This window comes from Macaca thibetana, chromosome 19, assembly GCF_024542745.1.
Source record: "Macaca thibetana thibetana isolate TM-01 chromosome 19, ASM2454274v1, whole genome shotgun sequence".
NCBI classification, from domain to species: Eukaryota; Metazoa; Chordata; class Mammalia; order Primates; family Cercopithecidae; genus Macaca; species Macaca thibetana.
Genome location: NC_065596.1, coordinates 9,745,929 through 9,866,681, shown reverse-complemented (window position 1 = coordinate 9,866,681; position 120,753 = coordinate 9,745,929). Strand labels below are relative to the sequence as shown.

Sequence of the window (120,753 nt, the reverse complement as noted above, 5' to 3'; positions counted from 1 at the left end):
CAAAGATGAGTTTGCGAAATGGTTCTGGTTTGCCTGGAACTGAGGGACTCCTGGATTGTGGGACTTTTGGTACTAAACCTGGGAAAGTCCTGGGAAAACCAGAGTGACTTGACTGTCCTTATAGGAGGACAGTGTGGCATGAGGGAAGCCAAGAGAAGGGAACGCTTCAAGAAGAAAAAAAAATGATCAACGGAGTCAGATGTTGACCCAATGGTCAAGTTTGGTGAGACTGAGAAACAACCAGTGGACTTTGCACCGAGGAAGCATTTGGAATGTTGATTCATCCTTTGGTGTGTTGGAAGCAGAAGTTAAATTGCAGTGGTTGAACAGTGAGGAGGTTGGAGGAAGTGAAGGCCACACAGTGGAAACAACTTCTTTTTTCTAGAATTTTTTTTTTTTTTTTGAGATGGAGTTTCGCTTTTGTTGCCCAGTCTGGAGTGCAATGGCGTGATCTCGGCTCACCGCAACCTCCACCTCCCGGGATCAAGTGATTCTCCTGCCTCAGCCTCCCGAGTAGCTGGGATTTCAGGCATGAGCCACCAAGCCTGGCTAATTTTGTATTTTTAGCAGAGAGGGGTTTTCTCCATGTTGGTCAGTCTGGTCTTGAACTTCTGACCTCAGGTGATCCACCCGGCTTGGCCTCCCAAAGTGCTGGGATTATAGGCGTGAGCCACCACACTCGGCCTTTTTTTCTAGAATTTTGGCTGTGAAGAGGAGGAGAGATAGAGTGGCTATTGTAGCAGGAAAGCAGATTAAGGGAGACTTTTTGGATAGAAGGGGCCTGAACATGTGTCCTCTCTTTTCTTTCCTTCTTTCCTTCTTTCCTTCTCCCCTCCCCTCCCCTCCCCTCCCCTCCCCTCCCCTCCCCTCCCTTCCCCTCCCCTTCCCTTTCTTAGAGTCTTTCCCTCTGTTGCCCAGGCTGGAGTGCAGTGGTGCGATCTTGAATCACTGCAACCTCTGCTTCCCAGGTTCAAGTGATTCTCCTGCCTCAGCCTCCCAAGTAGCTGGGATTACAGGCGCCCACCACCATGCCTGGCTAATATTTGCAGTTTTAGTAGAGACGGGGTTTCACCACGTTGGCTAGGCTGGTCTCGAACTCCTGACCTCAGGTGATCCACTTGCCTTGGCCTCCCAAAATGTTAGGATTACAGGCGTGAGCCACCGTGCCTGGCCGTGTCCTCTCTTTTCTTTCAAAATCCCTATTATTCTCATATTAAACACCCCAGTCTTCCTTTTATTCTTCCAAGATTTTAATCTTTTGGCCTTTTTTCCCCAGTGCTTTGAGCTGTTTCTCCCATGTGGTCTTCAAAGACTCAAATTTGGCTTTTGAGAGTGATGACTTAAAAAAAAAATATCACCCAGCATCAATAGCAGACAGGTGCTAAAGAAAAATAAAAATCATCCAGCAAAATTTCTTCTTAAATGTATTTCTTTTTTATTAAGTTCCATAGAACTAGAACTTTTGGGTATGCACTTAATCTTCTTACATTCTTTAATTATTTTTTTACTTTTTGCAAAATAAACTTTTATTTGGAGGGACAGCATAATTTAGAGTCCAGGCTCTTTTACACTTTAAATATTTATTCATTTATTTGTTTTATATAGACAAAAAATGTATATATTTATCATGTACAACAGGACGTTCTGAAATATGTCTACATTGTGGAATGACTAAGTCAAGCTAATCAATATATGATTACCTCATATAACAATGTATATATATATTTTTTTGGTGGTGAGAACGCTTAAAATCTCTCATCAGGTGCGATGGCTTATGTCTGTAATCCCAGCACCTTGGGAGGTCCTGGCAAGTGGATCACTGCTTGAGGTCAGGAGTTTGAGATCAGCTTGGCCAACATGGTGAAACCCTGTCTCCACTAAAAATACAAAAATTAGCTGGGCATGGGGGCATGTGTCTGTAGTCCCAGCTATCAGGAGGCTAAGGCCGGAGAATCACTTGAACCCAGGAGGCGGAGGTTGCAGTGAGCCTAGATCTCATCACTGCACTCCAGCCTGGGCGACAGAGTGAGACTCAGTCTCAAAAAAAAAGAAGTTAGCCTGGGTCGGGCACGGTGGCTCACGCCTGTAATCCCAGCACTTTGGGAGGCCAAGTCAGGTGGATCACCTGAAATTGGGAGTTCGAGACGAGCCTGACCAACATGGAGAAACCCTGTCTCTACTAAAAATACAAAATTAGCCGGGCGTGGTGGTGCATGCCTGTAATGCCAGCTACTTGGGAGGCTGAGGCAGGAGAATCGCTTGAACCCAGGAGGTGGAGGTTGCACTTGCACCATTGCGCTCCATCCTGGGCAACAAGAGCGAAACTCTTATCTCAAAAAAAAAAAAAAAGTAAGTTAGCCTGTTTCTAGCAAGGAAGTAAAGCCAGTAGGAAGCTAATGGTTTGAGGGAATGAGTGAGTTTAAAGAGCAAGTTTAGGCCAGGCGTGGTGGCTCATACCTGTAATCCCAGCACTTTGGGAGGCCAAGGTGGGAGGATCATGAGGTCAGGAGATCGAGACCATTCTGGCTAACACAGTGAAACCCTGTCTCTACCAAATATACAAAAAATTAGCCGGGCGTGGTGGTGGGTTCCTGTAGTCCCAGCTACTTGGGAGGCTGAGGCAGGAGAATGCTGTGTACCCAGGAGGCACAGCTTGCAGTGAGCCAAGATCGTGCCACTGCACTCCAGCCTGGGTGACAAAGCAAGACTCCATCTCAAAAAAAAAAAAAAAAAAAAAAAAGAAGAGCAAGTTTATGGCTGGTTGCAGTGGCTTATGCCTGTAATCCCAGCAGTTCGGGAAGCTGAGGTGGGAGAATCATTTGAGCTCTGGAATTTGAGGCTGCAGTGAGCTATGATCATACCACTACACTCCAGTTGGGTGACAGAGTGAAACCCTGTCTTAAAAAAAAAGGGGGCAAGTTTAGGATGAGTGGGACTAAGAACTTGAGGTAAAGGACCTCTTCATTTACAAAAAGTCAAGGAAATATTTGCAGTGGTCACGTTTTGGGTTTCCAGGGATAAGCATTGACAGAATACAGCATAGTGAAGAGAAATGCAATTTACCACACATTTTTTGAGAGCCTATTATGCAGAACAAACACTTTGGGAAGTAAAGGTTGATTACTTCCTCTCCAAGGATGATATGTCTAATGAAGTCCCTTGTCCTTAGCTTCATTCTTCATAATGCCAAAAAGATCCATGGGTATGATATTCCATACGGAGTTGAATGTTCTAGTTCTATTATTTTCTCTTCACTTGTCCTGGAAAAACATCCCCCTATAAAAGAGGTTTAGATTAAAGGTGGATGTAAGGGTAAAATAAAGCAAACAAACAAAAATCAACAACATGGAGAGAGAGCAGGAGTGATTTAAACCCAACTTGAACCAGCAGGCAAGGATGGCATGATCTCCTAGCATTTAAAAATCCTAGGGCAGATGTGGTCTTCTTTGGCTTAGAGTGGGAAGACTTATCAAAAATTCAGCAGGAAGAATTATTCTTTTTGATAAATTTTCAGACATAATATTCCACTCTGGAATTTCAGTCCCCTGGATGTTTTTTGTCTATGAAGAAAGGTTAGAGTCTTGTTGGCTTTGTTCCTCTTTGAATGCCCATTATCTAACATAGTGCCTGACACACTGTAGAAGTCAACAAATATTCTCTTTGCACTCCACAACTAACAGCTTGGTTTAGCAGCCCCAAGATCCACAGAGGAACCAACATCTCCTGAAGAAGCCTATGAGGTTAGTGGTTCCTAGCCTAGTTATAAGAGCTGTGTGCAAGAAGTTCAAAGTTATGTCTTCCTTCCTGGTATTTATGGTTCATTCACAGATGCAATTTACAAGTCAAGCATGATTTTTCCCATAGGGAATATTGCCCAGCAACCTAACTGATCTTCCAACTTTATCAAGTTTCTTGGGAGCAGAGTTAGAAAGTTAACCCAAGGTCAAATTTGTCCATAGAAGAAGAGTTTCATTAGCTTTTTACTCAAACTTTGTGCCTAAAAAATAGAAGCACAGAGATTTTTCTATAGAGGTGGGGTCTTACTTTGTTGCCCAGGCAGGTCTCAAGCTCCTGACCTCAAGCAATCCTCCTACCTTGTTCTCTCAAAAGTGCTGGGATTACAGGCATGAGCCACCATGTCTGGCCAAAGCTAATATATTCCTTAAAGAGAGATTCATATATATATGCATACGTGTGTGAGTGTATATATATATATATAATTTTTCTTTTTTTTTTTAGACAGGGTTTTGCTCTGTCACCCAGGCTGGAGTGCAGTGGCATGATCTTGGCTCACTGCAACCTCTGCCTCCTGGGCTCAAGCAATCCTCCTGCCTCAGCCTCCTAAATAGCTGAAATTACAGGCATGCACCACCACACCTGGTTAATTCTTTGATGTTTCTGTAGAGACGGGGTCTCACTCTATTACCCAGGTTATATTTGATATTTTCCGCATCCAAAGATACACTCATATTATTCAATTTCCACAATGTTAAGTGATAATAATAAAAACGATTTTCCTTATTCCATTATGGAGAACCAGTATCTAGAATGCTGGCAGCTTTGGGAATTATTTTGGATTATCTGGGAAACCTTTCATAGGTCACAGTCAACAGTCAGCACTTCTACTCTTGTTGAGAATAATTAAGGACAGAGTTTCACTCTTGTTGCCCAGGCTGGAGTGCAATGGTGCGATCTTGGCTCATCATAACCTCTGCCTCCCAGGTTCAAGTGATTCTCTTGCCTCAGTCTCCTGAGTAGCTGGGATTACAGATGCCTGCCACCACACCCAGTGGCTCACACCTGTAATCTCAGCACTTGAGAGGCCAAGGTGGGTGGATCACTTGAGGTCAGGAGTTCGAGACCAGCCTGGCCAATATGGTGAAACACCATCTGTACTAAAAATACAAAAAAATTAGCTGGGTGTGGTGGTGGGCACCTGTAATCCCAGCTACTGGGGAGGCTGAGGCAGGAGAATCACTTGAACCCAGGAGGTGGAGGTTGCAGTGAGCTGAGATTACACCACTGGACTCCAGCCTGGGCAACAGAATGAGACTCTGTCTTAAAAAAAAAAAAAAAAAAAAAAAGGAAAGGAAGAGACAGGGGTCTCACTATGTTGCCCAGGCTGGTCTCAAACTCCTGGACTCAAGTGATCCTCCTGCCTTGGCCTCCCAAAGTGTTGGGATTATAGGTGTGAGCCACCACGCCCAGCTTCTTTTTAAACATCTATTCTGTCATTTATTCAAAAAGCCAAATATGGAACGAAATGTCACATAGTGCAGGAAGCTCATTCTGTGGTACACTGAGCCTGAGTTAGTGCAATGGAAGAACAGAATACCAGCAACCAGATTCCAGAAATGTCATCTTTCTAACAGGGCCATTTCCTCCCCCAGGAAGGTCCCATGATTCCCTGCACTCATCCTCTGTAATTATGCAGAGCAACTGGGGCAGAATCCGTATCCTGGAGCCTCTTCCATGGCGTACCCTCACTCTGTGGGGCTCACATCCACATCTTTATGTACAGGGGGCATTTGGGGGAAGAAGATCACTCTGCTATGCTTATGCTTGTAAATTTCCCCCAGTGGGAGTCTGTGTTAGATTGCATTGGTTCTTGATACGTTTTACTCATATATCTTTGCACAACAAGAATACATATGAAAACCAGCCTAAGTGCTGTTAGTGAGTAGAGAGGAGTCACTGAGGAAAAATATAACAAGAATGAGGAACTCAAACCAGGTTATCAGGAAGAGGACTCTTCCTCATACCCTCCAGGAAAGCGAGTTTGTACTCAGACTAGCTCCTCAAAGCTACCCTATGTTTCCCAGGCTGGTGTCAAACTCCTGGGCTCAAGCGATCCTCCCATCTCAGCCTCTCAAGTAGCTAGGACTACAACACCACAACACCTGGCCTCTTTTTTTTTTTTTTTTTTGAGATGGAGTTTTGCTCTTGTTGCCCAGGCAGGAGTGCAATGGTGCGATCTTGGCTCACTGCAACCTCTGCCTTCCGGATTCAAGCGATTCTCCTGCTTCAGCCTCCCAAGTAGCTAGGATTACAGGCATGTGCCACCATGCCCAGCTAATTTTGTATTTTTGGTAGAGATGGGGTTTCTCCATGTTAGTCAGGCTGGTCTCGAACTCCCAACCTCAGGTGACCTGCCCACCTCGGCTTCCCAAAGTGTTGGGATTATGGGCGTGAGCCACTGCACCCGGCCCCGGTTTCCTTTTTATTATTGTTATTTTACATTGTGGAAATTTATTTATTTATTTTTTTTCTGAGGCGGAGTCTTGCTCTGTCTCCCAGTCTGGAGTGCAGTGGCATGATCTTGGCTCACTGTAAGCTCCGCCTCCCAGGTTCACGCCATTCTCCTGCCTCAGCCTCCCGAGTAGCTGGGACTACAGGCGCCCGCCACCACGCCCAGCTATTTTTTTGTATTTTTAGTAGAGACGGGGTTTCACTGTGTTAGCTAGGATGGTCTCAATCTCTTGACCTCGTGATCCACCTGCCTCGACCTCCCAAAGTGCTGGGATTACAGGTGTGAGCCACTGCGTCAGGCCTACATTGTGGAAATTGAATAACATGAGCATATCTTTGAAAAGGGAAAATATAGGCCGGGTGCAGTGGCTCATACCTGTAATTCCAGCACTTTGGGAGGCTGAGGTGGTAGGACTGCTTGAGCTGGGAGGTCAAGACCAGCTTGGGCAACATAGGGAAACCCCATCTCTCTCTATATAAAAACAAATTAGCAGGGCATGGTGGTGCACACCTGTGGTCCCAGCTCCTCGGGAAGCTGAGATGGGAGGATTGCTTGAGCCCAGGAGATCGAAACTGCAGTGAGCTATGATTGTGCCACTGTACTCCAGCCTGGGCGACAGAGCAAGACCCTGTCTCTTTAAAAAAAAAAAAAAAAAAAAAAAAAGGAAAATATAAATTAAAAAACTAGAAGAAGTTCAGCAAACTAATACAGGAACAGAACACCAAACACCACGTGCTCTCACTTATAAGTAGGAGCTGAACAATGAGAACAAATGGACACAGGGAGGGGAACAACACTCACTGGGGCCTGTGGAGAGAGGTTGGAGGGGGAGAACATTAGGGAAAAGAGCTAATACACGCTGTTTTTTTTTTTTTGGATGGAGTCTCGCTCTGTCACCCAGGCTGGAGTGCAATGGTGCAATCTTGGCTCACTGCAACCTTGGCCTCTCAGGTTCAAGTGATACTCCTGTCTCAGCCTCCCCAGTAGCTGGGACTACAGGTGCACACCACCATGCCCGGCTAATTTTTGTATTTTTAGTAGAGATGGAGTTTCACCATGTTGGTAAAGCTGGTCTTGAATTCCTGACCTCAGGTGATCCACCCACTTCGGCCTCCCAAAATGCTGGGATTACAGGCATGAGCCACCACGCCCAGTCAATGCTGGGCTTATTACCTAGGTCATGGGTTGATAGGTGCAGCGAACCACCACGGCACACGTTTACCTGTGTAACAAACCTGCACATCCCATACATGTAACCTTGGAACTTAAAACAAAAACAAAAACAAGCAAACAAACAAAAACCCCCAAACTAGAGGAAGTTTGCAGTGTCAAGAGAGGAGTATATAAGACATTAGAACAATTCACATGTTCACTTACCTCACTGGGTTTTGAGTCAGGACCCATCTTGCTGGAAAGTGTGTATGTCTCAGACTCAGATTTTGATTTTACAATCTCTCTAAACCACTTTTGATATTGTTTCTGGACCTGGAACATCAAAGGAAATACCTGGATGGGTTTTGCTAACATTGGTGAAGAGCAGAAAGGTCAGTGAGTCAGGAAGAGGATAGAGATGTATTATTATTTGTTTATTTTCACAAAACATGGTCTATTCGTACAATGGAATATGATTCAATTTTATAAAGGAAGGAGATTCTGACACATATTCTACCACATGGATGAACCTTGAGGACATCAGCCTAAGTAAAATAAACTGATCACGAAAGGCGAATACTGTATGGTTCTACTTATATGAGGTACCTAAAGTAGTCACATCCATGTAGACATAAAGTAGAATAGCGGTTTCCAGGGCCTGGGGGGAAGGAGAGTGGGGAGTTAGTGTTTAATGGGGATGGAATTTCAGTTTGGGAAGATGAATAAAGTTCCGGAGATGGATGTTGGTGATGGTTGCACAAGATCGCGAAAGTAATGCTACTAATGGTACGCTTAAAAATGATTTAAAAGGTAAATTTTATATTATATATATTTTACTACAATACAAATTTTCCATTACAGCATATATAATTGTTGTAGAAAATTTATGACCGGGTATGGTGGCTCACACCTGTAATCCCAGCACTTTGGGAGGCCAAGGCGGGCGGATCACCTGAGGTCGGGAGTTCAAGACCAGCCTGACCAATATAGCAAAACCCCATCTCTACTAAAAATACAAAAATTAGCCAGACATGGCGCATGACTGTAACCTCAGCTATTCCAGAGGCTGAGGCAGGAGAATTGCTTGAACCTGGGAGGCGGAGGTTGCAGTGAGCTGAGATCGCAGCACTGCACTCCAGCCTAGGAGACAGAGTGACACTTCGTCTAAAAAAAAAAAAAAAAAGAAAGAAAAAGAAAAGAAAAAGATAGAAAATTTATAAGATATGCATATGCAAAAGAAAGAAAATAGAAGTTACATATAATTCCTCAATCTAGTGAAAATCACCAATAATATTTTGGTAGTACCCTTCAATGTGTCTTGGTTTTGGGCACCTCAGAAGCAGACCCTGCAACAAGGGTTGAAGTGTAAGGAGTTTATTTGAGGGGTGATCCCAAGAAGCACCAGTAGGGCATTGAGGAAGCAGCACAGGGAAGAGAAGGCAGCTGGTAAAGAATGCATAATTAAGGATATTTCCATTGTGGAAATCTGGGGCTCAGTCCCATTCAGGAGCTCTGGGGTGCAGCATGGAACTACCTTAGAGTCAACTTGCCTGAAGGAGGTGGGAGCTGGGGTATTTATCCACCAGCTCCCATCAGTCATGGGTTGATGGCCACTCTCAAGGGCCATTACTCTTTGGCATCACCAGTTTGCCCTGTGCATGGGCCAGGCATGTCCTGTGGGCAGTATGAAGCCTTCAGGCACAGTTATATGTGTTCGCAACAAGTAACTCCAAGCATGTAGAGACAGAAGCCAAAGGGATATGAGAGGGCCATGGACTTTGGGAGGCCGAGACGGGTGGATCACGAGGTCAGCAGATCGAGACCATCCTGGCTAACACGGTGAAACCCCGTCTCTACTAAAAATAAATACAAAAAACTAGCCGGGCGAGGTGGCGGGCGCCTGTAGTCCCAGTTACTTGGGAGGCTGAGGCAGGAGAATGGCGTAAACCCGGGAGGCGGAGCTTGCAGTGAGCCGAGAGCCGGCCACTGCACTCCAGCCTGGGCGACACAGCGAGACTCCGTCTCAAAAAAAAAAAAAAAGAGAGGGCCATGGACAGCATCTGCCATATCATGATACCCCGACATTGACACTATTGACGTCTTGGGTTGGATCATGTTTTGCTGGAGAAGGCTATCCTGTGTGCATTGTTTAGGATATTTAGCAGCATCCCTGGCCTCTACCCACTAGATGCCAGTAGCAAACCCCACTCCAGTTATGACAAACATTTCCCCAGACATTGCTAACTGTCCCGTGGTAGGAACACAATTGCTACTGGTAAGAACTATTCTGATATGCCATAAACACTCATACCTACACATAAATAAATACATAACAATAACACAAGCAATGAATGCTTATACTCGTTATATAAACAAAATGAAACCCTCTGGAGTAATTTCTTTTTTTTTTTTTTTTTTTTTTGAGACGGAGTCTTGCTCTGTTGCTAAGGCTGGAGTGCAATGGCATGATCTCAGCTCACTGCAAACTCTACCTCCCAGGTTCAAGTGGTTCTCTAGCCTCAGCCTCCTGAGTAGCTGGGATTACAGGCATGTGCAACCACACCTGGCTAATTTTTGTATTGTTTAGTAGAAATGGGGTCTCACCACGTTGGCCAGGCTGGTCTTGAACTCCTGACTTCAGATGATCCACCTGCCTCGGCCTCCCAAAGTGTGGGATTACAGGTTTGAGCCACCACGCCTGGCTGGGTTCCATTTTGGAGACAGCATGCAGTCTAGATTATCCCTGAGCACCCCTTAGTAAGGGACATTCTTGGAAGACACACACTACTGTTCAGTTGCAGACCAAGTGTTTTGAATTTAGTAGCCATACGAAATAAAACTATATATATCTTTAAAAACTGAATGCTAGGCCAGGCGCGATGGCTCACGCCTGTAATCCCAGCACTTTGGGAGGCTGAGGCGGGCGGATCATGAGGACAGGAGATCGAGACCATCCTGACCAACATGGAAAACCCTGTCTCTACTAAAAATACAAAATTAGTTGGGTGTGGAGGCGTGCACCTGTAATCCCAGCTACTCGGGAGGCTGAGGCAGGAGAATCGCTTGAATCCGGGACATGGAGGTTGCAGTGAGCCGAGGTTGTGCCATTGCACTCTAGCCTGGGCAGCAAGAGCAAAACTCTGTCTCAAAACAAAAAACAAAACAACACAAAAACAAGTAACAAACAAAAACTGGATGCTATGATATGCCTCAAAAACTGAGATAAACTGAGGGAAGAGTACACATAAGTGTTTCTCGTATGCTCATGTGAAACCCTGTCTCTACTAAAAATACAAAAAAAAAAAAATTAGCCAGGCGTGGTGACATGTGTCTGTAGTCCCAGTTACTCAGGAGGCTGAGGCAGAAGAATCGCTTGAACCTGGGAGGCGGAGGTTTCAGTGAGCCAAGATTGAGCTACCGTACTTCAGCCTGGGTGACAGAGCGAGACTCTGTCTCGGAAAAAAAAAAAAAAAAAAAAAAGGATGATGATGATGATGATGAAGAAACAAATGCTCTGCCAGTGGTGCCTGCGAACCAAGTGGAGATGAGTTCTGCCTCCCTTTTCAGCCTCCTGAAGTGTTGGGATTATAGGCATGAGTCACTGTGCCTGGCCCCAGTTTCTCTTTAACAAGGCAGTTAACCTGCAGTACAGTGAAGTTCAAGACCTCATCGTGCCCACTGCTGTTCCATGGTTTGAGATGCGAGTTGCAAAAACTGCAATAGCAGACTGGGATGGATCTATGAGTTTGGCCCTGAAGACAGCCAGTGTTACAAGGAAGGCTGTGTGATTCTGGAATGTGACCTAGTTCGGGACAGTGAGGGCTCTGAGAGGCATGTATCATCTGATATGTGTTGAAGAAAAAGAGATAAATCAGCCCAGCATGGTGGCTTATGCCTGTAATCCCGGCACCATATACTTGGTATTGACTGGAAGCTTTTCCTTTTTCTCTTTTTTTTTTGAGACGGAGTCTTGCTCTGTTGCCCAGGCTGGAGTGCAGTGGTGCGATCTTGGCTCACTGCAACCTCTGCCTCCTGGGTTCAAGTGATTATCCTGCCTAGCCTCCCGAGTAGCTGGGATTACAGGCACCTCCATCATGCCTGGGTAATTTTTTTGTAGTTTTTAGTAGAGATGGGGGTTTCACCATGTTCATCAGGCTGGTCTGGAACTCCTGACCTCAAGTGATCTGCCCATGTCAGCCTCCCAAAGTGCTGGGATTACAGGCGTGAGCCACTGCACCCTGCTGATTGGAAACTTTTTCTGAAATAAGGCAGAACTGCTTGGGTGTCTTTTTCCATGTAACTTAAGACAGTAATGTAAATAAAATAATAGTTGGAAAAAAAAAAAAGAATTCAGGTGAAGCGGTGTGTTAGCTGCATTGTTGATCTCCATGATTCACTCCTTTCTAGTTGTATTACAGTCTGTCTTAGTCTCTTGGTGGGTTGAGTGTTCTTTTCCCATTAACTTTGGGCTTGACCGTGTGACTTGCTTTGGCTAATGGGATATTAGTGGAGGCGATGTAAGAAGAATCACAGGCTTGAGTGACCTTGCCCAGTAGGGTCTGCCTCTTTGTGATTTCACCATTGTTAGGAGAAGAATATTCGCTGGGGAGTTGCTCCCACTTCTGCCTAAGCCTCAGGATGAGTCACAAGGAGCAGGCCTAAACCTGATCTGCGTCCTGGAGCAAAGGCAAGCTGAGCTCAGCTAAGATCATGTGAACCCCAACAGACCCATCGACCCATGAATAAAAAAAGCAAATATTTGTGTTTAAACCAATGGGATTTTTGAGGTTGCTTGTTACACAGCATTAGCTGACTATTACAAGTGGGAAAACTGAGAAAAAGGCATTTTTTTTTGACATAGCAATTATTTATATTCTGAAATGTGTTAATAAATGATGGATCTTAACAACTAGTAGCATTTTTAAAGTAGAGAAAATAGAGAGTGTTTATAGGTGGATTATAATCTCATATGGAACATTTAGAGAATGTTGACTTAAATCCCCATTAAACTCCATTTCCAAAATTTTCTTAAGTTTAAAGTAACAAAGAAAGGGGTCAGTGTTTACCTGTTGGCTGAGAAGGCAGTAGACCAAGAAGATGAAGAAGCCTTGGAGGCTATTGATGATGGTGAAGAGGTAGGCCATGACCTGGGCAGCTGGACCCACCTGTAGGAAGCCCAGACACCATGTGCAACCCAGGATAAAGAGCTGAGCTGTTGCTTTGAAAGCCAGCATCCTGGGAGGAGGAAGTCAGAGATTAGGATGTTGAAAAACTAATAAAGAGCATGAACACTCCTCTAGTTAGCTGTTAATAGTGAGAACTCTGGAGTTAGACTACCTGGGTTTAAATGGAAGCCAGCACTGGCTACCTGTGTGATCTTGGGAAAGCTGCTTTACCTTCTTGCAACTCAGTTCCCTCATCTTATTTTTATTTTTATTTTATTTTATTTTTGAGATGAAGTCTTGCTCTGTTGCACAGGCTGGAGCACAATGACATGATCTCGACTCACTGCAACCTCTGTCTCCAGGGTTCAAGCGATTCTCCTGCCTCAGCCTCCCCAGTAGCTGGGACTACAGGCATGCACCATCATGCCCTGCTAATTTTTGTATCTTTAGTGGAGACGGGGTTTCACCATGTTGACCAGGCTGGTCTCGAACTCCTGACCTCAAGAGATCCACCCATCTCGGCCTCTCAAAGTATTGGGATTGCAGGTGTGAACAACCGTGCCCAGCCTCAGTTCCCTTATCTTAATAATTGTCCTATTTCATGGGGTTGCCATAAAGATTACGTGAGACTTTAACATGGGAAAGTATTTAGGACAATGTATGAGACAAAATTAGTACCACACATACATAAGGCATTTAAAAACCTGGATGCTTTTTCTCTCTCTCACTCTCATCATTTATAGACAGGGGTCATATAATTTTTTTTTTTTTTTTCAGATGGAGTCTCGCTCCATTGCCCAGGCTGGAGTGTAGTGGTGTGATCTCAGCTCACTGCAACCTCCGCCTCCTGGGTTCAAGTGATTCTCCAGCCTTAGCCTCCCGAGTAGCTGGGATTACAGGTGTGCCGCCACGCCCAGCTAATTTTTGTATTTTTAGTAGAGACAGGGTTTCACCATGTTGGCCAGGCTGGTCTCGAACGACTGACCTCAAATGATCCACCCACCTTGGCTTCCCAAAGTGCTGGGATTACAGGTGTGAACCACCCCGCCCGGCCGGGGTCATATAATTTGTTATTCAAACAGGAAGGCTTTTGTGATCAAAAGGAGGTGTAATGTTCCTAACAGAAAGAAATAATAAATGTTTGAGGTGATAAATACCTTAAATATCCTGATTTGATCATTGCACATTTTATGCATGAATCAAAATATCACAAATACTTCGTAAATGTATATAAATATTATGTATCAATAAGGATAAAAATAATAATAATAAATAAAAGGGGTACTATTAATAATTACATTGTGTCAACAGACGTAAACCGAGACTGTTCCAGGTAAGCTGAGATATGAGGCCATCCTACTTATAGTCTTTACAGCATATATACACATAATATATATACATATATATTTTATATATGCTATCATAATATATAATCACTATATATTGCATATATAAAATATGTATATTTATATATGTATCTATAAAATATGTATATTTATATATGTATATATAAAATATCATATATTATGTTATATATGCATAGAATATATTATATGTATGCATATACACACATATATATTATATGTATATGTACATTATATGTATCCCTAATTATTAAGGAGATTACATAAATGAGTAAAGCTAATTGAGGAACAGTTTGTATAGTGTGATCCTATTGTGTTTGTGTCGGTCTGTTCTACTTAAAGTGCACAGAGAAAGCTCTGGGAAAATGTCATAGATATTTTATCTCACATATCATACAGGCTCTTAATTCTGGCTTCCTGGGAAGTGGAAGTAGCAGGAAAAGAGACAATCACTTTCACTTTTTACTGTATATATTTCAAAAGACTATGAAAAAAATTTAACAAACTTGTCTTATTTTATTTTATTTTTTTTGAGACGGAGTCTTGCTCTGTCGCCCAGCCTGGAATGCACAGGCGCAATCTCGGCTCACTGCAAGCTCCGTCTCCCGGGTTCACGCCATTCGCTTGCCTCAGCCTCCTGAGTAGCTGGGACTACAGGCGCCCGCCACCGCGCCCGGCTAATTTTTTGTATTTTCAGTATAGACAGGGTTTCACCATGTTAGCCAGGATGGTCTCCGTCTCCTGACCTCATGTGTGATCTGCCCACCTCAGCCTCCCAAAGTGCTGGGATTATAGGCGTGAGCCACCGCGCCGGGCCAAACTTGTCTTATTTTTATGATTAAAATGAAAACAACAACAAATTACGAGCTCAAATTAAAATGGATACTGCAACATAAAAATACTCATACCTTAAGATATTTTGAAATATTATACAAAATGTATTTTAATCTAGATTCTTATTGAACCTATTACACACAATTGGAGATAAACATTTAAATTGGTATGTGTACAGAGAGTTTAATTTGTAATTTAAGCATGTGATTTAATACAGCTAGATTGATCTCTATTGGCTGGGGTGGATATAGCTTTGTGACATTACCAGATTAATTTTTAGGGTTTCTATATGATTTACGCTTTTTAGTAACTGTTGGATTAGCAAATCTGAGTTGGTTGCTTTTGATAAAAACATACTCCTGTGTGCATTTTGTGTAGTGTGGCGGTAACAAATGTTTTTCTCCCTTTTCATCTTCCTTTTAGTGTTAGATCTCTTCCCCTTTGAGTTTTAAAACAAGGCACACGGTCACTTGGTTAGAGACTACATTTCCCACCTCCCTTGCAGCTGGGTGTTATCATGTGACCAAGATCAGCCAATGAGATATGAGCAAATGTGGCAAGTGCAACTCCTATATAACCTCCTTCCCATGGATGGGATATTGACAAGGGCAACATCCTTCTAGAGGATGGTGGAGCAACAAAGTAGAAAGAACCTGAGACCCTGAAACACTGTGTGGAGCAGAGCTTCTTTATTAGCCCTGAACTGCTCACTTCTGGGTTGCAACATGAGAGTGAAATAAAGTTCTATTTTATTCTTTTTTTTTTGGACATCTTTTTCTCATAGCAGCTTGGCTTGTATTCTAGCTAATACAGGTTCTCGTTAATTGTGATGGTGGGAGATTACAGTGGTCTTGCTAGTCCTGGGAGCATGGCTGTTGAGTGTACGCGTGTGTGGATATGTAGGAGGGATTGGCAGAAGGAAAGGGAGTAGGAAGTACCATTTGTCACATCCTACCTTGTGTTCTGGATGGTTGACACTTCACTATTGAGGGAGGAAAGTTTTCTTTTCAAAATCCAAAAGACCAAGATAAAAAATACTAAATTCACCTGCAGGACCAATACAAACAAGGCAGAATGCAAGTTAAAATAATGTATGGTTTCCACTTTAAATTGCACACAGGAGTCCAGCCTCCCTGTACATGGGATTGAACTGGTAGCAGGTGGAAAATCGATCCACCCAACAGTGGAAATGCAAGCCCTTTGTACCATCTTGTACCCAGCACTTCTCTTGGTTCTTGTTAGTTTGGGAAAATCAAAGGCACATACTCACAGAGAAAATGGCACAGACTGGGCCAAGGAAACCCCAGATGAATCCCTGGTCCAGGTGGAGCCAGCATCTAGGAACAATGGGAAAAGAGATACAAAGAGAGATCAGAGAAAGTGCATGAGATCAACATAAAGTGACTCTTTTCCTACCAGAGAATTGTTTCCAGTTTCTCTTGAAAGTCAGCTGATGACAATCAGCAATTTTTTTTTTTTTGAGACAGGGTCTTGCTCTGTTGCCCAGGTTGGAGTGCAGTGGTACGATCTCTGCTCACTGCAATCTCTGCCTCCTGGATTCAAGTGATTCTCCTGCCTCAGTCTCCTGACTAGCTGGGATTACAGATGTGCACCACCACACTGGCTAATTTTTGCATTTTTAGTGGAGATGTGGTTTGGCCATGTTGGCCAGGCTGGTCTTGAACTCCAGATCTCACGTGATTTGCTCCCCTTGGCCTCCCAAAGTGCTGGGATTACAGGCGTGAGCCACCACCCCTAGCCAACAATCAGCTTTGATTACACATTTTGATTGCAACTTTGATCCACACATCACATGTGACAGCCACTTTCACTTTTTACTTTATATATTTCAAAAACTATGAAAAAAATTTAACAAACTTGTCTTATTTTTATGATTAAAATGAAAACAACAACAAATTATGTGCTCGAATTAAAATTGATGCTGCAACATAAAAAGTACTCATAGCTCAAGGTATTTTGAAGTAGAATTATACAAAATATATTTTCATTTAGATCCTTATTGAACCTATTACACACAATTGGAGATATACATTTAAATTGGTATGTGTACAGAGTTTAATTTGGAATTTAAGTATGTGATTTAATATAGCTAGATTGATCTCTATTGGCTGGGGTGGACACAGCTTTGTGACATTACCAGATTCTTAGGGTTTTTATAGAATTTAAGTTTTTTAGTAACTGTGGTGTAATTCTAGGATAATAAGCTAGGAGAAACATCGTCCTGTTAAGCATTTTAGGAGCACAGTCCTGTTAAATTTTCACACCAGCACTGTGAGGTTGGAACAATGGGGACAACTATTATTCTTATCTCGCTAATGAGGGGACTGAGACCTGAGAGCTCAAATCACAGGAAGAATGAAGATGGGACTGGCCAGGCGCTGTGGTTCACACCTGTAATCCCTGCACTTCGAGAGGCGGAGGCGGACGGATCACGAGGTCAGCAGATCGAGACCATCCTGGCTAACACAGTGAAACCCCGTCTCTACTAAAAAAAAAAGACAAAAAAATTAGCCGGGCATCGTGGCGGGCGCCTATAGTCCCAGCTGCTCGGGAGGCTGAGGCAGGAGAATGGCGTGAACCCGGGAGGCGGAACTTGCAGTGAGCTGAGATCGCGCCACTGCACTCCAGCCTGGGTGACAGAGCGAGGGTCCGTCACAAAAAAAAAAAAAAAAAAAAAAAAAAAAGTTGGGACCTAACTCTTGTGATCCAAGAGACTATAATAGACACTTCTTTTTTTTTTTTTTTTTTTTTTTTTGAGATGGAATCTCGCTCTGTTGCCCAGGCTGGAGTGCAGTGGCCGGATCTCAGCTCACTGCAAGCTCCGCCTCCCGGGTTTACGCCATTCTCCTGCCTCAGCCTCCCGAGTAGCTGGGACTACAGGCGCCCGCCACCTTGCCCGGCTAGTTTTTTGTATTTTTTAGTAGAGACGGGGTTTCACCGGGTTCGCCAGGATGGTCTCGATCTGCTGACCTCGTGATCCGCCCGTCTCGGCCTCCCAAAGTGCTGGGATTACAGGCTTGAGCCACCGCGCCCGGCCCGGAATAGACAGACACTTCTATATCCACTAAGATGGACCCTAAGGTTAAGGAAACCAAGTTACCTGTGGGTCGAGGGTTCAGGCCCTGGCTGGTGAAGCAACTCTCTAAATTCCTCTGGCTACAAGAAAATGCACACTTGCTAAACTCCAGAACAATAGGCGCCATCAGTCCCCTCCTACCTCTTTTTTTTTGGACCTATTCTTTTTTTTTTTTTTTTTTTTTTTTTAATACTTTAAGTTCTAGGGTACATGTGCACAATGTGCAGGTTTGTTACATATGTAGCCATGTGCCATGTTGGTGTGCTGCACCCATTAACTTGTCGTTTACATTAGGTATATCTCCTAATGCTATCCTGAATTGAACAATGAGAACACTTGGACACAGGAAGGGGAAAGTCCCCTCCTACCTCTGATATAGGATCCAGACCACGTAACTGACTGGAAAGGGAACCAGTCAAAGCAGTTATGGATCTTAAGGCAGTTTCAGTTAGTTTATAGAAGATGTGCACAAACTGTCTTTGTGTCCTGTGGTTCAACTTTTGGTGTAAAGCCACATTCCTCCTCATTATTTATTTTATTTTATTTATATAGTTTTTAGAGTTGGATCTTGCTCTGTCACTCAGGCTGTGGTGCAGTTGCTCTGTCACAGCTTACTGCATCCTTGAACTCCTGTGCGCAAGGGATCCTCCTGCCCCAGCCTGGGACTATAGGCATGCATCACCATGTCCAGCTAATTAAAACAATTTTTTTTTTTTTTTTGGTAGAGATGGGGTTTTGCTATGTTGCCCAGGCTGGTCTTGAACTCCTGGGCTCAAGCAATCCTTCCTCCTTGACTTCCCAAAGTGCTGGGGTTGCAGGTGTGAACCACCATGCCTGGTCTTCCATCTTATTTTTTTTTTGAGATGGAGTTTAGCTCTTGTTGCCCAGGCTGGAGTGCAATGGCATGATCTCAGCTCACTGCAACCTCCACCTCCCAGGTTCAAGTGATTCTCCTCCCTCAGCCTCCCAAGTAGCTGAGATTGCAGGCACACACCACCACGCCCGGCTAATTTTTTGTCTTTTCAGTAGAGATAGGGTTTCACTGTGTTGGCCACACTGGTCTCCAACTCCTGACCTCAGGTCATCCACCTGCCTCAGCCTCCCAAAGTGCTGGGATTGCGGGCTTGAGCCACCGCGCCCGGCTTTTCCATCTTATTTTAATGCTAAAATCCTGCCCCAAAGTGAACATGGGATGCATGTTTTATATATATATATGTTTATCCACTGTGCATGCACTCTGCTCTCATCTTAAATAGGTACAGCTTTTCCAAACCTCCTGAATGTTTATGACTCTGTTGTGTAATACAGATCTAGTGAGGCATAAAACCTAACTTGTGCTTCCCCTTTTCAAAGAGGGAGCACCTTTGGCTCATGCTGCAGAGTTTCTTTTTTTGGTTTGCAAACCAATATTGCCAATAAAGCTCTCTCTTTTCCCTTCCCTTCCTTCCTTCCTTCCTTCCTTCCTTCCTTCCTTCCTTCCTTCCTTCCTTCCTTCCTTTCCTTCCTTCTTTCTTTCTTTCTTTCTTTCTTTCTTTCTTTCTTTCTTTCTTTCTTTCTTTCTTTCTTTCTTTCTTTCTTTCTTTCTTTCTTTCTTTCTTTCTTTCTTTCTTTCTTTCTTTCTTTCTTTCTTTTCTTTCTTTCTTTCTTTCTTTCTTTCTTTCTTTCTTTCTTTCTTTTTCTTTCTTTCTTTCTTTCCCTCCCTCCCTTCTCTTCTTTCTATTATTTATTCATTTTGACGATCTTTTGAACAACACCCAAAACCCTCTCCTTCTGAAGCCATCCCTATAAACTTTATACAAATAATCAGAGAAGAAGAAAGGGGTCGAAATGAAAACAAGCCGAGCTTGCAGTCCATCCAGGATTCACCACCAGGTCAGCTTGCTCTCTGACCTGCTTCCTCCTAGCTGTTTGGTGCCTGCTATCCTAGAATCACACAGATCCCAGATAACAGTTTCCCTTTACTGCTCTATAGGTAAAAACTTAAACACGATAAAACAAGAAGTTTCAGCTGGGTGCTGTGGCTCACGCCTGTAATCTCAGCACTTTGGGAGGCCGAGGTGGGTGGATCTTCTGAGGTCAGGAGTTCCAGACCAGTCTGGTCAACATGGTGAAACCCCATGTCTACTAAAAGCACAAAAATTAGCCGGGCGTGGTTGTGGGCACCTGTAATCCCAGCTACTGGGGAGGCTGAGGCAGGAGAATCGCTTGAACCCAGAAGGTGGAAGTTGCAGCCAGCCAAGACCATGCCATTGCACTCCTGCCTGGGCAACAAGAGTGAAACTCTGTCTCAAAAAAACCAAACCAAAACAAAACAAAAACCATTAAGTTTCCTCTTGAGATATTCTTTCAGGTCCTGTGTACCAGCAAAACTACTGGCTTCAGCTGCTCTAAAGGACCACAGGAGGAGCTGAGTCACCAAAGAAGGCAGTTTCTGTCTCCCGATGATTTCATCTGCTGTACCCTGAACAATCAATGACCCACACTTTCCAGCCTCCACATCCTCCATGATCCCTTTAAAAACCCCAGTCCAGAACTCCTTGAGGAGATTGATTTGAGAATCTTCTCCCATTTCCTTGCTTGGTGCCCTGAGATTATTAAACTCTCTTTCTTTTTTTTTTTTTTTTTTTTTGAGACAAGGTCTTGATCTGTCACCCAGGCTGGAGTGTAGTGGCCTGAGCATAGCTCACTGCAGCCTTGAACTCCTGGGCTCAGGCAATCCTTCCATCTCAGCTTCTTGAGTAGCTGGGACTACAGGTGTGTACCACCATGCCTGGCTTTTTTATTTTTTTTAATTTTTAGTAGACACAAGGTCTTGCTATGTTGCCCAGGCTGGTCTTAAACTCGTGAACTCAAGAGATCCTCCTGCCTGGGCCTCCTGAAGTGCTGGGATTAGATGTGTGAGCCACTGTGCGCAGCTAATTTTTAATTTTTTTTTGTAGAGATGAGGGTCTGCTATATTGCCCAGGCTGGTCTTGAACTCCTGGCCTCAAGTGATTCTCTCACCTTGGCCTCCCAAAGTGTTGGGATTACAGGTGTGAGCCACTACACCTGGCCTCATTAAGCTTTTTCTCTGCTGCAAACCTTGCTGTCTTGGTGGATTGGTATGTTACTATGCAGTGGGCATATGAACCTGTTGGTTGTATAAGACTTCTAGAACCTTGCAAACTCTTACCACCATCTCACCCTGCCTTGCTGGGAAAGAGGTTAGAGCTGTTATAAAGGGGAACATAGAGTGCATTGGTTACGTATAGTCCCACCATCATCATGAATGCTGCCCTCAAAAGCTTTCTTAGGAAACTGTCCATGACACAGGGTGGGATTCAAGCTCACCGATCAGCGGTTCCATAAAGGTGAGGCCTGGAGGCTGCAGAAATGGCCACAGTCACAGCGGGAACGCCATAGCCCACTGGAAACATGATCCACTTCATGAGTCTGTTGATGCTTGAGTAGTTGACCACCGTCAGGTTCCGTGCAGTGAGGAAGAGGTGCAGGCCCTCCAGCAGCATCCAGGTGAAGGCAGCCAGGTAGAGATAATGCAAGGCACCGGCGATGATGGCGCACAGCACCTCAGGGAGGAGAAAGGAATGCCTGAAGGGGTTGTCAGGGTGGAGTATGGCCCTAGGACCTCTCCTTGACATTGGCTTTGGGTTCAGAGCACCTGACACCAGACCAAGGGCATTAAAAGTAAAGGGGAACTGGACGCAGTGGCTCATGTCTATAATTGCAGCACTTTGGGAGGCTGAAGTGGGAGGACTGCTTGAGCCCAGGAGTTTGAGACCAGCCTGGGAAACTTAGTGAGACCCCATCTCAATTATATTTAAAAAAATAAAGATAGTTGATAGTCAAGGCTAGCATTGTCCATCTGGGCACCAACCCCTTCAACCTGCCCTTGGGACTGAAAGTGGTGCCACCTCCACCTATGTCACTTTGCAACAGATCACCAGAATATATCCCTCCTTTTTAACTAAGACTTTGTATACTTTGAGCAATGTCTCCTTTCCTCATCCACTTCCCCACTCAACCTCTGGGAACCTCCTTTCTATTCTCTACTCTTACTGTACTGGCTGGTGACTATAGTTAATAATAATATATTATGAATTTCAAAGTTGCTAAAAGAGTGGATTTTGTTTTATTTTATTTCTTTCAGACAGGATCTCACTCTGTCACCCAGGTGGAGTGCAGTGGCATAATCATAGCTCATTGCAGCCTTGACCTCTCAGGCTCAAGTGATCCTCCCACCTCAGCCTCCCAAGTAGCTGGGACTATAAGTGTGTACCACCATACTTGCTAAGTTTTGCAGAGACGGGGTCTCACTCTATTGCCCAGGCCAGTCTCCAACTCCTGGGCTGAAGTGATCCTCCCGCCTCAGCCTCCTAAAGTGCTAGGATTACAAGCATGAGCCTTCACCCACAGTCCAAAAAGAGTGAATTTTAAATGTTTTCATCACAAAGAAATGATAAGTATGGAAGTGATAGATATGTTCATTATCCTGGTTTGATCATTTCATAAGGTGTACGTCTATGGAAACTTCACATTGTACCCCATAATTTTATACAATTATTATTTTTCAATTAAGAATAAAATTGGCCGGGCGCGGTGGCTCAACCCTGTAATCCCAGCACTTTGGGAGGCCGAGGCGGGCGGATCACAAGGTCAGGAGATCGAGACCACAGTGAAACCCCGTCTCTACTAAAAATACAAAAAATTAGCCGGGCGCGGTGGCGGGCGCCTGTAGTCCCAGCTACTCAGGAGGCTGAGGCAGGAGAATGGCGGGAACCCGGGAGGCGGAGCTTGCAGCGAGCCGAGATGTGCCACTGTACTCCAGCCTGGGCAACAGCGTGAGACTCCGTCTCAAAAAAAAAAAAAAAAAAAAAAAAAAAAAAAAAAAAAAAAAGAATAAAATTGAGGGAAAAAGTTTCACTTTAGCATAAGAGATTGTGATTATGATTCTTTTTTTTTTTTGAGACAGAGTCTTGCTCTGTCACCCAGCCTGTAGTACAGTGGTTGCAATCAAAGTTCACTGCAGCCTCGAACTCCTGGGTTCAAGTAATCCTCCTGCGTCAGCCTCCCAAGCGGCTGGGACTACAGATGTGCACCACTATGCCCAGCTTATTTTGTTATTTTTTTGTTTTTTGTAGAGACAAGGTCTCACTATATTGCCCAGGATGGCCTCGAACCCCTGGCCTCGAGTGATCTTTCCACCATTGCCTCCCAGTGTGCTGGGATTACAGATGTGAGTCACTGTGTCTGGCCCAAGGGATTATTTGAAGCTGAAGGCAGTTGAGAAGAAGCAGAGACAAAAAAAGCTCTCTGCCCTCCCCCTATTTGCCTAAAAGCAGGACATACCTTTATGTACTTGTCTTTTTTGGGGGGGGGGTGAGAACACTTAAAATCTACTTTGTTAGCAATTTTTCAATACACAATATGTTGTTCTTGACTATGGTCATCATGATGTACAACAGCTCTCTTGAATTTATTCTTCCTGTCTAGTTGAAATTTGGTATCCTTTGACCAGTAGCCCCCTAAACCCCTTCCCTGCTGCCCTAGTCTCTGCTAACAACCATTTCTGCTCTTTGCTTTTGTGAGTTTGGCTATTTTAGATTCCACACATAAGTGAGATCATGCACTATTTGTCTTTCTGTACCTTGCTTATTTCACCCAGCATAACACTCTCCAGGTTCATCCATGTTATCACAAATGGCAGGATTTCCTTCTTTTTCTGAAGACTGAGTAGTACACCAGGACATTAATTTACAAAGGTATTCCTCCTACCTATTCTCTTCTTTCTACCCTTCTACCCTTGCTATGGAGAGGATGAAAGTTGATCACCAAGACAACTTATTTATTTATTTAAGATGGAGTTTTGCTCTTGTTGCCCAGGTTGGAGTTCAATGGCACAATCTTGGCTCACTGCAGCCTCTGCTTCCCGGGTTCAAGCAATTCTCCTGCCTTAGCCTCCCAAGTAGCTGGGATTACAGGTGCTCACCACCATGCTCAGCTAATATTTTGTATTTTTAGTAGAGACGGAGTTTCGCCAAGTTGACCAGGCTGGTCTTGAATTCCTGACCTCAGCTGATCTGCCCACCTCGGCCTCCCAAAGTGCTGGGATTACAGGCGTAAGCCACTGTACCCAGCCACCAAGACAACTTTAGTTCCTCATGGGTCTGGAGCCAACGCTGGAGGAATCCACAAAACCAATGATATGGTTTGGCTCTGTGTCCCCACCCAAATGGTTTGGCTCTGTGTCCCCACCCAAATCTCATCTTGAATTGTACTCCCATAATCCCCACGTGTTGTGGGAGGGACCCGGTGGGAGATAATTTGAATCATGAGGGCGGTTCCCCCCCATACTGTTCTCGCGGTAGGGAAAAAGTCTCACGAGATCTGATGGTTTTATCAGGGGTTTCCGCTGTTGGATCTTCCTCATTTTTTTCTCTTGCTGCAACCGTGTAAAAAGTGCCTTTTGCTCGGGAGGCCAAGGCGGGCAGATCACGAGGTTGGGAGATTGAGACCATCCTGGCTAATACGGTGAAACCCAGTCTCTACTAAAAAAATACAAAAAATTAGCCGGGTATAGTGGCGGGCGCCTGTAGTCCCAGCTACTTGGGAGGCTGAGGCAGGAGAATGGCGTGAACCCAGGAGGTGGAGCTTGCAGTGAGCCGAGATGGCACCACTGCACTCCAGCCTGGGCGACAGAGCAAGACTCCGTCTAAAAAAAAAAAAAGTGCCTTTTGCCTCCCGCCATGATTCTGAGGCCTCCCCCGCCATGTGGAACGGTAAGCCCATTTAAACCTCTTTTTCTTCCCAGTCTCGGGTATGTCTTTATCAGCAGCCTGAAAATGGACTCATACAATCAGTGATACTAATTATCTATCGCTCATTTCTCAGATATTTGCCTTCCCATACTTTGCTGCCCCTAAAGACCGAAGATCGTTTTCCCTTCTCCAAAAATTTATCATTCTTTGTCAAAAATGCTGTTGTTCTAAACTACCTCTTTGAGAATGCCTCATTCCCTGGGTATCTCCCATGTATATATGAAATATACATGTTAATACACTTCTGTTTGCTTTTTCTCTTATCTGTCTTTTGTTATACGGGTCCCAGCTACCAGAATGGTAGCAGGAGAATTATATTTTTCTCCTCTACAGACCCAAAGATATTTTATTAAGGAATCCAGCGCAGGCTTGCTCCATGAGCTCAGTGTCCCTTGGGGCAGGGCAGGGCATCCTCTGAGACACTGTCAGTACCTTGGATTCAGTTTGGTCAATCCCCACGAGGAAGAGGAGGTGGGCCACGAAGAGGCAGAGCGAGAGCTGCAGATGCAGCGAGGTGCTGGTGTTCTGGATGGTTTTACACAGGAGGAAGGTGAGGGCCGCCAGGAGGAGGCACAGCAGAGACAGGCTCAGCCCCACATAGGTGATGATAGTCAGCACAGGATCCTCCTCCTGGGACCGAGAAAAAGAGTTCACAGTTACGCTTTCCTGCACTGGGATTATGGCTCCCTCCTTGAACTGCGGCATCCTAGACACAGGCACCAAGCCCGGTAGTAGTGTGGGGCCGTTAGACTGCTAATGTAGATTGCTAATGTAGGCTGCTAATATAGACTGCTAATATAGATTGCTAATGTGGATTGTTAACGTAGACTGCCAATGTAGACTGTTAACGTAGACTGCCAATGTGGATTGTTAACGTAGACTGCCAATGTGGATTGTTAACGTAGACTGCCAATGTAGACTGTTAACGTAGACTGCCAATGTGGATTGTTAACGTAGACTGCCAATGTGGATTGTTAACGTAGACTGCCAATGTGGATTGTTAACGTAGACTGCCAATGTGGATTGTTAACGTAGACTGCCAATGTGGATTGTTAACGTAGACTGCCAATGTGGATTGTTAACGTAGACTGCCAATGTGGATTGTTAACGTAGACTGCCAATGTGGATTGCTAATGTAGACTGCTAATGTGGATTGCTAATGTAGACTGCTAATGTAGATTGCAAATGTAGACTGCCAATGTAGATTGCTAATGTAGACTGCTAATGTAGATTGCTAGACCGTCTTTTTTGTTTTCAGCTTTATTGAGGTGTATACTTAATGTACCAAAAATTGCACATATTAAATGTATACATTTTGATGAGTTTGGACATATGCATAGGTAGGGCGGCAGAATATGTCACCATCCCCTCAAAAAAAGTAGAATGGCAGTTACCAGAGGCTGGGGAGAGGAGAGAGAGAGAACAGGGAGCGGTTTAAGGAGTGAAGAAATTCAGTGTTGCAAGATGAAAGAGTTCTGGAGATGGATGGTGGTTGATGATTGCACAATATGAATGTACTTTACTGAACTGCATATACATTGAAAAATGGCTAAGATGGTAAATTTTATGTTCTGCGTATTTTGCCACAATCTTTACAAAGTGTTTTTTGGGCCATGGTATCTCACACCTGTAATCCCAATAGCTTTGGGAAGCTGAGGTGGGAGGATTGCTGGAGGCCACGAGTTCAAGACTGGCCTGAGCAACAAGTGAGACCCCGTATCTAAAAAAAAATAAGTATTTTTGTATGCAGAGGGCTTGTGCTATGCAGTACCAGTTTGATCCCAGAGCTCATACTAATGATGGGATTTTAAAAACTTTTTTCAGTTCAGAGATACATATGCAGGTTTGTTACACAGATAAACCCCTGTTGCGGGGGTTTGTTGTACAGATTATTTCGTCACCCAGGTATTAAGCCTGGTACCCATTAATTATTTTTACTGGTCCTCTCCTTCCTCCTACCCTCCACCCTCCGATAAGCCCCAGTGTCTGTTGTTCCCCTCTTTGTGTCCATATATTCTCCTAATTTAGCTCCCACTTATAAGTGAGAACGCAAGTATTTGGTTTTCTGTTCCTGCGCTCGTTCACTAAGGATAATGGCCTTGGTCTCCATCCATGTCCCTGCAAAGGACATGAGCTCATTCTTTTTTATGGCTGCATAGTATTCCATGGTGTGTATGTACCACATTTTCTTTATCCAGTCTACCATTGATGGCCATTTAGGTTGATTCTGTGTCTCTGCTATTGTGAATAGTGCTGCAGTGAACATACATGTGCATGTGTCTTTATGATAAAATGATTTATATTCCTTTGTGTATATACCCAGTAATAGGATTGCTGGGTTGAATGGTAGTTCTGTTTTCAGCTCTTTGAGAAATTGCCACGCTGCTTTCCATAATGGTTGAACTAATTTACAATCCCACCAACAGTGTGTGTTCCTTTTCTTCTGCCACCTCACCAGCAACTGTTATTTTTTCACTTTTTAATAGTAGTCATTCATGATGTGGTTTACAGTAATCATGTTTTTTTTTGAGACAGAGTCTCGCTCTTTCACCAGGCTGGAGTGCAGTGGCACGATCTCGGCTCACTGCAACCTCTGCCTCCCAGGTTCAAGCAATTCTCCTGCCTCAGCCTCCTGAGTAGCTGGGGCTACAGGTGTGCGCCACCACACGTGGCTAATTTTTGTGTTTTTAGTAAAGATGGAGTTTCACCATGTTGGCCAGGATGGTCTTGATCTCCTGACCTCTTGATCTGCCTGCCTCAGCCTCCTAAAGTTCTGGGATTACAGGTGTGAGCCACTGTGCCTGGCCCAGTCATCATGTTTTTGCCCTGGGGTCCTACAGTCTGAGCAACTGAGGTCAGCCATGTAGACACTGCGTACCTATGTGAATGATCGCCCAATACATACCCTGAACACCAAGGCTCAGGTGAGCTTCCTGGCTGACAACACTTCACATGCGTTGTCATAAGTCATTGCTGGGAGAATTAATTGCATCTGTATGACTTTCCTGGGAGAGGACACTGGAAGCTTGCACCAGGTTTCTCCTGGACTTCTTATCTTGTGTCTTTTCCATATGTTGATTTTTTTTTTTTTTTTTGAGACGGAGTCTTGCCCTATCACCCAGGCTGGAGTGCAATGGCATCATCTCAGCTCCCTGCAACCTCCGCCTCCCAGGTTCAAGCTGTCCTCTTGTCTCAGCCTCCCGAGTAGCTGGGATTACAGGCATGTACTACCATGTTCAGCTAATTTTTGTATTTTTAGCAGAGATAGGTTTTTGCCATGTTGGTCAGGCTGGTTTCAAACTCTTTTTTTTTTTTTTTTGAGACGGAATCTCACTCTGTCACCCAGGCTGGAGTGCAGTGGCACGATCTCGGCTCACTGCAAGCTTTGCCTCCCGAGTTCACGCCATTTTCCTGCCTCGGCCTCCCGAGTAGCTGGGACTACAGGCTCCCGCCACCACGCCCGGCTAATTTTTTTGTATTTTTAGTAGAGACGGAGTTTCACCGTGTTAGCCGGGATGGTCTCGATTTCCTGACCTCGTGATCCGCCCGTCTCGGCCTCCCAAAGTGCTGGGATTATAGGCATGAGCCACCGCGCCCGGCCTCAAACTCTTGATCTCAGGTGATCTGCCCATCTTGGCCTCCCAAAGTGCTGGGATTAAAGGCATGAGCCACCATGCTTGGCCTTTTTTTCAGTTTTTTTAAAAATAGCACTTATTACCATTTAGTAGGGGCTCAGAAAGTATTTGCTGGAAGAATAAAACATTTACATCATACCTGGCTGGTGAAGGCCATCAGGACAGCGAAGCTGGACAGGTGACTGCAATTACACATGGTGTGACTCTTGTTCACGTGTATCAGGAAGCAGCCATCCCTGGACCACAGGCCTCCCTGCTTTGTGTTCTCCCAGTAGACACAGAAGGCCTTTTTGATACTGTGGTTTATCTGAAAATAGAAAGGGCTCATTGTCTTTGCCTTTTTTTTTTTTTTTTTTTTTTTTTTTTTTTTTTTGAGATGAAATCTCGGCTCACTGCAACCTGCCCAGGCTGGAGTGCAAGCAATTCTCCTGGCTCAAGCTCAGACGTGCTCACTAATTTTTTTTTTTTTTTTTTTTTTTTTTTTTTTTTTTTTTTTTTGAGACAGTCTTGCTCTGTCGCCCAGGCCAGTGGCGCAATCCGCTCACTGCAAGCTCCGCCTCCCGGGTTCAAGCAATTCTCCTCAGCCTCAGCCCCGCCCCTCCCGAATTTTTTCTATTTTTAGTAGAGACTGGGATTCCTGACAGTGATCCGCCCACCTCGCCTCCCAAACCAGGGCCACCACGCCCGGCCACCGGGATAATTTTTGTATTTTTTGTAGAGACAGGGTCAACTATGTTGCCCAGGCTGGTCTTGAACTCCTGGATTCAAGCAATCTGCCTTCCTTTGCCTCCCAAAGTGCTGGGATCGTACGGGCATAAGCCACCGCATGCAGCCAGCTCATTGTCTTTTTCCTCAGGAGGGACAGTTCTCAGTGTTGGCCTATGCCAGGGTGCCACCTGCTAAGGCATCTGTGCGAAGTGTGACTCAGGTGATTTCTGTTTTGTTTGTTTATTTTTGGGTCAGGGTCTCATTCTGTCGCCCAGGCTGGAGTGCTGTGGTGCAGTCACAGCTCACTGCCGCCTTGACCTCCCTGGCTCAAATGATCCTCCCATCTCAGCCTCCACAGTAGCTGGAACTACAAGTGTGCACCACCATGCCCAGCTAACTCTTGTGTTTTGAGTAGAGATGGGGTTTCAACATGTTGCCCAGGCTGGTCTTGAACTCCTGGCCTCAAGCAATCCTCCTGCCTTGGCCTCCCAAGATGCTGTGGTTATGGGCATGAACCACTGCACCTAATTTCTATTTTATGTGGCCACCAGGACTCCTGATCAATAACCGCAGCTCTTTTGGGTTTTCATGTAACATAAAATAAAGCGAAGTCTCCCTGGGAACGACAGTTTCAAGAGATTTCATTGGTTTTAGAACCTTGCCCCAACCATGGGAGTAAAACAAACAAACAAACAAACAAACAAACAAAAAACCAGTGGAGTCTGAAGCTCACATAATGTTTTTCCCTAAAGTCTCTCTAAGCCAAATGTCCCCGGTTGTTGTATAATCGATTTTGTCTCAGACTCCCTTACATCACAGTAATTGCTCATGCGATGAGAGGCATGGTATAGGAAAGAAATGTCATGAGGAGAGAGATTAAAATTAGCCTTTGAAGCTGGGTGCAGTGGCTCACGACTATAATCCCAGCACTTTGGGAGGCCAAGGTGGGTGGGTCACCTAAAGTCAGGAGCTGGAGACCAGTCTGTCCAACATGGCCAGACCCCATCTCTACTAAAAATACAAAAATGAGCCAGGCGTGGTGGCACTCGCCTGTAATCCCAGCTACTTGGGAGGCTAAGGCAGGAGAATTGCTTGGGCCTGGGAGGTGGAGGTTGCAGTGAGCTGAGATCGCACCACTGCACTCCAGCCTGAGCGACAGATTCTGATTCCAAAAAAAAAAAAAAAAAAAAAAAAAAAGAAAGAAAGAAAATAGAAAAAGAGGCCGGATGAGGTTCATACTTACAATTTCAGGGTTTTAAGAAGTTGAGGTGGGAGGATTGCTTGAGGCCAGGAGTTTGAGACCAGCCTGGACAACACTATCAGTTCCTCTCGCTACCAAAAATAAAAAAATTAGTGGGGCGTGGTGGCACACACCTGTAGTTCCAGCTGCCGGGGAGGCTGGGGAGGCTGAGGTGGGAGAGTCCCTTGAACCTAGGAGTTCGAGGCTGTAGTGAGCTATAACTGTGCAACTGCACTCCAGCCTGGGCAACAGAATGAGCCCCTTTCTCAAAAAAGGTAAAGATATAGGTCAAATTAACTTTAATAAGAAATTTTATTTAACCCACTTATTCAACATAGTATCTTTTAAATAGATCACTATAAATTAATATAATCAACATAGATATTATCAAGGAGATAGTTGACATTCTTTTCTTCTTTTCTTTCTTTCTTTCTTTTTTTTTGAGACGGAGTCTGGCTCTGTCGCCAGGCTGGAGTGCAGTGGCGTGATCTCGGCTCAGCGCAACCTCTGCCTCCGGGGTTCAAGCGATTCTCCTGCCTCAATCTCCCAAGTAGCTGGGACTACAGGCATGTGCCACCACGCCCGGCTAATTTTTGTATTTTTAGTAGAGATGGGGTTTCATCATGTTGGCCAGGATGGTCTCGATCGCTTGACCTCATGATCCGCCCATCTTGGCCTCCCAAAGTGCTGGGATTACAGGCATGCCCTTTCTTCTTTTCTTTTTTTTGTTTTGATTTACTTCTTTTTAAAAATTTATTTTTAATTTATACATTATAATTGTATATATTTATGGGATACAGTGTGATGTTATAATTCTTGTATTTGCATACAATGTAGAATGATTAAATCTAATTCTTTTTTTTTTTTTGCATTTATTCTTATTGGTTCTCTGAACCTCCTGGATCTGTGGTTTGGTGTTTGACATTGGTTTGGGGAAATTCTCAGTCACTTCCCTCCCTCCCTCCCTCCCTCCCTCCCTCCCTCCCTCCTCCCTCCCTCCCTCCCTCCCTCCCTCCCTCCCTCCCTTCCTTCCTTCCTTCCTTCCTTCCTTCCTTCCTTCCTTCCTTCCTTCCTTCCTTCCTTCCTTCCTTCCTTCCTTTCCTCTTTGTTTCTTTCTTTCTTTTCTTCTTCTCCTTCTTGTTTTTCTTCTTCTGATAGTGTCTTGCTCTGTGCTCCAGGCAGGAGTGCAGTGGTGCAGTCATAGCTCACTGCAGCCTCCAACTCCTGAGCTCAAGCGATCCTCTTGCCTCAGCCTCCCAAGTAGCTGGAATGATAGGAGCATGCCAGTCTGCCTGGTTTAAATCAAGCTAATTATTTTCTTCTTATTAAGTCTTCAAAGGCTGATTTACAGGATGTAAATCTGGAAATACTGTCTTCAAAATCTCGATTCAGACCAGCCACATTTCAAATGCTCAATAGCAACAGGTCCTCCTGACTATGACCCTGAACAGGGCGGGTCTAGAACCACAGCCTGGGATGATACACACATTGTTTGACCTGCCTCCTTGAGACCTGACAAGCTCAAATCACACCTGTGACCCACCTTCACGTGCTGGAAAGTCAGCGTCACAGACTTGGAGAGCGACACGTTCCTTTTGGGTCCAATGGCAGCACTCACTACCTGAGAGTTCAGAAACACTCGATCCTTCTCATCCGTCTCTTCAAAAAAAGTTGCATTTATGATGTTTCCAAGAGAAGAATATGAGATAAAGGCAACGGCACTGGGACCTGAGGAAACAGAAAAATGGAATCATTTTTCTTTTCTTTTCTGTTTCTTTCTTTTTTTTTTTTTTGAGATGGAGTCTCGCTTTTGTCGCCCAGCCAGGCTGGAGTGCAGTGGCGCGATCTCGGCTCACTGCAACCTCCGTCTCCCAGGTTTAAGTGATTCTCCTGCCTCAGCCTCCAAAGTAGCTGGGATTACAGGCACGCACCACCATGCCTGGCTAATTTTTTGTCTTTTTAGTAGAGACGGGGTTTCACTGTGTTGACCAGGCTGGTCTGGAACTCCTGACCTCAGGTGATCCACCTACCTTGGTCTCCCAAAGTGCTGGAATTACAGGCATGAGCCACCGCGCTCAGCTAATTTTTGCATTTTTAGGAGAGACAAGGTTTCACCATGTTTGCTAGGCTGGTCTTAAACTCCTGACCTCAGGTGATCTGCCCACCTTGGAAAGTGTTGAGATTACAGGCATAAGCCACCATGCCCAACTCAAAAACTGAATCTTTAAAAGCGTCTCCAAAGCCAGGCAAAGTGGCACTGCCAGTGACTTGGGAGGCTGTAATCCCAGTGACTTGGGAGGCTGAGACTGGAGGATCACTTGAGCCCAGGAGGTTGAGGCTGCAGTGAACCATGATTACACCACTGCACTCCAGCCTGGGTAACAAAGCAAGATCCTGTCTCAAAAAAAAAAAAAAAAAAAAAAAAAAAAAAAAGAATTGTATTCGGTGGCATTGAGTACATTTATAATGTTTTCATCACCTCTATGTCGTTTGAAAACATTCTCATAATCTCCAAAAGAGAGCCCATTCCCATAAGCAGTCCTCACTGAGCCCCTGGGAACCACCAACCTGCTTTCTGTCTCTATGAGTTCACCTATTCTAGACATTTCATATAAATGGAATCATACACTGTGACCTTCTATATCTGCCGTGTTTCATTCAGCATCATGTCTTCAAAGTTCATCTGTGTTGTAGCATGCGTCAGTGCTTCATTCCTTTTTCTGACCAAATAATATTCCATTATATGGATATACCACCTTCTATTTATCCAGTCTTTCACTGATGGACATTTGAGTCATTTTCATTTTTTGGCTATTTTGAATAATGTTGCTGTGAGGACAGTGTGTTCTTATGTATATTAATTTTTTTTTTTTTTGAGACAGAGTTTCCCTTTTTTTTGTCCAGGCTGGAGTGCAATGGCGTGATCTCAGCTCACTGCAACCTCCACCTCCAGGGTTCAAGTAATTCTCAGCCTCCCGAGTAGCTGGGATTACAGGCACCCAGCACCACACCTGGTTAATTTTGTATTTTTTAGTAGAGATGGGGGTTTATCCATGTTGGTCAGGCTGGTCTCGAACTCCCAACCACAGGTGGTCTGCCTGCCTCGGCCTCCCAAAGTGCTAGGATTACAGGCGTGAGCCACCACACCCGGTTTACCATTTTTTAGAAGAGTTGTTCTCAGCTGGAGCTTAAATCCTGCGATCCCTGGAGGGTTCGTTATAACAGAGTGTTGGGGCCGGGCAAGGTGGCTCACACCTGTAACCCCAGCACTTTAGAAGACTGAGGGGGTGGATCAACTGAGATCAGGAGTTCGAGACCAGCCTGGTCAACATGGTGAAACCCCCGTCTCTACTAAAAATACAAAAATTAGCTGGAGGTTATGGTGCATGCCTGTAATCCCAGCTACTTGGGAGGCTGAGGCTGGAGAATCGCTTGAACCTGGGAGGCGGAGGCTGCAGTGAGCTGCGATCACGCCACTGCACTCCAGCTTGGGCGACAGAGTGAGACTCCATCTCAAAGACAAAAACAAAAAAACAAAAACAAAACAAAAAAAAGAATTTTCATACAAACAACCCACTTTTTGCATTTTGTGGAAACATCAAAGTCTGGTAACACCGAGATGATGAATAATAATCTATTTCTTCTTACAAAGGCTGTGGGTACTGTGGACACCCTGACTTGAATCCCTGGGATTCTTGGTTTCTTTATTTTTTTTAATTTATTTTTTATTTTTAAATTTTTATTATACTTTAAGTTCTAGGGTACATGTGCACAATGTGCAGGTTTGTTACATATGTATACTTGTGCCATGTTGGTGTGCTGCACCCATCAACTCATCAGCACCCATCAACTCGTCATTTACATCAGGTATAACTCCCAATGCCATCCCTCCTCCTTTCCGCCTTTCCCCCCTCCCCATAATAGGCCCCAGTGTGTGATGTTCCCCTTCCAGAGTCCAAGTGATCACGTTGTTCAGTTCCCACCTATGAGTGAGAACATGCGGTGTTTCGTTTTCTGTTCTTGCGATAGTTTGCTGAGAATGATGGTTTCCAGCTGCATCCATGTCCCTGCAAAGGACACAAACTCATCCTTTTTTATGGCTGCATAGTATTCCATGGTGTATATGTGCCACATTTTCTTAATCCAGTCTGCCACTGATGGACATTTGGGTTGATTCCAAGTCTTTGCTATTGTGAATAGTGCTGCAATAAACATACGTGTGCATGTGTCTTTATAGCAGCATGATTTATAATCCTTTGGGTATATCCCTAGTAGTGGGATGGCTGGGTCAAATGGTATTTTTAGTTCTAGATCCTTGAGGAATCGCCACACTGTTTTCCACAATGGTTGAACTAGTTTACAGTCCCACCAACAGTGTAAAAGTGTATGCTGATGAATTCTGCTGTAAGCATCGGTGGCTCTGCCTGGGAACGTCCATGGGCGTGAATTTGTGTTTGGCCTGCACAGAGGATAGGCTGGAAGAGCTTGAAAGTTCGGCTCCGAGAACAACTCTCCACCAATGATAGATCAGAGCAGATGGACAGACATCCTAGCTCCCTCTCCCTGAATGGACAACTCAATGGCATTGCACCTCAGGTACCCCAACAGCAACCTGCTCACTCAGGTACCTACCTCTTTGGCTGCCTTTACTTGCCTGTCTTACTTCACCTCTTACCTACAGTGATGGTTCATTTTACATGTCCGCTTGGCTAGGCCGTGGTCCCCAGACATGTGGCATGGATGTTGCCGTGAAAGTGTTTTAAAGATGAGATTAATGTTTAAATCAGTAGACTTTGAGTAAAGCAGATTGCCTGCTATAATGTGGGTGGGCCTCGTCCAATCAGTTGAAGGCCTCAAGAGAAAACAGACTGAGGTCTCCTGAGAAAAAGGGAGTTCTGGCCTCAGACTATCTTTGGATTCAAGCTGCAGTATCAGCTCTTCCTTGTGTCTCCTGCCTGCCTGCCCATCCTGCAGATTTTGGACATGTCGCCCTTCCATAGCTACGTGAGCCAATTCTTTAAAATGTCTCTCCGTGTCTCTCCTCATCTCTTCCTTTCCTTCTCTCTCCCCATCTCTCTCTTTCCATCTCTCTCTTCCCATCTCTCTCTCCATCTCTCTCTCCCCCTCTGCCTTTCCACATCTCTTTCTCTCCATCTCTCTCATCTCTTGCTCTCTCTCTCTCTCTCCTTTCTTCCCACACCCCCACACCCTACACTCTTTAGCTCTTTAATTATGATTCTCTGGAGAAGCCTGAGGAATATACCCACTGTTGTTCCTGGGGATCACCTCCCGAAGAAACTTCTCACACTTCTTTCAGGGTTTGCTTCTGGGTGAACCCAAACTGGGACACAGGGAGAACAGCACTCCCCCACCCTCCCAAACTGCAAAGAAGTCCCTCCCATACTGAATGATAGAAAACCTCCATTTTGGGAAAATGTCTTTTTTTTTTTTTTTTTTTTTAAAAGGGAAAATCTTCAATATCGCAGTTGGAGGGTAACAAGCCCATTAGGGGAGAGCCCAGTGGGCTTCTTTCCCCACGCCTCACACAATGACATGGCTCTGTGTGAAGGATTCTGAATGCAGCCATCCCGCGTACCTTGTGTATCTTTCTGGATGACGTCATTGCAATGGATGTCCATTGAGTTCATTTGTACGTTCAAGTTGAATGTCTTTCTTTCTTCAGAGCAATTGTCTGTAATCACTCGAGTTTCAATAGCTGGTAAGAAAAGCAAGGGGCAGGCTTAGTGATATGGTAAGAAGCTTTAAAAGTATGCATAGGAACGGACACGGTGGTGCATGCCTGTAATCCCAACTACTCAAGAAGCTGAGGCAGAAGGATTGCTTGAGCCCAGGAATTCAAGCCCAGCCAACACAGTGAGATGCTGCCTCTAAAAAAAATGTTCATAGCAACATAAATGGCTCACATTTACTGAATGTCTAGGATGTGTCGGGCACTGAGCTAAGAGCCTTACACATGTCACCTTATAATAACCTATAACCTCACGAGGGACCATTCTATAGATGAGGAAACTGAAGTCAGAAGTTAGGTAAGACTCTAACTCCTGAAACCAAGTTCTTAACTAACAGCTCCTAGCATACACCTTTGAAGAAGCAGTTCTATTTCTAGGAGTTTATTCTCAGAAAGCGATTGTGGACGGAGGGCAGATTTAGCTACAAGAAAGTTCATAGCAGCTTCAGTGACAATGGTGGAAAATGGAGGATTATCTAGATGTTCAGCAAGAAGCAATTGATGAAATAAGTGATGACATGGGCTGGGCACAGTGGCTCACACTTGTAATCCCAGCACTTTGGGAGGTCATAGTAGGTGGATTGCTTGAGGCCAGGAGTTCAAGACCAGCCTTGCCAACATGGTGAAACCCCATCTCTACTAAAAATACAAAAATTAGCTATAGGGTGTGGTGGCATGTACCTGTAACCTCAGCTACTTGGGAGGCTGAGGCACAAGAATAGTTTGAACCGGGAGGCAGAGGTTGTAGTGAGCTGAGATCGTGCCACTGCACTCCAGCCTGGGTGATAGAGTGAGACTCTGTCTCAAAAATAAGTAAGTAAGTAAGTAAATAAATAAATAAGTGATGACATATCCCTATGGTGGGGAACCAGGCTTCAAAGAAAAATAAAGTCACAAATGAATTGCAATCAAGAAAAATTCATGAGAAAAAAGGTAACCATGTGAGTGATGGATGTGTTAGCTAATTTGATTGTGGTTATCATTCCACAATATATATCAAGTCATCCTATTGCACACCTTAAATATATACAATTTTATTTATCAATTACACCTTAATAAAGCTAAAAAGTTAAGCTCTTGAAAATATGTATCTTAAAAGCAGACAGCCCAAGACTGGCTGTGTGTTGGAAATTGTTGAATTGGGTGATGGTTACATCCGGGATTTTATTCTCCTATCTCCTTTCGTGTGTATTAAAAGGTTAAAAAAAAAAAAAAAAAGAAGCAAGCAACAAAATAGCACATCAAGAATGACACTATTTTATGGCTAGGTGCAGTGGCTCATACCTGAATTCCCAGCACTTTGGGAGGCTCAGACTGATTGATTGCTTGAGGTCAGGAGTTCGAAACCAGCCTGGCCAACGTGGTGAAACCCCATTCTACTAATATACAAAAATTAGCTGGGCATGGTGGCAGGTGCCTGTAATCCCTGCTACTAGGGAGGCTGAGGCAGGAGAATTGCTTGAACCCAGGAGGCGGAGGTTTCAGTGACCTAGATCGTGCCACTGCACTCCAGCCTGGGCAATAGAGCGAGACTTCATCTCAAAACAAACAAACAAACAAACAAAAAAGAATGACACTATTTTAACATTCTAGAAACTATTACTGGCTTGTCTAATATTGACTCTCAGTTTTTGAACAGTTTACAAGTATTTAATTATGTATTAATGTTTTTGGCCTATTGTTTCATTCATTTAGTATGTTTTAATGAATAGAAATTCTTGAGCTCAGTATAAGTGAATTTATTGTTATTATTATCATTATTAGTGAGATGGAGTCTTGCTGTTTTGCCCAGGCCGGAGTGCAGTGGCACGCTCTCAGCTAACTGCAACCTCTGTCCCCCGGGTTCAAGCAATTCTCCTGCCTCAGCCTCATGACTAACTGGGATTACAGGCATGCACCACCATGAGTGGCTAATTTTTTTGTTTTTTTTTTTAGTAGAAACAGGGTTTCACCATGTTGGCCAGGCTGGTCTCGAACCCCTGACCTCAGATCATCCATCTGCCTCAGCCTTCCAAAGTGCTAAGATTACAGGCATGAGGCACTGTGCCTGGCCGAATTTATTATTATTATTATTATTTTTATTTTCTGAGACGGAGTCTCGCTCTGTCACCCAGTCTGGAGTGTAGTGGTGCAATCTTGGCTCACTGCAACCTCTGCCTCCGAGGTTCAAATGATTCTCCTGACTCAGCCTCCCGAGTAGTTGAGATTACAGGTGTGCACCACCACACCTGGCTAATTTTTGTATTTTTAGTAGAGACAGGTTTTTGCCATGTTGGCCAGGCTGATCTTGAACTCCTGACCTCAGGTGATCTGCCCACCTCGGCCTCCAAAAGTGCTAGGATTACAGGCGTGAGGCACCTCACCCTGCCCACAATGTTAATTTCATCATCCATTATATTATCGCTTGTTACTCTGTGTTATTTTTATAAAACCTTAATTTGACTTATTTTTATATTATTTAATATTTTCCAGATTAAACTATGTGTTTCACATAAAAAAGAATGACACTATTTTAGTAATATTTCATAATACTAAAGAGTGGAAAGATAGAATAATCATAATTATAGCAATTACTACTGTAGCTTTTTTTCTTTTTTAAAAGTTTGAGTCATTTAGCTTCTGAGGTATCCTAGTCCTAAGTGCATTACATGCACTTTTATTATCTCTATTAAATTTTTTTTTCGAGGCAGGCTCTCACTCTGTTGTCCAGGCTGGAGTGCAGTGGTGCAATCTCAGCTCACTGCAGCCTCAAACTCCTGAGCTCAAGCGATCCTCCCACCTCAGCCTCCCAAGTAACTGGGACCACATTTGCGCACCACCATATCCAGTTAATATTATCCCCATTTTATTGACAGGAGAATGAAGCCCAATGAAGTGAGGGCACTGGTCTCAGATCAAACAATCAGGACGTGGCAAAATCAGGAGAGATGAGATTTATTTGTATTCTGGAAAATAGTTTAATTTTGAACCAAAGTATCCAGATTCCAGTTTTCCAAGAAGAATAGGCACTGACTTTTTCAAAATCTGTTTTTTTTTTTTTTTTTTTTAGGTAAAGTCTTGCTCTGTCACCCAGGCTGGAGTGCATTGATTTAGGGTCAATGCAACCTCTGCCTCCTGGGTTCAAGTGATTCTCCCACCTCAGCCTCCAGAGTAGCGGGGATAACAGTCGCGAGCCACCACGCCCGGCTAATTTTTGTATTTTTAGTAAAGATAAGGTTTCACCATGTTGCCCAGGCTGGTCTCAAACTACTGGCCTCAAGTGATCCACCCACCTTGGCCTCCCAAAATGCTGGGATTATAGGTGTGAGCCACCCTGCCCAGCCGAAAACTGTTTTTTTTTTTTTTTTTTTAATGAGACAGGTTCTTGTTCTGTCATCCAGGTTGGAGTGGCAATGGCATGATCATAGTTCACTGCAGCCTCAAACTCCTAGGTTCAGGCCATCCTCTCCCTCAGCCTCCCGAGTAGCTGAAAGTGCACGTACAAGCCACTGCACCTGGCAAATTTTAAAAATTTTTTAAAAGGATGGGTTCTCGCTATGCTGCCCAGGCTGGTCTTGAGCTCCTGGGCTCAAGTAATTCTCCCACCTTAGCCTCCCAAAGTGCTGGGAATACAGGCGTGAGCCATCATGCCTGGTCCTCAAACTACATTTAAGTGAAAATTCCAGACCTGGGATTGGAAACTATTGGCAATCTTCTGAATAAACAACTTTATTAGGAATAATTGATGTCTAACCAGCTGCACATATTAAAGTGTACAATCTGGTGAGTTTTGTTTCATACACCTCTGAAACCAACACCACAATCAAGGCAGGACGATTTCCACCACCCCTAATAGTTTCCCCAGATTTTCTCATGCCCCTGCCACCCCTCCTTCCTGCCCCTTGCTGTCACTCTAGATAAGTTTGCGTTTTCTAGAATTTATATGCATTTATGTAATATACATAAATGGACTCATGTGGTCTATTCAATTGTTTTTTTTCTAATTGCCTAACCCAGATCCCAGCTGCTAACCAGTCCCCAGTGTGTATCAGGCCTCATTATTGTCTTACCCACACTACTGTTTTGTATTTTCTGGACTTTTTGTTCTGGAGCTTTCAAGGCAGTTTCTAGAACTTTCGATTCCACATCCCGGAGAATAGTGGTAGCTGTGGATGAGATTTCTTGCCTCCCTTCTGTTCTCCATAAAGTCTGATTGGTGAGAAGTGACTCAAATGTGTCCACAATCTTTTGCAGCTTTGAAGACATAAAGAATTTTCATTTTTAAAAAATGTAATCTGGTAAGTCCCATATCCAAAAGAGCAGTAGAAAGGATGAGAAAGCAGGCTCTGGAGCTGGAGGAACCACGTTCAAATCCTGGCACTTCACCATGTCCCAGCTGTGTGCCCTGGGGCAAGTCACTCAATCTCTCTGTGCCCCAGGACAGGAAAGGGAAATCCTAGGGTTTTCTGGAGAATTAAATGAGTTAACAGATGCTATGCTTTTAGGACAGTGTCTGTACTTGGCAAAAGCTATGTAAAGGTGAGTCATTATTATTATTTTTGAGACAGAGTCTTGCTCTGCCGCCCAGGCTGGAGGGCAGTGATGGGATCTTGGCTCACTGCAGCCTCCAGCTCCTGGGTTCAAGCGATTTTCACGCCTCAGCCTCTTGAGTAGCTGGGACTACAAGTGCAGGCCACCATGCTTGACTAATTTTTTAATTTTTAATTTTTTTTTGTATAGACAGGGTCTTGTATGTTGCCCATGCTGGTCTGGAGCTCCTGGGCTCAAACGATTCTCCTGCCTTGGCCTTCCAAAGTAATGGGATTATAGGAGTGAGCCACCGTGCCCGGTTGGGTTAGTTATTATTAACATTTTTTGCCAACAAGGTAGTGATAAGTTTGTTAGAAATAGACCAGTCGTTCTCGATTGGGGAGTGATTCTTTTTTTTTGAGACGGAGTCACCCTCTGTCGCCCAGACTGGAGTGCAGTGGTGCGATCTTGGCTCACTGCAAGCTCCGCCTCCCGGGTTCACGCCATTCTCCTGCCTCAGCCTCCCGAGTCGCTGGGACTACAGGCACCCGCCACCACGCCTGGCTAATTTTTTTTGTATTTTTAGTAGAGACGGGGTTTCACCATGTTAGCCAGGATGGTCTGTATCTCCTGACCTTGTGATCCTCCCGCCTCGGCCTCCCGAAGTGCTGGGATTACAAGTGTGAGCCACCGCGCCTGGCCTGGGGGGCGATTCTTCTACTCCCTCCACAGGGCACATGTGGCGATGGCTGGAGACATTTTTGGTTGTCACTGTCACAACAAGGGAGTGGTTGCCACTACTGAAGCAGTGTCATTGTTTGGGGCAAATACCCGGAGTTTGTCATCTTGCGCCAAGATTAAGGACATGGACACGCATGAAGAGTAAGTTTAGGAGTGGAGGTTTAATAGGCAAAAGAAAGAGAAAAGAGAGCTGTGAGCAGTGGCTCATGCCTGAAATTCCAGAATTTTGGGAGGCTGAGGTGGGGGTGGATCACCTGAGGTCAGGAGTTCAAGACCAACCTGACCAACATGGTGAAACCCTGTCTCTACTGAAAATGCAAAATTAGCCAGGGGTGGTGGCACATGCCTGTAATCCCAGCTACTTGGGATGCTGAGGCAGGAGAGTGGCTTGAATCTGGGAGGCGGAGGAGGCAGAGGTTGTAGTGAGCCAAGATTGCATCACTGCACTCTAGACTGGGCGACAGAGCGAGACTCCATCTCAAAAACAAAAAAAGAAAAAAAGAAAGAAAGAAAGTAGAACAGCTCCCTCCCTTGCGAGAAAGAGGGATGCCCGAAAGGAAAATCCCGCTCACTGACTAGATTTTACAGTCAGGCGCTAGATTTTATAGTCAGGCTGAGGAGGCGGTGTCTGAATTACGTAGGGCCCACAGATTGGTTGGGCCAGGTGTGACATTTACATACTGCTCGGGGAAGGCCGGTTGCCCTACCGTCTTGTCTGCTCCTTACTGTACACATGACTGGCAAAGAGAAGGGAAGATGGAGCTGCCATTTTGATCATGTCTAGTCTCAGGTAGCTTTCTCGTATTGGCACAGCTGCTGGCATTGACCCATAAGCTTCCAGCTTGCTTGTCTATGTCTGCAGCTCGATTTTACAGGCTGCTCTTTGTTAGAAAATAAAATGATTCACTTTGGGAGGCCGAGGCAGGTGAATCACGAGGTCAGGAGATCGAGACCATCCTGGCTAACATGGTAAAACCCCGTCTCTACTAAAAATACAAAGAATTAGCCGGGCGTGGTGGCGGGCACCTGTAGTCCCAGCTACTTGGGAGGCTGAGGCAGGAGAATGGCGTGAACCCGGGAGGTGGAACTTGCAGTGAGCTGAGAGTGAGTGCCACTGCACTCCAACCTGGGAGACAGAGCGAGACTCCGTCTCAAAAAAAAAAAAAAAAAAAAAAAAAAAGAAAAGAAAATGATTTTGGAGCTGCTCTTTGTTAAAAGGAAAACCTCACTGAGGACTTCCTTACCCTCACTATCTGCCTAAGTAATTTCTTTTTAACTCCTATATCACTATTTATTTATCTATTTTTGAGATGGAGTCTTGTTCTGTCACCCAGGGTGGAGTGCAGTGGCGTGATCTCGGCTCACTGCAACCTCCGCCTCCTGGATTCAAGTGATTCTCCTGCTTCAGCCTCCTGAGTAGCTGGGATTACAGGCATGCACCCCCATACCCAGCTAATTTTTGTATTTTTTGTACACATGGGAATTTCATCATGTTGGCCAGGCTGGTCTTGAACTCGACCTCAGGTGATTCACCCACCTTGGCCTCCCAAAGTGCTGGGATTACAGGTGTGAGCCACCATGCCCGGCCTGATTACTTAATTCTTTATTTGTTCATTATTTCAATGACAATTCCTTGAACTCCTAATTTGGGGTTGGTCTTCTTTCCTTCCTCAAGAAGCTCACAGTCTAGAGATTGATTACATGATGTAATTACATATTTATATAAATGCTGTCAGTTGGCCAGAGACAATAATGGATACCATTGGATACTTGAATCTCTTTTTTGCAGCAGTGTGGCAGGCCTTAATGTACTCTGTCTTGGTCTGTCTTTCTTGGTCTGGGATAGATTCCTGTCTTTAGATGGCAGCGCACACACACACACACACACACACACACTCACACACTGTCATATGTAGGTATCTACGCGCACACTGTGTGTGTCTATACCTATATCTATAAGTAGATATAGATATAGACCCCTCTTGGTATATGCACGGTATTGGTTCCAGGACCATCCATATATGCTCAAATCCAATCCGTGCATACTCAAGTCCCATAGGGTCCTTTGGAACTCGCTCATGAAAAGTCAGTCCTTCCTCTTTGTGGGTTTTGCATCCTGACTATATATATATATATATATATATATATATATATTTTTTTTTTTTTTTTTTTTTTTTTTTTTGAGACAGAGTCTTGCTCTGTCACCCAGCCTGGAGTGCAGTGGCAGCATCTCCTCTCACTCTCACTGCAGCCTCTGCCTCCTGGATTCAAGTGATTCTTCTCCCGCAGCCTCCGGGGTTGCTGAGATTACAGGCATGCGCCACCATACCTGGCTAATTTTTGTATTTTTATTAGAGATGAGGTTTCACCATGTTGGCCAGGCTGGTCTCGAACTCCTGACCTCAAGTGATCCACCTGCCTCGGCCTCCCAAAGTGCTGGGATTACAGGCTTGAGCCGCCGTGCCCAGCCCGGCAGTACTGTATTTTTGATTCACATTTGGTTGAAAAATGTCCTTGTGTAGATGGATCCCCGCAGTTCAAATGTGTGCTGTTCAACTGTATATATAGTGATATATCTATAGTGAGCTGGATAATGATACACATATAGTGGTATACCTAATGGTATATCTATATCTATCTATAGGTATATGTATATATACCACAGATATATATATAATATATAATTATATATAATATATAAATATGTACTATTGTGTAGTAATATGATATATGGTAATCATATATATTTACATATAATATGTACTTTATCCTGAATAATATATATTTTTATATAATATATATTTTGTCCTAAATCCATCCCCATTTGCTCACTTTGGGCTTTGTAAATATTTGTTACTGATGTTGTTACCTGGGTAGGGTCCGGGGATCAGCCTGCACTCACCTCTTTCTTGCCTTGGGTTGTCTTTGAGGAGTTCGTGTCTGCAAAAGACATCATGATGGAGTTACTATTGGAACTGAGAGTGACCAGGCAGAGGGGTGGGCAGGTGGGGTAAGTAATGGGGTAGGCAACTTTGCACCTAGAAGGTGAAAGCCTGAACTCATAGTCTTTATCTGTTGTTTATTTTTTAAAAAATTAAAAAATTTTTAATTTAAAAATATTTATTTTTATTTTTATTTTTATTTTTATTTTGAGACAGAGTCTCACTCTGTTGCCCAGGCTGGAGTGCAATGGTGCAACCTTGGTTCACTGCAACCTTCACCTCCTGGGTTCAAGTGATGCTTATGCCTCAGCCTCCTGAGTAGCTGGGATTACAGGCATGCACCTGCAGGCCCGGCTAATTTTTGTATTTTTAGTAGAGAGGGGGTTTCACCATGTTGGCCAGGCTGGTCTCAAACTCCTGACCTCGTGATCGGCCTGCCTCAGCCTCCCAAAGGGCTGGGATTACAGGCATGAGCCATTGCACCCGGCTTTGTTTTTTTTTTAGACAGGGTCTCATTCTGCTCATTCTGTTGCCCAGGGTGGAGTGCGGTGGCACAATCTTGGCTCATTGCAATCTCAGCCTCCTGGACTCAAGCAATCCTCTGCTTCAGCCCCCCGAGTAGCTGGGATTATAGGCATGTACCACCACACTCGGCTAATTTTTTTTTTTTCCATATTTTTTGTAGAGATGGGGTTTTGCCATGTTGGCCAGTCTGGTCTCAAATTCCTGATCTCAGGCGATCCACCCACCTTGGCCTCCCAAAATGTGAGGATTACAGGCGTGAGCCACCGCGCCTGGCCTCCAAATTCTTTTATTCCAGCTTGACTGGAAATTAGAACTGAAATAGCCAAGAAAACAGAAAATTAGAAGCCGCCTGTGTTTAAAGTCAGCCTGGATGGGAATGATAACTGAAACAGAAGCATCAACGTCTGGTCATCAGCTGTTAATGAAGACTTTTGTGTTGGTTCCTGTGCTTAGTGAGGGCATCTCTACTTTAGAAATTCGAGGAAGGGTGCACCTGTAGACCCAGCTGCTTGGGAGGCTGAGGCAGGAGGATCACATGAGCCCAGGCGTTTGAGACCAGCCTGGCCAACATGGCAAAACCCTGTCTCTACCAAAAATAAAAAATTAGCTGGGCATGGTGGCGGGTGCCTGTAATCCCAGCTACTTGGGAGGCTGAGGCAGGAGAATCGCTTGAACCTAGGAGGCAAAGGTTGCAGTGAGCCGAAGTCCACCACTGCACTCCAGCCTGGTAGACAGAACGAGACTCTCTCTGAAAAAAAAAAAGAACAAGGAAAGGCTGGCAAATGTTTACATATGTTTTATCATCATGCTGAGGTTAAATCTGTACTTATTCTACGTCTTGGTTTTCAGCTCAGTCTATTTGCTTGAAAGCACAAACAGCTTTGTTTTAATACTGAACATTTTATTTTAAGAGTTCAAGAACTTTGACTTACAAGCCTGAGTCTAGAATATGTTTGTTATAGGAAGCCGTATTCATTGTAGAGAATTGCCCTTTTGAACCAAAGCTACACACTTTATCACTGGGCGGGGATGTGGGTTGCTTAGAGCTGCCAGCCTTGGTAATAATGAGCCCCAAATGGGCTCAGTCTTTGTAAAAGGATGGTGCAGAACTCTTAACATTAGGAAAACAACCAAAGGCATTTTTCTTTTTTGTAAAATAAGACAAATTTAAGAGATTAACATCAGAACCCAGGTAGAATCACTGTCTGCCTCTACACTGTCAATAGAGGTGCACATTGCTTAGTAAAAGACAGATTTACGGCTGGGCGCTGTGGCTTATGCCTATAATCCCAGCACTTTGAGAGGCCAAGGCAGGAGGATTGCTTGAGACCAGGAGTTTGAGGCCAGCCTGGGTGACTTAGTGAGAATCCCATCTCTACAAAAAACGAAGAAATTAACCAGGTATGGTGGCTCACATCTATAATCTCAGCTACTCAGGAGGCTGACGTGGGAGGATTGAGCCTAGAAGTTCAAGGCTGTAGTGAGCTTTGATGGTGCCACTGCACTTCAGCCTGGGTGACAGAGTGAGACCCCATCTCTGAAGAATTTTTAAAAAGTCTCTCTTATTATCCCAACAGTAGCCAATACCTCATGGGTGGTCTACCAAGTCTCATCTCTTTTTCCCATATAGACTTTGCCCATCCGTGTTTTCCATGGGAGTGGTCATATTTATATGACACAGCATCTCTCCCTGGACACCGATCCACGGGTGCACATGAGGCTCAAACTGGGCCAACGTGTTCATTCCCGAGGAATTTGCAGTGGGGTCTCAGAGAGAGAGTCAACTGATCTATCTTTGGTTGGTTGGGGGAAAACAAAAACAAAAACAAAACAAAACAAAAACAAAAACAAAACAAAACAAAAACATGGTAAGATCTGGAGCGGTTGGTGGTCATATTCCCCCCCCGTTTTTTTTTTTTGAGACAGAGTTTCGCTCTGTTACCCAGCGTGGGGTGCAGTGGTGCGATCTTGTCTCACTACCACCTCCGCTTCCTGGGATCAAGCGATTCTTGTGCCTCAGCCTCCACAGTAGCTGGGATTACAGGCACCCACCACCACACCCAGCTAATTTTTGTATTTTTAGTAGAAATCGGGTTTCGCTATGTTGGCCAGGCTGGTCTTGAACTCCCGGTCTTGAGTGTTCTTTTTTGTAAAATAAGACAAATTTAAGAGATTAACATCAGAACCCAGGTAGAATCACTGTCTGCTTCTACACTGTCAATAGAGGTGCGCATTGCTTAGTAAAAGACAGATTTACGGCTGGGCGCTGTAGCTTATGCCTATAATCCCAGCACTTTGGGAGGCCAAGGCAGGAGGATTGCTTGAGACCAGGCCTTGGCCTCCCAAAGTACTGGGGTTACAGGCGTGAGCCAACCCTCCCGGCCGATGGACATATTTTCTGTCCTGTGGTCTAGGAAGCAGAGAAAGCCAGCCTGCAGTGAAAGAGAAGAAAGGAGTAGACCCAAAGACGATCAGAGACAGGGAATAGGAGATGCACACTAGGGGTGTCGAGTCCCAGTTTTAGTTAACTCCAGAAGCCCAGCTGCATTCCTGTCCTTGCAGGGCATGGCCATGCATCCTTTTAATAAACGCTTCTTTTCTGCCTGTTAGCCTGAGTGAGTTTCTCTTCCTTGCAATTCCAAGAATGTGGTCTCAATCACCACCTTATCACTTCCTCCATCTCCAAACTACAGTTCCCCTTCTCACCCCATTATTTCCCTCAACTTGAACTTCCTTCTTTCCTTCTAGTTCCCTGCAGAACATAAAAACCATATCGTGGCCCCACAACAAGTACATATTTTCTGATGTGAGAGTCAATAAAAAATGAGGAAGGACTCCTGTCTGTAAGAAGTCCCAGCACTTTGGGAGGTTGAGGCCGGTGGATCAAAAAAATTAGTTCGGAGTTGTGGTGCACGTCTATCATCTCAGCTACTCGGGAGACTGACACAGGAGAATCGCTTGAGCCCAGGAGGCGGAGGTTTCAGCCACTGCACTCCAGCCTGGGCTACAGAGCGAGACTCTGTCTCAAAACAAAACAAAACAAAACAAGCAAACGAGAAAATAGAGGAAGGAAGGAGGACACAAACGTTCTTACCCTGACAGGTGTTCTCACTGGAATTACTGAATCGTTCTTCCCCAGACTGGAGTCTATATCCTGGGACACAGCGACAGTAGAAACTTCCTTCGACATTGTGACATGCGGCGTTTGATCCACAATATACACTATAGGGTGGTCCACATTCATTAATATCTGGAACACGAAGAAGGAATTGTGTCATTCATTCAGCAAAGATTTATTGAGCATCTACTATGTGTCAGGAGTTGCGCTCTTTACCCCAGGGTCTGTCCTGGCTTTCCGAGACAAATCAGTTTAGGTAATGGTTATCTTGGTTTTTTGCCGTCTTCATTGACTTTGGTAGGGTTCTTCAAGAAGCAGACGTTGAGATGAGGATGTAAGTACAAGTACTTTATTTGGGAGGGGATCCCAGGAAACACTGGGAGGGAAGTCGTGAAATGAAACAAGAAACTCTCTTTTCTTTCTGATACACAGTGTCGCTCTGTCATCCAGGCTGGAGTGCAATGGCAGGATCTCGGCTTTCTGCAACCTCTGCCTCCTGAGTTCAAGCAATTCTCCTGTCTCAGCCTCCCAAATAACTGGGATTACAGGCAAGCACCACCATGCCCGGCTGATTTTTGTATTTTTAGCAGAGACAGGGGTTTCACTATGTTGGCCAGGCTGGTCTCAAACTCCTGACCTCAGGTGATCCATCTGCCTCGGCCTCCCAAAGTGCTGGGATTACAGGCGTGAGCCACCGTGCCTGGCTGAAACAAGGAACGATCTCAAATGAACAGCCAAGTTTCCAAAACAGCCCCCGTTTTGCCTCCCTTTTGCTCCTGTCTCTGGATGACTGGCAAATTACCCCTGGACAGGTGCAGGGGTCACACCTGTAATCCCAGCACTTTGGGAGGCCGAGGCGGGAGGATTGCTTGAGCTCAGGAGTTTGAGACTAGCCTGGACAACATGGTGATAAACCATCTCTACAAAAAATAAAAAAAAAATTAGCTGGGCGTGGTGGCACGCCTGTAGTCGCAGCTACTTGAGCGGCTTGATTCCAGGAGTTGGAGGCTGCAGTGAGTGGCTTATTTATTTTGATCAGAGAGTCTCGATCTGTCGCCTAGGCTGGAGTGCAGTGGTGCAATCTCGGCTCACTGCAACCTCTGCCTCCCAGATTCAGGCTATTCTCATGCCTCAGCCTCTTGAGTAGCTGAGATTATAGGCGCCCACCACCATGCCCGGCTAAGTTTTGTATTTTTAGTAGAGATGGGGTTTTGCCATTTTGGCCAGGCTGGTCTCGAACTCCTGACCTCAAGTGATCCGCCCGCCTCGGCCTCCCCAAGTGCTGGGATTACAGGCTTGAACCACTGTGTCCAGCCTGTGGTGAGCTTTGATCATGCCACATCAGTCCAGCCTGGGCAACAGAGCAAGACCCTGTCTCTAAAAATAATAATAAAATAATAATAATAATAATAATAATAATAATAATAAAAAATACTTTACCGTTACATGTCTCCAAGGGGAATGTGAATAGTTTCTGCCCAGATCCAGAAATATATCCACTGTTGCAGGTGCAGTGACTGTTATTGACACAGGAAGCATTTGGGGGGCAGTTACAGGAAGCTGCAGGGAGAAGAGAGGCAGGTTAAATGGACTGGGGTCACAAACTCTCCTGTTATAATTAGGCCCTGCCTCTGGATCACCTGAGGTAAGGAGTTCAAGACAAGCCTGGTCAACATGCTAAAACCCCATCTCTACTAAAAATACAAAAAATAGCCAGGTGTGGTGGCTCATGCCTATAATCCTAGCTACTCAGGAGGCTGAGGCAGGAGAATTGCTCGAACTCGTGAGGTGGAGGTTGCAGTGAGCTGAGATTGCACCACCGCAGGAGAATTGCTCGAACTCGTGAGGTGGAGGTTGCAGTGAGCTGAGATTGCACCACCGCACTCCAGCCTGGGTGACAGAGGGAGACTCCGTTTCAAAACATATATATTTGTTACATAGGTATACGTGTGCCATGTTGGTTTGCTGTACCCATCAACTCGATATTTACATTAGGTATTTCTCCTAATGCTATCCCTCCCCCAGTCCCCCACTCGCCTGACATATTATATACGTAAATAATAATAATAATAATGAGGCCTCGCCTCTGGGCAGGGCCTTTCAAGGCTGAGGAAACCTGTGTCTTTTCCTCTTGTGAGATCTAAGCACATTAAAAAATTAGAGTGTCCAGGCACGGTGGCTCACTCCACCTGGTGAGAATTTTCACATGGTGAAACCCCGTCTCTACTGAAAAATACAAAATTAGCCAAGTGTGGTGGCAGGTGCCTGTCATCCCAGCACTTTGGGAGGCTGAGGCGGGTGGATCACCTGAGGTCAGGAGTTCAAGACCAGCCTGACCAACATGGTGAAACCCCGTCTCTACTAAAAATACAAAATTAGCCGAGTGTAGTGGCTCATGCCTGTAATCCCAGCTACTCAGGAGGTTGAGGCAGGAGAATTGCTTGAACCCGGGAGGCGGAGGTTTCAGAGAGCCAAGGTCACACCATTGCAATCTCACCGTGGTGAGAAGCATGGTGAGTGGCATGGTGAGCATGCCTATTAACATCTGTAATTCCAATGCTTTAGGAGGCCAAGGTAGGAGGATTCCTTGAGGTTGGAGTTGGAGAGCAGCCTGGGTAACATAGCAAGACGCTATTGCTATAAAAAATAGTTTAAAAATTAGCCAGGCATGGTGGTATGTGCCTGTAGCCCCAGCTACTCTGGAGGCTGAAGTGGGAGGATTGCTTGAGCCCAGGAGTTTGAGGCTGCAATGAGTCGTGGTCATGTCATTGCACTGTAACCTGGGTGACAGAGTGAGGCTCTGTCTCTAAAACAAACAAAAAAATTTGAATTTCTAGGGTACCATGGGAGATAGATTCTGATCATGGTATATGTTAAGGTATTTTTTCTTTAAGCTTCATGATCATGAAAATGATAAATTCACAGAATTGAAAAAAAAAAAATCCAACAATAAGTCTCTTATTACCCCAGATTCTGAGCTGTCTACTGCCTATTGTATACTTTTCAGAAAAATTCCAATCCATAAACACACATATGTGCATCCTTTTTCTTTACATTATAGGAACATAATACACATACCGCTCTGTTCTTTGGTTTTCATGTAAAATTTTGCCTGAGATTTTTTTCCACAGCTTCACGTGTGGAGAAACCTCATTATTTTAAAAGGCATTGCAGTGTTCATCCTGGGGATGGACAGTGCCAAATATGCAACTGAAGCAGGGGTGTAATTGACCATGCACGCAAGTCTTAATGCATTTTGGATTTTGTTTTATTTTACTTTATTTTTTAAGAGATAGGGTCTCGCTCTATTGCCTGGGCTGGCGTGCAGTGGCATGATCATAGCCCACTGCATCCTCAATCTCCTGGGCTGAAGTGATCCTCCTGCCTCAGCCTTCTGAGTGTCTCAGATTACAGGCATGTGCCAAAATGCCCAGCTAATTAAAAATTTTTTTTTGTAGAGATGGGGGTCTTGCTGTGTTGCCCAGGCTGCTCTCTTAACTCCTTGGGCTCAAGTGATCTACCTGCCTTGACCTCCCAAAGCACTGGGATTACAGGTGTGAGCCACCATGCCTAGTCTTTGGAATTTTATTTTTGGGTAAAAATAAAATTATATGTTATATAATTTGTATGTTATAATATAATATATAACAATATATAATTGTATATTATAATATATAAGTTATATATTTATACACATATATACACATACACACACACATACATATATATATATATATAGTGTTTTCTTTATCCACTTGTTGATTGATGGGCATTTGAGCTGGTTCCATAGTTTTGCAATTGTGAATTGTGCTGCTGTAAACATGCTTGTGCAAGTATGTTTTTGTATGATGGTTCTTTTCCTCTGGGTAGATACCCAGTCGTGGGATTGCTGGATCAAATGGTAGAGCTACTTTTAGTTCTTTAAGGAATCTCCACAGTGTTTTCCAAGGTGGTTGTACTAGTTTTAATTCCCACCATCGGCGTAAAGTGTTCCCTTTTCACTACATCCAAGCCAACATCTATTATTTATTTATTTATTTTTGGGACAGAGTCTCGCTCTGTCGCCCAGGCTGGAGTGCAGTGGCTTGATCTTGGCTCACTGCAAGCTCCGCCTCTCGGGTTCACGCCATTCTCCTCCCTCAGCCTCCCGACTAGCTGGGACTACAGGCGCCCGCCACCACGCCAGGCTAATTTTTTTGTGTGTATTTTTAGTAGAGATGGGGTTTCACCGTGTTAGCCAGGATGGTCTCGATCTCCTGACCTCGTGATCTGCCTGCCTCGGCCTCCGCTGGGATTACAGGCGTGAGCCACTGCGCCCGGCCAATATCTATTAGTTTTTTGATTATGGCCATTCTTGCAGGAGTAAGGTGGTATTGCATTGTGGTTTTGATTCGCATTTCCCACATAATTAGTCATGTTGAGCATTTTTTCATGTTTCTAGGCCTTTTTTTTTTTTTTTTTTTTAAGACAGAGTCTTGCCCTGTCGCCCAGGCTGGAGTGCAAAGGTGTACTTTTGCACTCCACTGTAGCCTCCACCACCCAGGTTCAAGCGATTCTCCTGTCTCAGCCTCCCGAGTAGCTGGGGTTACAGATGCACCCCACCACACCTGGCTAATTTTTGTGTTTTTGGTAGAGACGGGGTTTCACCATGTTGGCCAGGGTGGTTTCAAACTCCCGACTTCAAGTGACCCACCTGCCTCAGCCTCTCAGAGTGCTGGGATTACAGGCGTGAGCCACTGTGCCTGGCCTGTTGGCCATTTGTATATAGAAGAGGTGGTATTGTACTCAGTGGAGCAAAATAGTCATCCACTAAGTATGCACAATTCTCCTAGGGGGACAGGGAGAGGCGGTACCCTCTGCCACTCGTTTCTTTCCTATCCCTTCCCTTCCTGCCTAGGTTCTGCTTAGTCAAAGTCAGCTCTAAAAATCTACTCTTAATCTTTTCTAGGACTTAATACCTTACCATACTGAGTATGCTGGTTTACTCAGTATGGGGAGTGGGAGGCTGGGGGAGGGATAGCATTAGGAGATATACCTAATGTAAATGTCAAGTTGATGGATGCAGCACACCAACATGGCACATGTATGCCTACGTAACAAATCTGCACGTTGTGCACATGTACCCTAGAACTTAAAGTATCATAAAAAAAAAAAAAAAGAAAAAAAAGGAAATTTACCATCTTAGCCATTACTAAGTGTACAGTTCAGTGGAATTTAATACATTCATAATGTTGTGGAACCATCTCCATAACTGTTTTCATCTTGTAAAACTGAAACTCTATACCCACTGAACATTCACTCCAGGCTGGGCTTGGTGGCTCATGCCTGTAATCCCAGCAATTTGGGAGGTCGAGGTGGGCAGGCGATTTGAGGCCAGGAGTTGGAGACCAGCCTGGGTGTCATGGTGAAACCCAGTCTCGACAAAAAATGCAAAAATCAGCCCAGCATGGCGTGTGTCTCTAGTCCCAGCTACTCGGGAGGCTGAGGCACAAGATTCACTTGAACCCGGGAGGCAGAGGTTGCAGTGAGCCGAGATAGCACTACTGCACTCCAGCCTGGGTGGCACAGTGAGACTCTGTCTCAAAAAAAGAAGAAGGCCGGGCGCGGCGGCTCAAGCCTGTAATCCCAGCACTTTGGGAGGCCAAGATGGGCGGATCACGAGGTCAGGAGATCGAGACCGTCCTGGCTAACACGGTGAAACCCCGTCTCTACTAAAAAATAACAGAAAAAGTAGCCAGGCGAGGTGGCGGGCGCCTGTAGTCCCAGCTACTCGGGAGGCTGAGGCAGGAGAATGGCGTGAACCCGAGAGGTGGAGCTTGCAGCGAGCTGAGATCCGGCCACTGCACTCCAGCCTGGGCGACAGAGCGAGACTCGTCTCAAAAAAAAAAAAATTAAAAAATTAAAAAAAAAGGAAGAAGAAGAAAAAAAGAGACTCTCAGGCTCCACCCTACACCTGAGTCCTTCCCAGATTCTTAACCCGCAGAAACCAAGAGTGATAACCAGACAAACTTCTTTTTTTTTTTTTTTTTCTTAGATTCAAGAGGTACATGTGAATCCAGAGAGAGAGTCCCAGGGGAGTAACGTTAAACAGAAATGACCTTATTTCATTATTTGTTGACTTGTTTATAATCAGAATGATAATAATTACCGTTCCTTTGTCTCTTCCCACTAGAATGTCTGCTTCATGAGACCTTGTGTGTTTTATTTTCTGTTCTATCTCCACGTTGTACCCATTGTGGTTAGCAAAAACAGACAGATTAAAAATCAAACAAGAAGATAAATAAAAGGCTATATCAATTAAGCAAACAAGTAATGAAACACAGGAGCAAGCCTTCCCAAATATTGCTCTCAGAACAGGCACTTTTCTCAAGCCCATTGGAGAAAAGTAGATCCAGGTCCAGCTCTGGGTCCACACCTTCCCTGTCCTGGCTCTGAGCACTCACCTTTGATTTTCGGAATCACAGCTCCAAAGAAGCTCAGCAGAAAGCAGAGGCCTGGAATAGATGGGAAACAGAAGGGAGAGACACGAAACAATTGAGGAATGATTCCAAGAAATGCCCCAAGGGCTGTGTGTCAGTTATCTATCACTGTAACAAATCACAAAAATGTAATGACTTAAAAAACATTTTTGTTGAGTATGGAGATCTCTCAAAGAACTAAAAATAGGACCGCTGTTGGACCCAGCAATCCCACTACTGGGTATCTACCCAAAGGAAAAGAAATCATTATATCAAAAAGACACCTGCACTCATATGTTTACAGTAGCATTATTCACAATAGGCAAGTCATGGAGCCAACCTAAGTGTCCACCAACAGTTGACTCGATAAGGAAAATATGCCATATATGCACCATGGAATACTATGCAGCCATAAGAAAGAATGAAATCATGCCCTCAGCAGCAACACTGATGGAGCTGGAGGTCATTATCCTAAGTGAACTAACTCAGAAGCAGAAAATCAAATATTGTATGTTCTCACTTATATGTGGGAGCTAAACAACAGGCAGACCTGGACGTGAAGATGGAGACAATAGACTCTGGGGATTTCATAATAGCCATGACTTGGCTATTGTGAATAGTGCTGCCATAAACATATGAGTGCAGGTGTCTTTTTGATATAACGATTACTTTTTTTTTTTTTTGGAGACAGAGTCTTTTTCTGTCACTCAGGCTGGAGTGCAGTGGCGCAATCTTGGCTCACCGCAACCTCTGCCTCCCAGGTTCAATCGATTCTCCTGCCTTAGCCTACCAAGTAGCTTGGATTACAGGTGCTCGCTACCACTCCCGGCTAATTTTTCTATTTTTAGTAGAGAGGGGGGTTTCAACATGTTGGCCAGGCTCGTGTTGAACTCCTGACTTCAAGTGATCCACCTTGCCTCAGCCTCCCAAAGTGCTGAGATTACAGGCATGAGCCACTGTGCCTAGCCCAGTGATTATTATTATTATTTTTTTGGGTAGATACTTAGTAGTGGGATTTCTGGGTCCAACAGTAGTTCTATTTTTAGTTCTTTCAGAGATCTCCATACTCAACAAAAATGTTGTTTTAAGCCACTAAAAAAGGGGAGGATGTGGGGTGGTGAGAGTTGAAAAATTACCTATTGGGTACAATGTTTAATATTTGGGTGATGGGTACATCAGAAACCCAGTCTCCACCATTATGCACGTAATATCCATGTAACATTCAAGCACATGTACCTCTTGAATCTAAGAAAAAAATGTTTGTTTTGTTATCACTCTTGGTTTCTGTGGGTCAAGAATCTGGGAAGGGCTCAGCTGGGTGGTTCTAGCTTGATGGTCTCATATGATTGTAGTCAATTAGTGGATGGGGCTGCAACAGCTGAGAACTAGCTGGGCATTGTTGTCCCTTCACCTGTTGTCTCAGGGTGATGGGCTGCTTTGGGCTTCCTTCCAACATGGAGACCTGAAGCAGGCTGCTTTAATGGCACATCTAAGCTCTAAGCATGAGTGTCCCAGCCAGTGAGGCTGTATCTCCTCTTGACACTCATCCCTGAAAGTCACCCAGCTCTACTTTCATCATATTCCCTTGGTTACAAGCAAGTTACAAGCTCATTCATATTCAAGTGGAGAAGAATCAAGTTCTTCCTCCTTATGAGAGACCAGCAAGATTCTAGAAACACATTTTGGATGGGGGATATTATTTCCGCCTTTTTGGAAAATAGTCTGCTCAGGCTGGCTCTGTTGTGTCTGGTAAAGAGCCCTTTGCTCTTCCCCATGCCTTTCCAACATCAGGAGGTGTCATCAGTCATGTTCCTGCTTCTGCAAAGACCTAAAGATGCTGGACAGATGGACTGCTTTTTTTCTCTTCCTTTCCCAATCTTCCATCCCTCTGATCACTTGTTCTCACTGTACCTTCTTTTCATTCTCTTATGGCTTCCGTGGGTCAGGAATCTGTGAAGGGCTCAGTTGGGTGGTCCTGGAATGCTTATTTACAGAATTATTTGCCATTTGTAAGAATGGTATTAAAAATATTTTAACAACTGGTATGGTGCAGGAATTGACCAATAGAATAAACCCGGGAGACCCTCTCTGATGCATCAGGCATTAGCCTTTCAGCTGCTCAGTTGGGGTCCCCAAGCAAGGTCTGGACTGGCAGGAGTGTCCCAGGAACTGGTTCTGGGTAATGATTATTTACAAATGGTGTGGAACTTTTTCAGTATAAACAACCATCATAGCCTTCTGGTGTGCACTACTTGAAATTGAGCTCTGGTGACTCATAACCTTATTTGCAACATTGGTTATCCCCTAAGAAGGTGGATCCTGATAACAAAAGGGTCTTTGTCTGCCAAATAGGGTAATGGGTATAGATGAGAGTGAACTATTTTGGTGGAGCTGGGATAAAGTTTGATTTCTGTGCATGATAAAGGACCGGGGTTGGAAGGATCAAGAGAAGATCTGAGGCTGAGAGTCTAGAGCAGGTGGAGAAGGGACACTGTGGCTACCCAGAGGAGGCTCAGCAGGGAGGAGATGTGGAAGCTGATGGCTAAGAAGCGAGACTTGAAGCAGGTGGGACTTTTTCTGAATAAAATGTAATGTAGCATCCCTCTATCTTGCCTATGAATGAGATAGTAAAATCTACCTTGCTCACTGATTTTTCCCCATGTTTAAAGTTATGATACAATACACATAACATGAAATTTACCATCTTAACCATTTTTAAGTGTACAGTTTAGTGGAATTCAGTATATTCATAATGTTTTGCAACCATCTCCATAACTCTTTTCATTTTTTTTTTGAAATGGAGTCTCACCCTGTTGCTCAGGCTGGAATGCAACGGTGTGATCTTGGCTCACTGCGACCTCCACCTCCTGGGTTCAAGCAATTCTCCTGCCTCAGCCTCCTGAGTAGCTGGGATTGTAGGCACGTGCCTCCATGCCCAGCTAATTTTTGTATTTTTAGTAGAGATGGGGTTTCACTATGTTGGCCTGGCTGGTTTTGAACTCCTGACCTCATGATCTGCTCGCCTCGGCCTGCCAAAGTGCTGGGATTACAGGTGTGAGCCACTGCACCTGGCCAACTCTTTTCATTTTTTAAAACTAGAACTCTATACCGCTGAGTATATCTTACTCTCTCCTGTCCTGTGAGTTTCCCACTAAAAGGTTTGCTGCCAGACATATTGGATCTCCTTTACATGTTATTTGTTTCTTTTTTTCATGCTGCTTTTAGGGTCCTCTCCTTGTCCTTGACCTTTGAGAGTTTAATTATTATATGCCTTGGAGTCTTCTTGTTTTAATTGAATCTCCTTGGTGATCTTGGACCTATATGGATCCTATATGGATATTAATTTATTTCTCTAGATTTGCAAACTTCCCTGCCATTATTTCTTTGAATAAACCTTCTGTCGACAAAAAGAGTCAAACTCTGCAAAATATTTGAAGAGATTTGTTCTGAGCCAAGTATGAGTGACTAATGGTCCATGACACTGCCCTCAAGAGATCTTGAGAACATGTGCCTAAGGTGGTCAGGGTACAGCTTAATTTTATACACTTTAGGGAGGCATGAGACATCAATCAAATACATGTAAGATATACATTGGTTCTGTCCAGAAAGGTGGGACAACTGGAAGTGGGGCTTCCAGGTCATAGACAGATTGAAAGATTTTCTGATTGGTAATTGTTGAAAGAGTTGTTATTGTCTAAAGACTTAGGAATGTGGCTGGGTGCGGTGGCTCATGCCTGTAATCCCAGCACTTTGGGAGGCTGAGGCAGGCAGCCTGAGGTCGGGAGTTCGAGACCAGTCTGACCACCATGGAGAAACCCTGTCTCTACTAAAAATACAAAATTAGCCGGGCGTGGTGGCACATGCCTGTAATCCCAGCTTCTTGGGAAGCTGAGGCAGGAAAATGGCTTGAACCTGGGAGGCGGAGGTTGCGGTGAGCTGAGATTGTGCCATTGCACGCCAGCCTGGGCAACAAGAGTGAAACTCCAACTCAAAAAAAAAAAAAAAAGACTTAGGAATGTTTGGGTTAAGATAAAGGAGTCGTGGAGACCAAGGTTTTATCACACAGACTGTAAATGTTTCTTTTCTTTTTTTTTCTTTTTTTTTTTTGAGACAGAGTCTCACTCTGTCACCCAGACTAGAGTGCAGTGGCATGATCTTGGCTAACTGCAAACTCTGCCTCCCGGGTTCACGCCATTCTCTGGCCTCAGCCTCTTGAGTAGCTGGGACTACAGGTGCCCACCACCAAGCCCAGCTTATTTTTTGTAGTTTTAGTAGAGACAGGGTTTCACCATGTTAGCCCGGATGGTCTCGATCTCCTGACGGCCTCTGAAAGTGCTGGGATTACAGGCATGAGCCACCACACCTGGCTGATTGTAAATGTTTCTTATCAGACTTAAAGAGTTTGTTGGAATTCTCAGTAATTCCAAAAGGGAGGAGTGTATAAAGAGGTATGTTCCACTCCCTCCCATTTCCCATCATGAGCTAGTTTTTCAGCTTAGCTTTAGAATGCCCTTGTTGAGAGGAAGGGTCCATTCAGATGGTCAGGGGGCTTAGAATTCTATTTTTGGTTTACACTTCTACCCCTATCTATTTCTTCACTCCCTCTTTTAGGTCAATTACTCTTAGATTTACCATTTTGAGGCTGTTTTCTGTATCTCATAAGCATTTAAACATTTTTTTCTTTTTTTTCCCCTCTGACTGTATTTTTGAGTAGCCTGACTTTGAGCCAACAGAATTTCTTCTGCTTGATCAATTCTTCTGTTGAGACAGTTGATGCATTTTTTAGTTTGTCAATTGCATTTTTCAGCTCCAGGATTTCTGTTTGACTTAAACACTCACTCCTCATTGCTCACTAATGTCTTGGAGAGAAAATTTCCTTTGTGGGGGAATTGTGCAAAGGTCTCAACCCTATTTCCATAATGCCTAAGAGAAAACAGCTCTTACTGCATACTATGCACTTTACACACATACGCTCATTCAGTTTTGCAACGACTTTAGCAGGAAAGTGCTATTAGCATCATCTCCGGTTTTCAGATTAAGAAATGGAGACACGGGGAGGGTGAGTAGCTTGCTCCATTCCCTGGGGCTAGTCAGTGGCAGAGCTGAGGTTAAACACGGGTTCTGTGTTCTAGCTGATAACCCATTACACCACATAGCCTCTCCTTCAGAAATCCCACAGGGGACTACATGCACGGAAGTGCTGTTCAGATTGTAAATACTAGGTTGGCATATTTATTGTGACAGTGACTTGTCCTTTTTCTCCCGGCAGATGCCACTCACCAGATCTGACTGGAGCCTCAAAGTCCAGTACAGAGTGATATGTGACTTGGTCATTTAGGGCAGTGCAGACCAATGGCAGGATTTTGGAGAAGAGGCCCTGGGGGCTAACTGTGTGACTCTTCAAGATTGGCAATGGGAGCAATCTAAATCTTTCTGGATCCCTCTCTTGAGTTTCCAATTGCTGCTGTCACAAATTACCATGAATGTAATGGCTTAAAGCAACACTGATTTATTCTCTTGCAGGTCTGGAGGTCAGAAGTCTTAAATCAGCCTCTATAGGCTAAAATCAACAATGTTAGCAGGGCTGGTTTCTTTTGAAAGCTCTAGGGGAGAATCTGTCTCCTTGCCTTTTCCAGCTTCTAGAAGCTGCCTGCAATTCTTGGCTCATAAACCCTTCCCCCTTCTTTAAATCCAGCAGCACGGCATCTTCTTGTCTTCCTGATCTTCCACCTTCCTCTTAAGAGGACCTTTGTGATTATTATATTAGGCCCCCTGGAAAATTCAGGGTACTACCCCCATATTAAGATTCTTAGCTTAATCAACATTTGCAAAGTTTCTTTTACCATGTAAGGTAACATATTAACAGGTTCCAGGGATTAGGATGTGGATGTCTTTGGGGGGACTGTTATTTTTCTTCCCATAATTCTCACTCTTCCCCTAAGAAGACGCCAGGTCCGGTTTGTTATCAGTTACTTATGCAATTGCATTCATAGAACATTTTGAATATTCTCAGCTGGGCTTAACATCAGGCTGATGTTTCCTTTAAAGTCCCCTTCCTCCTACATTTTTTATTTGTATTTTTATTTTTTTGAGGCAGGTTCTCTTTCTGTTGCCCCGGTTGGAGTGGTGCAATCATAGCTCACTATAGCCTTGCACTCCTGGGCTACATGCATGAGATACCACTCGTGGCTAATTAAAAGTTTTTTTTTTTTTTTTTTGGTAGAGATTAGTCTTAGTTTGGTAGAGATTAGTCTTTAGTCTAACCAGCAAATTACTCACTAATTTGGGCATGTGTCTTAAGTTAGGGTTTCTGAAGAGTCATTGGTGTGTCAGAATCCCAGAGTTCTAAGAAACTTTAGAAATCATCCACTGACTCATTTTGCAGATAAGGAAACGGGCCCCCTGGGGTTAAGTGGCTGGCACACTAGTTGGGGAAATTTGGGTAAGTTGTTTAACCTCACTAAGTTTCCTGATGTGAAATAGGGTGGCAGTATGACCTACTTTGTGGGGTTTTGGAGATGACCCAAATGAGGGACTGTATGGAGCACAGTGTCAGGCAGAAAGTCCTACACTGACGCTGGCTGCCTCTGTCACCATTTGATTTCCTCCTTTCCCATTTGGATGCTTTTTCTTTCTTTCTTGTTGCCTAATTGCTCTGGCTTGCTGCCTATATTATCATTTGAGCTCTGTTGCTCAGGCTGGAGTGCAGTGATGCAATCACAGTTCACTGTAACCTTGAACTCTTGAGCTCAAGCAATCCTCCCACCTCAGCCTCCAGGGTAGCTGGGACTATAGGTGTGTGCCACCAGGCCTGGCTAATTTTTTTTTTTTTTTTTTTTTTTTTAGTATTTCGTGGAGACAGAGTCTTGCTATGTTGCTCAGATTGGTCTCGAACTCCTGGCTCCAGCAATCTTCCTGCCTTGGCCTGCCAAAGCTCTGGGATTATAGGTATGAGCCACCATGCCCAACCCTAGAATCTTAATTCTTGACCCAATGCTCATGTCTTCACCCTTGCCTGTACCATCTAGTGATACGGGCTAAAAGTTCCTGGATGACGGAAATTCACTGATAATCCACCTCGGAAGTGTCGAGGACTCTGTCTCCAGTTGCAACAAGGCAGGCTTCATTCACGTTTGATTCCACATATACTGAAACACCTCTTATATATAAGATGCTATGCTAGGGGTTACAAAGGTGAGGGAGACACGGCATTAGGATTTAAATGTAGCTTGTATTATTTTGATCAAATTTATGGCCTGTCAACTGCCTCTGCAGCAGAATAGCTGTGAGGCTTTGAGCAATTCACACAACTTCTCTATGATGCAATGTATTATCTGTAATGTGGAGATGCTGTGTGACAATGTAAAGCAATTTAAGCCTAATGTCAGGCTAAAGTAGCTGCTTAATAAATATAAGCTTTGATTGATATTGGGACTGTCCATATTGTTAATTCATCTGGAGCTGGAAAGATGGATGGGATTTCATCTGTACAGAGATGGTGGTTGAAGCCATGGAATTAGGAGATTCCTATAGGGAGAGGGAGTGGAAAAACAGAAGACTCCCCAGGAAGGATCCTGTGGGAGGAGCATTATAGCAAAGATCCAGAGACAGATGGTTTGGGTTCAAATCCCAGTTATTTACTAGCTGTGTGATGTTGGACAAATAACATAACCTCTCTGTGTCCCGGTTTTCTCAGCTGTAAGATGAGGATACCCCATGAGCGTACTGATGATGCAACAGATTAGTACATGTAAGATGCATAGTGAGTTTTCAAAAATGTTGATTATTATTATTTTGTTTGTATAAATTTATGGGATACAAGTGTAATTTTGTTGCATGCATTGATTGCGCAGTGGTGACTTTTAGAGTATCCACCATCCAAATGATGCACATCATACCCATTAGGTAACTTCTCATTTTCCACTCTCCTTCTACTCCCTCTGCTTCCCAGTCTTCATCGTCTAATCATTCTACTCTCTCTGTCCATGTGTCCACATTATTTAGCTTCCACTGATAAACGAGAACATGAGGCATTTGTCTTTTGGTGTCTGAGTTATTTCACTTAATATAATGACCTCTAAAATTAATAATAAAATTATCATTTATTTTCTTGTCACAGGAAAATGATAAAGGAGGGAGAAGAAAGAATAGCAAGAGAAAAAGGAAAAAAGTCAGGGCAGGGCTAGGTTGCAGAAGTTATCAAGAAGGAGAGGACATCAGTTAGAAAACAAAACTCGCCAAGAGGAAGATGAACAACCTATTAGAGGCTGAGTGCGGTGGCTCATGCCTGTAATCCTAGCAGGCCGAGGCAGGCGGATCACCTGAGGTCAGGAGTTTGAAACTAGCCAAGGCAACATGGTGAAACCCCGTCTCTACTAAAAATACAAAAATTAGCCAGGTGTGGTGATGTGTGCCTGGAATCCCAGCTACTCAGGAGGCTGAGGCAGGAGAATCACTTGAACCCGGGAGGCAGAGGTTGCAGTGAGCCAAGATCGTGTCACTGTGCTCCAGCCTGGGTGACAGCAAGATTCCATCTCAAAAAACAAAACAAAACAAACAAACAAGACAAACAAAAAACCAAGCTACCAGATTGGGTAAGGAACATTTTAGGGATATTTGAGAGCATACTTTGAATAGGGTAGTCAGGAAGAAAACTATACTCCAAAGGGAAAAGGTGAGAATGTTCAGAGCAGAAGAAAGAGGAGGAGAAAATAACCAATTGTTGAACAAAGTGGCCCCTGACTGGGGGATAGGTTAAGTCTCAGTCATTGCTACAGTCACACATACCTGGAAGAAGGGATGACCCCTGCATTCCTGTGGTACAGGTATCCCACGCCAGCCAGCCCTGGAAGCTCCCTACTGTGCCGTAAGCCAACCACTTTTCCTTGCTGAAGAAATCTCATGAGGATTGATGTATGTATCTCAGGTCAGCTGACTCATGAAATTACTATCAGAAAAGCGAACTGCTTCCCCTCTTTCGCCATCAGACTCATGGTTCTGCTTTTCGTTTATTTGCCGTACCTTCTCTGCTTAGCTGTTGTTGATCACCTTTAGGATGATTGAGTTGGTAAACCCTAACAAAGAAATGCCCTGTAAGTTACATCACATTGCCTGAGGATGAGGAAGTGCCTTTGGGACCAAAATAAATCTTAAATAACCGTGTGGTTTTGAGCTGGGTAAACCAGATTTTAGGGCATCCGTGTTGATATCTGAAGTTTCCAGAGGAGTCATTTTCACATATCTTTCTCTTCCCCCAGTAGATGATACTTACTGGTTATGATTGCTGAGCCAGAAGAAGTTAAGAGTCCCAAAGTCTCATAGAAGGTAATACATTATTTGGTTATTTGGACCAACCCTAACCAGTCACAGGATTTGGGAGAAAAGGTCTCTAAATCTATCCTTCCTCCAACAAATATTTATTTATTTATTTGGGTCTTGCTCTATTACCCAGGCTGGAGTGCTGTGACACAATCATAGCTCACTACAACCTCAAACTCCTGGGCTCCAGCGATCCTCCCACCTCAGTCCTCTGAATTGTTAGGACTACAGGTGCATGCCACCACGCCTGGCTAATTTTTTTTTTTAGTTTTATTATTTTTTTTGAAGAGAGACAGGGTCTCACTTTGTAGCCCAGGCTTGTCTTGAACTCCTGGGCTTAAGCAATCTTGCCTCAGCCTCCCAGTGTTGGGATTACAGGTGTGAGCCACGGCACCTGGCCTCCCCTGCTGCAAACTCTTCTAAAGTTCTCCATTAGACTTAAAACACCAGACTTCCTACTAAAGCAGTGTCATTGTCTCGGGTTCATCCTCTCATGTCAAGGAAATTAAGGATGTGGACGCACAAGAAATGAATTTAAGGCCGAGCACAGTGGCTCACCCCTGTAATCCCAGCATTTTGAGAGGCTGAGATGGGTGGATCACCTGAGGTCAGGAGTTCGAGACCATCCTGGCCAACATGGTGAAACCCTGTCTGTACTAAAAATACAAAAATTAGCTGGGCATGGTGGTGTATGCCTGTAATCCCAGCTATTCAGAAGGCTGAGGCAAGAGAATTGTTTGAACCTGGGAGGCAGAGGTTGCAGTGAACGAAGATTGCGCCACTGCATTCCAGCCTGGGTGACAGAGTGAGACTTCATCTAAAAAAAAAACAAAAACAGTGAGTTTAAGAGCAGAAGTTTAATAGGCAAGAGAAGAGAAAAAAGAGAAAAGCTCTATCCTGCAGAGAGAGAGGGGCTCCCAAGCGTGTCTTCCGGTCTCGTGGTGAGATACATGGGGTTTTACAGCCGAGCTTGCGGAGGAGCTGTCTGATTGACATAGGGCCCGAGAGATTGGTCGGACTGGCTGTGCTGTTTGCATAGCACACAAAGAAGCTGGCCACCCCATCCTCATCTTTTATTATGCAGATGGAGTCTCTGCCTGGCTGGCACCATGTTGCCTGCTTTTATACTGCACACATGGTGATAAAGAAAAGGGAAGAGGGAACCTCCATGTTGTACCTGCCTGGCCTCCAAGGAGCCTTTTCCTATTGGCACAGCTGCTGCATTGACCTTCGCAAACTTCCAGCTTGCTTATTTATGTTTGTAGCTCGATTCTACAGACCGCTGTTTGTTGTGGTGGTGATGATGATGATGATGGTGATAATAACAGTCGCCGTGGTGATGGTGACGGTGGTAATCATGGTCGTGGTGGTAGTCATGGTGGAGGTATAGGTGGTGGTGGTGACGATGATGGAAGAGATGATGATGGTGATGATGGTTGCGATGATGGTGAAGGTGATGAAAGTGATGGCGATGGTAGTAGCGATGGTGGCGGTTACATTATGGTGATATTTTCAGAGATGGTGATGATGGTGATTGAAGGTGACAATTGCAGTGAAGGTGATTGTTGTGGTGATGGTGATGGTGATGAAGGCTGTGACAGCAGTGGTGATTGATGATGGGAGTGAAAATAGCAAAGGTGGTGGTTATATTGGTCGGGGAGGTAAAGATGAAAAGAAATAATTTGGGGGCTGCTTTTTTTTTTTTTAACAGGGAAGCCTTACTGAGGACTCTCTTACTTTCACCAGTTGCCTAAATAATGTCTTTTTAGCTCCTGTATCACTACTATGGCCTGTCAGCCCCTCCATGGTTTTTCCTCATCCACATCTTCAGCCTGATTTACTATGACTGTCCCTTGTGCTTCTTGTACATGGGACACAGAGGTCTCTTCATTTCTTGAACACATCAAGTTTTTTCCCACCCCAGGGCCTTTGCATGTGCTGTTGATGCTTTCTAGAATGCTTTCCACCTTAATATTCACATTTGTCTCCTCTAGAGTCCCCCAGATTTTGACTTTTTCTCTGTCCCAACTTAGAAATCCAGAGTGCCTTGACTGCTCTGTGACATCGCCGGCTGTATGTTTTACCCTGCAGGCTCAAACCAAGCTGAGATCTTGAACATCTCCAGGCACTGGTAAAGCTGTTTAGGTTGTTTATCAAAACACTGCAAGAAGGCTGGGCATGGTGGCTCATGCCTGTAATCCCAGCACTTTGGGAGGTTGAAGTGGGTAGATCACCTGAGGTCAGGAGTTTGAGACCAGCCTGGCCAACATGGCGAAACCCTGTCTCTACTAAAAATACAAAAATTAGGCGGGCGTGGTGGCATGTGAAGTTGCAGTGAGCTGAGATCGTGCCATTGCACTCCAGCCTGGGCAAAAAGAGTGAAGCTCCATCTCAAAACAAAAACAAAAGAAACAAAAATGAACAAACAAGCAAACAAACAAAAAAACCACGGCAAGGAAGTAGCCCTGGTGGCAACTGAAGACATGGTCATGGATTAAATCATTTAGGGAGAGATTATAGAGTGGAAAAAGAACCCTGAGTAACTCATTTAAAAACTCAGGGAATGTCAATGTGTGCAAAGGCAATAGAAAAGAAATAAAAATAAAATAAAGGAATGGAGGTGTAGCTATTAGAGGAGACAGGACAAGAATGGCCAGAGAGATGGGAGGTGAGGGTGGGAAATGAATGGAGTATGGTATTATGGAGGTAAAGGAAAGAGATCACACTGAATTAAGACTGAAAAATATCCACAGGACAGAGCTGCAAGGAGGTTGTTTGTATTCTTTTTTTTGAGAGGGAGTCTGGCTCTGTCATCCAGGCTGGAGTGCAGTGGTGCGATCTCAGCTCACTGCAAGCTCCGCCTCCCGGGTTCACATCATTCTCCTGCCTCAGCCTCCCGAGTAGCTGGGACTACAGGTGCCTGCCCCCATGCCGTGCTAATTTTGTTTGTTTGTTTGTTTGTTTATTTAGTACAGACGGGGTTTCACCGTGTTAGCCAGGATGGTCTCGATCTCCTGACCTCATGATCCGCCTGCCTCGGCCTCCCAAAGTGCTGGGATTACAGGTGTGAGCCACCACGTCTGGCCTGGTTGTTTGTATTTTTAGCAAGAACAATTACAGTAGTGAAGGTGCTGGTGGTGGCGATGATGATGATGTTGACGATAGTGGTTGTGGTAGTGGTTGCTATGTATAAAGTTTCGGTGCCACAAAAGAAATGGCACTCAAATATAAAATTTTCCTTTTAATTCTCAGCAAGGCAAGTTACTTCTACATAGAAGGGTGCGCCCTTACAGATGGAACAATGGCGAGCGGACATTTGGCCCAGGGAGGGGAAGGGGTTCTTATCTCTGACACACGTGGCCCCTGCTGCTGTGTTGTTCCCCTGTTGGCTAAGATTAGACCGCACAGGCTAAACTAATTCCGATTGGCTAATTTAAAGAGAATGACGGGGTGAGAGGTTTGGCGGGAGTCAGGGCAGAGCAGGTAGCAGGTAATCGGAATGAGTTAGGGTGGAGCAGGTGATCAGAATGCGTTAGGGTGGAGTAGGTGATTCGAATGAGTCCGGGTGGAGCAGGTGATCGAAAAAGGTTGCTTTACAAGGAGTTAAATTTAAAAGTAGAAGGCAAAGAATTGAATGTACTGACATATTAATTCTTTGAGAAGAAATTTAGAACTCATATCTAATATGGCTATGATGATGATGATGATAATAACGGTTGTGGTGGTGATGATGATGGTGATAAAACGGTTGTAGTGGTGACGGTGGTAATCATGGTAGTGGCAGTAGCGATGGTGGTGGTAAAGGTCGTGGTGGTGATGATGATGGAAGTGATGATGGTGGTGATGATAATGGTTGCGATGGTGCTGAAGGTGACGAAAGTGACGGTGATGGTAGTAGCGATAGTGGTGGTAACATGATGGTGATGTTTTCAGAGATGGTGGTGATGATAGTGATTGATGGTGACAGTTGTACTGAAGGTAATTGTTGTGAGAGTGATGAAGTCTGTGATAGCAGTGGTGATGATGATGGGAGTGAAAATAGTGAAGGGGGTGGTTATGTTGATAGAGGAGGTGAAGATGGTGGTGATGCCAATAATGATAGGGAAGGTGGTGGAGGTTGTGGTTATAATGGTGTAAGCCCAAAGTGGATTGAGGAAAAAGCACGAGGTGAAGAAGTGGAGACAGCAAGTGAAGTCACCTGTAAAGACAGTTGGAGAAAACAGTGTGCGAAAGCAAGATGAACAAGAGACCTCCTTGGGTGTTTGGAGCATGGTGGAATTAACTGGCTATTGGGATTGTCAAGGCCGTGAACGTACATAGTCGGTTCGTTGGGCTCTCAACATCCCACTGGCCCAGCCTGCATGCAGTGAGGCTTCCCGATCTTTCTCCCTAGTGATCTTCTAGGGGTGGGGTTGTAGAGGCAAGAGTTGATCAAGAGAGACAAGCGGTGCTACCTAATGCTCAGGCCAAAGTGGTTGACATAGTTTGGATGTTGTTCCCTCTAAATCTCATCTTGAAATGTAATCCCTGGTGTTGGAGGTGGGGCCTGGTGGGAGGTGATTGGATCATGGCGGTGGATTTTTTGTGGCTGGTTTAGCGCCATTTCCTTGGTGCTGTCCTGGTGATAGTGAGTGAGTTCTCGTGAGATCTGGTTGTTTAAAAGTGTATGACTCCTCCCCTCCTCTCTCTTGCTCCTGCCCTCACCATGAGACACCTACTTTCCCTTCACCTTCTGCCGTGATTGGAAGCTTCCTAGACCTTCCCAGAAACCAGGCAGATGTCAACTTCCTGTAAAGCCTGCAGAACCACGAGCCAGTTAAACCTCTTCTTTATAAATTACCCGGCCTCAGATATTCCTTTGTAACAATGCAAGGATGGCTTTACTCAGTAGTTATGCTATTACAGAATGTGGGCTGCAGAGTCAGAATCCCTGGGTTCAAATCCTGGCTCTGCCAATTATTAGCTGTGTGACTTTGGGAAAGTTACTCAACCTCTCTGTTCCACAGGCATCTGACCTGGGATAACTGCAGTAGTCTCCTAACTTGTCCTTCTGTCCCATCCTCCACCTTGCCGTCAGGAGAACTTTCTGAAAGATGAATCTGGGCCCATCATACCTCTGCCCCACAACCCCATGAATATTTTACAGGCTAAATATACTTACTTAGTAGGTGCATAAATCTCACCTCACTCTGGTCCCACTCCACTTCTCCAGCCTAATTTCCTACCCTTCAGCCTTTCCACCTTCCCTGATACATTTTCTGTTTCCCTGAACTCCACATGCTACTTCTAGCCTTTCATGCCTTTGCACATGTGATTCTGTCAACCTGGAATGCGTTGTTTTTTTTTTTTTTTTTTGACAAAGTCTCGCTCCATCACCCAGGTTGGAGTGCAGTGGCGTGATCTCAGCTCACTGCAATCTCTGCCCCTGGGTTCAAGCAGTTCTCCTGCTTAGCCTCCCGAGTAGCTGGGACTATAGGCACCTGCCACCATGCCTGGCTAATTTTTGTATTTTTAGTAGAGATGGAGTTTCTACTAAATGTTGGTCAGGCTGGTCTTGAACTTCTGATCTCAAGTGTTCTGCTCGCCTTGGCCTCCCAAAGTGCTGGGATTACAGGTGTGAGCCACCGCACCCCGCCTGGAATGCCCTTTTGTTTCTTGCCACTCTACTCCTGGCCACATCCTTCAAGTGCCATTCTTTTGCATATCCTTCCTTGATAAGCTCTTGTGAAAGGAAAATAAAGTCTCAGGACCCCAATTCACTATTCCAAAAGGAAAAAAAATTAAGCTGAAAGCGGAGTCAAGCAGACGGCTACAGATAAAAGGTCAGGTATCTTCACAGGTAGCTACTGTATATTCATTTTATCTTATGTAAAGTGCCAATTTACTGAGCACAAGGTGAATACATCATTAACTAGTCCCCCACCTGCTCCTTTTTTCTCTTGCAACACATGGGTTCAGTAATATGACCAAACTCTCCCAATTTCCCCGCCAGTCTGCTTTTCCCCTTTAAATACTGAAGCCCTGAAAATTATCTTTGGAGAAACAAACAGACGATAGTATGTCTTTTTTTTTTTTTTTTTGAGACGGAGTCTCACTCTGTAGCCCAGGCTGGAGTGCAGTGGCCGGATCTCAGCTCACTGCAAGCTCCGCCTCCCGGGTTCACGCCATTCTCCGGCCTCAGCCTCCCAAGTAGCTGGGACTACAGGCGCCCGCCACCTCGCCCGGCTAGTTTTTTGTATTTCTTGGTAGAGACGGGGTTTCACCGTGTTAGCCAGGATGGTCTCGATCTCCTGAGATAGTATGTCTTTTTGTGTTCCTTTCTTCCAGGCACGTTCTTAACCCTAGCAAAATAAGCTTCTAAATTGATTGAGACCTGTCGCAGGTACTTTTTGGTTTATACTCTCCACTGTCCCCTTCCCTGCCTCTAAGATAGAGTTAGCTTCTCTCATTTCTCTGTTCATACCCTATTTCATCAAATCTAAAGCATTATTAATTTTAACGTACACCATTGGCCGGGTGTGGTGGCTCACGCCTGTAATCCCAGGACTTTGGGAGGCCGAGGTGGGCGGATCACTTGAGGCTAGGAGTTTGAGACCAGCCTGGCCCCCATGGCAAAACCCCATCTCTACTAAAAGTACAAAAAATTAGCCGGGCATGGTGGTACACACCTGTAATCCCAGCTACTCGGGAGGCTGAGGCAGGAGGATCGTTTGAACCCGGGAGGCAGAGGTTGCAGTGAGCCAAGATGGTGCCACTGCACTCCAGCCTGGGTGAGAGAGTGAGACTCCATCTCAAAAAAAAAAAAAAATAAATAAATAAATTAAGGTACACCGTTACTTTATGTACCACTACACCTAACCATTAAACTATCACACAATGCTTTCTTATTCCTTATAAATTTTTATTTTATTCTTGAATGAGCTATAATAGATTTATTTAGAAATGAATGTTTATCAAGCATAGCTCTGTTGCATGCATACCAAAGAAACTAGCAGTGGAAACTAAATTGGTTAAGATGTTCTTGAAGCTTCTTCATATTCAGAATCTTCTAAATTACTTTCAACACAGTCATTGATGCCCATGTTTCAATGTCCATGTTTATTTACATCAGTAGTTCTCAAGATGTGGTCCCCAGATCAACTGCATCAATATTGTCTGGGAATTTGTTAGAAATGCGGATTCTTGGGCCAGTTGTGGTGGCTTACGCATGTAGTCCCAGCACTTTGGGAGGCCGAGGCGGGCGGATCACGAGGTCAAGAGATTGAGACCATCCTGGCCAACATGGTGAAACCTCGTCTCTACTAAAAATACAAAAATTAGCTGGGCGTTGTGGCACGCGCTTGTAGTCCCAGCTACTTGGGAGGCTGACGCAGGAGAATTGCTTGAACCTGGGAGGCAGAGATTGCAGTGAGCTGAGATCGCGCCACTGCACTGCAGCCTGGCAACAGTGTGAGACTCCGTCTCAAAATAAATAAATAAATAAATTAATTAAATAAAAATAAATAAATGCAGATTCCTGGACCATATCCAGACCTGCTGAATCAGGAATGTCGAGATAAGAGCCCAGTGAGTGTTTTTTAACAGACCTTCCAGGTGATTCTGATACATGCTTAAGTTTGAGAACCCAGCTTTGCATGGTATTGTTCTCTGTACCATCAGGAGTATTGTGATGTAGCATTTAATCAAAGAATCCACGAGAGAACCAGAGGCCATTGTTAGTTCTCTGCCATCCTCACATTGCTTAGTGGAGCACCTGAATATAAATCAAATGTCTTCCAACTGTGATGACAAAATGAAATTATAATTCCTATTCATAACCAAGTTATTGTGGCATAATATTCCAGGGGCTTTCTTGCTGGAAATCTAAAAGTGTGTTCTCAGTTATGTCTGAGAGCTTCTTGCAGGTTCACCTCATAGATGCTCCTGAATAGCCCTTTCCATCCTTCCATGCATCCATCCATGCATCCATCCATCCATGCATCCATCCATCCATGCATCCATCCATCCATGCATCCATCCATCCATGCATCCATCCATCCATCCATCCATCCATCCATGCATCCATCCATCCATGCATGCATCCATCCATCCATCCATGCATCCATCCATCCATCCATGCATGCATGCATCCATCCATCCATCCATGCATGCATCCATCCATCCATCCATCCATGCATCCATCCATCCATCCATCCATCCATCCATCCATCCATCCATCCATGCATCCATCCATGCATCCATGCATCCATGCATCCATCCATCCATCCATCCATCCATCCATCCATCCATCCATTCATCCATGCATGCATGCATCCATCCATCCATCCATCCATCCACTCACCCAGCCGCCTGCCTTTCATCCATCCACTCATTAACCTATCCTTCTTTTCATCCCCCAACCCATTTATGCATTCATCCATCCACTTAGTCACACATTCAACTTTTCATCTTGGGTAACAGAGGTTGGGATGATTATGATTTTGGTGAGGATAGAGATTGAGATGCAAATGATTTTTGGTGGGGGATGGAGGCTGGGATGCACATGATTTTTTAGGGGGATAGAGGTTGGAATGCACATGACTTTTGAGGAGTTAGTGGTTGGGTGCTCATGATGTTTTGGGGGATAGAGGTTGGGATGCACGTGATTTTTGGGGGGACAGAGACTGATAGGCACATGATTTTTTGGGGGGATAGAAGTTTGGATGCATGTGATTTTTTGGGGGGTTTGTAATGCACATGATTTGTTGGGGGTAAGGGTTGGGATGCACTTGATTTGTTTGGGGGATGAGGATTAGAATGCACTGAATTGACCGGGCGCGGTGGCTCACTCCTGTAATCCCAGCACTTTGGGAGGCTAAGGCAGGTGGATCACAAGGTCAGGAGTTCAAGACCAGCCTGGGCAAGATGGTGAAACCCCGTCTCTACTAAAAATACAAAAAATTAGCCAGGCGTGGTGGTGGGCACCTGTAATCCCAGCTACCCGGGAGGCCGAGGCAGGAGAATCACTTGAACCTGGGAGGCGGAGGTTGCGGTGAACCGATATTGTGCCATTGCACTCCAGCCTGGGCAACAAGAGCAAAACTCCGTCTCAAAAAAAAGAATACACCAAATTTTGAGGGGAGTGTAGGGTTCATAATGCACATGATTTTGGGGTGGGGTTTATCATGCACATGATTTGCTGGGGGGCAGGGTTTAGGATGCACTTGATTTCTTGGAGGGATAAGGGTTAAAATGCACATTTTTTTGGGGGGGTGCAGACATATGATTTTTGAGGCATAGAGGTTGGGATGCCCATGACTTTGGGGGTAGGGGTTGTAATGCATGTTATTTCTTACAGAGGGGTTACTCCTAGAAGAAGAGTACTGAAGAAGGAGGATAGGACAGAGGAAGGAGCTAAACAAGGAGGTGGTCTCAGCAAGAGTCCAGCCTCAGCCTAATCCCATGGGGAGCCCTGGACTGTGCACCATGGAGTTGATCCACCTTGAGGCAGGGCCCTTATACAAGGCCCTTATGTCAGTCAGTCATTGACTGTGGCTGCCCTGGGGGTGGGTGCAAGCCAAACCTCACAGGTAAATGAATGAATGCAACCGCGAAGGACAACTGGGTGGAGCACCAGGAGCATCGACTGCATTGCTCAAACCTTTCTCTGGGTCATGCTCACCCGCTGCCTCAAATGTTGCTACACAGAGTATGAATGTCACTTTCTCTTCATTTTAAAGTGTTCAAAATAACAATTCTCATTAGCCATGTTGCAACATCACATGATAAACGTGGGGGTGAGCAGCTTCCACATAATTCTTTTTTTTCAATTTCTGCTGTTATTTTTCATTGAAAAAATAAGAATTGTATCTATTGATGGGGTACTATGTAACGTGTTGATATATACACATATGGAATGATTTTACCAAGTGAATTAACACATTCGTTACTTCACATACTTATATATTTTGTTGTAGTGAGAACATTTAAATACATTATTTATAATTTTTTTTTTTTTTTTTTGGGGACAGAGTCTCACTCTGTTGCCCAGGCTGGAGTGCAGTGATGTGATCATAGCTTACTGCAGCCTTGAACTCCTGAGATCAAGCGGTCCTCTTGCTCCAGCCTCCTGAGTAGCTGGGACTACAGGGGAACGCCACCATGCCTGGCTCATACATATAGTTTGTAGAGATGGGGTCTTGCTATGTTGCCTAGGCTGGTCTCCAACTCCAGAGCTCAAGCTCTCCTCCCACCTCAGCTTCCCAAAGTGCTGGGGTTACAGGCATGAGCGACTGCGCCTGGCCAAAATGTATTTTTTTAAAACAATTTTCAAATATACAATGAATTATTAACTATTGGCACCTTGCTGGGCAACAGCTCTTGAAAATTCATTCCTCCTGTTTAACTGGAACTTCATATTCTTTGGTGCATGTAATGCTTACTTCTTTTAACGGGGGAGACCACCCCTCATATTGTCTTATGCCCAATTTCTGCCTCCAAAGAAAGAAGAAGTGAAAACTAAAAGGCAGAAATGAAATCCACAGGCAGACAGCCCGGGCACCGCACCCTGGGCCTGGTAGTTAAAGCTCGACCCCTGACCTAACTGGTTCTGTTATCTTATAGATTACCGACATTGTATAGAAATGCACTGTGAAAATCCCTATCTTGTTCTGTTCCGATCTAATTACTGGTTCATGCAGCCCCGAGTCACGTACCCCCTGCTTGCTCAATCAATCACGACCCTCTCACATGCACCCCCTTAGAGTTGTGAGCCCTTAAAAGGGACAGGAATTGGTTACTCGGGGAGCTTGATTCTTGAGACTGTCTTGCCGATGCCCCTGGCCGAATAAACCCCTTCCTTCTGTAACTCGGTGTCTGAGGAGTTTTGTCTGCCGCTCGTCCTGTTACATTTCTTGGTTCCCTGACCGGGAAGCGAGGTGAATGGTGGATGGTCAAGGCAGCGCCTTAGGCGGCTTAAGCCTGCCCTGTGGAACGTCCCTGCGGGGGACTCCGACCAGCCCCAGTGACGCGGATCCTGAGAGCGCTCCCGGGTAGGCGTTTGCCCCGATGGGACGCCTCGCCAGAGCAGTGTGTGGCAGGCCCCCGTGGAGGATCAACGCAGTGGCTGAACACCGGGAAGGAACGGGCACTTGGAGTCTGGACATCTAAAACTTGGTAAGACTAGTCTTTGAACTTGCCCACTCCGTTTGAGTGGAAGCGTGGTCTGATCACCCACGGCGTGCCTGTACCGACACTTTGGTTTTGGTTTTGACTTGGTTTGAATTGTTTGACAGGATTGGTCTTGGGAACTTGCCTACTCCATTTGAGTGGAAGTGTGGCCTGATCACCCACGGTGTGCCTGTAGGGGCACTTTGATTTTTGTTTTTGACTTGACTTGGATTGCTTGATACTTTGGTTTTGGTTTTGACCTGGCTTGGATTTCCGGATACTCTGATTTTGGTTTTTATTTTGGTTTTGTGTAAACTACAAAAGTGTGTGTGTGCCCTTTTTACCCGTTGTTTTGTGGTGTGCGTATGGTGTGAGCGTGGTTTTTTGTCTAGAGGAAACATGGGTGAGGCACAAAGTAAGCCTACCCCACTAGGAACTATGTTGAAAATTTTCAAAAACAGGATTTAAGGGAGACCATGGAGTACTATGACACCAGAAAAACTTAAAACTTTGTGTAAGATAGACTGGCCAGCATTAGAGGTAGGTTGGCCATTAGAATGAAGCCTGGACAGGTCCCTTGTTTCAAAGATACGGCACAAGGTAACCTGTAAGCTAGGGAACCCAGACCAGCTTGTTTTAGATCCCCCGCCCCCAACACATGGGGGTTGAGGGAACAGCAGCATAAGCAGCTGGCAGAAGCAAGGAAAGACCACCAGAGAGAGAGAAAGGAAAGAGACAGAGAGGAAAAGAGGCAAAGAGAGAGAGAGGAAGAGACGGAGAGGAAGAGACAGACAAAGAGCAAAGTCAGAGAGAGACAAAGTCAAAGAGAGAAAGAAACAGAGAGCTATACAAGCAATTAAAAAAAAAAAGTGTACCCTATTCCTTTAAAAGCCATCATACCAATTCTAATTTGGACAAAACAAGGCCTTATTAATAGCAAAGGATAATTAAAATTCCAAACTTACAAGGTTTTCAACAAAAGGAAAGTTTGCTAAAAGTTGACAGTGTAACATGTATTATAGTAATTCTATTCTGGTGACCTTAGTCAGTCTAGTCCACAGACATTTAAAAAAAAAAAGTTTCGCTTTGGAAAAAAAAATGGTTATCATCTTTGGAAAAAAAAAAGGTGGAAGAAAAAGGGGGGGGGCGGAATTTATATAAAAAGAGTGTTATATGGTAAATTCTTGTCCTGAAATAAATTAACTGGTTGTTTAAAGAAAGAAATGTTTGTAATGAGTCAGAAAGTTAAGGCATATAAAAAAAAATTGCCTGTAAAAGTCGTGAAAAGAAAAAAAAGGGTTAAAAAAAGTGTGTTAAAAAAAAGAATTTATGCAAAAAATGTTGTATAATTTAAAAGTAACTAGGCCTCCTGAATGTAAAACTACTGGAAAAAAAAAATTTGTGTGCAAGATGTATAAGAAAGGCAAAATACATCTTTGGTAAAAGGATTATAAGGAGGCATAAGAATGTACATTCTTACTTACATTAAAAAGTTAAAAATTACTCTTTTGAAGGTTTAAGCAAGGTTTAAAATGTTAATTGTAAAGAACATTCTGTGTGTAAACATATTAGCTAAAGTTAAAGAAGTATCATCCAGTTTTTCTGTGAACTGGACATTCAAGTAAAAGCATAACAGGTTTTTCTTAAAGCACCAACCTGCTCTTCAGCAAAAATTATAAAAGGTTAAAAAGAGTCTATAAAATCTTACCTTATGGTCAAACATTAAAAATTAAATAAGTATGTCTATAAGGTTTTATTAATATTAGGTTTAACATTAATAACACACTAATATAAAGATAAAATTTAGCTTATCTGGTATAAAAATCATACGAGAAGCATTGTTAAATGATAAATGGTATTTGGCTTTCTTTGGTTTAAAAACGAGTAAAAATAGGTGCTAAAGGTAATTTCTCAGTAAAAAGGCACTAAGGACTATAAAGTCCACTGCCAAGGTCCCCACATTTAGGACAAAAGGTCAATTTCTTAAAAATTATATACTTGGTTTATCTTCCACTTTCCTTTCTCACAAAATAACAAAACAAAACAAAACAAAAACAAAGTCTTTTTTTTTTTTTTTGAGACGGAGTCTGGCTCTGTCACCCAGGCTGAGGTGCAGTGGCCAGATCTCAGCTCGCTGCAAGCTCCGCCTCCAGAGTTTACGCCATTCTCCTGCCTCAGCCTCCCGAGTAGCTGGGACTACAGGCGCCCACCACCTCGCCTGGATAGTTTTTTGTATTTTTTTTAGTAGAGACAGGGTTTCACCGTGTTAGCCAGGATGGTCTTGATCTCCTGACCTCGTGATCCGCCCGTCTCAGCCTCCCAAAGTGCTGGGATTACAGGCTTGAGCCACCGTGCCCGGCAAAAACAAAGTCTTTTAGCACATGTACCACCCCTAGAATTTCCAGTAAACCAGCACCAGCCTGAAGATCACGTTCTCATGGAAAGGTGGAAAGAAGAAAAACTTGAGCCAACCTGGGAAGGACCCTACCTTGTGCTGCTAACCACTAAGACTGCTGTTCGTACAGCAAAAAAAAAAAAAAAAAAAAAAAAAGGATGGACTCATCACACCCGAGTCAAGAAAGTGCCAACCCCTCCAAAGCGTGGGCCATAGTCCCAGGGGAAAACTGTCATGCGCGTCCGTATGAAGAGACCACCAAACAGGCTTTGTGTGAGCAATAAAGCTGTTTATTTCACCTGGGTGCAGGTGGCTGAGTCCGAAAAGAGAGTCAGCGAAGGGAGATAAGGGTGGGGCCGTTTTATGGGATTTGGGTAGGTAAAGGAAAATTACAGTCAAAGGGGGGTTGTTCTCTGGCGAGCAGGAGTGGGGGTCACAAGGTGCTCGGTTGGGGAGCTTTTTGAGCCAGGATGAGCCAGGAAAAGGAATTTCACAAGATAATGTCATCATTTAAGACAAGGACTGGCATTTTCACTTCTTTTGTGGTGGAATGTCATCAGTTAAGGTGGGGCAGGGCATTTTCACTTCTTTTGTGATTCTTCAGTTACTTCAGGCTATCTGGGCGTATACGTGCAAGTCACAGGGGATGCGATGGCTTGGCTTGGGCTCAGAGGCCTGACAAAAACCCTACCAAACTAAAGCTAAGAAAAATTTAACTCTTTTAATCTATTCTATTACTCTTTCTTCTTTCCTCGTTCTATTGCTGACCATCTAGTTATTAATATAACCAAGTCAATTTTGCCTCAAACTATTGCATTTAATACTTGCTTTGTTACACCCTGTGAGGACTTGCCAAGTCAAAGACAACTTTCTACTTCAGAAAAGCACTTCTGTCCCTCCTGACTCTTCTCAGACTAGACATTAGTAAACTAGGACCATTTAATCCGGGGAGATTTCGATAAAGACCCCAGTGCCGACCAGGAGTGTTGTCCCCCGATGTACAGCTTTCATGCCATAGTTGGGCCAACATTCTGTGGACCACTAAAGAGCAAGGATGGACTGCCCCAACTGGTTTTTGTAATTTCCCTAAAACCATACATTGATTTTACTAGAGGATCCTAGAAGTTAAAGACTTAAAACAAACTTTAGCAATTAAGACAGGATACCAAGATGCAATTGCCTGGTTGAAATGGATCAAATATTCCATCTGCACATTAAACAAAAGCACTTGTTACGCTTGTGCACATGGCAGGCCAGAGGCCCAGATTGTCCCCCTTCCACTAAGGTGGTCCTCCAGTCGACCAGGCATAGGCTGCATGATGGCTCTTTTCCAGGATTCTACAGCCTGGAGTAATAAGTCATGCCAGGCTCTCTCTGCTATATCCCAAAGTCCCTGCGGGTCAGCCCCCGAGGGCCATCCAGCTTCCGTCTCCGAACACTAAGTTCACTTCATGTCTCTCACGACAGGGAGGAAACTTAGCATTCCTTGGAGACTTGAAAGGATGCAGTGAGCTTAAGAATTTTCAAGAGCTTATCAGTGAGCCCTTGTTCATCCCTGAGCAGATGTGTGGTGGTGTTGGGGTGGACCTTTACTGGGCACTCTGCCGAATAACTGGAGTGGCACTTGTACTTTAGTCCAATTGGCTATCCCTTTCACCCTGGCATTTCATCAACCAGAAGGAAAAATAATAATAATAATAAGACATCATAAAGCGAGAGAAGTCCCTTATGGGTCTTTCAACTCTCATGTCTATTTAGACACAATTGGAGTCCCACGAGGAATACCAGATCAATTTAAAGCTTGAAATCAAATAGCTGCAGGATTTGAGTCAATATTTTAGTAGGTGACAGTTAATAAAAAATGTAGATTAGATAAACTACATCTATTACAACCAATAGCAACGAGCTTTTCATGAGGTAAAAGAAAAACTCATGTCGGCCCCAGCCCTGAGGCTACCTGACCTGACAAAACTCTTTACACTCTATGTGTCAGAAAGAAAAAATGGCAGCTGGAGTTTTAACCCAGCCTGTGGGGCCTGGCCAAGGCCAGTGGTCTGTCTCTCAAAACAACTAGACAGAGTTTCCAAAGGCTGACCCCCAGGTCTAAGGGCCCTGGCAGCAAAGGCCCTGTTAGCATAAGAAGCAGATAAACTAACCCTTAGGCAAAACCTGAATATAAAGCCTCCCCATGCTGTGGTAACTTTAATAAATACCAAAGGACATCATTGGTTAAAAAATGCTAGATTAAGGCCGGGCGCGGTGGCTCAAGCCTGTAATCCCAGCACTTTGGGAGGCCGAGGCGGGCGGATCACAAGGTCAGGAGATCGAGACCACAGTGAAACCCCGTCTCTACTAAAAATACAAAAAATTAGCCAGGCGCGGTGGCGGGCGCCTGTAGTCCCAGCTACTCAGGAGGCTGAGGCAGGAGAATGGCGGGAACCCGGGAGGCGGAGCTTGCAGTGAGCCGAGATCGCGCCACTGCACTCCAGCCTGGGCAACAGCGTGAGACTCTGTCTCAAAAAAAAAAAAAAAAAAAATAAATAAATAAATGCTAGATTAACCAAGCACCAAAGCTTGCTTTGTGAAACTTCCCACATAGCCGTTGAAGTTTGCAACACCCTAAACCCCACCAACTTGTTCCCGGTATCAGAGAGCCCAGTTGAACATAACTGTGTAGAGGTGTTGGACTCAGTTTATTCTAGTAGGCCCAACCTCCGAGACCATCCTTAAACATCAGTAGACTGTGAGCTGTAGGAGAATGGGAGCAGCTTCGCCAACCCCTGCAAAGTGACTCTGAAAAAGACGACAAGCCCTGCTGCAGTCACACCCGGAAGCTGACTGGTTCACGCATGGCCGAAGCATGAAGAAACTCATCGTGGGACTCATTTCTCTTAAAATTTGGACTTGTAGAGTAAGGACTTCAACTGACCTTCCTCAGACTGAGGGCTGTTCCCAGTGTATACATCAAGTCACTGAGGTAGGACAAAAGGTTCCTAAGGTCCTATTATTTTACAGTTAGGATAAGTGTACTGGAACTCTAAAAAGAACTTGTTTGTATAATGTTATTCTATACAAGGTACGTAGCCCAGGAAATGACCAACCTGATGTGTGTTATGACCCATATAAGCCTCCCATGACCACAGTTTTTAAATAAGATTAAGGACTGAGGACTGGTGGGGGCTCATATGAGTGAAGTGTTAGCCAAAACAGAAGAAGAAAAGGGTGCCCAAACAAGTCACCTTAAAATTTGATACCTGTGCTATCATTAATAGTAATAAGTTAGGGAAAACCTTAATATAAAGCCCCCCCATGCTGTGGTAACTTTAATAAATACCAAAAGACATCATTGGTTAAAAAATGCTAGATTAACCAAGAACTAGTAATAATAATAACCAATACCCTTGATCCTTGCTGGAAAAAAGAGGAGTGTGTGACCTTAGGAATTGATGGGGCCAGACTGGATTCTCAAGTAAATATCTTGGTTCGAGGAGAGGTTTACAAACGCTCTACTGAGCCAGTGTTTCAAACTTTCTATGATGAACTAAATGTACCAGTACCAGAAATTCCAGGAAAAACAAGAATTTGTTTTGCAATTAGCCGAGCATGTAGCCCAGTCTCTCAATGTCACTTCATGTTATGTATGTGGAGGAACTGTAATGGGAGATCAATGGCCATGGGAAGCCTGAGAATTAGTGCCTACATACCCAGTTCCTGATGAATTCCCAGCTCAAAAGAATCACCCTGATAATTTCTGGGTCCTAAAAGCCTCAATTATTGGACAATATTGCATAGCTAGAGAAGGAAAAGAATTCACTCACCCTGTAGGACGACTTAGTTGTCTGGGACAGAAACTGTATAATGGTACCACAAAAACAGTCACTTGGTGGAGTTCAAATCAAACAGAGAGGAATCCATTTAGCAAATTCCCAAAGTTGCAAACCGTGTGGACCCACCCGGAGTCCCACTGGGACTGGACAGTCCCCACTAGATTGTATTGGATATGTGGGCATCAAGCTTATGCCAAATTACCTGACCAGTGGGCAGGTGGTTGTGTTATTGGCACTATTAAACCATCTTTCTTACTACTGCCCATAAAAACAGGCAAATTCCTGGACTTCCCTGTCTATGCTTCCCGTGGAAAGAGAAGCATAGCTATAGGAAATTGGAGAGATGATGAATGGCCCCCTGAGAGAATCATACAATATTATGGGCCTGCTACTTGGGCACAAGACAGCTCATGGGGATACCATACCCCTATTTACATGATCAACCGAATCATATGGTTACAAACTGTCTTAGAAATAATCACTAATAAAACCAGCAGAGCCTTGACTATTCTGGCCTGGCAAGAAACTCTGATGAGAAATGCTATCTATCAAAATAAATTAGCTCTCAACTACTTGCTAGCAGCTGAAGGAGAGATCTGCAGGAAATTTAACCTTACTAATTGCTGCCTACACATAGATAATCAAGGGCAAGTAGTTGAAGACATAGTTAGAGATATGACAAAACTGGCACATGTGCCCATGCAAGTGTGGCATGGATTTGATCCTGGGGCCATGTTTGGAAAATGGTTCCCAGCGCTAGGAGGATTTAAAACTCTTATAATAGGAGTTATAATAATAATAGGAACCTGCCTACTCCTCCCTTGTTTGATACCTGTACTTCTTCGAATGATAAAAAGCTTCATTGCTAACTTAGTTCCCCGAAATGCCTCCGCACAAATGTACTATATAAATCACTATCAATCTGTCTTGCAAGAAGACATGGGTAGTGAAAATGAAAGTGAGAACTCCCACTAATAAAATGAGTGAGAGTCTCAAAAGGGGGGAATAAGGGAGGAGACCACCTCTCATATTGTCTTATGCCCAATTTCTGCCTCCAAAGAAAGAAGAAGTGAAAACTAAAAGGCAGAAATGAAATCCACAGGCAGACAGCCCGGGCACTGCACCCTGGGCCTGGTAGTTAAAGATCGACCCCTGACCTAACTGGTTCTGTTATCTTACAGATTACAGACATTGTATAGAAACGCACTGTGAAAATCCCTATCTTGTTTTGTTCCGATCTAATTACCAGTGCATGCAGCCCCCAGTCACGTACCCCTTGCTTGCTCAATCAATCACGACCCTCTCACATGCACCCCCTTAGAGTTGTGAGCCCTTAAAAGGGACAGGAATTGGTTACTCGGGGAGCCCGGCTCTTGAGACTTAAGTCTTGCCAATGCCCCCGGCCGAATAAACCCCTTCCTTCTTTAACTCGGTGTCTGAGGAGTTTTGTCTGCCGCTCATCCTGCTACACGTTTTTTGTTTTCTTAAGACGGAGTCTCACTCTGTCACCCTGGCTGGAGTGCAGTGGTGTGATCTCAGCTCACTGCATCCTCTGCCTCCCAGTTTCAAGTGCCTCTCCTGCCTCAGCCTCCTGAGTAACTGGGATTACAGGTGCTCACCACCACGCCCAGTTAATTTTTGTATTTTTAGTAGAGACGGGGTTTCACCATGTTGGGCAGGCTGGTCTCGAACTCCTGACCTCTAGTGATCCGCCCAACTCGGCTTCCTAAAGTGCTGGGATTACAGGCTTGAGCCACCATGCCTGGCTGTAATACTTAATTCTTGACAGCCTCAAAGATGACCATGGCAGCCAGCTTGGTAGTCAGGTCGAATTTATTTGTTGATGTAGATCTCTACACAGAGGATGCTGTTGATGTCTCACCGAGATCCCATTTCCTGGCTGATTCCCTGGAACTATTTCCATGAGAAGTAAAATCAAATTTTATTAATGCCAAGAAAGTATTTATTTACCCTAAGGAACAAATGGTTTGTTCTGTAGGGACTCATCCCCCAGCTGTTGTGAATTAGTTGCTATCACTCACAGCTGTCTGATATGCCAACCTGAAATAATCAAAAGCATCAGATTCCAGTTTTAAAGAGCTTATTCAAGAGAAAAGCCAGGAATAGCTATTCCGGGATGCACAGACTCTAGAGAAATGGAGTCAATGCTCTGAAGTTAAAAGCTAAGTTCTTGCTTGTATAGGAAGACAAAGAAATTTAACGGGATTACATTTTCTATACAAGGCTGGTATATGAGTTATAACAAATTAATGTGGGTTTTATTTTTCTGTGTGATTTTCTTTTTGTTGTAGTTGGTTTTCATTTTCTTTCCAGTTTAAAAGCATGTATTTAACGTTCCCTCTAAAGGCAATGTAACAGCCATGAAGTCCTTATGTGAGAAGAGGAAGAGAGGGAAGTTAATTTATAATGAAAGTCAACAGCAGAGAAGGAAGGGTCTTCCCCGGCTCTTCAGCCACCTGTAACATTTTACAAAACAGTGCCAGTAAAGGAAAAGGTTTAATCTGTAATCAGAGAAACAAAAGCTGTGGCTTCCTGGGTTTGAGCTGCCTGTCACCCAACTCAGGCCCTGTAATTCACATTCCTTTAGGGCCCTAAATAATTTAATTGTGTTCCAATAGCTTAGTTTTCTTTTTATTTAGAGGTGAATTATCACTGTCACCCAGGCTGGAGTGCAGTGGTGTGATCATGGCTCACTGCAGCCTTGAACCCCGGGACTCAATAGATTCTCCCACCTTAGCCTCCTGAGTAGCTGGGACAACAGGCACATGCCACTATGCCTAATTTTTTTTTTTTTTTTTTTGTAGAGACAGGGATCTTGGTACATGACCCAGGCTGGCCTCAAACTCCTGGCCTCAAGTGATCCTCCCATCTGGGCCTCCCAAAATGTTGATATTGCAGGCATCAGCCAACTGTGTCCAGCCCCAGTAGCTTACATTTTGAATGACTAATTTTATACCTCCTTCAGAGAATTGCTGCCTCAGCTGAACAGGAGCTGCTTTGGGAGGTTCTGATCCCCCACCCTTAGGAATCATCTTGCAGCCAATGGCTGTCTCAGATGGGGGTACAAAAGGTAGCTCCTTTCCTCAAAATGGAATGGGACCAATTCTGTGTCTCATATTCCAGAGCGCCCTATGGGATTAGGCTGAAACTTGACTCCAGCTGAGCCCACATCTTTGTTCACCTCCTTCCTTTCCTTCCTACCCTGCTTTCCTTACTCCCTCTCTCCCAAGAGCACCCCAGCAAATCATGAGGACCCACCCTCCTCCCAGGGATTGTGATCTAACCAAATCCGTCCCTTGTTTGGTTACGTCATCAAAACAAAAGAAGAAATAATTCAGGTTTCCTAACACTTTCTGGTTTTATCCTGAGATGAGATTTTAAAATATGATGCTTGGTTTATGGCAAGAGACAAATAAGATTCCCTATTATCAATATTACTTTATTGATGATAATAATGATGATTGAGTCCTACTCCAGAGTGCTTAATTTCTTTCTTAAATTGAGATAAGAGTCTCGCTATATTGCCCAGGCTGGTCTTGAACTTCTGGCCTCAAGTGATCCTCCTGCCTTGGCCTTCCAAAGCACTGGGATTACAGGTGTGAGCCACCGCGCCCAGCTCAGAGGGCTTAGTCTTTACATTATAGTGCCATCTTCTGGTAAGATTGAAGAAAAAGAAATCCAAAGTAGCTTCAAACGCTGGGCTTTAAGAAGCTGGGTTGAAGTATGGATGAAGGTCTAAATCTTCCGGGTATGAGGAGTTGAGGCAAATCCTACAGAGACATTAACTTGTTCTTTTTTACATCACCTTAAATCTATTATTGTATCTTTATTATTCTGGGACATTCAGGCCCAAAGATACTCATTAAGTCAATAAGCTAAATTTAGTGACAAGTGCATGAGAATGAGAGTTAGGAGGCCTGATCGTGATATTTATTCATTCATGCATTTGCAAATCCATCCATCCGACAAATGTTTAAGATATGTGTCTCTGTGCTCGGTGATTTTATGTCAGGTTGATTCATTTTACTCAATCTTTACTTTCTCACATTTAAAATAGGGTTAACAATGGAAAACAGTGTGGCGATTCCGCAAAGACCTAAAAACAGAAATACCATTTGGCCCAGCAATCTCGTTACTGGATATATACCCAAAGAAGTATAAATCATTCTATCATAAAGACACATGCATGTGTAAGCTCGTTGCAGCATTACTCACAATAGCAAAGACATGGAACTAACTTAAATGCCCACCAATAGCAGGCTATATAAAGAAAATCTATGTCTTAGATTCACGTATCTTATTTTTAGTGAGAAAGGCAAGCTGTAGAAGAAACAAAAATACATCATCTTATTTTTGGAATAAAGACAGCTGACCCGTGAACAACAAGGGTTTGAATTATGACTATCCCCTTATAGGCAGATTTTTTTTCTACCCCTGTTCTCCTTGGGACAGCAAGACCAAACCCTCCCTTTCCTCAGCCTACTCAAGGTGAAGCTGGCGCTGAAGACCTTTATGATCTTTATGATCACTTCCACGTAACGAAGAGTAAATATATTTTATCTGCTTCATGATTTTCTTAATAACACTTTTCTCTGAGCTTAGTTTAAGAATATGGCATACAATACATATAATATACAAAATATGTGTTAACTTTGTTATTGGTAAGGCTTCTGGTTAACAGTAGATTAGTAGGTACGTTTTTGGGGAGTCAAAAGAAGTGAATTTTCCACTGCACAGGGTGGCGCCCCAACTCCCGTTGCCTACGATTGAGCCATATATAAAAATACAAAAACAATCTTAAGTATGGGTATATTTTTGAAGGGGACTGGATGAAGCCCATGGATAAAGGTGGAAGGGGTTGGAGAAAAAGGAAGGAGAAAAGGGTAAGTTAAATATTGAGCATCCCTAAAGAACCCTGGGGGAGGGTCGGGTGTCCCCTCTCAACCCTCCAAGCTCAGGTCCCGTCATCCCGCCCTCCGAGTGCAAGCTCCGCTCCCATTCCCACCCCAAGCACAAGCCCGCCCATTTTTGCCCCTTGGGCGCCCGACCCGCCCCTACTACCACCCTCCAAAACAAGGCCCAGCCAACTCTGCCATTGGGGTGCAAGCCCCCTCATCCGCCTTCGGAGGGCAAGCCACACCCCACCCCGCCCCCGAGCACAGGCCCCGCCCCACTTTTGACCCTGGGCCCTAAGCCCCACCCCTATCCCCGTCCCTCGGACATAGGCTCCGCCCCCAGCACCACCCTCCATGCTCTGTGGGACCCCACTCCAGAGCCTAACCTCATCCCCCGGGTAAGAATACTAGAATTTCGCCTTGGAGGCTAAAGAAAATGTTAGTTTTTCTGCCGCCGCCTAAGGCTACTCTGGCCACTACAGCCGGAGCCACAGCCACTTCCGTTCCCGGCGGCCCCGAGACCAGAAGCGGAAGTGAGCGCGGTGGCGGCAGACGGCGGCTGAGCTGTGCTGCGCGGCGCCGCGCGGCGCGGCGCGGTGCGGTGGGAGTGTCTCCGGCTGGTCTGCAGGTGTGGCCCGGCCCCTCGGGAGGGCGGGGAGGGCTCGGCCGGCGCGGGGAGGGGCTGGAGGGCCTAGAATAGCTCCGCCTGTCTGAGGTGCTTCCTCCCTGCGATCATCCCCCGGCCGGCATGAGGCCCACACAGCCGGGGCCTCGCATCTGGGCGCCCACCGCCCGGTCTGTCGCTCTCAGGTACCCCCCGTCCGGGCAGACAGGGCTGTCATCCTATCAAAAGGGAAATCCCAAACAGTCCAGGTCCCACGGCTCAGGAATGTGGTGACACCGGCCCCAGCCCTCACCTGTCCTTTCCAATTTTTAGGGGAAGTGCATAAAGAGGGCCCTACCTTGCCTATAGTATGCAAGATAACTGCAAATTAGTAATCCACGTTTTATTTGATACGATACTTACTATTATCTAGCTTTGCAACTGGTAAGTGAGGTCTGGGTCTACATGTGCAAACTGGTTTGATTGGCCAAATTTACTTAAAAAATTGAGTGCATCTTTCTATTAAGGAATGAATTGGATGACGAGAGATTTCTTTTGGTGACTGACAATTTGAAGTATTTTAGCTTAATATCTGTTAGCCTGGCTTTGCATCTCTTCCTTTCTTTAACTTTTTCTTTCTCATAAGAAAGCTTTTGGCCAGGCTTGGTGGCGCACTCCTGTAATCCCAGCACTCTGGGAGGCCGAGGCGGGCAGATCACCTGAGGTCAGGAGTGCGAGACCAGCCTGGCCAACATGGTGAAACCCTGTCTTTACTAAAATACAAAAATTAGCCGAGAGTAGTGGCGGGCACCTGCAATCCCAACTACTTAGGAGGCTGAGGCAGGAGAATCGCTTGAACCCCAGAGGCAGTGGTTGCAGTGAGCCGAGATCGTGCCACTGCACTCCAGCCTGGGTGACAGAGCAAGACTCCATCTCAAAAACAAAAACAGCAGCAAAAGGAGGAGTTTTAACTTTTTTTTTCTTTATTTTCTATGTTTGAGACGACTTTTACTTCTGCTCTGGGCATCAAGTTTTTCACTGTGAGGTGAGGGTGTCTTAAGAAAAGTTGTTTCTCAGTTATTTCACAAATATTATTATCAAGGAAAAGTAAGACTGTTATTCAAATCTTTTCAAGTTGGCTCCAGTCCTTCCCCTAAGCATGTGAATCACGGAGCTTCAAAACTAATGGGACTTCAGGGAAAAGACGATATAAACTTTGCAAGTAGTGGAAATTCAAATTGAGTTGGCCATTTTGAATTGGGATGTCTTTTTTTTTCTTTTGAGACGAAGTCTCGCTCTGTCGCCCAGGCTGGAGTGCAGTGGCCGGATCTCAGCTCACTGCAAGCTCTGCCTCCCAGGTTTACGCCATTCTCCTGCCTCAGCCTCCCGAGCAGCTGGGACTACAGGCGCCCGCCACCTCGCCCGGCTAGTTTTTTGTATTTTTTTTAGTAGAGACGGGGTTTCACCGTGTTCGCCAGGATGGTCTCCATCTCCTGACCTCGTGATCTGCCCGTCTCGGTCTCCCAAAGTGCTGGGATTACAGGCTTGAGCCACCGCGCCCGGCCTGGGATGTCTTTTTTAATAATGGGATTAAAGCTCATGTCTACTGAGAAATGAGGAAAAAATTAACTTCAGAGGAAAATCATGCATCAGGCTTCAGTTTTATGAGTGAAGTGTTTGTTTCCAAAAAGAATATATGCGCTTGCCTTGCCTTTTTAAAAAGAATTAATACTTTTTAAAAATATTTATATTTATTTTTATTTTTTGAGACGGAGTCTCGCTCTGTCACCCAGGCTGGAATGCAGTGGCACAATCTCTGCTCACTGCAAGCTCCGCCTCCCAGATTCACGCCATTCTCCTGCCTCTGCCTCCTGAGGCCCGGCTAATTTTTTTTGTATTTTTAGTAGAGATGGGGTTTCACTGTGTGAGCTGGGATGGTCTCGATCTTCTGACCTCGTGATCCGCCCGCCTCGGCCTCCCAAAGTGCTGGGATTACAGGCGTGAGCCACAGCGCCCTGCCAAAAAGAATTAGTATTGTTTCTTAAAGATACCTGAAACTGTGTGATTATGTCTTATGAAAGACAGGCATTTTAAGTTGTTATTATATTTGATTTTTGTGGTATCATATTGTCTTTTTTTAATTTTGAGACAGAGTCTTTTTTGAGACAGAGTCTCACTCCATCAGCCAGGCTGGAGTGCAGTGGCACTCCAGTGCTCGCTGCAGCCTTCTCCTCCTGGGATCAAGCAATTCTCCTGCCTCAGCCTCCCGAGTAGCTAGGGTTACAGGTGTGTGCCACCATGCCTGGCTACTTTTTGTATTTTTAGTAGAGACGAGATTTCACCATATTAGTCAGGCTGGTTTGAACTGCTGACCTCAAGTGATCCGCCGACTTCGGCCTCCCAAAGTGTTGAGATTACAGGTGTGAGCCACTGTGCCTGGCCACCTGGACCTCATTCTAAGGCCATGGGGAAGTCACTGAAGTTTGAAGTAGAGGAGTGACATTATTATGTTTGTGATGTAAACAAAACACTAGCTCCTGGATTGAGCATGGAGTTTAGGATGGACAAGGATGAATGCAGAGTCCATATGGGAGGCTGGAGAAGTTCAGGGCTTGGATGATGGTAGCTGGGGCTTGATGATTGTGGAATTGGAAAAGTTGGAATGTTTGAGATGCCTGCAGGAGGTAGAATTGAGAGAATTTGATGATGGATGCATTCTCTTTAGCACGTAAGCGGGGTCTGCAAACTGTGGCCAGTGGGCCAAATCTGGTCTGATGCTGGCTTATATAAATAAAGTTTTATTGGAACACATTTGTTCATGTGGCTGTTTTTGCCCTGTGACCATATAATTAAGTGGTTTCATCAGAGACCATATGGCTCACAAATCCTAAGACATTAATTACTTAGCCCTTTGCAGAAAAAGTTTACTACCCCCTAATATGTAAAGCACTTAGTATTCATTAAGCACTGTGCTAGTGACTGGATGTGGAGTTGTGAAAAAAGTAGATACAGGTCTATACTTAAAAAGTTTACATCAGGCTGGTTGTGATGGCTCACGTCTGTAATCCCAGCACTTTGGCAGGCCTAGGCAGGTGGATCACCTGAGGTCAGGAGTTTGAGACCAGCCTGGCCAAAAGGGTGAAACCCCATCTCTACTAAAAGTGCAAAACTTAGCCGGGCGTGGTGGTGCATGCCTGTAATCCCAGCTACTTGGGAGGCTGAGTCAGGAGAATCACTTGAACCTGGGAGACGGAGGTTGCAGTGAGCCGAGATCACGCCCCTGCACTACAGCCTGAGCAACAGAGTGAGACTCAAAAAAAAAAAAAAAAAAAAAAGTTTAAAAATAGTTGGAGAGAGACAGGCAATAATCATTTAAGAGATAAATGTCAAATCACACCTTCATATAGGCAGTGGAGGGAAAGTAGATGTTCTTAGAGGTATTTTGAGGGCAGCTAGGAGTTAAAATGATCCTTTGATGACATGGGAAGAGTCAGTAGAAGTCACTAGGCGCTATTGTTTGAAAGGGGGCTTGGGGCCCAACATGTTGCTTATGGAGGCAGATGTCCTGTTGTAAGGGTTTTTATTGTGGCCACTCTGCTGGAGACCCCCCAAAATGCTCTGCTTCCGTCCTCTCCCCTTCTTTTACCTCAGTGTCTCTTTTATTGCAGGGAGGACACCGACTGAGACCTCAAACCCTGGCTCCAGTGTCATGGTGAGGAAGCTGGGGGCTCCTGTGGTTGAAGGGGTGGATACGTAGGATAACTATGTCCTCTGGGCCCTGTCTTCTCTCTCCCCACTTCCCTGCCCAACTGAGGAAGAAAGGGGAGGGCGAGTGAGGAGCAGCCTCATCCCTGCCCTAGGGGACCTGGGGACGTCCTTCTGTGCCTGACGTCTAGAGGGAAGCTGGCATGGAGGAAGAGCCCCACAGCAGACCCCAGGGCTCTGAGCGGAGCTCCTCCAGGGCCAGCCTTGCCATCCCTGGTTAGACCTATTGAAAACACATGTGGCCATAGAAATATAAATTCAGCTTAAATTTATTAAGATTCAATACATTTAGCCGGGCATGGTTGTGTGTGTCTGGAATCGTAGCTACTTGGGAGGCTGAGATAGGACGATAGCTTGAGCTCAGGAGACTGAGGCTGCGTTGAGCTAGGATTGTGAGCTTGTACTCCAGCCTAAGCTACAGAGTAAAACCCTGTCTCTTAAAAAAAAAAAAAAAAAAAAAATTAAAAAGTTTAAAGTGCTCAGTTTCTCAGTCGCCCCAGTCACATTGCCCAAGTGCTCAACAGCCACATGTAGCTGGTAGCCCCTTTCTGGAAAGCGCAGGCATGGAACATTCCCATCAGCAGAGAGTGATGTCTGTTGGACAGCGCTGCTCTGAAGAATTCTGCAACTAAAAGGCCATACAGATTCTCAGATGAGGCCGGGCGTGGTGGCTCATGCCTGTAATCCCAGCACTTTGGGAGGCCGAGGCGGGCAGATCACTTGAGGCTGGGGGTTCAAGACCAGCCTGGCCAACATGGTGAAGCTCTGTCTACTGAAAATACAAAAAAACAGCTGGGCGTGTGGCGCGCGCCTGTAATCCCAGCTAATTGGGAGGCTGAGGCAGGAGAATCACCTGAACCCGGGAGGTGAAGGTTGCAGTGAGCCGAGATTGCGCCACTGCACTCCAGCAAGACTCTGTCTCAAAAAAAAAAAAAAAAAAAAAAAAAAAGACTCTGAGATGCAATGGAAGTCCTACTTTCACAAGTATGAAAGATTATTAAGGACATAAGTCTTGGGGAATCCCAGGGAGTTCACAGAAATTAAGCGGTCAAGCCCAAATTTGTGATGCTGTGCCAATTTGTGATAAGGAGTTTAGGAAAAACTCTGTAAGCCAGGAAGGACAGGCTCTGGCATCACAGTCAGTGGAGTTACACAGAGAGCCAAAACGTACACTCTAGGATTTGTCCAAATGTTGAAAGAAAGTGAACATTTCAGCTTGGTGGCCCATGTGATCTCTGTCACAGCTACTCAGTTCTGCCGTTGTGGCCTCAAAACAGCCATTGACGCATTGTAAATAAATGCACGTGGCTGTGTGCCAAGAAAACATTATTTACAAAAATAGGCGTTGGGCTGGATTTTCCACGCCTGCCGTGTCTGAACATTTTCTCTTCTCCAGTGATAACCAGTCATTCTGCTCACTGGTGGGGGCGGTCTTTGCCGAGCCAGAACGTGTGTGCTGTTTTAGGGATCAGTCACCTTGGAGGATGTGGCGGTGGAGTTCATCCAGGAGTGGGCATTGCTGGATAGTGCGCGGAGGAGCCTGTGCAGATACGGGATGCTGGACCAGTGCAGGACCCTGACCTCCAGGGGTAAGGCTGGCGTCACCTGGCTCCTTCCTGTACGCAGGCACTAAATGCTTCTTAAGCGCCTGCCATGTGAACAAGACAGACGTGGCTTAGGCTTTGTGGCGCTTATCGTCCACAGGATGGCAAAGCTTCATCTGTTGCACTGCCTTCTTTCCCTCTTTAGTAAGGCCCTGTTTTGGTCTCCTTGAATTTGCTCCCAGGCTTCCGAGGTGAGAGAGCCTCAGCCCCTTGGGGCAGAGGGGAGGGTGTTTGTGGGTTGGGTCCTGAGTTCATTAGCTACTGGGCAAGATCCCTTTGCGACCCATCACACTTGCTCAGCCCAAAGAATCTGAAGCCCATGTTGAAGCTGAAGGAGAGTCTGAATTGAAAAACAAGAGTTTGTTTTCCCCTGCAAGCCCTCCCTCCCCCAGCGCCTGTGTCTGTCTTCGTGTGCAGGAACTCCACCATGCAAACCCAGTCGCGTCTCCCAGCTGGGGCCAAGAGCAGAGCCAAGGGCAACAGAACGAGGGATTCTCCATGCCACGGGTGTAGGTGAGTACCTAAGACGGGCTGTGGATTCCCTGACCCGCCTGGCTGGGTGGTGTGCCCTGGGAAGTGTCAGGTTAAGAGCATTTTCAAACGCCCTTTGTTCTGAGGGGACACCGAAGGCTATTCGGAGTGAGGTTTCTCAAGTTCCTTTAGCTTCTCTTCTATTTTCACTTTCTAGCCCTCCTCTTCTACTTTCCTTTGGTTTCAGAAAAAGATTTGTTCTAATTTCTCTTAAAAAATTAGAGGGCCAGGTGTGGTGGCTCATGCCTGTAATCCCAGCACTTTGGGAGGCCGAGGCTGGTGGATCACCCGAGGTCAGGAGTTCGACACCAGCCTGGCCAACATGGCAAAACCCCGTCTCTACCAAAAATTAGCCAGATGTGATGGTGTGCACCTGTAATCCCAGCTACTCGGGAGGCTGAGGCATGAGAATTTCTTGAACCTGGGAGGTGGAAGTTGCAGTGAGCCAAGACTGCATCATGGCACTCCAGCCTGGAGGATAGAGCGAGACTCTGTCTCCAAAAAAACAAAACAAAACAAAAATTAGAGCTATAAGTCACACACCATGAAATTCACCCCTTTAAAGTGTGCAGTTCAGTGGTTCACGACCTTGTGTAACCATCACCACTACCTAATTCCAGAACATTTTCATCACCCCAAGTAGAAACTCTGTCCCCATGGGCAGTTACTCCCCATTACCCCTCCCTCAGACCCTGGCAGCCACTAATCTGCTTTCTGTCTCTATGGGTTGTCCTGTATAGACATTTGTATAATAGAAATCGTATCATAAGTAGCCTTTGGTATCTGGCTTAGTATAGTAATTTTGTGTTGTAAGTAAGTTATAGACTGGGTAGTTTATAAACAATAGAAGTTTATTTGACTCCTAGTTCCGGAGACTGGGAAGTCTAAGGTTGAGGGGCTGCATCTGGTAAGGACCTTCTTGCAGCATCATAACATGGTGGAAGACATCATGTTGCAAGAGAACAAGAGAGGCCCAGACTTGTTTTTACAACAAGGCCACTCTAGAGATAACTAACCCCCTTCTGAAGTAACCACATTAATCCATCCATGAGGGCAGATTCCTCATGACCTAATCACCTTTTTTTTTTTTTTTTTTTTTTTTTTTTTTGAGACAGAGTCTCGCCTTGTCACCCAGGCTGGAGTGCAGTGGCGCGATTTCGGCTCACTGCAACGTCTGCCTCCCGGGTTCAAGCGATTCTCCTGCCTCAGCCTCCTGAGTAGCTGGGATTACAGGCGCCCACCACCACACCCGGCTAATTTTTGTATTTTTAGTGGAGATGGGGTTTCACTATGTTGGCCAGGCTGGTCTCGAACTCCTGACCTTGTGGTCTACCTCGGCCTCACGAAGTGCTGGGATTACAGGTGTGAGCCATTGTGCCCAGCCACCTAATCACCTTTTAAAGGTTGCAGCTCTCAATACTGTTGTATGGGAATTGCTTCCAATCCATGAACTGTGGAGGACACACTTAAACTACAGCAGTATCTGTCTTCTTTCACTTAGCCTCATGTTTCCCAGATCCATCCATGTTGTAGCATGAATCAGAACTTAATTCCTTTTTAAGGCTGAATAGTATACATTGTATGGATAAGCTACATTTTGATTATCATCAGTTGATAGACAGTTGGATTGTTTCTACTTTTTAGCTATTGTGAATAATTTTGCTGTGAACATTTGTGTACAATATTTCCTTTTTCTTTCCTTTTCTTTTTTTTTGATAGTGTCTTGTTCTGTCGCCCAGGCTGGAGTGCAGTGGTACGATCATAGGTCACTGCAGCCTCAGCCTTTTGGGCTCAAGTGATTCTCCCACCTCAGCCTCTTGAGTAGCTGGGACCACAGGTGCATGTCCTCATGCCTGGCTATTTTTAATTTTTTTTTCTAGAGACCATTCTTCCTATGTTTCCCAGGCTGGTCTTGAACTCCTGAGCTGGAGTGATCCTCCCACCTCGGCAGAGTAGTGGGATTACAGGCGTGCGCCACCGTGCCTGGCCTTGTATACAAGATTTATGTAGACATGTATTTAATTCTCTTAGGTATACACTGAGGAGTGGAATTGCTGGCTCATATGGTAATGCTATGCTTAACTTCTTGAGCAACTGTCATACCACTTTGCAAAACAGGTGCACCATTTTACATTCCCACCAGTGGTGATGAAAGTTTTGACTTTCTCCACATTCTCACCCATACTTGTCGTCCACTTCCTTTTTAAATTTAACCTTTCTATGTATGTTCTTTGTCTAGTTCTTTCTTGCTCTTTTCTCTAATAACATCTGCTTTCTGGAAATAGTCTCAGTCCTCATAGAATTCTTAGCTAGGAAATTGCCTCTCATTTCCCCCTCATTCCTATGACTGCCAGAGTCCACACATAGCCCTACACACAGATGCTGGCTTCCCTTTCAGGCTCTTCCCAAGTCTAGGGTCGATATTAAAAGCTGGGCTGGGTGTGGTGGCTCATGCCTGCAGTCCCAGCACTTTGGGCCGATCACTTCAGGTCTGGAGTTTGAGACCAGCCTGGGCAACATGGTGAAACCCCATCTCTACTAAAAATACAAAAATTAGCCGGGTGTGGTGGTGGGTGCCTGTAATCCCAGCTACTCAGGAGGCTGAGGCAGGAGAATCGCTTGAACCCGGGAGGCAGAGGTTGCAGTGAGCCGAGATAGCGCCACTGTACTCCAGCCTGGGTGACAGAGTGAGACTCCATCTCAAAAAAAAAAAAAAAAAATTAGCTGGGCATTAAAAAAAAAAATTAGGTGGTGCATGCCTGTAATCCCAGCTACTTGAGAGGTGGGAGGTGGAGGTTGCAGTGAGCCAAGATCGCACCACTGCACTCCAGCCTGGGTGACAGAGTGAGACCCTGTCTCAAAAATAAAATAAAAAGTAAAGAAAACATGTGACTCATGCCTGTAATCCCAGCACTTTGGGAGGCTGAGGCGGGTGGATCACAAGGTCAGGAGTTGAAGACCAGCCTGGCCAAGATGGTGAAATCCCGTCTCTACTGAAAATACAAAAACAAATTAGCCAGATGTGGTGGTGGGCGCCTGTAATCCCAGCTACTTGGGAGGCTGAGGCAGAGAATTGCTTGAACTCGGGAGGCGGAGGTTGCAGTGAGCCAAGATCGCGCCACTGCACTCCAACCTGGGTGAAAGAGCAAGACTGTGTCTCAAAACAAAAGTGTATGTGTGTACACACACACACACACACACAAATATATATATCTATATTTACATATATATTTTCAATTTTATGCCACTATTTCTTTTTGAAAGGAGTTCATTTTTTCTCAATTCATTTCAGACTGGAAATCTCAACTTGAATATATGTATTTGGTATTAAAATTTGAATATTTATATTCAATATTAAAAGAAAAGGCCTATGTGTGTATAGTGTGTATATATATTCACATACATATGTGGATATATATGTAGGTGAATACATATTTTCAATTTAATGTCACTATTTCTTTCTGAAAGGACTTCATTTTTTCCCCCCGTTCATTTCAGCCTGGGAATCTCAGCTCAAACCCAAAGAGTTGCCTTCTATGCAGGCTCTTTTGGAAGAAGCATCCTCCAGGGACATGCAAATGGTAAGATGCACGTGGTTTTCCCTGGCTCCCAGCACGGGAGAAGCTGAGGAACACGTGAGGTGGAAATACAGGACCAGAGCCAGGGAGGTGTTAGCAGCGTGGGTATCTCTTGGAAGGGAAACAGTGTCTGAGGGCATGTCCTGTGACTTCTGAATTTGGGCAAACCCTGACTGTTGCTCAAGATTTTTTTTTTTTTTTTTAAGACAGAGTCTCGCTCTGTCACCCAGGCTGGAGTGCAGTGGCATGATCTCGGCTCATTTCAGCCTCCACCTCCCGGGATCAAGTGATTCTCCTGCTTCTGCCTCCCGAGTCGTTGGAACTGCAGGCGTGCACCACCACATCTGGCTAATTTGGGCATTTTTTGGTAGAGACAGGGTTTCACTGTGTTGGCCAGGCTGGTCTCAAACTCCTGGCCTCAAGCGATCTGCCTGCCTCAAGATTCTTTTTTTCTAGAAGGTTTCCTGAAGGAAACATTTTAATAAATGTGAGTCAGACATTGAGTGTGTGAAATATGACCTCCTCCTTAGCAACTGTCAGAAAAACTCCACCTGGTAGAGAAGCCCCATTGTGAGTAAGAGGGAGCCCTGTGATAGAGCTGGCAACACACTCAACTTGACGAACCCCAGCTGTCTAAACAAGGCATGGCTTGAAAATGTTGAGAATATGCCCCTGGTGGGGAGGACCCCTGGGCACTGACACAGATATTGACGAGCTTCCCACCATCATTCACCTCTTTTTCTCTTTTTTAAAAGACAGAGTCTCGCTCTGCCACACAGGCTGGAATGCAGTGGCATGTTCATGGCTCAAATTCTGGGCTGAAGTGATCCTTCTACCTCAGCCTCCCGAGTACCTGGGACCACAGGCCTGAGTCACCATGCCCAGCTATTTTTTTTCTTTTTCTTTTTTTTTTCTTAGAGATGGGGTCTTGCTGTGTTGCCCAGGATGATCTTGAACTCCTGGCCTCCTGTGATCCTCCCACCTCAGCCACCCAAGTAGCTGGGACTACAGGTGTGAGCCAGTGGGCCCAGCCATTACTCACCTCTTGTCAGGAGCAAGCTCCACCTGGAGAAGAGGCTCCTGAGGAGTTGAAAGGAGGCAGGAAATATTTCTGGAGGAGCCGTAATCTGGATTTGGATGAGAGAACTGGCCAGACAGAGGCCGCTTTGATTGGAAAGAATGTGGGGAAGTTGCTGGGCATCCTTCTCTTCTTAGGAGACCCGTCTAGATTCCACACTGGAAGGAAGCCCTTTTCAGTGTGGAAAAGTCTTCCATACGAGCTTGTACATTAACAGTACAGGAGAAAATATACACTGAGTCCCCACCATCCCCTCTTTGGCCCTGAATTCCTTCCCCCTCAAACGATAGGACCTTCCAAAGTTTGGGTTCCCATTCCTGAGTGTTGGTGAAAGTTAGGGTTAGGGTTTGGATAGAAAGAGGCACAGAGCTCAGCTTCACTCCCCAGGTGGGGCCTGTTAGTCCCAGGGTCAGTGAGAACCCCAGGATCCCTCGGTCAGTGCCCCTTCCCCTGTGTCATGGATGGGTGTCAGCATCAGAGATGCCCCACCCAGTGGATAGGGTGCAGTGGCCTACGTTTTAGAGACCCACACTCCACTTCTTTGCCAGGGAAGCTTCTGGAACACCGAGAAGCCTCAACCTGTGCAGCCTGGTGTGGGCTGCAGATCAGCCAAAACTCACAACCTGCCTGGCTGCAACAGACCCCCGGGCAGCTGACAGCCCTCCTCACTCCCCAGGCCCTGCTCATTCTTGGTTTACACTCTTGTTTTGGTGGAGGACACCCTCCAGTAGCTCCTTGGGAACAGGTGCTTGGGTTTTGAGACCTTGAGTTCTGAGAATGTCTTATCAGGGCTGCTGGATTGCAGGTTCCTCATCCGATGTGGTGGTTGTGATAAGCCTCATTACGGAACATCCTTTTTCCTTTCTTACCTTTTTACATAGATATGGGGTCTTGTTCTCTCGCCTAGGCAGGAGTGCACTGGCATGATTGTAGCTCCCTGTAGCTTCGAACTTCTTAGTTCAAGCGCTCTTCCTGCCTCAGTCTCCTCCCGAGTAGCTGAGACTACAGGCGTGCACCACCATGTCTGGCTAATTTTAAAAAATTGTTTTGGAGAGAAGTCTCGCTGTGTTGTGCAGGCTGGCAATTGCAGGGCATTCTGTGTGTCATGTAGCCCCCAGTGCTTGTTGAATGCAGGGATGAATGGATAAGGTGTTGCAGAAGGCATCTCCAGGTCCCATCCTCCACCCCCATGTCTCTCTTGCTCAGCAGGTGGACCCCATGTGAAGAAAGGAGAGAGGGAGAGAGAATGAGCCACGAGGGCCCGGTGCCCTCTTCGTTTCTGTGGGCTCTCTCCTTTCAGTACAGGGCTCCAGCGCCCTCCACAGAACTCCACACCCAGCCCAGCAAGCCCCTCTGTAATGGGTGCTGAGAGTGGCAGGCATGGGGCTCTTATTACATCAGAGCCCCAGGAAACAGGCAGTCACAGACTATTCTGAGTGGGCAGAAGAGGTCCACCTATGGATACATATTTAGAGAAGCTGAGGAGTTCATCACTGAAGACATCCAGCCCGTGAGTAGTAGAGGTGGGTTTGGAGCAAGGAGTTGAACCCAGACCTAACCCCAGAGACCACAGTCTCAGCTGCCAGGTTCTGCTGCCTGACAATCATACAACCTGCCACTGGGGTGATGCTAGCCCTTCCGGGCCATGCCAGGCATCATTGCGCCTTGTCACAATCACTGAGACCCTGCACGGTGGCTCTGAGACCTCCCTGTCACATGGGAAAAAGTGCTGATGGCCAGGGACAGAGTGAGTCCCCATGGCCTCCCTCTCTTTTGTCGGCTGGTCCAGTGGAGGGACCAGTGAAGAGGAGGGTGGGAAACTGCTCTTAGAAGAGCCCCAAGGAAGCCAGGCACGGGGACTCACCCCAGAATCCCAGCAACTCAGGAGGCCAAGTTGGGAGGACCACTAGAGCTCAGGAGTTTGAAACCAGCCTGGGCAACATAGCAAGAACCCGTCTCTGCAAAACATACAAGAATTAGCCGTAGCCAGGTGTGGTGGCGTGCACCTGTAGTTCAGCTGCTTGGGAGGCTGAGGCGAGAAAATGGCTTGAACCCGGGAATTCAAGGCTGCAGTGGGCCATGTGTTTGCAACACTGCTCTCCAGCCTGGGTGACGGAGCAGGATTCTGTCTCAAAGAAAAATAAAAAGCCCCAAGGGAGGCTGAGGAACAGCCCTTGTTCTGTCCCAGGGCCACCCCACAGCTGCCTCTTCTGCAGACACCCAGCTCTTTGAGGCTGCAGTGTTGCTGCTCTCGTCCTCTGCTGGGTCCCCAGGCCTGCACCAGCAGTGCCCATGTCTCAGTCCGTTCTCACCCTGCTAATAAAGACATATCCAGACTGGGTCATCTATAAAGGATGGAGGTTTAATTGACTCACAGTTCAGCATGGCTGGGGAGCCCTCAGGAAACTTACAACATGGTAGCAGGGGAAGCAAACACGTCCTTCACATGGTGGGCAGGAAGGAGAAGTACAGACAAAAGGAAGGAGAAGTACAGACAAAAGGGGGAAAAGCCCCTTATAAAACCATCAGATCTTGTGAGAACTCACTCACTATCATGAGAACAGCAGCGTGGGGGTAACCGCCCCCATGATTCAATTATCTCCCACCAGGTCCCTCCCACGATATATGGGGATTATGGGAACTACAATTCAAGATGAGATGGGGGTGGGGACACAGCCAAACCATATCAGCCCAGTACATATTTGTTCGACAAATCGGCAGAACACCTAAAAACACTTTGTTTAAGTAGAGTGACCTGTGTCAAAATGATTCTGATGCAAACATTTGTCTCAAAATGTACCTGTGCGATTTTAATTTATGACTCAGAAAGGCCAATGTCATTGGAAAATTTTGATTACTTGTATTTCCTGGGAGGACAGGGTACACCATGCCACACAGGTCCACACAGGGAAGCACCAAGGTCAGCCTGGGGGCAGAAAGGAGCAAGGGGATAGCCCAGGCCATAGCCTTTCTTGGGGTTTCCACAGGAAAGGTGAGGCTGGGCAGGGTAAACCGCCCAGGATTGGTCAGTTTGAATAATTTTAGTGGACCTTGGCGGGTAAGTGCTGTCCCTGGCTGTTTTAGGGCAGGGGAAATATTGACTGAGATAAGGAGCCGGTGAGATAAGAACTGTATGGTGTGTGGGCTGTGGGTCACAGGGGAGTTAGAGACAAAGTTGGCAGGCAGTTTGACCCTGTGAATGATGGATGCCCTGTGGACAAGGACAGCATTCCTATTCAGAACCGATATCTCCTGACCTTTCTTTCTTTTTTGTTTTTTGGGTGACTTAAACAGCAGAAATTTATTTTCTTACCCTTCTGGAGGCCAGAAACCCAAGATCAAGGTGGCAGCAGGGCTGGGTTCTCCTGAGGCCTCTCTCCTTGGCTTGCAGGTGGCCACCCTCCTGCTGCCTCTTCACACGGCCACCCCTCTGTGCCACACCCTAATGTTCTGTAGTGAAACATCTCATAGCCTCTCCAGGGGCTCTGTCCTAACCTCAGGTCTGTCTCTGCATCTGCAGTGTGTTAAATCCTGGAGACCCTCGGTGGCGGCTGGTGCCTGCAGTAGGTTGGGAGTAGTTACTAGATCTGAGGCTACCAGATGCCAGACCCGTGTACCTTGCCTTTTTTTTTTTTTTTAAAGACACAGTCTCGCTCTGTCACCCAGGCTGGAGTGCAGTAATGCAATCTCAGCTCACTGCAACTTCTGCCTCCCAGGTTCAAGTGATTCTCGTGCTTCAGCTTCCCGAGCAGCTGGGACTATAGGCGTGCACTACCACACTTGGCTAATTTTTGTATTTTTAGTAGAGATGGGTGTATCAGTCTGTTTTCATGCTACTAATAAAGATATACCCAACGAGACTGGGCAATTTACAAAAGAGAGATTTCGTTAGACTTACAGTTCCACGTGGCTGGGGAAGCCTCGCCTCACAATCATGGCAGAAGGCAAGGAGGAGCAAGTCACGTCTTACATGGATGACAGGAACTAAAGAGACCTTGCACAGGAAAACTCCCCTTATAATAACCATCAGATCTCATGAGACTTAGTTATTATCAGGAGAACAATCATGGGAAAGGCCTGCCCCCATGATTCAATTACCTCCCACTGGGTCCCTCTCACAACACGTGGGAATTCAAGATGAGATTTTGGTGGGGACAGAGCCAAACCATGTCAATGGGGCTTCACCATGTTGGCCAGGCTGGTCTTGAACTCCTGGCCTCAAGCAATTCTTTCACCTCAGCCTCCCAAAGTGCTGGGATTATTGGCATGAGCCACCGCACCCGGCTCCATTTGTCTTGACATCTGGCAGCCCTAAGCCCCAAACCAAAGGTCTCTTGGGCCGAGAACAGCTGCAGTGCTACCTCTGTCCTGCTCAGCACCCTCCTGTCTTTTCCCAGGGGCCGGGGCTGTTCCTGAGGATGCAGCTGGTGCCCTCCGTAGGAGCGAAGGAGACACCATTGACTCAAGAGGACCGGCCAGCTCTCCAGGAGCCGCCTTGGTCTCCGGGATACACGGTAAGCCTGGGAGAGGTTCACTGTGATGGCACCAGGTGCAGTCAGGAAGGCCTAGGGTGCGGGGTGTCTGTAAATTGGGGTAGGGGAGGGGAAGGAGGGTGTCTGGGGCCTGTAGGAGGCCCAGGCTGTGGGCTTGGGGTGGTGCAGTCTGTTTCTGTGTTGAATATACTTGTCCCCAGGGTGATGGCGGGCTCCAGGGTGGGTCCTGGGGGAGGGTCTGGTTGTTAGACTGTGGGCCCTGCCTTTCCTGGTCCAGCCTTTTTTCTTCCTGTCCTTCCACCCCAGTCCCACTGCTTCCACGACCTTGAAACTGACAGGAACTGGCAGGTCCTATGACCTGAGCAGGCTCAGGGAAGCGAGGACCTCTTGGCTCTGGGCCCTGTGTGTCCTTACCAAGGCAGAGAGAGAATGGGAGAGAGAGCCGCTGTAAGGCAAAGGTTGCTAACCCCCAGGCCGTGGACCAGTGCTAGCCCCTAGCCTATTAGGAACCAGGCTGCAGAGCAGGAGGTGAGCGGCGGGCGAGCATCCATGCCTGATCTCCGCCTCCTGTCGGATCAGCAGCAGCACTGGATTCTCGGGGAAGCGCGAATCCTATTGTGAACTGCGCATGTGAGGGATCTAGGCTGCAGGCTCCTTATGAGAATCTAACTAATGCCTGATAATTGAGGTGGAACAGTTTCATGCCAAAACCATACCCCCACCCTGGTTTGTGGAAAGATTGTCTTCCATGAAACTGGTCCCTGGTGCCAAAAAGGTTGGTGACTACTGCTGTAGGGCACATCCTGAGCCCCGCACGAGGAGAAAAGGCTTCCTCCCACTTGTCCCTGCCCTGTTCCCTCGCCCAAGGGACCTGCTGCATGTACCCCCCACCCCCCATCCACCACCAAGTCCTGCTAGCGTTATCTCCAAAATGTAACCCACCTCCAGCGGCCCCTCCTGTCCCCGCTGCTGCCCCCCTGCCCAGAGCCACTGTTAGCTCTCCTGGACTCTAGGTCGGCTCCTGACAGGCGCCTGGGCCCCACCCTGGACACAGAAGCCAGAGCGATCCCTTAGTCAGGTCAGACGTGTTTCCTGAACAAGCAGCTGCCAGCAGAGAAGAGTTCACACCCTACTCCAAGGAGGGGTCTTCCTCCCAGAAAAACTCACTGACTGCCTGCTCCTCTCTCACGCAGGTCCACCTCCAATCTTCCCTCTACCCCTCAACCTCCTGGCCATCCACTCCCCACTGTTTTCCCAGCTTTTCCCTGACTTCTAGAGCCTCCTTGGAGGGTGCCACCTTCCCCAGCCCCTGCCTGGGCACCCTCTCTCCAGGCCATTTTGGATCACAGTGATGAGCTTTGTATTTAAGGATTGGGTAAATCCTGACAAGGTAAATGGGTCTATCTCTTCTTTTATTAATATGTTCCCCAAAGCAGGATCGAACATGCACATTCATCTGGGGTGAGCAGGTGTGAGTGGACCCCCTCAGCCTCTTGACTCTAACTGTGACCCCTGTCACTCTGTGCAGGGACTAAAGGCCGCTGTGCAGATTCAGAGGGTGTTGATACCAGTGCCTACGCTGGGCCACCCCGACCCGGGGGTGGCCGGGGATTCTGGTGAGTGAGTGCCGCGTGGAACACGTGGCCAGAGGGCCCTGCTATCCTTGTGTTCTGTCCAGGAACTTGTATCCCATCCTGCCTACATTTCCTCTGACTGCAGGCACTGCCGTGGCACCATAGGGAGAGGATGCAGAAAGCCTCTCTCGTTATTTGTGTGTTTAAGCAGGAGGGCACTTCCAGTGACAGATTCTTCTGTTAAGAAAGAGAGGTTCACTCAACTGCAGGAAAAGGCCAGACCTCTCTTTGGGCAACATGAAATTCTTGACTACACGATAATGTCGATTTTTGAAAATTATGATTGAATTTACTAGAAATGGCCTGTGTTTTAACTGGGTTTTTAAAAATGAGGTTCAGGCTGGTTGCAGTGGCTCATGCCTTTAATCCCAGTGCTTTGCAAGGCGTAGGCAGGAGGATTGCTTGAGGCCAGGAGTTCGAGACCAGCCTGGATAACATAGTGAGACCCCTATTTCTAAAAAAAAAAAAAAAAATTAGCCACAGGTGGTGCCTCCTAAGTCCTAGCTACTTGAGAGACTGAGGCAGAAGGATCGCTTGAGCCCAGGAGGTCAAGGCTGATGTGAACTACAGTTGCTTTACTGTATTTGCAGCCTGGGTGACAGAATGAGTCCCTGTCTCTAAAAAAAGAGGTTCAAAGCCACTTCTCCTGAGAAGTGGGGAAGAAATTAATTCTAGAAGACAAATAACATTTTAGCTTTAATGGTAAGGTGTTTGTTTTCTTCCAGTTTGCCTTTTAGTAAGAATAATAAACTTTGTTTCTTAAAAGTGCCATCCACTCTTGTGTCTGGAATCTCTGTTATCTTCTTGACAGGGAACAATTCTTAGATCTAGGTCATGTGTTGCTCTTCAGTATATTTTTGGTAAGCCTTCTGGGCTAGGCTCTATTTTGTTACTACTTCTTTTTTTTTTTTTCAATTGAGACAGCAGCTCGCTCTGTCACCCAGGCTGGAGTACAGTGGCGTGATCTTGGCTCACTGCAACCTCTGCCTCCTGGGTTCAAGCGATTCTCCTGCCTCAGCCTCCCAAGTAGCTGGGATTACAGGTGTGCGCTACCATGCCCGGCTAATTATGGTATTTTTAGTAGAGACAGGGTTTTGCCATGTTGGCCAGGCTGGTCTCAAACTCTTGACCTCAAGTGATCTGCCCACCTCGGCCTCCCAAAGTGCTAGGACCAGAGGTGTGAGCCACCGTGCCCGGCCTATTTTGTTACTTCGTGAAGCGGGTAACACCACCATTGTCATCATCTGGTGGTGAGATGGGGACCAGGAAACAGTCACAAAGAAAGCACTGACCCCTCTTCCGTGGAGCTCACAGTCCGCTGGGTGGTCAGAGTTTGAAATGAGTAACAGAGTCCAATGCAAGCGTGTTGTACAAGGACTTCATCTCAGGGCACAGGGGAGAGTTCTGGGAAAGGATGGATATTTAAGCTCAGGCCAGGGTTTCTCAACTGCAACACCGCTGATACTGGGGCCTGTTTACTCTCAGTTGTGGGCCGTCCTATGCATTGTAGGGTGTTGAGCAGCATCTCTGGCCTCAACTCAACTAGACGCTAGGAGTGCTTTTCCTCTATGAGTTTACCAGGGCTGCCATATCAAAGTTCCACCAACTGGGTGGATTAAACAGCAGAAATATGTTGTCTCACCACTCTGGAGGCCAGAAGCTCGAGATCAAGGTGTTGGCAGGGCTGGTTCCTTTGGAAGCCTCTCCTTGGTGTGTAGATGGCCATCTTGTCTCTGTGTCTTCACATCATCTTCCCCCTGTACATGCCTGTGTCCAAATGTTGTCTTCTTGTGATGGGGTTTGGATTTGTGTCCCCACCTAAATCTCATGTCAAATTGTAATCTCCAATGTTGGAGGAAGGGCTTGGTGGGAGGTGACTGGATCATGGGGGTGGACTTCCCCTTGCTGTTCTCTTGATAGTGAGTGAGTTCTCACGAGATCTGGTTGTTTAAAAGTGTGCAGCACCTCCCGCTTCACTCTCTTCCTCCTGCTCCAGCCATGTAGCACGTGCCTGCTTCCCCTTTGCCTTCCGCCATGATTGTAAGTTTCCTGAGTCCTGCCCAGCCATGCTTCCTATACAACCTGTGGAACCAGGAGCCAATTAAACCTCTTTTCTTTATAAATTCCCCAGTCTCAGGTAGTTCTTTATAGCAGTGCAAAGCGGACTAATACATCTTCTAAGTACACCAGTCATATTGGACTAGGGCCTGCCCTACTGACATCATTTTAATTTAATTACCTCTAAAGACTCTATGTTCAAATATGGTTACCAGGGGTGAGATAAGATACCAGGGGTTAAGACTTCAAGATAGGAATTTTTGGGGTAATACACTTCAGCTCGTAACATCCACATACCCCCTAGTCATGAAAAGCTAAAGTGTCTCTAGATGGTACAGACTGAATTGTGCTTCCCCTCCCCAAAGTTCGTGTTGAAGCCCTAGTGTCTCCCCCGAAGGTGCCATGGGAGATGGGGCCTCTCAGGAGGTGACAAAGGTTACATAAGGTCATAAGGGTGAAGCCCTGAACCAACAGAACTCATGCCCTTACAAAAAGAGGAAGAGACACCAGGGCTGTCTCGCGCCCATGTGAGGACACAGCCAGAAGGCAGCTGTCTGCAAGCCAGGAAGAGAGCCCTCACCAGAAACCAACCATGCTGGCATCTTGATCTCAAACTTCCAGCATCCAGAACTGTTAGCAGCAAAGTTCTGTTAAGTCACCTAGTACATGGTATTTTGGAATGACAGCTCAACACCAAATGTACCCTGGGAGACAAACCCTGACCTAGACCATGATAAATACTATAACATTTAGCTTGGTCAGGTGTTGGGCTGTTGGGAGGTTGGGAGAGAGGATATCAGGCTTAGGAACAACATTGATAAAATTCCCCGTGGAGCAGAGAACCGTTTGCATCCAGGGCCCATGGAAGATGCTGTGAAGGGAGGAGGGAGAAGTGGAGAGAGAGTGGTGTGAGCTGATTGACGAAGAAGCAGGTTCCAGATTGTTCAGGGCTTGGAAGTGCAGGACAAGAACCTTGGCCCATGTTCTAAGCCCACTGGGAGCCAGTGACGTGTTTAGGTGAGTGGTGCAATGCACCTGTGATTTTTTTTTTTTTTTGAGATGGAGTCTCACTCTGTCGCCCAGACTGGAGGGCAGTGGCGCAATCTCGGCTCACTGCAAGCTCTGCCTCTGGGGTTCATGCCATTCTTCTGCCTCAGCCTCCCGAGTAGCTGGGACTACAGACGCCTGCCACCACGCCTGGCTAATTTTTTGTATTTTTAGTAGAGATGGGGTTTCACCATGTTAGCCAGGATGGTCTCGATCTCCTGACCTCGTGATCCGCCCGCCTCGGCCTCCCAAAGTGCTGGCATTACAGGTGTGAGCCACCGTGCCCGGCCTTGCACCTGTGATTTTAACAGAACCCCACCCCCAGCACCTGTGAGGAGTGTGGGCTCAGCGAGGAAAGCAGTGGTAGGTGGAGGCTGTTAGGAGTAGAGTGGTGCTGGTCTAGACTTGGGGTTGAGTGTGGAGGAGGTGTGCTGGGTTCCCCCAAGACCACCCCAGGCCCGATGATCCACTAGGAGGACTCACAGGAGATGTCGTACTCATGGCTATGATTTATTACCGCAAGTGGATATTAAGCAGAATCAACAAAGGGGGTGCCGGGCACTGTGGCTCACGCCTAATCCCAGCACTTTGGGAGGCCGAGGCGGGCGGATCGCCTGAGGCCAGAAGTTGGAGACTGGCCTGGCCAACATGGCAAAAACCCATCTCTACTAAAAATACAAAAATTAGCCGAGCGTGGTGGTGAGGCAGCAGAATCGCTTGAACCCGAGAGGAGGAGGTTGCCGTAAGACTCTGTCTCAAAAAAAAAAAAAAAAAAAAAAAAGCAAAAGGAAGCCTAGAGGAAACCAGAGCCAGGCTTCCAGAGTCCTCTCCGAGCAGAGTTGCCCAGGACAGGCTTAATTCCTCTATCGCCAAGTTGTGCCAGCACCACATGCAATGTTGTCTACTAGCAAAGCTTATTAGAGACTGAGCGCACACCGTTTTCACTGGCCAAGTAGGCTGACTTGAGGTACAGCTCAGAATGTGCCTGTCTTAGTTGGTTCGTGTTGCTATAAGGGAATACCAGAGTCTGGGTGATTTATAAAGAAAAGAAGGATAGGCGCAGTGGCTCACGCTTGGAATCCCAGCACTTTGGGAGGCCAAGGTGGGCCGATCACTTGAGGTCAGGAGCCTGGCCAACATGGTGAAACCATGTCCCTATTAAAAATACAAAAATTAGCCAGGCATGGTGGCATGTGCCTATAATCCCAGCTACTTGGGAGGCTAGGGTGGGAGAATCACTTGAGCCTGGGAGGCAGAGGTTGCAGTGAGCTGAGATTGCACCACTGCACCCCAGCCTGGGTGACAGAGTGAGACCCTGTTTGAAAAAACAAGAAGTGTATTTGACTTACGGTTCTGCAGGCTGTACCAGAAGCATGGCACCAACATCTGCTCCTGGAGAGGGCCTCAGGCTGCTTCCACTTATGGCAGAAGGGGAAGGGGAGCCAGTGTGTCGAGATCACATGGTGAGGGAGGAAGCAGGAGCGGGGTGGTGGGGAGGGAAGGGAAGGGGGAAAGATGCCAGGCTCTTTTTAACAACCGGCTCCCTTGGGAAGTAATAGAAGAGTACTCATTCTCTCCGTTGGAGAGCATTAATCAATTCTTGAGGGATCGGCCCCCAAATCCCACCTCCGACACTGGGGATTAACATTTCAGCGTGAGTTTTGGAGGAAACAGTCCCTAAATTCCAGACTTTCAGAAGGAAAGCAGGTGTTCAACATAAACCGCATTGTTTGTACAAGTGGTTTAAGTGGAGTGAGTTTCTTTTATCAGTTAGGGGGGTGGGAACCTTCCTGAAATCCAAGTTCTCAGACTTGGTTAGCCCTTGGTTAGCCCAAGGGCTAACCTTGTAAACACATCTCACTAAGGAGTCCATCCAGGCCTGGTGGGTTCACTCCTTTCTGCACAGTAGGGAAGTGAGGAATGATTTAAAACACATAGAGGCCAGGCGTGGTTGCTCATGCCTGTAATCCCAGCACTTTGGGAGGCTGAGGTGGGAGGGAGGACTTCTTGAGGCCAGGAGTTCGAGACCAGCCTGGGCAACATAGCAAGACCCCATCTCTACAAAATAAGAAAATTAGCCAGGCATGGTTGTGTGCACATGTGGTCTCGCTACTCAGGAGGCTGAGGAGGGAGAATCACTTGAGCCCAGGAATTCAAGGCTGCTGTGAGCTAGTCCAGCCTGGGTGAGAGAGCAAGACCCTGTCTCAAAACATTTATAGTAATAATGCATATAAAACATTTGTATTGAGGTTGAGTTAATTTGATGGTTCATATATTCATTTACCAATGACATGGAGCGTTTTTGTGCCAAGTAGGGTATCGGGAACACGGTGGTAAAAGCACCCAGGCTGATTCTTACAAAGCTTCCAATCCAGTGAGGATGACAGAAAATAAACACCCATGGCTACAATACATAGCTGGTTACAGATGGGAAAGGGCTGCGAAGAAAGGGAACGGGTCCTATCGGAGAAAAGGAGAGAAGGGGCTCTTTGTGCAGGGGAGGAGACCTCAGGATGGGGCACTCTGAGGGGGACATTTCAGTGGATCTAAAAAGAAAAGGCTCGACGTAGGCATTGGCTGTAGCGGGGATGGGTGGGAGAGGGGCTTGGGGGTGAGTACTGCCATGTAGAGATGTCATCACTATTTATTCTGATTAGTTGCTGGGATGTGTAGAGTGTTAGAGAGGGGTGAGATTTCTGATCAAAGACAGGGACAGCACTTCCTGAGATCGAGGACATGGTGGAGGACGGTGATGAGTTTCATTTATTTATTTATTTATTTTTTAAGACCTAGTCTTGCTCCGTTGCCCAGGCTGGAGTGCAGTGGTGCAATCTTGGCTCACTGCAACCTCCGCCTCCTGGGTTCAAGTGATTCCCGTGCCTCAGTCTCCCGAGTGGCTGGGACTACAGATGTGTGCCACCACGCCCAGATAATTTTTGTATTTCTAGTAGAGATGGGGTTTCGCCATATTGGCCAGGTTGGTCTCCCGACCTCAAGTGATACACTGGCCTCAGCCTCCCAAAATGCTGGGATTACAGTTGTGAGCCACTGCACCTGACCTAGTTGTTTTTTTTTTTTTTTTTTTTTTTTTTTTTAATAACGGAAATTTCTCTTTCACAGTTTAGGATACCAGAAGTCTGAAATGAAGGTTTCGACATGGGTGTGCTTCCTCTAATGGTTCTGGGGGAGGATCCTGCCTCCTGTCTTCTAACGGTGGCCTGCAGCCCTTGGTGCTCCTTAGCTTGTGGACGCAGCCCTCCCGTCTTTGCCTGTGTTGCCTCATGGCCTGTGTCTCTGTCTCTGTCTCTTCTCTTAGGAGAACCATCGGATTGGATTAAGGGCCCACCCTACTCTCGTATCATCTCAACTCATTACATCTGTAACAATCCTATTTCCAAATAAGGTCACATTTTGAAATACTAGGGGTTAGGGCTTCCCAGTTTTTGGGGGGACACAATTCAAGCCATAGCAGTCTGTTCTCTAGTCCCCCCAAATTTGTGTCCTTCCCACATGCAAAATACACTCATGTGATCCCGACATTCCCAACGTTGTAATCCGTTCCAGCATCAACTCTAAGTGCAAAATCTCATCTAAGCACCATCAACTCAAAAGCTCATCTCATCTGATGAGAATCCCACAACTCATGATGTCAGTCATCTACAGCAAGTATGAGGGAGACTCAGAGCGTGGTCCATTGTGGGGCCAAATTCCTCTCCATCTGCGAACCTGTGAGAAATCAGAAAGCAAGTGATCCGCTTCCAAGATACAGTGATGGGGCAAGCATGGGATAGACATTCCCATTTCAAAAGGAGAAACTGGAAGGGAAAAAGGGGTCATGGGTCCTGAGCAAGTTTAAAACCCATCAGGGCAAAAGCTAGGAGGTTTCCAGGCCTGGAACGAATCCTCTGTGGTTGGAAGCTCTGACCTCTGGACCTCATTTTGGGTACATTCTATTCCTGTTCCCTGAGATGGGCAGAAAGATTTGAGCCAATGGTTGGATACATGGTCTGGTGTTCAGATGTGAGAGTCAGCCTAGAGATTTGGGCTTCATCATGAAGATGTGGGAATTGACACCCAGAGAATGGGTGAGGTTGCATGCCAAGGCAGAGAGAGTTGAGGTAGGCGCGAAGAGGAGGGCCTGCAACCTGTGGATGCCGGCAACATGTTGGAGGAGAAGCTCTTACAGGAAAAAGAGGAGGCCGAGGTTGTGATCACCGATCACAGGCTGGGTGGGCTATAAGAAGGAGGGATTGGCTAGGTGCAGTGGCTTGCAGCTATAATCCTGGCTACTCAGGGGGCTGAGGTGGGAGGATCGCTTGAGGCCAGGAATTCAAGGCTAGCCTGGGCAACATAGTGAGACCCCCATCTCTAAAAAAAATTTTTAAAAAATTAACTGGGTGTAGTGGCACACACGCGTAGTCTTAGCTACTTGGGAGGCTGAAGTGGGAGGATCACTTGGGCCCAGGAGTTTGAGGCTGCAGTGAGCTGTGATTGTGTCACTGCACTCCAGCCTGGGTGACAGAGCAAGACTCTGGTTCAAAACAATAACTGGAGCAACAACAACAACAGCAGCAAACCTAGAAGAGATCGGACGACGAACACACATCAGTGGGATTTCCCAGCACGGATGGAGGTCACTGGTGATTCCAGGGTGGTGCCGGCCCTTGGAACGGTGGCAGTGAGAAGCAAGTGGGAGGGGAGGAAGTGGGCACGGAGGGTAGATAGCCCATGATAGGAAATGAAGAGATAGAGGTAGCCCAAGGGAAAAGTGGGGTGTTATGGCTTGACTTGTACCCCTCCAAAAAGACAGGCTGAAGTCCTAACCCTGTGAATGTGGCCTTATTGGAAATAGGGTCTTCGCAGCTGTAACCAAGTTAGGAGGTCACAAGGGTGGGCCCCCAATCCATCATGACTGTATCCTTATGAGAACATGAGGAAGACGCCACGTGAAGACAGACACAGGGAGGGGACCGTGTGACGGGGGAGGCAGACACTGGAGTGATGCATCCACAAGCCAAGGAGCCCCAAGCATTGATGGCCACCACCAGAAGCCAGGGAGACGCAAGAAAGGACTCTTCTCAGAGTGTCAGAGGCGGCGTGGCCCTGCTGAGCTTAGTTTTGGACTCCTGGTCTCTAAAACAGCGAGAGGATGCATGTCTGTGGTTTTAAGCCACTCAGTTTGATACTTTGTTATGGCAGCTGCAGAAAACACATGGGGTCAGGGATTGGGTGTGGGTCAGCTTTAAAAAGTGAGGGGAAAGGTCCCATCGGGAGGGAGAGGTGAGGATGCAGGGGACGAGGGATGATCTGGGAGTTGCTTGCTTGTCTGTCATAGGCCAGAAGGAGGATGCCTGGTGCAGAGGGAGGAGTGGTGTTGATTTGACGGCAGGTGGGAAGGAAGTTTCCTTTTAAGGCAGACCTGCAGGTTGGTTGTGGTTTATCTGCCCTCTACTTGTGGTTAGTCCTGGAGCACTACTAGCCCTGCAGTGTAGGGGGGCAGAGGAAGGGGCCAGGCAGCCGGGGAGGAAGAGCTGTCCCAAGGCTGAGTCAGGGGACAGTGGTGGGTGCTGCAGGAGCACTGGAGTCTCCTGGTGAATTATTGAGTCTATAGCTCTTGGGATATGGAATGAAGGGATATGTGTGTGTGTGTGTGCGTGCGCACGCACGCGTGTGTCTGCATGCATGTCTATAAGTGTGTGTATGCTGGTCTGTGTGTATATGTTATATATATGCACAGGTACATGTGGTGTGTAACTGTGTTTGCATGTATATGTGTGCATGTCCGTGTGTACGTGGGTATGTGATTGCATGTGTGTGCAAGAGCTTGCAGATATGTGTCTACATGTGTGTGTCCCTGTGAGTGTGGGCATGTGTGTGTGTACAGATGTGATCACTCACAGCCAGGGTGGGCAGCCTTGGGGCCTGTGAGTGTGCCCAGTAGGCCAGGCACCAACCCTCACACCTCCTCGCTTCTCCCCTAGCTGTGCCTGCACGGGACCCTGCCTGGCTTCAGGAGGACAGAGTAGAGGAAGAAGCTATGGCTCCTGGGCTGCCAACCGCCTGTTCACAGGTAGGTAAGAGCTTCTTGTTCTAAAAGAACACTGCTGTGCTCAAAGGCTGGACTTGCCCTCTTCCTGTGACCTGCCTGGATCATTTCATGGGGTTGGTCTCTATGCTTCAGGGACTCGGCCTCTTGCAGTGGGTGTCAGCAAGGGAGCATGGGCCATGATCCCACCACCTCATTCAGACCCTCCTGAGGCTGCTGAGCCCCAGGAGGGAAAACAAAGCAAGGATGTGAGCCGTCCTCATTTTGTGGTCTTCATGGTCTCACTGAACAAAGAGTTGAGTCATTTTCCAGGTCGTTCCCTCTTGCCTGTACCATGCTCAGGTCTGCTGGACCCTGGAGCTAGAAGGGGGACAAATCTGCAAGAGCTTCCTGGCTCCTTGTCAGTAGATAAGTCCTGTCCTGAGGTCCAGGACTCGCAACATTAGTTATTGCCTCTTGCCTTTCTTACTTAAGGAGTGGAGTGTAGAGAGAGGAGTTCTAGTTCAGAGTCCTGAGCCCAGGAGCAGATTCTGGGGGATCTCAGAACCCTGTCTGAAAGTCCTCTGCATGGGGTTTCCCTTCCCCAGGCCTGCCCGCCTCCAGCATCCTCTGGCGTACTGGTGGGGGTGGTCCCTGGCTGAGCTGGGATGGATGTGTGTTTTAGGAACCAGTCACCTTTGCAGATGTGGCTGTGGTGTTCACCCCAGAAGAATGGGTGTTTCTGGACTCTACTCAGAGGAGCCTGTATAGAGATGTGATGCTGGAGAACTATAGGAACCTGGCCTCTGTGGGTAAGGTGACTTCATCTTTCCTTTTGTTCTTTCCTTTTTTTTTTTTTTTCTGAGACAGAGTCTTGCTCTGTTGCCCAGGCTGGAGTGTGATGGCGTGACCTTGGCTCACTGTAACCTTTGGCTCACTGCAACCTCCACTTCCTGGGCTCAGATGATCCTCGCACCCCAGCCTCCTGAGTAGCTGGGACCACAGGTGTGTGTCATCACACCTGGCTAATTTTTGTACTTTTTTTGTCGAGATGGGGTTTTGCCGTGTTGCCCAGACTGGTCTCGAACTTCTGGGCTCAAGCAATCCACTTTGGGAGGCTTCAGCCTCCCAAAGTGCTGGGATTACAGATACGAGCCACTGCACCCAGACAAGGCTTTGTCTTTTCATCACACACTTAGGCAGCAACCATAAGCTCCAGAAATTGTGCAAGTCTGGGAAACCTAGAGGTGGAAAAACAGATAATTCCCACCTTCATGAGCTTCCAGTCTACTGGCCTTTCTGTGGAATGAAGATCTTTTTACTGCTCTGTCTCTCCATGATTAGAAGCTTTTGGGCTTCTCAAATGTATTCCTGAACCAGGCCCTTGGTTTTGTAGACCAGAGAGCCTCAGTGCCCTCTGGGACCCAGTGAGAGAATTTGTATTTAGTTCCTCAGTGCAAAAGTTTGGCTGTGTCCATCAGAATTTAGACACAAGCATTTTGCCCCTCCCATCTCTAGAGCCCCTAGAGACTTGAGAATATTGGCCCTGGTGTCAGGGCATGGCACAGTCCTCCCACAACATGCGTTGTTTTTCTCATGAGCAGCTGATCAACTGTGCAAACCCAATGCATCGTCTTATTTGGAACAAAGAGGAGAGCAGTGGACCACTGACAGGGGCATCCTCGCAGACACCTGTGCAGGTGAGCCCAGGCAGATCAGGTGAACATCAGCTCTGGTCAGTAAGGGGAGTGTCCAGTTTGGAAACTGTCAATCAGGGCAACCTATTCACACCCTTGACTGAGAAGCCTGTTTGGTTGAGCTCTCTTATTAAATGCCACCTTCTTTCCTTTTTCCCTTTCCTTTTTAATCTCTAAAACTTTACGTTAATCTCCTAGAAAGATTTGTCCTACTTTCTCTTCATATTTAATATTTCCATGTGTATATTTTATCCATTTCCTCCCCACTGTACATTCTTGCTAATATTTTTCCTCAACATTAGTCACAATCTTCATAGAATCCTTTTTTGGTAAATTACCTACTATTTCCTTCCCATGTTCATCTGATTACATAACTTCTCACCTAGCCAAACACCTTAAAATTTTCCTTAACTCTTAGATGTATTCCTTCTCATTGCAATTTCTTCCCGTATTTAGGATCACTATTTGGAAAAAAAAAAAGCCCACATGTGCCTTGCTTACTTTTTAGGTCACCTTAATCCCACAGTTTTTTTCTCTGTGTGTTTAACTTTTTCTTTCCTAATTTATTTCAGAGCCTCAACTTCAACCCCAAGAGGCAATTCCTAGCCAAGATCCTTTTACGGAGATTCTGTCCGTTGATGTGAAAGGGGTAAGGCTCACCAGGGATTATTCGTGGTTCTCTATAGTAGGATGAGTCTGGGGTTACTGTAAGTTAGAAAAGCAGCCCAAGAGCCAAGAGAGATTCAAGGCAAGAAGTGCTTACCCAGGAGGAAGCAGTTTCTTGGGAGAGAGTCCGTGAATGTCATGGATTGGTGGAAAACTAAACATAGATCATGTTCTTACAAGTAAGCACTTTCACAGATATGACACAGATACCAAGTGTTTAAGACTTACTTTAGCCTTACACAAATTGGAAAAATTCTGCATCTAAGAAGCCCCATGAAAATAATGAAAAGATAGCTCTTTGCAACAGAGTATCTACCCTATTCCACTTGAGGGAACTCTGGGTAGAAATGGTATGGACTCTGTAAATGGTAAAAGTATTAGATGTAGAACTGTCTTTTTCTTACATTCATTTCACATAGGGGAAAATATCTGTGAATCTAATAAGGCCTTTGGTCTTCACATTTTCCTTCATCGACAGGAGCAACCTCAGCCTGGAGAAAAACTCTATAAATATAATGAACTTGAGAAACCTTTTAACAGCATCGAACCACTTTTCCAGTACCAGAGAATTCATGCTGGAGAGGTGTCCTATGAATGTCAAGAGAGTAGAAATTCCTTCTTCCAGAGCGCCCATCTAATCGTGCCTGAGAAAATCCGTAGTGGGGATAAAACCTATGCATGTACCAAATGTGAAAAATCCTTCAGATACAGCTCAGACCTTATCAGGCATGAGAAGACTCATACTGCAGAGAAGTGCTTTGACTGTCAAGAATGTGGGCAAGCCTTCAAATATTCCTCGAATCTCCGGCGACACATGAGAACCCATACCGGAGAGAAGCCATTTGAATGTAGTCAGTGTGGGAAAACCTTCACAAGGAACTTTAACCTGATTCTGCACCAGAGAAACCACACAGGAGAGAAGCCCTATGAGTGTAAAGATTGTGGGAAAGCCTTCAATCAGCCATCATCCCTTAGGAGCCACGTGAGAACTCACACTGGAGAGAAGCCCTTTGAATGCAGCCAGTGTGGGAAAGCCTTCAGGGAACACTCTTCACTGAAGACACATCTGCGAACCCATACCAGAGAGAAACCATATGAATGCAACCAGTGTGGCAAGCCCTTCCGGACGAGCACTCATCTGAACGTGCACAAGAGGATACACACAGGGGAGAAACTGTATGAGTGCGGGACTTGCGGTCAGGTCTTGAGTCGTCTTTCAACCCTGAAGAGTCACATGCGAACTCACACTGGAGAGAAGCCCTATGTGTGCCAGGAATGCGGGCGAGCCTTCAGTGAGCCCTCATCCCTCAGGAAACATGCAAGGACTCACAGTGGCAAGAAGCCCTATGCATGCCAGGAATGTGGGCGAGCCTTTGGTCAGTCTTCACATCTTATTGTACATGTGAGAACACACAGTGCCGGGAAACCCTATCAATGTAATCAGTGTGAGAAAGCCTTCAGGCACAGCTCCTCACTCACTGTACACAAAAGAACCCACATGGGAAGAGAGAACATTAGGAATGGTAGCCTGCCTTTACCCATGTCTCATCCATACTGTGGGCCCCTTGCTAATTAACTTCCATTTTGTAAAAATAGAAACACATGGGGCTATGACTTTCCCTCATAATACTCCTTTAGCTGCATCTCATGTTTCAATGTATAATATTTTCATTTTGGTTTGATTGTAAGTATTGTCTTAACCTCCATTATCATTTATTCTTTGACCTATCTATTATTTGGAATTAGATTTTTCAAAACTAATATGTGGATATATTTTCATAGAGGTATAATGACTTACAGCGAAATGCATACATCTGAAGTATACAGTTGGATGAGTTTGACAGATGCATACATGCATGTAACCAACACTCCATTCCAGATATAGAATGTTTCTATCTTTCTGGAAGGTTCCTGCATGTTATATGGCTACTTCTTAGTTGCCTTTTTGTTGTTGGTTTCTAATTTAATTATATGGTGAGAAGAGTATGTGGCCTCTTTGTTATTGAGTCATAGGTATTTGCTGAGATTTGCTATTAGGTCTGGTGTGGCTTATTCTTCTAGCTGCCAGCCAAAATTGCCCCTTCCTCCTTAGAAAAGAACCTGGGTTTTCTGTTCAGATTGGTGGCATGCACTATTTAAAAGCTTCCATCGCCTGGCTGGGCATGGTGGCTCATGCCTGTAATCCCAGGCTGAGGCGGGGGGATCACCTGAGGTCAGGAGTTCGAGACTAGCCTGGCCAACATGGTGAAACCCCATCTCTACTAAAAATACAAAAATTAGCCAGGTTTGGTGGCATGCATCTGTAATCCCAGCTACTTGGGAGGTTGAGGCAGGAGAATTGCTTGAACCCAGGAGGCAGAGGTTGCAGTGAGCCGAGATTGCACCACTGCACTCCAGCCTGGGCAACAGAGTGAGACTCTGTCTCAAAAAAATAATAAAAAAAAAAGCTTCCATCTCCCAGCCCTTCTTGCAAGCAAGCGCAGGCCATTTATTCTGGTCCTGGCTAGTATGAATGTGAGAAGTCACTGGATGTGACTCTGGGGAAGATGTTGTGTTCAGGGATGGTTTCATGTAGCCACATCTCTCCACTTCTTGCCTTTTGGACAAGGAGACATGATATTTAGAGCTAGAGGAGCCCTCCTGTGACCATAAAGGGTAAAAGCCACAGGCTAAGAGTGTGGCCGGAAGTCACATCCATCTTGCTTCTGTAATCTAAAAAATATTTAGGATATATTTAATAGAATTGGCATATTTATGTGATTGCAGCAGCCCTGGACTATTTGTTTCTGGATGTCCCATACATGAAAAATAGGCACTTCTTACTGGTAGAAGATGGTTTTTTTGTTTGTTTGTTTGTTTTGTTTTTGTTTTTGGTGGGAGGTTTATTTCAGCTGAATATAATTCCTAACTGATGCACTTAGTATATGTCAGTTTTTATAAATGCTTCATGGATGGTTGAAATCAATGTATTGTATTCTGCAGATGTCTGCTAGATCAAGCATATGTGTTTAAAAACCATCTACACATTTATGAATATTGATCTGTGATCTAGCATTTATTAAGAGAGGTATGTTAAACTCTCCCACCATGATTATGTATTGCTGAAAAATCTTTGTCCATTCTGTCAATTTTTAAATTTATGTATATACATACATATATATGTTTTGAAGCAATGAAATTAAATATAGATACTGACATTTTTTACATTTCCAACAATTGTTACTTTTATTCTTATAAAGTGATCATCCTTTTCCCTATTACTGAACATTCAACCATTCATCATAATGATAGTAAATACTTATTTAGAGTTTACTATTAACAGATTGTAGCCACTGCCTGAAGCTTTGCATCTTTTAATTTAGTCCTCACACTGACACTTTGAGGTATGTGCTGTTATCATCCGCAATTCACAGATGAGGAAGCTGAGGCCCAGCAAATTAAGGTGGGCTATCAGGGTCATCTGGGTGGCATGTGACGGGCCTGACTCTACAGTGGCAGACCCAGGGGACTAGTCTCCATTTTTATTTGTTCTTTTTTTTTTTTTGGTTTTAAAGTTCTCTTAGGTATAATTTACATAAACGTTAATAAATCTTAGGGTACACCTTGGTGAATTTTGCATATGTCTATACCCACCACAGCCTCCATCAAAATATTTTATCATCCCAGAAATTTCCCTTGGGCCCCACCTCATCCTCAAAGGTTACCATTATTCTGACTTCTATCACCATAGATTTGTTTTTCCTGTTCATGTAAATGGAACCATAAACAGCCCTCTTGTGTCTGTTTTTTTCACTTAATATAGTGTCATTGAGATTTATCTATGTTGTATTATCAGTAGTTTATGCTTTTTAATTGCCGTGTAATAGTCTATAGTCTGAATATACCACAATTTAAAGATGCTATTCTGTTTATGAACATTTGAGTTCTGTCCTTCAGGTTCATCCATGTTATCACAAATGACAGAATTTCCTTCCTCATTAAGGCTGAATAGTATTCCATTGTATAGATATACCACATTTTCTTTATCCATTTATCCACTGATGGGCAGTTAGGTTGATTCCATATTTTGGCTATTGTGAATAATCTTGCAGGTTTTATTATTATGAATAAAGCTGCTGTGAATGTTCTTGTTAAGTGTACATAGGTATTCATTTCTCTTGAGTATAAATGTAGGAATGGAATTGCTGGATTTTGGAGGAGACCTATCTTTAGCTTTAGTAGATCTTGCCAGACAGTTTTTCAATGTGGTTGAAACCATTTATACCTCAATTTGTACATCAATGAATGAAAGTTTCATTGCTTCACATCTTTGGCAACACGTGGTACTGTCACTCAAATTAATTTGAGCTACATTAGTGGGTATGCAGCAGTTTCTTAGATTTAATTTGCATATTCTTGATGAGTAATGATACAGTGGTAGATGGTTGCCATAATGACTTCTTCTGTCCCTCTATGTATATCTCTTTTCCATGTGACTTTGCAGCTCCTCCTATCAAGAGGTGGAGTTTATTTCTCCACACCTTGAAGATGAGCTTGGTCATGTGACTTTCCTTGGCCAATGGAACATTGACAAACATGACAGAAGCAGAGGCTGAAAGAACACACATTGGGCTTTTCCTTCGTTGTGACCATCTGTATGTCATCTGTGGAAAAATGTCTAAGTCCTTTGCCCATTTTTAAATAAGTTTTTCTTTGTTGTTGAGTTGTAGAAGTTCTTTCTATATTCTGAATATTAACCCCTTATCAGATATATGATTTGCAAATATTTTCTCCCATTCTAGGGGTTACCTTTTTACTCTATTAATTGTATCTTTTGATATGCAGAAGTTTAAAATTTTGATGTAGTCCAACTTACATTTTTTGTTTTCTTTGGATGTCATATCCAAAAAATCATTGCTAAATCTAATGTTGTGAGGCTTTCCCCCTATGTTTTCTTCTAAGATTCTTATTGTTTCAGCTCTTGCATTTAGGTCTTTGATGTACTATGAGTTAATTTTTGTTTGTTTGTTTTTGTTTTTTTGAGACGGAGTCTTGCTGTGTTGCCCAGGCTGGAGTGCAATGGTGCAATTTTGGCTCACTGCAACCTCCGCCTCCCTGGTTCAAGCGATTCTCCTGCCTCAGTCTCCTGAGTAGCTGGGACTACAGCTGCGTGCCACCACACCTGGCTAATTTTTTGTATTTTTAGTAGAGACGGGGTTTCACTGTGTTAGCCAGGATGGTCTCAATCTCCTGACCTCATGATCTGCCCGCCTCAGCCTCCCAAAGTGCTGGGATTACAGGTGTGAGCCCCGCACCAGGCCAAGTTAATTTTTATATGTGATATAAGAAAAGAGTCCAACTTCATTCTTTTGCATGTGCATATCCAGTTTTCCCAGCATCATTTATTGAAGACTGCCCTTTCCCCATTGAATGGTCTTGGCGCCCTTATCAAAATTCATTTGACTGTATATATGAGGTTTTATTTCTGGGCTCCCTACTCGATTCCATGCCATTACTGTGTTGTGTTGATTACTGTAGTTTTACAATAAATTTTGAAATAAGCAAGTGTGGTGTGAGACCTCCAACTCTGTTCTTTTTCAAGATAGTTTTGACTTCTTGGTTTGGTATTCTTGAGATTTCATATGAGTTTTAGGGTGGATATTTTCCTGTTTCTGCAAAAATATTAAGTCATTCAGCCCATGAACATAGTATGTCTATTTGTTTGTGTCTCTTTTAAGTTCTTTCAGCAATGATTTTTAGCTTTCAGTGTACAGGTTCTTCATCTCGTTGGTTAAGTTAATTCCAAAGTATTTTATTGTTTTTGATGCTATTGTAAATGGATTTGTTTTCTCAATTTCCTTTTTGGGTTGTTCATTGTTCGTGCATGGAAATGCAACTGATTTTTTTTGTGTTGATCACACTTCTTTTGAAACCCAATATTATGAAGTGTCACTACTCTCCTTGGTCCAAGTTAAAATGCTTTCCTGGATCCAAATGGCATTTCTTTTGTGGGGAATTATCAACAGTAAAGATCTAGGTTGATCAAAACTCAGTCTGAGAAATCACCAGCAGGAGAGGGCAGAGCTAT

General features: G+C 45.4%; 2 protein-coding genes across 4 annotated transcripts; one reads left to right on the top strand and one right to left on the bottom strand.

Annotated features, from left to right (window-relative positions):
- Window positions 1-3,043: 3,043 nt before the first annotated feature.
- Window positions 3,044-63,241, bottom strand: ADGRE3 (adhesion G protein-coupled receptor E3). The gene is made up of 16 exons (XM_050769974.1): window positions 63,090-63,241; window positions 54,288-54,338; window positions 49,285-49,404; window positions 47,821-47,976; window positions 44,162-44,199; window positions 40,059-40,242; window positions 35,857-35,976; window positions 31,804-31,988; window positions 28,452-28,619; window positions 25,110-25,307; window positions 21,193-21,428; window positions 16,036-16,102; window positions 15,721-15,812; window positions 12,469-12,637; window positions 7,628-7,735; window positions 3,044-3,276 (listed from the first exon to the last, which is right to left on the bottom strand). Exons 1-16 carry the CDS (start codon window positions 63,112-63,114, stop codon window positions 3,241-3,243), a joined length of 1,953 nt encoding a protein of 650 aa, XP_050625931.1. The 5' UTR covers window positions 63,115-63,241; the 3' UTR covers window positions 3,044-3,240.
- A 23,182-nt stretch (window positions 63,242-86,423) lies between these two features.
- Window positions 86,424-118,820, top strand: ZNF333 (zinc finger protein 333). Of its 3 annotated transcripts, none has more exons than XM_050769933.1 (12): window positions 86,424-86,534; window positions 90,179-90,222; window positions 91,741-91,864; window positions 92,297-92,392; window positions 95,909-95,991; window positions 101,464-101,580; window positions 103,088-103,175; window positions 112,280-112,368; window positions 113,009-113,135; window positions 113,928-114,023; window positions 114,593-114,669; window positions 115,165-118,820. In XM_050769933.1, exons 2-12 carry the CDS (start codon window positions 90,220-90,222, stop codon window positions 116,260-116,262), a joined length of 1,998 nt encoding a protein of 665 aa, XP_050625890.1. In that variant the 5' UTR covers window positions 86,424-86,534; window positions 90,179-90,219; the 3' UTR covers window positions 116,263-118,820. The 3 variants fall into 3 exon arrangements, with proteins under 3 accessions (XP_050625890.1, XP_050625891.1, XP_050625889.1); XM_050769934.1 differs by lacking the exon at window positions 86,424-86,534 and adding an exon at window positions 86,651-86,716; XM_050769932.1 differs by lacking the exon at window positions 86,424-86,534 and having other exon boundaries at window positions 88,647-90,222.
- Window positions 118,821-120,753: the final 1,933 nt, after the last annotated feature.

Coding starts and splice junctions, on each gene's coding strand:
- ADGRE3 (XM_050769974.1), bottom strand. CDS start 63,114: ATGCAGGGGTCATCCCTTCTTCCAG. Junction 21,429..25,109: donor TTGACCAAACTGAATCCAAG/GTACTGACAGTG, acceptor CTCCTCCCTGAG/GTGCTGTGCGCCATCATCGC. Junction 15,813..16,035: donor CAGTCTGTGCCATTTTCTCT/GTGAGTATGTGC, acceptor TTGGTCCTGCAG/GTGAATTTAGTATTTTTTAT.
- ZNF333 (XM_050769932.1), top strand. CDS start 90,124: ATGCTCTGCTTCCGTCCTCTCCCCTTCTTTTACCTCAGTGTCTCTTTT. Junction 101,581..103,087: donor CTTGGTCTCCGGGATACACG/GTAAGCCTGGGA, acceptor CACTCTGTGCAG/GGACTAAAGGCCGCTGTGCA. Junction 114,670..115,164: donor TGTCCGTTGATGTGAAAGGG/GTAAGGCTCACC, acceptor CTTCATCGACAG/GAGCAACCTCAGCCTGGAGA.